The 129,672-nt window shown below is 42.8% G+C and overlaps 3 protein-coding genes across 9 annotated transcripts; 1 reads left to right on the top strand and 2 right to left on the bottom strand.

Moving 5' to 3' along the window:
- Positions 1-31,386: 31,386 nt before the first annotated feature.
- On the bottom strand, positions 31,387-93,951 carry LOC120041150 (regulation of nuclear pre-mRNA domain-containing protein 2-like). Of its 7 annotated transcripts, XR_005475840.1 has the most exons (24): positions 93,598-93,951; positions 78,289-78,418; positions 64,527-64,675; positions 64,248-64,300; positions 63,845-63,971; positions 63,364-63,539; positions 62,836-63,184; positions 62,470-62,700; positions 60,981-61,160; positions 53,949-56,109; positions 48,580-48,653; positions 38,199-38,270; positions 37,809-37,865; positions 36,250-36,646; positions 35,746-35,978; positions 35,193-35,359; positions 34,153-34,504; positions 33,925-34,028; positions 33,734-33,827; positions 33,514-33,629; positions 33,081-33,185; positions 32,811-32,977; positions 32,510-32,693; positions 31,387-32,397 (listed from the first exon to the last, which is right to left on the bottom strand). XR_005475840.1 is itself a non-coding variant. In XM_038986108.1 (10 exons), exons 1-10 carry the CDS (start codon positions 93,788-93,790, stop codon positions 54,281-54,283), a joined length of 3,417 nt encoding a protein of 1,138 aa, XP_038842036.1. In that variant the 5' UTR covers positions 93,791-93,951; the 3' UTR covers positions 53,204-54,280. The 7 variants fall into 7 exon arrangements, 1 of the variants encoding a protein (XP_038842036.1); XR_005475842.1 differs by having other exon boundaries at positions 31,387-32,693; positions 33,734-33,849; XR_005475839.1 differs by having other exon boundaries at positions 31,387-32,693.
- A 1,939-nt stretch (positions 93,952-95,890) lies between these two features.
- LOC120041146 lies at positions 95,891-100,392 on the bottom strand. Its single transcript, XM_038986103.1, has 5 exons — positions 100,131-100,392; positions 98,863-99,224; positions 98,587-98,741; positions 98,323-98,467; positions 95,891-98,201 (listed from the first exon to the last, which is right to left on the bottom strand). Exons 2-5 carry the CDS (start codon positions 99,220-99,222, stop codon positions 97,785-97,787), a joined length of 1,077 nt encoding a protein of 358 aa, XP_038842031.1. The 5' UTR covers positions 99,223-99,224; positions 100,131-100,392; the 3' UTR covers positions 95,891-97,784.
- A 10,790-nt stretch (positions 100,393-111,182) lies between these two features.
- On the top strand, positions 111,183-115,552 carry LOC120041149 (cellular retinoic acid-binding protein 2-like). The gene is made up of 4 exons (XM_038986107.1): positions 111,183-111,437; positions 114,355-114,533; positions 114,914-115,030; positions 115,149-115,552. Exons 1-4 carry the CDS (start codon positions 111,320-111,322, stop codon positions 115,197-115,199), a joined length of 465 nt encoding a protein of 154 aa, XP_038842035.1. The 5' UTR covers positions 111,183-111,319; the 3' UTR covers positions 115,200-115,552.
- Positions 115,553-129,672: the final 14,120 nt, after the last annotated feature.

The raw sequence follows: 129,672 nt of genomic DNA, 5'->3' as shown, positions 1-129,672 counted from the left end.
ATATATATATATATATATACACACACATATACACATATTTGTTTAAATATTTACATGAATGCAAATAATCATAGACATCGAAGTAGCCTACTCCTTTGTTCAACCGTCTATGGGTCTAAACTGCTGGTTTAAACCCATAGGCTATACGTTGTGTGTCAACGTATAGCCTCTTCGGTCCCTTTGTCAAGATGGGGTGACAATAACAATGACTTGAACATAATCTGTCATTTTACACCACGTCAATAGGACAACAAAATAATCACCTACTATTTCTCTATGATCCTCCTTCTTCTTAAGGTTCGTTGCTAGCTGAATCCCCCCTTTCTCCTCTGTTCCCTATCAAATCGGGTTTCTTTTCGGTTTGTGTCTATTCTCCAGTTCAATTCATTTGTCTAATGTAGGACCCCTCTGAATCCGTGCCTTGACAAGTTACCCCCAAAAGAGCGCACGTAACAAATCGAGCGACGTCCTTCTTCATCTATAAACATGAGCATGTGATGCTTACCCAGTAGTTTTTTGTGGGTGTTATTTGTGTACAAATCCTGTTTACCACATTAAATACACACAAATTAGGATTTTATATAATAACGACAACCTCTGGGATTATTCAAGCGGTTGGTGGTTATAAGAATATGATCCAACACAGGAAATGGGAGGCTATTGCTGCCGCTCGCTCGCGCATTGGCTGGCTCTCTGTCTGTCTACTTAGTTGCATTTGACGTCGTAAGCCGGTGTCTCCCTCCCGTCGATCTATTGCTGCCAAAGGGCCAGGGTTCGGGTCTGAAAGCGCGCTTTTGACTGCGCCTACAGTATTGCTTCGGTACTGCAGGTTAACTGAATTACGGCTGTGTAAGACAATTCCCATGTATGACCCTATAGAGAAGTAGAGAGATGTAGTCCCAACGATGCCAGAGATGCGACCCAGTCGTTAAATATTTTTGTTCTAAGGGTGCGTTCGTAAATTCCCTCTGGAGTGCCAGAGAGTGCTCAGGGTGCGCTCTGGGCATTCGTAAATTCAGAGAGTTTTCAGATTGTCCCTTCTTACATTCAGAGCGCACACTGGATGTGGACGCTCTGGCCGAGTAGGGTTGATCCCAGCGTTCTGACCTCAACCACAGTCAAGCACCCAAGCTAACTGGCTAACGTTGGCTAGCTATTTCAAGACACAAATGAGAGAACACCTCACTCTGACCATTTTTCTCTTCCTAGCAGAGCTGGTTAGGCTGTTTTCAAGCTATCTAGAGCATTGGTGACTGTAACTATGCTACTGGCAACAATTTAATGATGTTTTTTTTGCCAGCGTTTACTGACACCGGTCATATGTAGCATGTTCGTAAATTCATCAATTAAAGGCCCTACATGGTCAATCCGAAAACTGCAGTGGCCATACCGTATTTACTGCATGTTGCCTATGCAGAAGTCAGAGCAAACATTATTTGGGGATTTTAAACAGCAGAGCTGTTGTGAAGGAAGTTGTCAAGGAACTGAGTTTGTGTTTATACAGGACCTCCCGCCCCCACCTACCATCAACCAATCATGTCAATGGGGCGATATACTGGAGCCCTCTGCATTATTAAAACATTTTTGGAGGACACGGTGATGCGGTACGGAGCTCAATTTGCCCTCTGCGTGCCTCCAGAGGCTCTACAATTGCGTCACACCCTCCATACGGAGCCTCCGACCACATTTTCGGTTCAAGCATAAATTTGCTTTTATTCTGCAATCTGGCACTCTCAGACGAGAGTGCTCTGACATTGGAAGAGATAGCCAGAGTGAATTTATGAACGCACCCTAAATCTATGGACCCAGTCGTTAATTTTAAGTGTTCCTTTGCCATGATGGCTGGCAATGTTCGTATCCCTTGCTTGCTAGCTAGCCAGGCAATTTTGGTTAACACAGTCACGTGAAACAGTGCAGACAGAATAACAGCAAATTAGCTGCATCTGCGCTTGTTTAAACTGTTTTCTAGTGATTCTTTTGGGGGATACATCCATAACAATGAGCTAATAATGTGTGATTTCACCATGTATAGAACATTTGCTCTCTTGCCAGGCCACTGCTCAGAAGAGATAAACAACTACACAGCTAACACAATCAGTAACTGTGTGTGGGTAAAATCAATGGGAAAGTCAGAAAAAAAAGCCATATTACAATCTAAAGTGCATTCGGGAAAGTATTCAGACCCCTTTACTTTTTCCACATTTTGTTACTTTACAGCCTCATTCTAAAATTGATTATATAGCTTTTTTCTCTCATCAATCCACACACAATTACCCCATAATGACAAAGCAAAAACAGTTTAGACATTTCTGCAAATCTATAAAGAAAAAAACAGAAATATCACATTTACATAAGTATTCAGACCCTTTACTCAGTACTTTGTTGAAGCACCTTTGGCAGTGATTACAGCCTCGAGTCTTCTTGGGTATGACGCTACAAGATTGGCACACCTGTATTTGGGGAGTTTCTCCCATTTGTCTCTGCAGATTCTCTCAAGCTGTGTCAGGTTGTATGGGGAGCGTCGCTGCACAGCTATTTTCAGTTCCTGCCGGAGATGTTCAATGGGTTCAAGTCCGGGCTCAGGCTGGGTCACTCAAGGACATTCAGAGACTTGAAGCGACTCCTGCATTGTCTTGGCTGTGTGCTTAGGGTCGTTGTCCTGTTGGAAGGTGAACTTTCGCCCCAGTCTTATGTCCTAAGTGCTCTGGAGCAGGTTGTCATCAAGGATCTCTCTGTACTCTGCTCCATTCATCTATCCCTCAATCCTGACGAGTCTCCCAGTCCCAGCCGCTGAAAAACATCCCCACAGCATGATGCTGCCACCCACCATGCTTCACCGTAGTGATGGTGAGAGGTTTCCTCCAGACTTGACGCTTGGCATTCAGGCCAAAGAGTTCAATCTTGGTTTTATCAGACCAGAGAATCTTGTTTCTCATGGGCTGAGTGTCCTTTTGGTGCCTTTTGGCAAACTCCAAGTGGGGTTTCCGTCTGGCCACTCTACAATAAAGGCCTGATTGGTGGAGTGCTGCAGAGCTGGTTGTCCTTCCAAAAGGTTCTCCAATCTCCACAGAGGAACTCTGTCAGAGTGACCATCGGGTTCTTGGTCACCTCCCTGACCAAGACCCTTCTCCCCCGATTGCTCAGTTTGTCCGGGCGGCCAGCTCTAGGAAGAGTCTTGGTGGTTCCAAACTTCTTCCATTTAAGAATGATGGAGGACACTGTGTTCATGGGGACCTTCAATTCTGCAGAAATGTTATGGTTCCCTTCCCCAGATCTGTGCCTCAACACAAACCTGTCTCTGAGCTCTACTGACAATTCCTTCAACATCATGGCTTGGATTTTGCTCTGACATGCACTGTCAACTGTGGCACCTTATATAAACAGGTGTGTGCCTTTCCAAATCATGTCCAATCAATTGAATTTACGACAGGTGGACTCAATTTCAAGTTGTAGAAACATCTCAAAGATGATCAATGGAAACAGGATGCACCTGAGCTCAATTTCGAGTCTCATAGCAAAGGGATACTTAAATAAGGTATTTAATTTTTTTTTTTTTTTATACATTTACAAAAATGTCTAGAAACCTGTTTTCGCTTTGTCATTATGGGGAATTGTGTGTGGATTGATGAGGGAACAAAATATTTAATACATTTTAGAATAAGGCTGTAATGTAACAAAATGTGGAAAAAGGGAAAGGGAAGTGGTCTGAATATCTTCCGAAGGCACTGTATGTGTTGTGATAATTGCGTATAATTGCGTTATCTATAACCTGTTAGTTCATACGCCTTCCGACCGTGCTATATAGGCCTAAGGCCGAGACAATAAGGAGACACAGTGGCAGGATAAATTCAACCACACCTTTGTTTCATCACAAAACCGGAGAGCAACCTCTGTTCAGTGGCGTCCATAAAGCATATTACATGTAACAAACAGTTACATGACCTACAGCATGGTCAAGCAAGTTAATGTTTCTGACATTTTCAGACTACTAAACAGCTATTGATTTAGAACCACGGAGTGTTACCGCAAGTCACAAAGAAAACAGGAGCTGCAATTCCAGCACCATTTCAACTTCAACATAATCAAATCACCTATGCTTGGTCTAATACAATGACAACTAAAATATACCAAAAACAATTTAGTCCAATGTAAGCTAAATATGATGTAGCTGTCCATGGTTCTGATTTGTGTATGTGTGTGTGTGCATGCATGCATGTGTTTGTGCAAATAGAAAAAACATGTTGACTCACCCTACAGTACTTCTAGAGAAACACCAATGTCATCGGTCTATGACTGTCATACAGTACACACTTTTATTTTTTGCTGTCCTAGGCTACCTGGCTAAAATGCTTGCTCGCTAGCCTAACTTTCTTTCATGGGCAATGTTAGCTACTTAACATTAGCCTTCTAGCTACATACTGAACTTCCAACATCTCAGTCCAGGGGCACAAAGTATGAATTTATGGTTGGATCAGAATTACCGTTGTAATCATTGGCCAGTATGGAGAATTAAGTAAAGTGGCATGTCCAAATCCCTATCTCCATCCATGGCTAATTTAGGAAAAGGGCCAATTTTTGCGAGCTAGCTAGCCACCTGAGGACAACAACACAATGAGATGCAACAACTCAAGTTATTTCTGTCAATGACGTATTTCTCTTGATGCGATTTAGATTCAGATCAAGTTTATTATCCCACCAGGTGGAAATTAATTTGGTCATGTGCTTAAAAAGACGGTACATAAAACATGAAAACAGAGAAACTACACAATAGAATTCATCCAAAGTGCTATAGCTACACATTTAAAGTGAAAGCGCAATACGCTGTATACTCAAGCGACCAACAGACTACCTATTGTACTGCCTAATGGATGTTGGAATAAAAGAGTCCTCATATCTATCTGTTTTCATTTTCTTTTAAAGATGTCTCTTTCCCTTTGTCTGGCTGCTGCTGTGTCTGAATTTTGAATGAAGGGGATGAGTACTGTCCTGTAAAATGCATTCAAGTTTTAGGAGGATGAGTTTTGTGTACATGTTGGTAGCTGATTCTTGATCTATACCAATTATCCTGCCCGCCGTCTTAATCAAGTGCTGGAACTTGACTTGGTCTTGCACTCGCATGTTTCCAAACACGCAGATCAGACCAAAGGATAGAACAGTCGGCAAGACAGATTCATAGAACATTTGTAAGATGTGGAGGTCAACATTTAAACGGTTCAGTTTGCATAAAAAAAAACTGTCTCTGTTGCAATTTCTTTATCTTTGCAAAGGCACCGTCATTGAATTTCAGTTTATTGTCTATTTCAATTCCCAGTTACTTATATGTGGTCAGGAGTGAAGCCAAATCCAAACTTGCTTCCCTTGACACTTTTTTTTGGTGTGCCAGGACCATTCACAGTAGAGCTCACTAAGTTTAGCTCAATGCTGAGTGGCTATTATTTTATACTTTTTTCAATCAAGGGAGCAGGCTTGCCAGGTCAAGCTAAATTTCTAGCCCAATGACTACTCAAAACCCGCACACAAAGCCTTTTCCTGCAGCAAGAGAGTAGTTGCCACATTTAGCTAATAACCCCTTTTCCCATAACGTTATCAAGCGAATTAAGGAATATCAACATAACTTGTAACACCGTAAGAAGCAACGACGTAAGAAGCAACATTTGGTTTTCCATTAAAACATTTTTTATTGGTAAAATGGATAATAGATAAAATGTAACAAAGGGTTAACTTAGTTATTTTGTAGAAAAACCCTGGTAGAGTATTGACTAATAAAGAAATCTGAATATGTTGCAAGCGAAAAGATAATTTGCCCTTATTAAACTCGCCAGGTGATTTTCCATCAATGGATGTCAGTTTAAGTCATTTGACTGCTACGATTGTAAATAAATCCATTATGCGCATGTGCATAATTGAATAAATTCAACAGGAGAGTTTGAGGGATGAAAGTTGGACAGAGGATGTCAAAATCTCTGTGCAAGAAACACTTGGACGAACTTGAAAATAATGTGAGGCTATTTTCTGGCAATTGTGCCATTATTATGTGGCAGATGTTAAGACTACAAACCGTTATAAATGGCATATTTACGAGATTTACTTTTAATTTCAATAGGCATAGGCTAGGCCGGTGGTTCCCAAACTTTTAATAGTCCATACCCCTTTTTTTATTTCACCTTTAACTAGGTAGGCTAGTTGAGAACAATTTCTCATTTACAACCGCGACCTGGCCAAGATAAAGCATAGCAGTTCGACACATACAACAACACAGAGTTACACATGGAATAAACAAAACATACAGTCAATAGTACAGTAGAAAAAAAGAAAACAAAAAGTCTATATACAGTGAGTGCAAATGAGGTAAGATAAGGGAGGTAAGGCAATAAATAGGCCATGGTGGCGAAGTAAATTACAATATAGCAATTAAACACTGGAATGGTAGATGTGCAGAAGATGAATGTGCAAGTAGAGATACTGGGGTGCAAAGGAGCAAGATAAATAAATAAATACAGTATGGGGATGAGGTAGTTGGATGGGCTGTTTACAGATGGGCTATGTACAGGTGCAGTGATCTGTGAGCTGCTCTGACAGCTAGTGCTTAAAGCTAGTGAGGGATATATGAGTCTCCAGCTTCATTGATTTTTGCAGTTCGTTCCAGTCATTGGCAGCAGAGAACTGGAATGAAAGGCGGCCAAAGGAGGAATTGGCTTTGGGAGTGACCAGTGAGATATACCTGCTGTAGCGCGTGCTACGAGTGGGTGCTGCTATGGTGACCAGCGAGCTGAGATAAGGTGGGGCTTTAACTAGCAGAGACTTGTAGATGACCTGGAGCCAGTGGGTTTGGCGATGAGTATGAAGCGAGGGCCAACCAACGAGAGCGTACAGGTCGCAATGGTGGGTAGTGTATGGGGCTTTGGTGACAAAACGGATGGCACTGTGATAGACTGCATCCAGTTTGTTGAGTAGAGTGTTGGAGGCTATTTTATAGACGACATCACCGAAGTCGAGGATCGGTAGGATGGTCAGTTTTACGAGGGTATGTTTGGCAGCATGAGTGAAGGATGCTTTGTTGCGATATAAGAAGCCGATTCTAGATTTAATTTTGGATTGGAGATGCTTAATATGAGTCTGGAAGGAGAGTTTACAGTCTGACCAGACACCTAGGTATTTGTAGTTGTCCACGTATTCTAAGTCAGAGCCATCCAGAGTAGTGATGCTGGACGGGCGAGCAGGTGCGGGCAGTGATCGGATGAATAGCATGCATTTAGTTTTACTTGCGTTTAAGAGCAGTTGGAGGCCACGGAAGGAGAGTTGTATAGCATTGAAGCTCATCTGGAGGTTAGTTAACACAGTGTCCAAAGAGGGGCCAGAAGTATACAGAATGGTGTTGTCTGCGAAGAGGTGTATCAGAGAATCACCAGCAGCAAGAGCAACATCATTGATGTATACAGAGAAGAGAGTCGGCCAGATGATTGAACCCTGTGGCACCCCCATAGAGACTGCCAGAGGTCCGGACAACAGGCCCTCCAATTTGACACACTGAACTCTATCAGAGAAGTAGTTGGTAAACCAGGCAAGGCAATCATTTGAGAAACCAAGGCTGTCGAGTCTGCCAATAATAATGTGGTGATTGACAGAGTCGAAAGCCTTGACCAGGTCGATGAATACGGCTGCGCAGTAATGTCTCTTATCGATGGCGGTTATGATGTCGTTTAGGACCTTGAGCGTAGCTGAGGTGCACCCATGACCAGCTCTGAAACGAGATTGCATAGCAGAGAAGATACGGTGGGATTCGAAATGGTCGGTAATCTATTTGTTAACTTGGCTTTCGAAGACCTTAGAAAGACAGGGTAGGATAGATATAGGTCTGTAACAGTTTGGGTCTAGAGTGTCACCCCCTTTGAAGAGGGGGATGACCGCGGCAGCTTTCCAATCTTTGGGAATCTCAGACGATACGAAAGAGAGGTTGAACAAGCTAGTAATAGGGGTTACAACAATTTAATAAATATCCTCTCATGTTGTCCTGGTTTCCAGTGGTTTGCAGAAGAGGATGTCAACAGACTGGATGAGTCAACAGACGTGGTGGGCCTGGCACAGCTCCTGGTATATGTCGGACATATACCAGGAGCTGTGCCAGGCCCACCACGTCTGTTGACTCATCCAGTTGTAAGGCATATAATTCACTGGCTTGTATGCGAAGCAGTAATTGTTTCAAAACATCTCCTGCCATGTCACTGATGCGTGGTGAAACAGTGTTAATGAAGGCATTGTCTGTATCGTTTTTGGGGCCTTTTCCCCCAGCATTGTCCCAGCCATATCTGCTGCAGTAGGAAGAATTAAGTCCTCCACAATAATATGGGGTTTGCCTGTCCTAGCCACTCGGTAGCTCACCATATGACCCTTCTAATTAATGGTATCTCTTGCTTTTATACTACTCGAAAGTCGTCTTTATTATCCCTCAAAAATCTCTGGTGGCTTATTTTTCAAATTGTCATGTTTCGTTTCTAAATGTCTCCTCAAGAGTGAAGGTTTCCCATGAGAGAGTAACGGTTAATGTTAATTATTTGGCTTGGCTACCTGTATTTGTGTCACACCCTGACCATAGAGAGCTTTTTTTGTCTCTATTTTGGTTTGGTCAGGGTGTGATTCGGGTGGGCATTCTATGTTCTTTTTTCCATGTTTTGTATTTATTTGTTTTGGCCGGGTATGGTTCTCAATCAGGGACAGCTGTCTATCGTTGTCTCTGATTGGGAACCATACTTAGGTAGCTTTTCCCCACATGGTTTTTGTGGGTAGTTCATTTCTGTTTAGTGTTTTCACCTTACAGGACTGTTTCGGTTATGCTCTTGTTTATTTTTGTTATAGTGTTCAGTTTTAATAAAACAAGCATGAACACTTACCACGCTGCGCTTTGGTCCGATGATTCCTCTTCTTCAGACGACGAATACCGTTTCAATTTGACAGTGTTGTTATTTCGCTGAACATTAAATGGTTTAATTGTATTAATTAAACGAGGCTACTCAGGCGAGAAAAAAACCTCACCCAAATGTATAGCGTTGGAAAATATAAATGTACTGTTTGAAAATGTGAAGAAAACATATATTTAAAAAAATGTGAATCCCATTTTTATTTGGCGAACCCCCGACGGCATTGCGTGTACCCCAGTTTTGGAATACCTGGGCTAGGCTAACTGACTAGAATCTGGGTTTAGGATTGTAATTAAACTTTGCCATGGTTTGGTTAGCTAGATGCAGGTAGCCTATAGATCTTGATAGCCTACAGTAGCCTAGGTAAGAAGTAAAATGAACGATTTAGCAGCTTGCTTATTTAACATGAACAGAGAGGCGATTTCGAGGTAAGTGCTTCTGTTGCCCAATACCCTGCTGGAATAGGCTACTGAGGATGGGGTCGTAATTTCAATCACTGAATCATATATTAATAATATGGATATGAACTGAATTGGCCTATGCTTGTCAACAACAGCCATTTTTATTTTAACCCATAGCCTAATCTGATTGGCCGTTACCTTCAATCTAAAGCGTTCTAACAACAGCTGATCGGCAATTGATAACTTCCAATTTCATTAACTAAACATGGCCATTAATAATTGCATAATAACACAAGTCTACAACAATAACTATTTATTAAATCTGCCTGCCAGCTCCAGGTTTTTTTATTTCACCTTTATTTAACCAGGTAGGCTAGTTGAGAACAAGTTCTCATTTACAACTGCGACCTGGCCAAGATAAAGCAAAGCAGTGCGACACAAACAACAACACTGAGTTACACATAGAATAAACAAACAAAAATGTAGTCTACACAAGTGGCACAAATTGATTTGCAATGACTCCAGTAGTATCATAATTTCATAATATTTTTTATTGTATGAAATGGTGGGCTACAGTATCCTACATATGCATATAAATCAATACACTCTCCATATTCAATGTCAGCTTCATTGTGGACTTTTCCCCATATCAGAAGCACGCAAGGGAGTTCCATAACTTCCATTAAAAATGTCCACTTGCGCAGTGCTCGAGACCTAAGAACTGAGTGTGCGTAAAACCCCTCGCTCGATATGGTTTTCCATAAGCAAAGTCGACATTAGAATGCAGTTTAAACCACCTCCGAGCAAATGTATCTCATGCGCGCTAGAGCGCCTAAAGTAGTTTTCTGTGCATTGTCGCCTTATTTCTTGATGTGCATCAGTTCCAGCGCGTTAATACGTTCTATGGAAAAGGGTTGGAAAAAGGTGTCTCCATAATGCCAATCTAAATAGCCTACCTACAACTGGTAAAAAGTTATCATGACTTGCGCTCGTACTGCTTCGTCTCCTCTCACTCACGTGACTCAGATGTCTGCTGCAGCGCTGACTCAACACACACATTTGGGGAGTGATTCAGGCCAGAATTCAGCCTTTTGAAGCTAGTGATATCTCTCGCCATGTTCCTTAACTTCTTCCAAGCGCTACAAGATACCGCCATGAATTAACATGGACTGTCAATGCAGACAAGGCCTCAAACTGCCACACGTCACATTCATGTCACGTGACAGTTCACGTCATGTAGACATAGTGTTCACGTTGTGTACACGTGACACTGAGACGTCACGTGTCAGTTTGCGTGTAAGTTTTTTATGAAAGACCTCTCCACTGTGTAGACATGGCTATTTGTCAAATCAATATGGACACAAAGGTTTCTTTGTTGGAGCCCGATTCATAAATAAGAGGTAGCCTAGGTCTCTAGTGGTGCGTTCAGAACACCTGGGAACTCAGCAATCTCCGACTTCAGTGCGTTCAAGAAAAACAGTTTTTAATGGAATTCCAATTCAGAAACTCGGGCATCTTTCTCTGACTTTATAAACCTAAAAATCACTGATGTCATGATTTGAGCTTGTCCCCCCCAGAGTTCCCAGTTTACCACAAGTTTACTACCGGTTTTACAGACACAATCACTGTCACCATGCAATCGGTAGGCTATCAATTTCTGTGGAGTTAATAGCAGGGATTGAATTGAGGGGGTATGAGAGGATATAAGCCTAACCCTTGTTATAGAGATGGGCAAGTAGCGTATGCTACCCCTTGTTGCTTAGCTTTAAAAAAAAAAAACAATGGTCCAGATTATATATAGACATCTTGCCTATAACAATGATTAACTCCGCGATGATTTCTGCATAGTCTACTATCCTATTGAAGGCCTTGCTCAGCCTATAGGCTTATGAAAACATGCACTTTTAAATAAAAAGCAACTGTCATTATCACACAGAAAATGTGTGACAATTTAGAATATTAGTGGTAGACTATGTCTATAGCAAAATACCAAAAAGATATAATCGGTATGGGTCTATTCATAGACCAAACATCTTAACAGATACATTTTTTAAAAATTTTATTCAAGAGAATCGCATTGAATCAGGGTATTTTTTTCAGTGTAGTTGCGTTCTTACACATAACCTTAGCCTAAACGGAACCGAAAAACATCCCAGCATATTTTGATCACAGATCATGACAATGCCTGAACATTTCAACTACATTTTTCATTGATTTAGCCCACTATTGCCTACAGATTTGATACACATGTAGGTCTATATTTAATCTGGATTTGACAAACAGCCTGACTAGGATCCTTTGACTTCTCCCCGCACCATATGTGTTCCTAATTTAAATAAAGGTTAAATAAATAAAAAGAATAACACAGAGTATATGGCTGCAACACAGTCTCACAATCAATTCGTGCATATATGCAAATAAAGCATTTCAGCAAATTTCGTGCGTTTTTGTTTGTTTTATGTGGCTTAATTCGTGAGAAAAGACACGAATTTATGTGCTTCTTAATTCGTGCGAAAAGACACAAATTTAACCAGTAGGCTACACACAAGCCTTTGAAACAACCATATAGACGCGATAGTTTATATTTCATTTTTGTTCTTCTTAATGGCTAATTCACCGTTATGAATATACAGCAATGTTATCTTTGTTTAACCATGTTTTAAAATGTGTCGTTGTATGCCTATATGTACTGTTTTAGACTTGCTGAACAGAATTTTTGAGAAAAGACGCACATTTACGTGCGACTTAATTCGTGTGAAAAATGGTTTTATTAATGCCAATGCTGTTTTCTGTGCTTGATTTCGCTTAATACTCTGGATACTGGTGCAATTGTAATCAGAAGTCCTTTTTGTCATGTAGGCAACCGTACACGATTTTCTTAATAACCCATTTCATATTTCGTGGAGCCTAAATCACACAATTTTCTTCATAATGCATGTATTACATGTTAAACAGGTTAAATGTAAAATAATGAATGATGCTGGCTTACACTTATGGTACTTCCAAGGCCTTTCCATTATGATTATTACGGTCATGTCACTCATGTTATATACTTAGGCTACTGTAACGCGTTCAACCAGTTAACAAGTCAGAAATGTCAGTTTCCTAGTACCGACTAGCACTTGAATGCAGTATTATGTTGGCTTCACATTCTCGTGGGAAATGGGAAAATGGGAAGTTGTAACTCCGACATGATTGTGTTCAAGTGCTTTTGAAGTCTGAACAATTCTTAAACCAATAAGATTGGCCACATAATTTTCTAATTTCCAACTTGTAATTCCTATTTGGAGGGTCATTCAAGTGAAACTTCCCAGTCGGAACTAGGAATTCCCGAGAACTGATAGTACCTGAACGAGGCATTAGTATGTGTAATAGCAGCCTACATACATAGCCTACATCTGTGTTCAGATTTATTTTATGGGTGATTTTTCCATTGAAAGAAATGTATTTAATCATCCACTCCACTCTTCCGATACATTTATTTGCTGCAGACAAGATGATATTCAACAGGTAGGCATTTTGAAACCGTTCAGAGATTACGCCAAGTAATGGCACTCTTTGGGATCTTTGCCAGGGAACATTTAAATACATTATCAATGGCAAATACTGTTTTCTATGCTTGATTTCACGTAATATTTTGGGGTTTTGCGCTCATGGCAGTCAGAAAACATATGTTGGCCGATCAAAACCCTTGCGGGTGATGTTGCTTTCTCTCCCCAAGTCGTACGAGAAAATAACGGAAAACGGACCCAAGATCAGTACTGTACATATGCAAATTCAACCCAATGTAATGTGGAGCGCGTTCCAGCTCGTCAACACAATCGGCTGCAGGGGAGGTTACTTTCTGTGTTGTTCAATTTATATAAGAATATCAAATTAAATTAATCTAAGAAACGCTTTTCCAGGCAGTTTGAATGTATATTCTTATTCTGTGCAGAATCTGTGTAATTTAACCTACAACACAAATGCTCATCATGACTTCAACAAAGAAGACAACTTGGAACGTACCCAATCCTCCCATGCGATCATTCTCTTAACCGGTAAGTGAAGTATAAAAAAACAAACATGTGGTTCTAATCGCTAGTATGTAATGTTATGGAGATTGATTTATTGCTTTTTACGACATTTCTCAAACCACTATGCATTTTCACTGATCTGTCAAGGTTTTCAATCAAAATCTTAGCTATTGGCCTACTCAACAGTTTCAGCTAGCTAGCTAGCTAGGCTACAGTCTATGGAGTTTCATGGTGGGCGCAGGGTTTTGTTCTGGGCAACATCTACACACCTGATTAAACTAGTTTGAGTGGTTAATTACTTTAATCCACATGTGTCACACTCCTACCATGGGAGGTCCGAGTGTCTGCAGGTTTTTGCTCCACCCTTGATTGATAAATGAAGGTCACAAATGACAAAGGAACTCCCCTCACCTGGTTAGGTTGTCCAGGTGTTCATTGAAATGAAAAACCGAAAACCAGCAGACACTCGGCCCTCTGTGGAATGAGTTTGACACCCCTGCCTAATAGAGCTAGTTCAACTTGTCTTTGCAACGCCTTTCTAAAGACAGTTTTAGATCTTGTGGAGAAAACAATTCCAAACAATGGATGAATTGGGACCACCAGACAGCAATGCTCCCATCCACAGTGAATGTGTATCTATCCAATGGGCATCTTGTTATCCATCATTCACATTCTTTACATTTTTGTACACCACCTGTAGTTTTGTGATGTAATCCACTTACAAATTAAGTACATTTTAATGCTCAGTTACATTTTTTTATTAAAATAAGTATCCAACATATACAGCTGTGAAATACAATTCTAAACTTGTTTTATTCTCTTTACTTTGCAGCTCCAAATAAAGACCCTTCACACCTACCGCCCTTCTCTTCAGACCACTCAGACCTACGGCTGACACCTTTAGTCTCTCTATCTCTCTTTCTTTCTATACATCCTCTTGGTACAGATCTCTTGATCTATCCATCTGGCTGCATTTTAAGTAAGTGGAAACTTTTTCTCTTTTAATTCAGCTTTCTTCCCATTTCTTGTGTTTTCAAAAACAAACCAGCTTGTAGTTTTAAAATGCAAACCAACTGTGAGGAGATTATTCAAATTGTATCTGAAAATAAGTAACCAAATCTCACTGTCCCAGGTAGTGTTTCATCTGTCAACTAACGACACTCATTGCACTGTGCACCTGAGGCTATAGCAGGTAGCCTACATCTAGGTTACAATAGTAGTCAACAGTTAGTATGACACATTACGTTACAGTGTGGCATGTTAAAGCCTCAGGCTTAGTTTTATTACTAGACGAGGTCCATTATCAGATCTGACCCATATGATGGAGTCATTGAAACCCATGTCACCTTCAAACACACACACAGCACTTCTTTAGTGGGTTTGAGAAGGGTCAGGGCTTGATGTTTAATGTGAACTCAACGGCAGCTCCTTAGTTGGCCAAGCTCTCTTTATTGATTGCTATTGTTAGTATAGTTTTTATCTCACAATCTCTAGTTCTCCTTGTCAATTCAAGCCCATTGCCAGAGTGGACCTCCCTGGTGCATTTCATCAGTCAAAGTTATGTGTAGAGGGCTATTCTTTCTGACACTGTCGTATCCACCTTTCATGCAGAATGGCTCCTTGCTCCAGCCGTAAGCTGTGTCCTACACATCAATAGGAGTAGCATCAAATAAGTGCAAGTTCTGTGGTGCAACAATACAGCTAAAGGTCAAGTTAGAGGCCCAAAAAATGAAGGCTACAGATGAATGGGCAAATAAGACAATGAAACATGGAAGATATGCAACCTTGGTTAATGCAGCAAACAAGCTGGTAAGCTTTATTATGTTTTCCTCTAAAAAGTGTTCTGCATTTCTAGCTTAGGGAAATGATAGGCCCTATGCACTTATTTGTTGTTGTCTCATTGTGTCATTTGACTGTAAATCTAAATGTCATTATTTGACTGATATTTGTTGTGTTTTTGGAAGTTATTTTGTCATTAATAATTCCAGGTACATAGGTTCCACAAGGTAGGAGTGTACCCCCTGCGTACATACGTTCCACAAGGTAGGAGTGTACCCCCTGCTACTCCTCAGCAAGAGGAAGAAAGATAACATTTTGTCGTCAACTGCACTCTGTCCTCACAGTGGTATGATGAATCAGACCTCAATGGCAGCAATCCAAAGGTTGTATGAGGCAATTGTGAAAGGTATTTGGACATACATATGTATGTTTGTCTACCTTAAGAGCCTATCCCTCAACCACTACATACGTCAGACTGTAAAAAATGAATTATTCCACCAAGTCAGCCACTCCCTCTCCTGTCCTGCGGGCTGAAACTCTCATCCATGCTTTCTTCTTCTCCCAAACAGACTATTGCAACACACTACTCCCCGGCACTAACACAAACTCCCTCGATAAGCTCCAAATGGTTCAAAACTCAGCAGCCCATCTTCTAACCCACTAAATCATCCTGGCAGCATATCACCCCCATCCTCTGTGAACTCCACTGGCTCCCTGTCTCCCACCGCATTAATTACAAGATCCTCCAGACCTAAAAAAGCTCTCCCCCACCTTGCTACCCCTTACCTTTCTGACCTTCTTCTCTCCTACCAGCCCTCATGCTCTCTCCGCTCAACCACAGTTGGCCATCTTGTCATCCCCAGGTCCAAGCTCCAGAGTTTCAGTGACAGGGCCTTCTCCAGGGTTGCTCCTAGGCTCTGGAACTCCCTCCCCCCCAGCCATTTGTGACTCTGAGTCCATCATCATCTTTCAGTCCCGCCTAAAAACCCACCTCTTCACCATGGCCTATCCTTACCTCCCCCTCCACCATTCCCACACACACCTCTTCTGTTTCACACACTCGTACACACACTCACACATATGCGCAACACCTGCTCGCTGACTCACCTGCTATCTCACTCACATACTCACACATCACACCGTTTCCTTGAGCCCTTCTTACCTCTATTTAGCCCCTTTTATACCTGGTTCTAACATGCATTATATGTCCTGATCTTGTCCACAGTCTGATTGTGCCCACATTTTCAGACCGGTGTAGACGATTAAAAGAAGCATTGTGATCAGATCTTCCTGACCACGTCTGGAGTTGACAGTAAAACCATTTAAATCATCCTGCCTTCATTGACAGGTGGCACCATCGACTTATGGAATATATATGTGTCTTAAAATAAATAATAAGTATTATTTTGAAGGAATATCTGTCAAAGAATTAGCATACAAGGCGGGATCCAGTAAATCTGTTCACAATGCGGACACAGTGGACTGATAAGACCATGTGTAGACGCATTTCTAAAAATGTGGGCGCAATCAGAATGTGGACAAGATCAGGACAAAGGACGCATGTTTGCGCCAAAGTATTTTGTTGAATGTTTTTCTTCCTTTTGTTTAGTCTGCTGTTGTTTAGTTAGATTATTGATTGTTTGTTAGTTTCTACAATTGTAAAGCTATGTATGTTTCATGTATAATTATTGTTATTATTAAAGTAGAGGAGTTAGTTCAGGCAAGCAACATTTCAACACATTCTTTTCACATATCCTGTGTAGAAGTTTATTTATAAACTGGGTGGTTCCAACCCTGAATGCTGATTATCTGAAAGCCTTGGTATATCAGACCGTATGACAGAACATGTATTTTTACTGCTCTAATTACGCTGGTAACCAGTTTATAATAGCAATAAGGCACCTCGGGGGTTTGTGGTATATGGCCAATATACCACGGTTAAGGGCTGTATCCAGGCACTCCGCATTGCGTCATGCTTAAGAACAGCCCTTAGCCGTGGTATATTGCCATATACCACACCTCCTCGGGCCTTATTGCTGAAATATACATGCTCACCTTTGCCAATTTGTCACGGGAATTTTCAATCCCAATGATGACTATAGCTTTGACCCATTCCCCCTAGGTTGTAATGCTAGGGTTGATAAGAATTAGACAAATACTCAGCTTAATGCAAAAGGAAAGTATTGTTTATTCATGAGAATTCTCAAGACCAAAATGAAGACTCAGTCTTTTTATAATACACACACATTCCTATCTTTAGGTCACTCCCTTCTCAAATGACCATTACTTTCCGACTAACCACATTGTAGACAAAGAACCATCAATCTTGTCTCACTCTTCAAGGCTTTCAATTCCCCTCCCCCGTTGGGGCCCTCTTGGTTAGAAAACCTCTAAGGGTTTTCTATTATCTGTTTTACAACTTCTCCCTGCTTACACCCTTACTAAAGACTATAATACCCTAGTATTATAATTCTAACATAGCTACACACATCTTCATATTATCTTCTTATGATTCTCAAACATTTCACACCATTATACAATATCAGAGTGGAACTCTTTAGCCATTATCTCAAATCATACAAATTATTCTAACACAATTGGAAACTGTTGCCCACTTGTCTGTCCCATTTCCTTAATATGTTCTATTTCGCAGTGGCAATCAACACCCATACCCCCACACTACAACCCTCCAACCCTCCTCCTGTTGCTGCCCAATAACTGTCTGATACAGTTGCCCCCCAGGAGACCAGCTACACCCCCATCCTCAACCAGGTTGAACCCCCGATATCCCCCACCACCCAGGAGACCAGCTACACCCCCATCCTCAACCAGGTTGAACCCCCGATATCCCCCACCACCCAGGAGACCAGCTATACCCCCATCCTCAACCAGGTTGAACCCCCGATATCCCCCACCACCCAGGAGACCAGCTACACCCCCATCCTCAACCAGGTTGAACCCCTGATATCCCCCACCACCCAGGAGACCAGCTACACCCCCATCCTCAACCAGGTTTAACCCCTGATATCCCCCACCACCCAGGAGACCAGCTTCACCCGGATCCCCAACCAGGTTAAACCCCCAATAACCCCCACCACCCAGGAGACCAGCTACACCCACACCAAACTAAAGAAGATGGGGAGAAAGTCCTGTCACCCTCAAAAAACCCTCCAACTCACTGAGCATGACAGTCAACCCCATCCCATCCAATCCCATCCAACCCCATCCTACCCCATCCAACCCCAATTCTACCTCATCCTACCCCATCCAACCCCATCCAACCCCATCCTACCCCATCCAAGGAAGAGGAAATATGACTACATGCAAAAAGGTAAATTAGTATCTAACTTATATTGTTTATTCATAAATGTTAATGATGTCAATAATTTCAATTATGCTTTTCAGAAATGTATAAAACAATTCCAGTGATTGATGGTCCCCTACTTTTCAGGAGGCAGGCATACTGTACACTCTTAGAAAGAAGGGTTCCAAAAGGGTTCTTCGGCTGTCCCTAAAGGAGAACCCTTTTTGGTTCTAGGTAGAACTCTATTGGGTTTTACATGGAACCAAAAGGGTTCTACCCGGAACCAAAAAGGGTTCTCCTATGGTGACAGCCAAAGAACCATTTCTAAGAGTGTAGTCTAAGGCTAGGCAGAGATGTAAAATGAATAATGCAATTGACTGTCCTGCTAACTTTATTCATGTTCTGGTGGGTGGTGATTAAATAAATACATGCATTTATTGTTTCAGATTGTCCAGTGCATCCGGGGAAAATGATTTACCCTATTCTCAAGATTCTTTCCAATAGAACTTCAAAGGAGGTAAATCTGCAGAACATTGACATTCCTGTGACTGTATTTACAGGCTAATCCTAGTGCAACACCAATTGTAGTTTACTTGCAGTGCATAGACCTTGTAGTTAAAGTGGCAATATGTAACTTTCTGGGTGGCCCGACCAAATTCACATAGAAATGTTAGTTACAGATCACCATTCTACTTGAAAGCAAGTCTAAGAAGCAGTATATCTGTTCTACAGTGTGCCTTATTTCTATGCTTCCCGTTCTTAAGTTTTGTTATTGAGTCTATTACTTTGGTTTTGTACAACAGCTTCATACAGCTGATATTAGCTACCATGACATTGCGGTGCGATTTCTGCATAGTGCAGCTTTAAAATAAAACAGACATTTCTATTTGTTGCATAATAAAGGGTCAGGAGCAGAAGGTGAGTGGAATGTTTACTTCAACTAATCTCCTAGAATGAATTGAGGATATACTGTACAACCAACACCATATGTATTGAGGATATACTGTACACTCAACACCATATGTATTGAGGATATACTGTACACTCAACACCATATGTATTGAGGATATACTGTACACTCAACACCATATGTATTGAGGATATACTGTACACTCAACACCATATGTATTGAGGATATACTGTACACTCAACACCATATGTATCGAGGATATACTGTACACTCAACACCATATGTATTGAGGATATACTGTACACTCAACACCATATTTATTGAGGATATACTGTACACTCAACACCATATATATTTGGACAGTGAAGCTAAAATGTACAATTTGACTCTAAACTCCAGCATTTTGGATTTGAAATCAAATGTTTCATATGAGGCGATAGTACATGTCACCTTTTCACAATGTAGAAAGGAAATCACTTTATGTATATAGTCCCCCCATTTTGAAGAAGCCATAAGTATTTGGACAAATTCACTTAAAGTGTATTAAAGTTATAGTAAATGAAACCTTTTATTTAAAATACTAAATTCTGGAGTATAGATCCAAATTTCACATTTTAGCTTCACTCTCCAAATACATATGGTTTTGGCTGTACCTTGGTATTGGATGTTACAGTGCCTTGCAAAAGTAGTCAGACCCCTTGGAAACGCCTTTGACAGTGATTACAGCTGTGAGTCTTCTTGGATAAGTCTTTTAGAGTCATTACAGCTGTGAGTCTTTTAGAGCTTAACACACCAGGATTGTGCAAAATTAGCCCATTATTCTTTTTATAATTCTTCAAGCTCTGTCAATATGTTGGGGATCATGTCTAGACAACAATTTAAAAGTCTTGCAATAGATTTCCAATCAGATTTAAGTCCAAACTTGAACTTGGCAACTCAGGAACATTCACTGTCTTTTTGGTAAGCAACTCCAGTGTAGATTTGTCATTGTGTTGTAGGTAAATGTCCTGCTGAAAGGTGGATTCCTCTCCCAGTGTCTGGTGGGAAACAGGCTTTGCATTTAGACCAGAAAGTATATTCTTTTGCAGTTTTTTTCAGTATTAATACCAGTAACTTGTTGCATATTTGTATTCTTCTTTTCACTGTAGTTTAAGTCATTCTTGTGGCGTTACTACAATGATGTTGATCCATCCTCCGTTGTTCTACCATGACAGCTTGTAACTGTAAAATCACCAATGGCCTCATGGTAACACCCCTGAGCAGTTGCATTCATGTCCTGCAGCTCAGTTCAGAAGAACGACTATCTTTGATGTGTCTGGGGGGTTTAATACATAATCCACACCATAATTATTAACTTGACCATGCTTAAAGAGATATGCAATGTCTGATTTATTATTGTGACCCATCTACATCTACACTGCGCTTTATGAGGCTTTCGAGAAGCTCCCTGGTCTTTGTTGCTTGAAATTCAATACCTGACTGAGGGACCTTACAGATGTTCTATGTATGGGGTACAGATGTATGGGTATTATTCAAAAAATAATGTTAAGCCCTATTGAGTCCATATAACATATTATGTGATTTGTTAAGCCAAATTTAACTTGTGAACTAATTTAGGCATGCCTTTATAAAAAATAAAAATGTTCTTCCACTTTGACATTAGAGTACACCATTTTGAGTTGCTTGTTGACAAAAAAATATTAATTAAATCAATTTCAATCCAACCTTGTAACACAATAAACTGTGGCGAAATCCAAGGGATATGAATACTTTTACAAGGTTCTTTATGTAGTTGAAATATTATATTTGAGAGGAGAAGGCACTTGACCAACGTCAGATTAGGTTTAACCAAAAATCATAAAACCCTTTTCAAAGGAATAGGTGCAACCCTTGTGTCATGCCCTGACCATAGAGCGCCTTTTATTCTCTATGTTGGTTAGGTCGGGGTGTGACTAGGGTGGGTCATCTAGGTAATTATATTTCTATGTTGGCCTGGTATGGTTCCCAATCAGAGGCAGCTGTTTATCGTTGTCTCTGATTGGGGATCATATTTAGACAGCCATTTCCCCTTTGTGCTTTGTGGGATCTTGACTATGGATAGTTGCCTGTTAGCACTATTGTTAGCTTCACGTTTCGTTTGGAGATTTATTGTTTTGGTTTTGCTGTGAGTTTCACTTAGAAATATAAAGATGTGGAACCCAGAACACGCTGCGCTCTGGTCCAGTTATTATGACGATCGTGACACCTTGCTCACGATTACATATTGAATGATTTATTATCTACAGTGGGGCAAAAAAGTATTTAGTCAGCCACCAATTGTGCAAGTTCTCCCACTTAAAAAGATGAGAGAGGCCTGTAATTTTCATCATAGGTACACTTCAACTATGACAGACAAAATGAGAAAAAAAATCCAGACAATCACATTGTAGGATTTTTTATGAATTTATTTGCAAATTATGGTGGAAAAAAACTATTTGGTCACCTACAAACAAGAAAGATTTCTGGCTCTCACAAACCTGTAACTTCTTCTTTAAGAGGCTCCTCTGTCCTCCACTCGTTACCTGTATTAATGGCACCTGTTTGAACTTGTTATCAGTATAAAAGACACCTGTCCACAACCTCAAACTCCAAACTCCACTATGGCCAAGACCAATGAGCTGTCAAAGGACACCAGAAACAAAATTGTAGACCTGCACCAGGCTGGGAAGACTGAATCTGCAATAGGTAAGCAGCTTGGTTTGAAGAAATCAACTGTGGGAGCAATTATTAGGAAATGGAAGACATACAAGACCACTGATAATCTCCCTCGATCTGGGGCTCCACGCAAGATCTCACCCCGTGGGGTCAAAATGATCACAAGAACGGTGAGCAAAAATCCCAGAACCACACGGGGGGACCTAGTGAATGACCTGCAGAGAGCTGGGACCAAAGTAACAAAGCCTACCATCAGTAACACACTACACCGCCAGGGACTCAAATCCTACAGTGCCAGACGTGTCCCCCTGCTTAAGCCAGTACATGTCCAGGCCCGTCTGAAGTTTGCTAGAGAGCATTTGGATGATCCAGAAGAAGATTGGGAGAATGTCATATGGTCAGATGAAACCAAAATATAACTTTTTGGTAAAAACTCAACTCGTCGTGTTTGGAGGACAAAGAATGTTGAGTTGCATCCAAAGAACACCATACCTACTGTGAAGCATGGGGGTGGAAACATCATGCTTTGGGGCTGTTTTTCTGCAAAGGGACCAGGAAGACTGATCCGTGTAAAGGAAAGAATGAATGGGGCCATGTATCGTGAGATTTTGAGTGAAAACCTCCTTCCATCAGCAAGGGCATTGAAGATGAAACGTGGCTGGGTCTTTCAGCATGACAATGATCCCAAACACACCGCCCGGGCAACGAAGGATTGCCTTCGTAAGAAGCATTTCAAGGTCCTGGAGTGGCCTAGCCAGTCTCCAGATCTCAACCCCATAGAAAATCTTTGGAGGGAGTTGAAAGTCTGTGTTGCCCAGCAACAGCCCCAAAACATCACTGCTCTAGAGGAGATCTGCATGGAGGAATGGGCCAAAATACCAGCAACAGTGTGTGAAAACCCTGTGAAGACTTACAGAAAACGTTTGACCTCTGTCATTGCCAACAAAGGGTATATAACAAAGTATTGAGAAACTTTTGTTATTGACCAAATACTTATTTTCCACCATAATTTGCAAATAAATTCATTAAAAATCCTACAATGTGATTTTCTGGATTTTTTCCCCTCATTTTGTCTGGCATAGTTGAAGTGTACCTATGATGAAAATTACAGGCCTCTCTCATCTTTTTAAGTGGGAGAACTTGCACAATTGGTGGCTGACTAAATACTTTTTTGCCCCACTGTATTTCTGCTTAAAAACATGACATTCCTTATGTTTTCTTTCTTGTCTTACAGTGGCAAGAAATGCGACGATGACTGGATCAAGGCCGAGGACCGCGTTTCTCCAGTTTAACCTACTTTATGCACAAATGTATTCCTCACTCTCCCTTCACATGTATCACTGTCAATCATAAATGGTTTGCCAAATTCACCATGGTTTACCATTGAAACATTCATGGAGCATCAGCATGCCAACCATTTGATCTCAATCAGTTTCATGAGAATATGCATTTAGATATTCTTCATATAAAGTAAGCTACAAACATATTGCAGCAGTGACACATTTTTTGTTGTTTTGGATCTGTACTCCAGAACTTTGTATTTGAAATTATACAATGACTATGAGGTTAAAGTGCAGACTATCAGCTTTAATTTGAGTGTATTTTCATCCATATCTGGTGAACCGTTTACAAATTACAGCACATTATGTGCATAGACACCCATTTTGGGGGGACAAAAAGTATTGTGATAAATTAACTTGTGTATTAAAGTAGTCAGAAGTTGAATATTTTTGTCTTTTATGTTTGTATTGATTCATTTTACTATGTTATTAAATATATACGTTTAATTTCACTCTCATTTTTTACCTTTAGTGTCACGATCGTCAATGGGAGAGAGAGAGGACCAAGGCGCAGCGTGTGGAAAATACATCTTATCTTTAATTGGAAGAAGGACAACGAAACAAAACAACAAACAGACGAACGTGAAGCTATCAAAAGACTAAGTGCAAACATGCAACATAGACACAGACAATTACCCACAAATGCATGATGCCCATGGCTGCCTTAAATATGGCTCCCAATCAGAGACAAATGAAAGACATCTGTCTCTGATTGAGAACCACTCAGGCAACCATAGACATACCTAGACACATTCACTCAACCATAGACATACCTAGAAACATTCACTCAACACAAACTCATACACTATACCCAACACCCCCTTTACCATATAACCACCCAAAACGACAAAACACAAACATTCCCCATGTCACACCCTGACCTAACTAAAATAATAAAGAAAACAAAGAATACTAAGGCCAGGGCGTGACATAACCCCCCCCTTAAGGTGCGAACTCCGGGCGCACCAGCATAAAGTCTAAGGGAGGGTCTGGGTGGGCGTCTGTCCACGGTGGCGGCTCTGGCACTGGTCGTGGTCCCCACCCCACCATAGTCACTACCCGCTTTCGTAGCCTCCTCCAAATGGCCACCCTCCACATTAACCCCACTGGATTAAGGGGCATCACCGGACTAAGGGGCATCACCGGACTAAGGGGCATCACCGGACTAAGGGGCAGCACCGGACTAAGGGGCAGCACCGGACTAAGGGGCAGCACCGGACTAAGGGGCAGCACCGGACTAAGGGGCAGCACCAGGATAAAGGGCGGCACCAGGATAAGGGGCAGCACCAGGATAAGGGGCAGCTCCGGACTGAGGGACGGATCCTGGCTGGATGACGGCTCTGGCGGATCCTGGCTGGACGGCTCTGGCGGATCCTGGCTGGACGGCTCATGGCTGGCTGACGGATCTGGCTGCTCATGGCTGGCTGACGGATCTGGCTGCTCATGGCTGGCTGACGGATCTGGCTGCTCATGGCTGGCTGACGGATCTGGCTGCTCATGGCTGGCTGACGGATCTGGCTGCTCATGGCTGGCTGACGGATCTGGCAGATCCTGTCTGGTTGGCGGCTCTGGTAGATCCTGTCTGGTTGGCGGCTCTGGCAGATCCTGTCTGGTTGGCGGCTCTGGCAGATCCTGTCTGGTTGGCGGCTCTGGCAGATCCTGTCTGGTTGGCGGCTCTGGCAGATCCTGTCTGGTTGGCGGCTCTGGCAGATCCTGTCTGGTTGGCGGCTCTGGCAGATCCTGTCTGGTTGGCGGCTCTGGCAGATCCTGACTGACGAATGGCTCTAGCGGCTCCTGACTGACTAACGGCTCTGACGGCTCGGGACAGACGGGCGGCTCTAATGGCTCTGTGCAGACGGATGGCTCAGATGGCGCTGGGTAGACGGATGGCTCAGATGGCGCTGGGTAGACGGATGGCTCAGATGGCGCTGGGTAGACGGATGGCTCAGATGGCGCTGGGTAGACGGATGGCTCAGATGGCGCTTGGTAGACGGATGGCTCAGATGGCGCTTGGTAGACGGATGGCTCAGATGGCGCTTGGCAGACGGATGGCTCTGGCTGATCCTGTCTGGCGGAAGGCTCTGGCGGCTCCTGTCTGGCGGACGGCTCTAAAGGCTCATGGCAGACGGGCGGCTTTGAAGGCTCAGTCCAGACGGGCAGTTCATGCGGCGCTTGGCAGACGGACAGTTCAGACGGCGTTGGGCAGACGGGCAGTTCAGGCGCCGCTGGGCAGACGGCAGACTCTGGCTGGCTGAGACGCACTATAGGCCTGGTGCGTGGCGCCGGAACTGGAGGTACCGGGCTAAGGACACGCACCTTTAGGCTAGTGCGGGGAGCAGCAACAGGACGCACAGGACTCTGTGGACACACAGGAGGCTTGGTGCGTGGTGTAGGCACTGGTGGTAATGGGCTGGAGACACGCACCATAGGGCTAGTGCGTGGAGGAGGAACAGGGCTCTGGAAACGCACTGGAAGCCTGGTGCGTGGTGTAGGCACTGGTGGTACTGGGCTGGGGCGGGGAGGTGGCGCCGGAAATACCGGACCGTGCAGGCGTACTGGCTCCCTTGAGCACTGAGCCTGCCCAACCTTACCTGGTTGTATGCTCCCCGTCGCCCGACCAGTGCGGGGAGGTGGAATAACCCGCACCGGCCTATGTAGGCGAACCGGGGACACCATGCGTAAGGCTGGTGCCATGTAAGCCGGCCCGAGGAGACGCACTGGTGGCCAGATGCGTTGGGCCGGCTTCATGACATCCGGCTCAACGCTCAATCTAGCCCGGCCGATACGTGGAGCTGGAATGTACCGAACCGGGCTATGCACGCGTACAGGAGACACCATGCGCTCTACTGCGTAACACGGTGTCTGCCCGTACTCTCGCTCTCCACGGTTAGCCTGGGAAGTGGGCGCAGGTCTCCTACCTGCCCTCGGCCCACTACCTCTTAGCCCCCCCCCCAAGAAAATGTTGGGTTGTACTCACGGGCTTCCAGCCTTGCTTCCGTGCTGCCTCCTCATATCGCCGCCTCTCTGCTTTCGCTGCCTCCAGCTCAGCTTTGGGGCGGCGATATTCTCCTGGTTGAGCCCAAGGTCCCTTACCATCCAATTCGTCCTCCCATGTCCAGAAATCCTGTGTAGGTGGGTCCTGTTGCCGCTTGACACGCCGCTTGGTCCGATTTAGGTGGGTAATTCTGTCACGATCGTCAATGGGAGAGAGAGAGGACCAAGGCGCAGCGTGTGGAAAATACATCTTCTCTTTAATTGGAAGAAGGACAACGAAACAAAACAACAAACAGACGAACGTGAAGCTATCAAAAGACTAAGTGCAAACATGCAACATAGACACAGACAATTACCCACAAATGCATGATGCCCATGGCTGCCTTAAATATGGCTCCCAATCAGAGACAAATGAAAGACATCTGTCTCTGATTGAGAACCACTCAGGCAACCATAGACATATCTAGACACATTCACTCAACCATAGACATACCTAGAAACATTCACTCAACACAAACTCATACACTATACCCAACACCCCCTTTACCATATAACCACCCAAAACGACAAAACACAAACATTCCCCATGTCACACCCTGACCTAACTAAAATAATAAAGAAAACAAAGAATACTAAGGCCAGGGCATGACATTTAGTCTATGCCTATTTCTATAACACAATGCACATAGCTGATTATCTTATGGAGTAGATACAATTATATTTACTAAAGACAGTTAATTTGCAAGTTTAATAGTCTATTTTTCTCCAGATCGAACGTGTTGGTCTTTCAGCCAAAGCACCCCATACAGAAGCAATCAGTTGATATAATAAAGAACAAGCTACAGTGAGGGAAAAAAGTATTTGATCCCCTGCTGATTTTGTACGTTTGCCCACTGACAAAGAAATGATCAGTCTATAATTTTAATGGTAGGTTTATTTGAACAGTGAGAGACAGAATATCAACAAAAAAATCCAGAAAAACGCATGTCAAAAATGTTATGAATTGATTTGCATTTTAATGAGGGAAATAAGTATTTGACCCCTCTGCAAAACATGACTTAGTACTTGGTTGGAAAACCCTTGTTGGCAATCACAGAGGTCAGACGTTTCTTGTAGGTGGCCACCAGCTTTGCACACATCTCAGGAGGGATTTTGTCCCACTCCTCTTTGCAGATCTTCTTCAAGTCATTAAGGTTTCGAGGCTGACGTTTGGCAACTCGAACCTTCAGCTCCCTCCACAGATTTTCTATGGGATTAAGGTCTGGAGACTGGCTAGGCCACTCCTGGACCTTAATGTGCTTCTTCTTGAGCCACTCCTTTGTTGCCTTGGCCGTGTGTTTTGGGTCATTGTCATGCTGGAATACCCATCCACGACCCATTTTCAATACCCTGGCTGAGGGAAGGAGGTTTTCACCCAAGATTTGACGGTACATGGCCCCGTCCATCGTCCCTTTGATGCGGTGAAGTTGTCCTGTCCCCTTAGCAGAAAAACACCCCCAAAGCATAATGTTTCCACCTCCATGTTTGACGGTGGGGATGGTTTCTTGGGGTCATAGGCAGCATTCCTCCTCCTCCAAACACGGCAAGTTGAGTTGATGCCAAAGAACTCCATTTTGGTCTCATCTGACCACAACACGTTCACCCAGTTGTCCTCTGAATCATTCAGATGTTCATTGGCAAACTTCAGACGGGCATGTATATGTGCTTTCTTGAGCAGGGGGACCTTGCGGGCGCTGCAGGATTTCAGTCCTTCACGGCGTAGTGTGTTACCAATTGTTTTCTTGGTGACTATGGTCCCAGCTGCCTTGAGATCATTGACAAGATCCTCCTGTGTAGTTCTGGGCTGATTCCTCACCGTTCTCATGATCATTGCAACTCCACGAGGTGAGATCTTGCATGGAGCACCAGGCTGAGGGAGATTGACAGTTCTTTTGTGTTTCTTCCATTTGCGAATAATCGCAGAAACTGTTGTCACCTTCTCACCAAGCTGCTTGGCGATGGTCTTGTAGCCCATTCCAGCCTTGTGTAGGTCTACAATCTTGTCCCTGACATCCTTGGAGAGCTCTTTGGTCTTGGCCATGGTGGAGAGTTTGGAATCTGATTGATTGATTGCTTCTGTGGACAGGTATCTTTTAAATACAGGTAAGAAACTGAGATTAGGAGCACTCCCTTTAAGAGTGTGCTCCTAATCTCAGTTCGTTACCTGTATGAAAGACACCTGGGAGCCAGAAATCTTTCTGATTGAGAAGGGGTCAAATACTTATTTCCCTCATTAAAATGCAAATCAATTTATAACATTTTTGACATGCGTTATTTCTGGATATTTTTGTTGTTATTCTGTCTCTCACTGTTCAAATAAACCTACCATTAAAATTATAGACTGATCATTTCTTTGTCAGTGGGCAAACGTACAAAATCAGCAGGGGATCAAATACTTTTTTCCTTCACTGTATATGAATCAGACAGTAGTAGGTCAGATGGTTGTTGAAAATCAGATTCATATCGTGATTTGAAATGCCAATGTTTACAGTAGGCAAAAATCATTTTGTGGTCTTCGTTTTTGTTAGTGACACTCTCCAGTCTCCACTGCCGTGGTTCTGAACTCGCCACGGCATACCCTGCATTTCTGCCGCACTAGCTAACAGTAGCTGTCCGTAGTCCTGAAATAAAACGCCGGCACTCTATTAGAAAAGGCGCACAGGTTAACATACACAGTTCTTCATTTTACGTGGGCCTTTTCCAATATAGTAAAGCTACAACATTCTGTTTGGAACAAATTAATGCAAATCTGAGATTTGAAGGACACTTGTTTCCTTCTGTCTTTCTACTGGAAGAATGTTAGTTCAATGGATAAAGGTACTGGATCATTTCTTTCCAAATGCCACCCTATTCCCTTGAAAGTGCACTACTTTTGACCAGAAGCCTAGGCACATAGTACAATGTTAGGCCTAGGCACATAGTACAATGTTGATACATTAGATATGAGCAGTGGATTGGGCTGATCAACTTTAGTACTTAGTGAATGTCTCAGTAATGAGAAAAGAATCATCAAAAGGGATGAGAATGTTGCATTTTGGGACAGCATTTTGTCCGACTGACCTTGAACTTCGCAATTCATATCCAAGTTTATTATAGGCCCATAGGCTAGGCTATATATTATAATACATAGGCCTACGTGTAAATCAACAGATTACATATATAAAGATTATATATACAGTATATATAATATTTTTACATATATTACTTTACCTGCATTAAATATGTTGGATATAGGCCTACTCCTGAGTGATATTGGCATGCAACATGTTTAGCGCATAGAGGGAGACCGTCTATCTGCTTGGTCTCTAGGCTAGTTGTCCACGGAAAATATTTAATGAAGGTGAAAGCCAAATAATTTCACAACTGCTTTTTTTGAATAGTCAGTGAGAATTCATTTTCATCATTGTTGCTTATCAGGAATATGATGTGCCGAGGACCATGGCAATAGAGGTGCGGTTATGCAGCCATGTGGGTCATGGGTATAGGGGTTGAAAGGCCACATATAGACTGTTGAATGTCTATTTTTGAACTTCTAGAAGCGTCAATATCGATGTAACAATGTTTATATAAGCATTTCTATACATACACTTGTTTTCTGCCATGAACCGTTATACATCCCTAGGAAACCTTTGTAAGAGTTCAACTCTCGTCATAGAGTCCCCCCCCCCCCCCCCCCCCCCCCTGAGATTTAAAGGTCACTTGTCTCCTTCTGTCTTTCTACTGGAAGACTGCTAGTTCAATGGATAAAGATAGCTTAGATTTATGGCTTGGCACAAATAATCCTATGCATGAATTAAACATAATTATGCAATCCCATACCCTTGGTGGCCATGGGGTGCTCAGTAGCGCCACCAACAGTTGACTTTTCCCCAAACTTTGATGATTTTTAAAATCAAGAATAGATTAACATATCTGAACGTTATTTGACATGAAGGTTTAGTAAGGGGTCCTTATTAAATCAAAATAATCACACATGTCAAACTTAAATAGTTATGACGAAAACACATTTCAAAAAGTGCACTACTTCAGACATTGAATTGGCATGTGCTGATGCAGTACAGCGTTATGTATGTCCTAATGAATGTACAGATCATTCTACACATCAATTAGAATGATATTGTCGAAGATATTGATAAAAAACAAACCGGTTAGGGTTAGTAAAAAACTACAAAATGGCGCCACATTTGTAGTTCACAACTTTTCCGGTTTCTTTAACATAAGAATATATCTGTTACATCAATTATTTAATAGAATCCGACAATGTTTACGACATTCAAATGAAAGTAACATTGCGCAAGAATAATTTATGAGTAGTTTAAAAATGTAATCAGAAAATTTAGAAACATAGCCTATTACGTCACGGGCATTGCGACGCACATAACAAAAACAAACTCTGACCGAACGACCAAACCAAGACGTGGCCAAACGCTGTGACCACAGATATATACGTGCATGTTCACAATTCTCCCACTATGTCAGACCTGCCTGCATAACTTTCATTTTTTTTCATCTAATTTCAATAATAATACGGTGTTGCTAATAGTAGCGTTAAGAGTATGTCACTTGCAACTGGCCTGTTCAGGATGGGACAACCCCCATTTCAATAGGAACATTTCCAAGTTTGCAGCTTAACACACATATTCTTCCCAAAATATGTCATGGATCATAATTGGGTCAGCATAATAAAATACAATAATCACTTCAATCATTCTGTGTCCATACTTTTGATGATTCATTGCGAGTGCCTGTAGATCCTAGGCAACATTTTTCAACTAACCGGTTTCATCTGCAGCTGATGGGAGTCAGTTCTTGTACACAAGTACAAGTAAAGTAGCCCTCTCGAAAACTCCTTGAGAGTAAAGAAGTAACTGGTCAAAGTACTCAGTACTAGTTAAGCATTTGTACATCTCATACATACATAAGGAATCGTTGACTTAAAAGCCCATGACTAATGTAGCTCCATCAGGATGCAAACGATTACTTGAAGACAAGGATAACCTTTTTTCGTTTTTTATTAACTAAACTAATAAGCACACACAAGCACAGTACATTACAGTTTAATGTTTCAATCGGAAATCACCAGGTGAAACAATAAATCGTTCTCCCCGCCAATGGTTCTGTAAAAAGCAGAGGGATGGGGCTGGAGAAATGTAACCATAGTTTACACCATGTTTCGATGTTACAGTCCAGTGGTGTCAATCTCATTCCATGGAGAGCCTAGTGTCTGCTGTTTTTTTTTCTTTTTCTTTCAATTAAGACCTAGACAAGCAGGTGAGGGGAGTTCCTTACTAATTAGTGACCTTAATTCATCAATTATGGGAGTTGCGAAAACCCACAGACACCCAGCTCACCCGTGGAATTATTTTGACACATGCTAGTGTATGTTTACATTTACTTTGTTTACAAACATTCAAGCAGAAAAAATATATATATATTTTGGGATCTGATGGGGTACGGCAGGTGAACTGTATTCATGAGGCATTTATAAATTATATTCTTCAAGCATCCAAAAGTGGATGTAGCAACTGCAGATTGTCCATTTAAAGGGGTGCATCGGACCTGGTCATGTAACCGGGCAAAATCAGTAATAGCGCCCTTCTCAAATCTGTGCCACATGATCACAGTGTCAACAAGGAGGAAACATCAACGTTTATTTTCCATAAAATGATCAAACAATTTTTCCTTAGGAAGGCAGATTGATTCCATTTGTTTTGCATGTGTGCTCTCTTTTCACCCAGTGCAAACTGCACCCACTCAAACAAACACCTTCAGTCTGTGATAGATTCCTCGTCATCAGGGCTGTAGTGGATGCTGTCATAGATGTCATCTAGGTCCTCTTCCAGGAGGTCATCTATGAAGTTATTTTCTAGGAGGGAGGTGTCTTGGCCCATAGCTTTGATGTATATCAGTTTGACAGTCCTGGTGTCTTCTGAGGCTGCTGACTCTCCTCTGAAGCATGGAGAAGAGACCTCTGCTCCCAGCTTCCAACTGATTCAATTGCCAGCCTAACACCAACAATCGTAATGTGTAGGGTAAATATAATGAAGTATTCCTTTATTACAATAGCAATAACAGGGTGCCAACATCAATTGTACATATTAATGAAAGTTCCCCTACTTTTCCTGCTTAAGTCAAGTGCCACATGTGAAGCAAGGTCTTGCACATTCTCCGATTCCCTCTTTAGGCTTTCCCAGTGCTGCTTGACTTCCTTTAGGACAATTAACTCTTCCTCCTTCAGCCGTCTCAGGAGCATCACCCGGTCAAAGGCCATTTTCTTTGTGAGTAGGTCAGCTGTAAATTCCTAAGAATGCAACGAGGATTTGTAACTTTGGCAGTGCTGGCTGTGTTGGCGCAACTGAACAAACAAAGATAGCAAAACAGAGACATAGTTATTGTGACACACAAACATACTACTTACTTTGTCCATGCAGCTTCCAAGGCCATGCATGAAGGTCTGCGGAAAGGATCTCATCTACAGATGGTATTGCTGAATCTGGTACAAGGGTGTTGTACTCCTCTATGGCAGCTGTCAATTTGTCCTTTTCCTCCAATATCTTTCTGCGCAGAGTCTTTTCTTGCATCCATCTGTCATCACAACAAAAGGAGAATGGAATTATTTGTTAAATTGCATGGCTTTGAAATGAAAGAGAAATGAAGTGCAATTCAATATTCATGAAATGTAACAAACCTGTCTGACTGTAGAGGTTCTGTTTCCTTTGTTTGATGCTAAGAAACAGGACTTCAGTTATTCTCTGTAGTACCAGGGGACCATCCGTGTTCTCATTTGTTTCCTCTGAAATACAATACATCTATAAATTAACAACGTATCTCCAATGGTGAGTAGTTGCACTCACTTCCTGGAGGAACATAGGGCCTGTGAAGGTTTCTGTAACAAATTATTTGTTATGTGGGGGGTGAGTGAGCCCCAACCTGGAGAACCAGGGAATGTTTTGTCTGCCTCCTACCCTTCCACCTGCCCGGCTTGATTGCACGTGCCGGTGGAATGCACCCTCTAAGGGTTAGCGCTCAGGGTCACTGGAGTATGCAAGCCTCTCCACTACGTCAAGGTGACAGTCCAGGAGAGTTACATTTAGGATTATTTATTTTTTGTATTCATTTACCTGTATTAGCCCATTGCTGAACTGCCGTTGTCCAGTTGTACAGTCTCATCACCTACACCCAAATCACTCTTAAACTTTTCGAGAGTCTGGGTCTCCTCCTGGATTTTTGCTGTTGTCTGAGAATTATGACAAAAACAAAACAGAATAATTAATTGTTTTAAAATAAATTAAATGCATAGATATAATACTTCTAAAATAAATGTATTGATCCACACAATACCCCTTCAAGTATCTTCTGGACAATACTCTGTGCAAGTTGTTTTTCTTCCTTCTGTTCCACCCCATGGCCTGGATGGTTAGCATGTCTGTTCTTGCTAGAAAAGCCAAATAGAACTCCTTATTCCAGATAAGTCAATGACTTAAATAAGTATTAACATAGCTGAATAGAACAACCTTAAACAAATTGTTTACCTCCTTTGGACATTTGCTTGGAACAGATTGAAGCTGTTCCCTTGTTCCACTACCTCCCCCAGAGTTGTGCCAGCTCCTTCCTGATTCCGTCCTCCCCACTTAATCTACATTAAAAAAAATATTGACTTAATATTGCAATTATGTGAATAACAAACATCTAAATGGGAAGCCTTGTAAAGGACTGAAGCTGGAAATTCTCTTTGAACAGTTTAATAAAGAAAAACTTACCTCACATTTCAAACGATGTGCCTTTGCATGCATGACGGAAAGAAGTAGCTTCATGTCTAGAAGAGTGGCGAGCTCTGGACAATGATGGGCAACTTTGGTCGGGTATGGCCAAAATTTGCAGATCACATCCGTACACATGAATTGTATGTTCCTGCTGCCAGACAATTCCTTCTGCAAGAACAGTGTTGCACGCAAATATCTCTCCGCGCATCATGTTGAGGCTCCTTAGAAGTATTCCGTGGCGGCAGACGGCAACGTCGAATCCCTCTTCATCAAGTTTGTCGTTTGTTTTCCTTGCCGAGTCTTTAGCTGCTGTCCACTAGGATGCTCCACATACCCCTTTTCCATAACCCTAGACAAGGGAGTATAAGGTAGGAAATATGTTTTGGGGGGGGGAGTGTTAACGGGACAGTGGTTAGGTTTTTAAAATCTAGCTGAGGGCGCTGAGCTACCCCCTGTGTTCGCTACAATGGAGATCAGAAGTTGGAGATTGAGTGTCAAAAAGAAGCACTTGTAAAGTGTGTTGCATTTCTGAACAGAGGGAAGTGGTGTAACGACCCTGGACTTGAAGAGAGAGGATTACCATCTCTCCAAAATGATATGTTTTTATTGGAATAGTGTATAACGAGTCTGCCTTTGAGTCAGATGGCCCGAGGCCAGTCCTATTTCACAGATTAGAAGATACACAGGAAACGTACATGTTTAGTCTTTGTATGGACATAGTTCACAAAGTCAGACACATCCTCATCCTTGCAGATAAATACACCACCAAAGAATTCTTTGTCATCAGTCCTTGAAAGGATAGGTGAAATACATTAAATATATGACATATGAAATAGCAATCAACCTCAGTAACTGATTGTGGGACACTTGACAATGTTGATAATTCATTTCATTACAAACTCAAAACATTTAAGCTAAAAATGACCTCGACTGCATTTGAAAACGTTCACACTGGACAAAGAAAAGGCAAACCTTATTTGGATTGTTTAAATGATATAGAGTACGGTGTTATTTGATAAATTATGAATAGTACATACCCTTTTCTGAATCGATACAGCTTCTTGTTCCCGTCCACTGCAAGCATGCTGGGTGAACAGGCTGGGCAGTCAAAGTCCTGTATATCACAGACCTGATCAATTTCAGAGCGGCAGTACGTCCACTCAAAGAAGCTTTTTTGAAAAGTGTCCCCACAGATCATTCCGTTCTGGTAAGGGAAAAATACATATAGAAAATATATGAAATAACTTACAATAGTATAAACAAAACATACTATAATTCACTATGGCTGACTGGATTTGAGTTAAAGCAGCGCCAGTACAGCGTTGACAGCAAAGCAGGTGAAAGCCAATGCAAAAGTAGGACGAGTACTTATGTTGTAAAGAGCAGAAATATTGGATGCAAGAGGGGCACAGATAAGGTGCATGGCAGGACAGTGGTGCAGGAGGCTAACACATACTGTAGCAAGAGACCTGAAGTTTTAACATAGTTATAGTACTGGAAATAAAGTCGTTACACAAAGTGTTGTAACAAAATGTAACATAGTTAACCTGAAGTCAGACATTGGTAAAGCTGAGTATAATTGATTGTTACCCTGCCAAAGAAGTCAGTTCGCTGCTCCAAAATCCACATAAACGCCAGACGGGACATTCCTGGGGCTGACACTTTCAGCTCCTCAAAAGAGCCGAACAGATCTACCTGGTATATGGTGTCACAGTTGACAGTGGCAGGCCAGTACCCATTCTTTATCAGATCTGCCAAGTTTGCTGTCCAGGTGCTAAGACAAGTTGTGCAGGTCAGCACAGGCACTGTGACATTGTAGCAACCTTGAGGAAAAAATGCAGTCTGAATTAATGTTGTTTTACATTGCATTGCTACATCACTGTTTGTAGATATTGCACATACTATTTATTCCTACGAGGATGATATGTTTCCCAGGGCCAACATGGATGGTGCTTGTCAGGCAACCACATATCACCTCTGGTACATCCAATGGTAAGAAACAATCTAGGGACAATATTTACATACAACAATAAACAAGAATACATTTGAACTTTGATATAATACATTCAACCGCAAAAAAAATTAAAAACACACCCTGTTCATGAAGTGCATATTTGCCATCACTGTGGAGAGATATGGCTGTAGTTGGAGGAAGGGGCGTGTAGAACCCCTCGATCATGGACTGTCTGTTGTGCAGGGGGGAACTTTGCATGTGTAGAGAAATCGCAGTCTTCGCAGTAAAGCTGTTTCGGCAGACAGTCTCTACATCGCAGAATAGCCCTTTTCACATTGCATGACTGACAGATCTTCTGAGAAGCATGCTCTGCAGCCAGCAGAGAATCTACAATCTCAGGCCTGGACTCCCTCCACCTATCCTGTGAGAGTTCCTTCCTCACACTCCAACTGTGTGATGCACCAGGCACAGCAGGATTTGAACACTCAGGGTCTTCTAAGTCAGCTAGGAGGATGTTAATTTCTCTATGAAGTATTGCTTTTTTGAAAACACAAAAATTGGGAAAAGGATTAAATTAAGAATATCATATAATTAATCTATTAAAACGCACATAGGGCTGTAAGTAGGTGACAGCAAATATATCTCTGCACAATCTATGGTGTGACAAGCCAAAAACATCAACTTTGATTCTACAGTAAATTCAATTGCAGGGCAGAACAAAATATTGAGTAAAGTCTAAATTGGAATATCAAACAATAGAACTTGATCCCATCGTCAAATAGAAATTCTGAATGTTCTTAAAACAGCAAAAACACACCGAGTACAAAACATTCTCTTTCCCTGACAAACTGACCAGGTGAAAGCTATGATCCCTTATTGATGTCACCTGTTAAATCCACTTCAGTGTAGATAAAGGGGAGTAGACAGATTAAAGGAGGATGTTTAAGCCTTGGGACAATTGAGACATGGATTGTGTATGTGTGCCATTCAGAGGGTGACTGGGCAAGACAAAATATTTAAGTGCCTTTGAAAGGGGTATGGTAGTAGGTGCCAGGTATAACGGTTTGTGTCAAGAACTGCAACGCTGCTGGGTTTTTCACGATCCACATTTACCAGTGTGTATCAAGAATGGTCCACTACCCAAAGGACATCCAGTCAATTTGACACAACTGTGGGAAGCATTTGAGTCAACATGGGCCAGCATCCCTGTGGAACGCTTTCGACACCTTGTAGAGTCCATGCCCTGACGGATTGAGGCTGTTCTGAGGGCAAAAGGGAGTGCAACTCAATATTAGGAATATTTTGTACACTCTGTGTATTTTGACTACAGAGTAAACTCTCCTCAAAGGCAAATGCTTCCAGCTTTCACAATTACAGACAGTGGTTACAAAAGGAACGACTCTGTAAATGAATTCAACTAAGACAAACTCCATAATGTGGAATGGCAGATTGCTTCATATTAAAGGAAATGTGGATGAAAAAGCTCTGCCAGGATGTTGTTATTGCCCTGAAATACCCTGAAACAAAAGGTGACATTCTGTACTGTAACCTCATAAACATTTGATCTCAAATCCGACATTCTGGAGACTTGAGACACATTTAAAAATGTTGCATCACTGTCAAAATAAAGATGTAGTGCAGTATAATTCAGTAACACCAAGATGACCACAATTTTGAAAGTTAAACCATTTAAACATACCTATTTCTTCATCAATGTTTAAAACTGGAGTGGATTCCAATCCACTGGTCCTTTTCTCTAAAATAAGATGTGCAAAAAAGGATTAGACTTAAGGGGCATTCAGAAGTTGATAAAGCCATTTTTGAATTTATATTAATGATATATGGTTAAAACTATTTTTTTAATAACATTGATGGTAAGTTATTGCAATAATAGCTGTCAATAAATTGAAAGCTGTTACATTTCGCCAACCCCATCACTCAGCTTTTAACCAAAACAGGGGAGGGGAGTGTGCTTTGTTATTGTTTCAACTACCAATGACAGATTTAATAAAAATACAATAAATGAATTACAAGCCCACTGAATAACAAGGAATTGTATAGATTAATATATTCAATCGCTCATCAATACCTGATTCTTCCTCCTCAGTGACTGGCCCAAAATGTTGCACTAGTCTGGCTCTTGATGTACTGGCCCTTGGAGCTGAAAAAAATTGGTAATAAAAAGGTTAATTCAAAAGATTTGCTGGAATTCTGACTCTCCTTTTGTTAAATATGTATTTTCATCAGAGACAGACAACAGTTAGAGACAGGGAAAGGTGGGATCATACCTGCATGTAATGTATTATGTGCTGTGGGTAGATGGTACTAGACCGGCCTATTTTCACATAAGTTGAAGTGATTTGTCAGCTGAGGAAAGGCACCTGCAGTAGACCCACGTTCTGGCTCACTCACACAGCCAACATGTGTAGAAATTCACAAGGATGCTAACAAGTGCATCCTTGTGCCTCATGCTCAATGGGCAATATCATTGATGCCCGTGTTCAGGTCATATCACGGAGTCTATGTTTAAATTCACATTTGTGCCATGTGGGGTCTACTTTGACAAACAAAAAGCAATGATAAATCATAACGCTGTGGTGCTGGGGTTGTGTTGGGAATATTTATGCACGTATGGGAGCTGTAGGGGTTACATTACCGGTAATGTACGACTTGTTACCTACCCTAAATTACAAATTAGTCCACAGTTATCTTCCGGGTGACTCTCAAAACTTGGCTTGACCACAAACCCAAGGGCTCTTTTAAATGTAACCATTGCAGAAATATTGCACAGAATAAGTATTTTGTTGACACAGCTTCCAAAATGGAGTATTACATCAAGCATTTCATTAACTGCAAAACCACTCATGCCATCTATAGATTGGAATGTCCACAGTGCAAGGTGTTCTACATTGGACGGACAAAGAGACGCCTTCAAGACCGCTTGGCGGAACACAAGTACGCCATACGGGTAGGCAATGAAGACTACCCCATGGCAAGGCACTACAAGTCCTTACACCATGGCAACCCTGCCTCCCTACAAGCTATGGGTATTGATCATATTCCAGCCTCTATTAGAAAAGGGGACCGTCTTAAACAGTTAAACCAATGGGAAAGTTTTTGGATTTACAAACTACAGGCCACTAAATACCCTGGTTTAAATGAAGATATGGATTTCTCACCCTTCCTGTAGGGTCGTGATAGATTCATTTGCTGTCATCTAGTGGACATTTTTGCTCAATTGCCCTCAGCTATGTTTAGACTGTTGTTCATGTTTTGCTGTGTTCTAGTGTACTATGGAATATATTGCTTTCTTATTCTTGACACTTCTCCCAGTAATATGTAAGGTTAGAACTACCTTTCTAAGTGTTCTGATACTTCTAACTTGGAGTTGTATGTTTATGATAACATAGCTACAGTATTTCACCTTTTAATGTGTATATTATTGCTTACTAGGTGTGTCCAATCAATTTTGTAACCACTCCCTCTTCCAATTAGGGTCAATTGGAAAATCTGTACAAAAAGAGGACATTCTTTTTTTCTTGTACTCCCTGACGAAGGCCATGCAGCCGAAACGCGTCAGTTTAAAAACAACTTTGTTTCTATTGAACATGCCATACTAATAAAGGCATTTTAATTAATTATATTAAGAGTGCCTTGGTCCTCCTTTATTTTTAATGACCAATTTACCCCTTTTACCAAAGAGCACCTTCTATCTACCAAAATGTACTATTGTGTACCTTAGTAGCGCTTCCCTTCCTCCTCTTCCTACATTCTATGTTGTGTATGCAACTTTCTTTATTCACCTTAGTTACGTAACCTTCCTTACTGGTTTAACACGTTTTTTAAACCAAACACTTTAACAAACACAAAACAAATGTGTATGCATGCTGTATTTCTGACAACAAGGGACGAACTGGCGACCTACCTGTTACCTGTCCAAGGTCCAGACATCTGGTGTGGGCGAAAAATCTATAAACAACAAATGTCACATGACCGGATGAGGTAACCATTCTTGTTCTTCTTGTAACTTTCCGGTAGGCTAGAAGCTTTCCGGTGTGTTGCTGCTCGTCACAGATCGACGCAGGTATTGCACTTGATTTATCGTTCTCATAACAGTAGGTGCAGCCAAGTGGAAATACGAAAGCTTTCTAGCTATTTCGCACTGACGGAAATTTGAACAAACGAAAGTTTCTAGTGAATAGGCTACTCCTGTATCCACACTATAATAGGATACGCTTATGATTTCATTGGTCTTGTCAGGCATGATTTTAAGTCTTCTATTGAAGTTGTATGTTTTGCCTCGTTTCCCTCCTTCAGGGAAAAGTAGTTATGCATCCCACATTCAATTCAGTTATGGATGTGTAGGCCTACAGTGGAAAAATAAACCCATAACTCCAGCACACAATGGCATGTAGGGGTAGTGTATTACAATGTAGAATATGTATACAGTGACTTCGGAAAGTATTCAGACCCCTTGACTTTTCCCACATTTTATTACGTTACAGCCTTATTCTAAAATTGATTAAATAAAATATATTCCTCAGCAATCAACACCATAATGACAAAGCTAAACATTTTTTTTAAAGTAGAAGAAAAAAAAGAGAAGAGGCACAGATCTGGGGAAGGGTACCAAAAAATGTCTGCAGCATTGAAGGTCCCCAAGAACACAGTGGCCTCCATCATTCTTAAATGGAAGAAGTTTGGAACCACCAAGACTCTTCCTAGAGCTGGCAGCCCGGCCAAACTGAGCAATCAGGGGAGAAGGGCCTTGTTCACTCTGACAGCGCTCGAGTTGGGAGAACCTTCCAGAAGGACAACCATCTCTGCAGTACGCCACCAATCAGGCCTATATGGTAGAGTGGTCAGACGGAAGCCACTTCCCAGTAAAAGGCACATAACAGCCCGCTTGGAGATTTCCAAAAGGCACCTAAAGACTCTCAGACCATGAGAAACAAGATTCTCTGGTCTGATGAAAGCAAGATTGAACTCTTTGGCCTGAATGCCAAGCGTCACGTCTGGAGGAAACATGGCACCATCCCTACGGTGAAGCATGGTGGTGGCAGCATCATGCTGTGGGGATGTTTTTCAGCGGCAGGGACTGGGAGACTAGTCAGGATCAAGGGAAAGATGAAGTACAGAGAGATCCTTGATGAAAACCTGCACCAGAGTTCTCAGGACCTCAGACTGGGGTGAAGGTTCACCTTCCAACAGGACATCGACCCTAAGCACACAGCCAAGACAACGCAGGAGTGGCTTCGGGACAAGTCTCTGGATGTCCTTGAACGGCCCAGCCAGAGCCCGGACTTGAACACGATCGAACATCTCTGGAGACCTGAAAAAAGCTGTGCAGCGACGCTCACCATCCAACTTGACAGAGGATCTGCAGAGACGAATGGGAGAAACGCCACAAATACAAGTGTGCCAATCTTGTAGCATCATACCCAAGAAGACTAAGCTGTAATCGCTGCCAAAGGTGCTTCAATAAAGCACTGAGTAAAGGGTCTGAATACTTATATAAAATGTGATAATTCAGTTTATTTTTTATACATTTGCAAACATTTCTAAAAACCTGTTTTTGATTTGTGATTATGGGGTATTGTGTGTAGAGGATTTATTTTATTTAAAAAAAAATCTATTTTCAAATAAGGCTGTAATGTAACAAAATGTGGAAAAAGTCAAGGGGTCTGAATACTTTCCACATGCACTGTATATAGTGGTAAATTCCCTTTCCCCACTTTGTTACAAATGCAGCATATGTACCAAGTGTAAAAAACAACCATGACAGACTGACCAGGTGAAAGCTATGATCCCTTAATGTCACCGGTTAAATCCACTTCCAATCCAATATAAATTGTCCGGTGGTGGTTTTATGAATTGTTCAGCAGTCTTATGGGGGTAGAAGGTGTTGAGGAGCCTTTTGGTCCTAGACTTTGTGCTCCGGTATCGCTTGCCGTGCGGTAGCAGAGAATACAGTATATAACTTGGGTGACTGAAGTCTCTGACAATTGTATGGGTTTATCTCTGACACCGCCTATTATATAGGTCCTGGATGGCAGGAAGCTTGGCCCCAGTGATGTATTGGGCCGTTCGCACTACCCTCTGTAGCGCCTTACGGTCAGATAAACGAGCTGTTGCCATACCAGGCGGTGATGCAACCGGTCAGGATGCTCTCGATTGTGCAGTTGTAGAACCTTTTGAGGATCTGGGGACCCACGCCAAAAAACAAAACGTTTTGTTGTGCCCTCTTCACGACTATCTTGGTATGTTTGGACCATGATAGTTCGTTGGTGATGTGGACACCAAGGAACTTGAAACTCTCGACCCGCTCCACTACAGCCATGTTAAATGGGGGCCTGTTCGGCCCGCCTTTTCCTGTAGTCCATGATCAGCTCCTTAGTCTTGCTCACATTGAGGGAGAGGTTGTTGTCCTGGCACCACACTGGCAGTTCTCTGACCTCCTTCCTATAGGCTGTCTCATCGTTGTCGGTGATCAGGCCTACCACTGTTGTGTTGTCAGCAAACTTAATGATGGTGTTGGAGTCGTGTTTGGCCACGCAGTCGTGGGTGAACAGGGAATACAGGAGGGGACTAAGTACACACCTCTGAGGGGCCCCAGTGTTAAGGATCAGCGTGGCAGACGTGTTGTTGCCTACTCTTACCACCTAGGGGGAGGCCCGTCAGGAAGTCCAGGATCCAGTTGCAGAGGAAGGTGTTTAGTCCCAGAGTCCTTAGCTTAGTGATGAGCTTCGTGGGCACTATGGTGTTGAATGCTGAGCTGTAGTCAATGAACAGCATTCTCACATAGGTGTTCCTTTTGTCCAGGTGAGAAAAAGCAGTGTGGAGTGCGATTGAGTTTGCATCATGTTTGGATCTGTTGGGGCGATAGGTGAATTTGAGTGGGTCTAGGGTGACCAGGATGATGCTGTTGATGTGAGCCATAACCAGCCTTTCAAAGCACTTCATGGCTACCGATGGGAGTGCCACGGGGCGGTTATCATTTAGGTAGGTTACCTTCGCTTCCTTGGGCACAGGGACTATGGTGGTCTGCTTGAAACATGTACAGTTGAAGTCGGAAGTTTACATACACCTTAGCCAAAGACGTTTAAACTCAGTTTTTCACAATTCCTGACATTTAATCCCAGTAAAAATTCCCTATTTGAGGTCAGTTAGGATCACCACTTTATTTTAAGAATGTGAAATGTCAGAATAATAGTAGAGAGAATGATTTATTTCAGCTTTTATTTCTTTCATCACATTTCCAGTGGATCAGAAGTTTACACACACTCAATTAGTATTTGGTAGCATTGCCTTTAAATTGTTAAACTTGGGTCACACATTTTGCGTAGCCTTCCACAAGCTTCCCACACAATTTTGGCCCATTCCTCCTGACACAGCTGGTGTAACCGAGTCAGGTTTGTAAGCCTCCTTGCTCACACACGCTTTTTTAGTTCTCCCCACAAATTTTCTATAGGATTGAGGTCAGGGCTTTGTGATGGCCCCTCCAATACCTTGACTTTGTTGTCCGTAAGCCATTTTGCCACAACTTTGGAAGTATGCTTGGGGCCATTGTCCATTTGGAAGACCCATTTGCGACCAAACTTTAACTTCCTGACTGATGTCTTCAGATGTTGCTTCATCATATCCACATAATCTTCCTCCCTCATGATGCCATCTATTTTGTGAAGTGCACCAGTCCCTCCTGCAGCAAAGCACCCACACCCCCGTGCTTCACAGTTGAGATGTTGTTCTTTGGCTTGCAAGCCTCCCCCTTTTTCCTCCAAACATAACAATGGTCATTATGGCCAAACAGTTCTATTTTTGTTTCATCAAACCAGAGGACATCCAAAAAGTATGATCTTTGTCCCCATGTGCAGTTGCAAACCATAGTCTGGCTTTTTTATGGCGGTTTTGGAGAGGTGGATTCTTCCTTGCTGAGCGGGCTTTCAGGTTATGTCGATATAGGACTCGTTAACTGTGGATATAGATACTTTTGTACCTGTTTCCTCCAGCATCTTCACAAGGTCCTTTGCTGTTCTTCTGGGATTGATTTGCACTTTTCGCACCAAAGTACGTTCATCTCTAAGAGACAGAACGCGTCTCCTTCCTGAGCGGTATGATGGCTGCGTGGTCCTATGGTGTTTATACTTGCGTACTATTGTTTGTACAGATGAACGTTTGGAAATTGCTCCCAAGGATGAACCAGACTTGTGGAGCTCTACAATTTTATTTCTGAGGTCTTGGCTGATTTCTTTAGATTTTCCCATGATGATGTCAAGCAAAGAGGCACTGAGTTTGAAGGTAGGCCTTGAAATACCTCCACAGGTACACCTCCAAATGACTCAAATTATGTCAATTAGCCTATCAGAAGCTTTTAAAGCCATGACATCCTTTCCTGGAATTTTCCAATCTGTTTAAATGCACAGTCAACTTCGTGTATGTAAACTTCTGACCCACTGGAATTGTGATACAGTGAATTATAAATGAAATAATCTGTCTGTAAACAATTGTTGAAAAATTACTTGTGTCATGCAAAGTAGATGTCCTAACCGACTTGCCAAAACTATTGTTTGTTCACAATAAATTTGTAGAGTGGTTGAAAAACGAGTTTTAATGACTCCAACCTAAGTGTATGTAAACTTCCGACTTCAACTGTAGGTATTAGACTCTTTCTGGGAGAGCTTGAAAATGTCAGTGAAGACACTTGACAGTTGGTCCACGCATGCTTTGAGTACACGTCCTGGTAATCCGTCTGGCCCAGTGGCTTTGTGAATGTTGACCTGTTTAAAGGTTTTGTTCACATCAGCTACCGATGTTGCTACTGAGCAGGATCACACAGTCATCCAGAACAGCTGTTGCTATCATGCATGCTTCAGTGTTACTTGCCTCGAACCGAGCATAAAAGGCATTTACCTAGTCTGGGAGGCTCGCGTCACTGGGTAGCTCTCGTCTGGGTATCCCTTTGTAGTCCGTAATAGTTTTCAAGCCCTGCCACATCCAACGAGCATTAGAGCCGGTGTAGTAGGATTCAATCTTAATCCTGTATTGACACTTTGCTTGTTTGATGGTTCATCTGAGGGCATAGCAGGATTTCTTATAAGTGTCCGGAGTAGTCTCCCGCTCCTTGAAAGCGGCAGCTCTAGCCTTTAGCTTGATGCGGATGTTGCCAGTAATCCATGGCTTCTGGTTGGGATATGTACGTACAGTCACTGTGGAGACGACGTCATCGGCGCACTTATTGATGAAGCCGATGACTGAGGTGGTGTACTCCTCAATGCCATTGGATGAATCCCGGAACATATTCCAGTCTGTGCTAGCAAAACAGTCCTGTAGTGCAGCATCCGCGTCATCTGACCACTTCCGTATTGAGCGAGTCACTGGTACTTCCTGCTTTATTTTTGGTGAGATTACCATCTGTCATCCGTCCTTAAATCCTATCCCCTCTTCCATCCCTACGCACATGCATGGATAAAGGACCAAGAACTTTAAACTACCTTTCGATTTCATCTTACTCAACTTAATGATAAAATACAATGACTGACGTTTAAAAACATTTTTTAAATTGGCAGGAGATTATTTCAGATGGTGCATTTCAATGAAAAAAGAAGAGAAAATACAAATATTTGGGGTAGCTGACCAAGGACATCAGTTGACCATTACCAGAATGCCACTACAATGCCAGGGTTTGTTATGTACATAATTATCATCTCTTTTGTCATATTGTAGTAATTTCACTGATGACAAAAGAGAAGCCTGAGAGAACTACAGATTGTAGTTATCATTACATTAAAATCACACTAAAAGGGATATTTTACTAATTGCTCATTTGTCTGCTGTTGATTTAGAAATATTTTAAAAAGATGCATGTCAGCGGTGACATTTTCAAGATATAGCACTTTCTATAAACATTCTAAAGTGCGATCTATCCCACAAATATTAATATGATGATCCTATCAACACAGCTGGGAGTATCTAGACTGTCACTCACTGTGCCTCATAATGCATCAACAATGGTCATGACGTCAGCCTATAGTTCATGCAAAAGATACAAGTAATTGAGCAATAAAAACAGTTTGCTATGATAATATAAATATTTTATTGTTGTTTAAAGATAAGTAAACATGTTATTATTGCTTTTATTTTAATCAAATCTGGTAAGTAAAATACATGGTTTAAATGTACAGAATCTTCCAAAGTAGAATACTGTGTGTGTGTAACAGAGAGATTAGCCTGTCTGGCCTTGTGTTTGGAGCACCATGCTCACTCATTCTGGCTGCACTTACTTTCCCTGACTAAGTGGCAGTGGCATGTCCTTCAGCTGTCTCAACCACTCTGCTCCCCTCTGGTTGTCCTCCTCATTCTCACAGCCCTTACCTCTCTTTTCAAGAGACACATTCAAAGAGAGAAGGGACAGTTACACACAGACAATCAATCGTAACAATACAGCCAGTTGGCCAGTTGAGCTCGGTAGGTATGTATTAGGCTGCGTGCGTCCCCAGGCTATTGCGCACAGCGCATATGAGTCTGGGATGTAAACGAATCAAAGTGGGCCTAGTGGGAGGGATCATAGAATTCTACGGGAGTGACCTACAGAGTAAAGTGCTTGTCATCATTTAAATTTTGCGAATTTACAAATGGAGGCATGACTCAGGCATGAACTTCTGCCAGTGGGATTGCAAAAACACAACTTCCATCTAGCTAATTAACAAAAAACATAGCTAGCTAGTGAATGGCTTCACTGAAAAGAAAGCCTACACCCTTAAAACCAGTTAAATGTAACTAAATGTAATCGGAAATGTAATCTACGTAATCCCCAAAAGCAATTATTTATCATGAGAGGGCCATAAAGAATAACTAGTAATGCAGAATACTCCAAGACAGGTTAGAATCTCACCTTTCTGGTAAAAATAGTTATAAATTGCTGAGTTGTAGTAGCTTTTGAGGACGAATGCTCAGGTACACAGTACAAATATGATACAAATATGGAATGATGTATTTTCTATTCAACAAAACTGTATGAATAAGGCTAGAAATGACATATGCTTTCTAAATATAGCATCATCAAATTATAAAACGACTAACTATAAGATTTCACCTTATGTAAAATACATATTTGTATGTTTAGTGTTAGAGAAAATGTGCATATTTTTTCAAAACGTCTTTCCCCATCACTGTGAACATCTTAGAGCTCAAGCTTGGCTTCCTGAACTCATTATGAACTCGCCTCTCAGTTCATATTAATCTTGTCCGTCTACGACAAACAAAGTGTTTTTTGAGAGTTACAAACACAATTTCTTTATTGCCAAGACGTCGGACCGATACAACCAAAGATTGTCTATTAGATTGACAGCTCAAACAATGGAAATACAGGTCCTCAAAGATGGAAGGCAGTCAGCAGGTGGTGAGATCAGGTGTGACCATTCTAGCCAATGAAAGGGGAGATGCACAGGACATAGAGCTAGATAGAGGACTCATCTTTTTCTCTGTTACAGAATGGGCAGCACCATTGAGGCCATCTCCATTTTAAAGTAGTAAATGTTCTTGTTTTTCATTGGCTGAATGCTCCCAACATAGAAATCCCCACCCAGTTGACTAATTTCAACTGTTGGTAGCCTTCAATGGCAATGTCCATGTTAAAATGGGTTATGTCCATGATGAGTCAATGACAACAGGCACTACTCAAATCAAATTGTATTTATCACAAGGCAGCATACAATGACATTCCAGCATCCCAGAGTCACCTCTTCACTGTTGACATTGAGACTGGTGTTTTGTGGGTACTATTTAATGAAGCTGCCAGTTGAGGACTTGTGAGGCATCTGTTTCTCAAACTAGACACTCTAATGTACTTGTTCTCTTGCTCAGTTGTGCACTGGGGCCTCCCACTCCTCTTTCTACTGGATGTGGGGGAAGGTGTTTCTACAAACGTGAGGGAAGGTGTAGCGGGAGATGCTTGGTTGGTAGATTAAGCCGATTAAGCCAATGCCTATCACGCCGTAAATTTCACATCAATCTTATTGGCTTTGTTATTTGGGCGGAAGTGTCAGGGAACGAGATTATTTATATAGCGCACTACTTTGACCAGGGAGCCATTTGCGACGCAGCCTTAGTGAATCATACCACCACCCTGATAATAACATTGTGGTCACATTGCACCACTAGAGGGTGCTTGAATAACAATGTACCTTGACTAAAATTGTATCACAAACCTGTGGAATTGATCAATATAATTACTTTGCTGAACTACATTATGGCCAACACAAGGCCTGTCATGTAGTGGAGTTGTCCCAGACACAGATTATGCCTAATCCTGGCCTCAAAAGCATTTTCAATAGAAATTCTTGCTCGATCTTGAATTTTATACCATCACAGGGCTACATCTGTGTCAGAGAAACTGCCCTGTACTTAGCACTTCTTTGGCGGCGTTAAATGTGTTATTACTGTGGTTAGTGGACATTGAGATAACATCAGACCTTGTTGTATTGTATGTCACTCACGCCAGCGGTTTCCCACTCCTCGCACAGGTCACCATGAGTCATCCAGGTTACTGTTAACAGAAGGAGAAAGGAAGGATGGAAAGAAAAGAGGTATTAGAGCAGAGTAAGATAAGGTGAGGGAAATCAATTAATAAAGCAAATAAAACAGAACTTTCATCATAAATTAGGCTAACAATTATCCTTGTAGGGGCAATGCAGAGACCAGAGTTAGACTTCACACCACAGTTGTTTTATGAAAACAAAATCCCACAAGGTTTACACATTTAAAAACAATCTGTAAGGCTGCTACTCTATTGTTTAAGGTTTTTTTTGGTCACATGAGACCTTGTAAAATAAATGGTAGGCCATAGCTGCAAGTCATGTTTTATTTTTAAAGTAATTTTGCACTCATGGAATGTCCTTCCGTGAGCACTACACAGATATTTGCACATGAAAACTTCAGGGGATGCATTAGCTCCTTTGTTAACATGTATATTCGTTGACGGTATGCACACATTGAGTGTGGCTATAATATTAAAATAACAATCTCTTTGCATCATGTTGACATTTTTTCTACTCTATAATTTTACATTCAACATTCGTAAAAACGTCACAATTTGTAGGATATTAGCCTCTGACCTGTCATTCTTATCTGTTTGTGCGTCAGTTTCCTGAATGTGCCTGCACCTGGGCCACGTTCAGTTGCAAAACGTTCTCGAACGTTGCAGATAGAAATTCAATGAATCGGCCCGACGTGATTCCTTAATCTACATGTCGGATTATAGGCATGTTTGTTCTACATACCGTATTTCTATCCAAATGTTGCGCCCTGCTGAACACGCCCTGGCCTACACACTGCACAGTTCGAAAACGCGCACTTGGGAAAGAGCCTGGGCAAAACATTGGGCCACGGAGCTATTTTTTATGCACGGTTCCGGGCACTGATTGGCCACAATTTAAAACATTCGCCAAGAACTTTAAACGCGGGGCTCTTAAAATGGGGGGGGGAAACGTTCAACGCTCTCACCAGGCGAGGCGGCACGGTCCTTATGAATAGGCAATACTACGCTACATGTAAACCATGACCGTGCGATACTTTACTTGTGTCTCAAAACATTGCTCAGTCAGATGTTATCGTATGGTCCTACTGCGATACAAATGCCTGAGAGTCTTTACTGACATCTAGCGCCCGAATACTGAACATTGCCCACGTTTGTATGTGTTCAACATGCACACACATCCTACACTATGTCAAATATTACCCTACACGAAAGATTTGATTCCCTTTTTTAAATATATAGGCCTATGTGATCTTGGACTCCCGAGTGGCGCAGCGGTCTAAGGCACTGCATCTCAGTGCAAGAGGCGTAACTACAGTCCCTGGTTCGAATCCAGGCTAACATCTGGCTGTGATTGGGAGTCCCATAGGGCGGCCCAGTGTCGTCTGGGTTTGGCCGGGGTAGGCAGTCATTGTAAATAATAAATTGTTCTTAACTGACTTGCCTGGTTAAATAAAAACTAAATCTCCATGGTTACTTACGAATAAACTGTTTGTAACCATAGCGGTCATATGTAAAATAATCACCTATCTTTTGGTAGTTTTTTTATGGGTAGCTCACAAGCACTTTTCCCATTACTGAAAAAGCCACAAAATGCTACAATGATTTTCAATTAAGCTCAATCAACACTTAAATGTAAATGCCATTTCAATAAAGAGTCTTCCTTAAAGGGTATTCCCTCAGTACTTATTCAAAGTCTACTTGAGACATATGTGCCCTGGCAGCATTTAAGTGTTTGACTAATTCTTCTTATTCTAGTATTGTTATTATTGTAAAGAATCGCATAGAGAATGTTTTATATTGAAGTCAAGGTCAAGGCCAGAATTTGATCAAACCAGCACTGCATTTAATTTAAACTACAACATTTATCAAAGCTCATCTTTTTAGTGAAGAATAATATACACTACATGTCCACAAGTATGTGGACACCCCTTCAAATTAGTGGATTCGTCCATTTCAACCAGCACCTGTTGCTGACAGGTGTATAACATCAGCACACAGCTATGCAATCTCCATAAACAAACATTGGTAGTAAAATGGCCCGTACTGAAGAGCTCAGTGACTTTCAAAGTGACAGCGTCATAGGATGCCACCTTTCCAGCAAGTTAGTTTGTCAGATTTCTGCCCTTCTGGAGCTGCCCCGGTCAACTGTAAGTGCTGTTATTGTGAAGTGGAAACGTCTAGGAGCAACACGGGCCCAGCCACGAAGTGGTAGGCCACACGAGCTCACAGAATGGGACTGCAGAATGCTGAAGCGCGTAAAAATCGTCTGTCCTCGGTTTCAACACTCACTACCGAGTTCCAAATTGCCTCGAAGCAACATCAGCACAATAACTGTTCGTTGGGAGCATCATGAATGCCACACACAAGCCTAATATCACCATGCGCAATGCAAAGCGTCGGCTGGAGTGGTGTAAACCTCGCCGCAATTTGACTCTGGAGAAGTGGAAACACGTTCTCTGGAGTGATGAATCACGCTTCATCTGGCAGTCCCGACGGACAAATCTGGGTTTGGCGGATGCCAGGAGAATACTACCTGCCCGAATGCATAGTGGCAAATGTAAAGGTTGGTGGATGAGGCATAATGGTCTGGGGCTGTTTTTCATGGTTTGGGCTAGGCCCCTTAGTTCCAGTGAAGGGAAACCTTAAGGCTACAGCATACAATGACATTCTAGACAATTCTGTGCTTCCAACTTTGTGGCAACAGTTTGGGGCAGCCCCTTTCCTGTTTCAGCATGACAATGTCCCCGTGCACAAAGCAAGGTCCATACAGAAATGGTTTGTCAAGATCGGTGTGGAAGAACGTGACTGGCCTGCACAGAGCCCTGACCTCAACCCCATCGAACAGCTTAGGGATGAATTGGAACGCCGACTACGAGCCAGGCCTAATCGCCCAACATCAGTGCCCGACCTCACTAATGCTCTTGTGGCTGAGTGGAAGTCACCGCAGCAATGTTCCAATATCTAGAGGAAAGCCTTCCCAGAAGAGTGGAGGCTGTTATAGCAGCAAAGGGGGGGACAAACTCCATATTAATGCCCATGATTTTGAAATGAGATGTTCGACGAGCAGGTGTCCACATACTTTTGGTCATGTAGTGTATGACCCCATGCCTAGAGGTACTGGTTTTCTACAACTGAAAGTATTTTCATGGAAGCATAGTGACGCAGGCTATGGTGATAGACGTCTCTAATAGTGTGCACTGGCAGCTAAAACTTTGACCTAAGGCCCGGGGATAGTCTAGTCCTAATGTTTAGGTAACCTTAATTGAGGTCCTTCACTAACCATTCATTATTTAACATAGCCTATCAACAGCAGATCCAGCTGTTTTTGTGTGTACTTTCTGTCTAAATTGATCGACAGACCATTCAATTCAATTTAACCTGGGGCAATATGTATCAAGAGTCTCAGAGGATCAGGTCAACTGTCCATGAAATCGTATTTATTGTAATCGAAATTGCAAAACTGATCCTAGATCGGCACTCCTATTCTGAGACGCGTTATGAATAAGGCCCCTGATCTAAAAGCCCATCAACCTGTCAATCTAACCAATCATGTAAATAATGTACTAGCATTCTTTATTGCTTGTTGTTTTATATCTTTAGTTACAGGTCAGTGGAGGTTCGCACTGTCGTCACGGAATACTTTGTGTTTCAAAACCATTTTGTATCAGGCACCAGTGGGCTATGATCCTCCCCCCATTAAAACTAGTAGTTGAGAATATCAGTCATCTAACCATCTGACGAAACGATTGGCAACATCGTATGAATCTGTGCCGGTATTCATAAAGCTTCTCAGAGTACGAGTGCTGAAAACTGATCCTCGATCAGCACACCTACTCAAACGCTCTATGAATACAGGCCCTAGTCTGAAATAACAAGGTCCTGCATGCAGAATAAATTACTTTCAAAAACATGCCAGGTCCGACAAAAGTTTCATAATCACGTTTAATTCTTTGGTGTTTACTGTTGAAATGCAATGATATGCCTCTAATACACTTGCTAAGTCTTGTGTCGTAAGATGTAGGCCCCAAGTGTTTCTAAGCTGACCTACAAGGTATGACCTTGTTGGCTAAACTAATACATGGTCACGAGCTAATTAAAGTAGCACGTTGCATGGCAACAGATGCGATTCACTTAGGCTATTGCTTCCTACAGTACAACAGACGACTAAGCACTTACATTTCTCTGTTCGATTTCCGTTTAGTGCATGGGCATCAGGGTTGGGGTCAATTAGAATTTTAGTCAGTGAATCCAGGAAATTATTTGAATTTTAAATCCCCAAATAGATAAATACCATCTCCTTTTGAACTTATTGAGAAGTCATTGAAAATAGCTTCTCAATAATGCCATTTTTAAAAATGTTGTATTATTGAATTGGAACTTCAGTTTACATCTTGAATTGACTGCCTTAAATTCGAATTGACCAAAACCTGATGGGCGTTAACGTTATTGTGGAAGAGGTGACGATGGGGAATGAATCGTGGTGGAAGAAGAATAGGCAAACATGACTCAGGCAGCTGTGAGAGGCATTTCCGAAGGCTGAGAAAGAAAGAAGCCTTCCATTGTTTTCAAAATCATGTTTTTATTAAAGTCAGTACAAGTAAAAGGTAGCTGAAGGCGGAAAGTTTCTTGATCCAATTCCAAAAGGAACTTCTTTTCTTCTTTGTTGTTTAGGGGAAAAGAAAAATACCACCCCCCTCCCACCCCTAAGCCCTGTTGTATTCTACTATTACCCCTGTGCTGGTGTCATCTTTCTCTGAGAAATGAGAGAAGTGATGACACAGCCAGTAAAAGGTCCAATCTTTCACACTGAACAAAGTGTTGCTTCACAAATATAACATTCCAAATCAGAACATTGATGGAATCTATCATCAGTTTCCCCCCAGCTACACAAACGGACACTGTAGAAGGAAATAACGTGATGTTCAGTTTCGATTCTCTTTGCGTCTACGTACATAAAATGTAACGTAAACAAAAAGAGACCACGGAGTAGCAATTCTTCTGGCTGACGGGATCATGGTTAGGTCTTTTCAATGGGAAAACGGGCCTCAATTTTTCATTGAAAAATGACAAAAGAAACTACCCATCCCTGACACTTAGGCCTACTTTGCAAAAGAATAACGTCTTAAAATGCAGTTTAAATAATGAACAGTAGTAGTCTTAGATTTAGCTCACTCACGCTAACGCATGCACACAAGCATATTGCACGCTTAGCACTAATTCAGGGGGGGGAGATGAATTAAAGACTTAACGTTGTATATTTGAACAAATATGAGACCAAAAAATCAAACTGAATTATATATCCACCTCTTATTTTCTTCTATTCCGCTGTGTCTTCGTTGTTCAGGCCGACCTCTCCATTCCCTCTTTCTCCAGATCCATGTCTTCACTAATCCTCTCCTCCATTCCTTTAGATCCTCCCAATTTACTCCTCCTCCAATTGTACTCATCTATTCCCCTCTTCCTCTCAGGCCTCTTAAACCAAGAAGGGGAGCAGAGAAAAGTACACCTCAATTCTTCTGCTTCTTCCCAACTCATCTCTCCTCCTCTTCTACCCTCGATGTGTCGCGCCCCCTGCCACAATGACATTCCGGTAGCCTAAGCACTGTAATTTGATGTCACTCCAGTCAGTTGACAAGTCAGAAGCGCGGAGGTAGGTGTGGTCTTTTGGGGGGAAAGAACGGACCACCTGGTCCCCCTCTGAGGTGTCCCCCGAAAGGAGGCCCTGGCCGTTTCCCCCTGAGCATGGGGCCACAGAGGGTTGGGCGTGGGGGACCCCACGGGAGGCCTCTCAGGTGTGGCTGGTGGAGAGGACGGTGTGGAGGATGGGGAGGCAGGGGCATGTGGTCAGGGTGGTGCAGGTCCATGTGAGGGTGAAGGGGGGGTCTGTGACCATATGGAGGGGAAGGGCTGCGTGGAGGGTAATTATAGTAGTAAGGGTCTTCTGAGGGAGAGAGGGGGGGAGTGAGGCGCTCTCTGACTCTATAAGGATAATGAGGATCGTCTACAGGTAGATGGTGGAAATCGTCTGGGTGATAATAGCGATCGTCTGGGTGACGATGGAGGTCGTGGGGGTGCTGACGGAAGTTGTCAAGGTGATGCAGGTCGTCAGGCTGACGGCGTAGATCGTTGGGGTGACAACGGAAATCGTCAGGGTGATGACGGGGGTCATCGGCATGGCGATGAAGGTCATCTGGGTGATAGGGTTGGCCCTCAGGGTAGAAAGCAGATTTGTGCTGGTGATCACTGATAATCACTGGACCGCCCAATGCACTGACGCCCGCCCTGTCATCCTCCATCTCAGGGTTTGGTGAGGGTTGCGCCACAGGCACCATCACCCCTCGCACAATGACAGACGCAGGTGGGGCTGGTATTCCAGGGAAGGGCGGTGGAGGCAGCTGGGGAATGGGGGGCAGAGGGCTGGTGAGGAAGCTTAAGGGGTTGGCCCCCTGTTGGGAAAGCAGAGTTTGAGGATCCTTTGTTTGGTAGGGCTGCGTCTGCCCCTCCCCCTGGTATGCATACCGTCCTGACATGGGGGTTTTGCCATCTCCTGCCCCTGATGCAGCCATGTTGTGGTTGTTAGGATGCAGGGCCTGTCCCTCTGGGTAGGGATGACCATACCATCCTCCTTCACTCACACTGGGGTTTGGCCCTGCCTGAGCCCCTCCTGGTGTGTTACTGGGTAACCCCTCCCCGAGGGTTGGGGCTGACACCTGTGTCGTGATGGGCTGGTAATGGGCCAACCCAGACTCTCTGAGGGAAGGACCTATTCCATGCATCTCTTCCTTCCCTCCATAAGGCAACTGGTGGTACCCCTGCCCATTCGGAGCACCTGGTTGTGGTCCTAAGTGGACATGAGGGTTGTTGGGATCCTGCCAGGCTTGGTTGTGGTAGGCAGTTGGAGACTGAGACAGGCTGCCATCTGGTTGTTTAGGAACTCCCCCAGAAGAGACCTGGCCTTGCTTGGCCAGGAAGGGCTCTGCTCCTCCTGGAGTGTCCAAGAACTCATCCAGGGTGGGGGTGCCTCCTCCGGCCTCATCCCGCACCGGGGTGCCCACTTGGGTCTCTGTACCCGCTAAGGGGCTGATGTCGCTGCCTCCCGCTTGCATGGTCTCGCTAGTCAAGCCCAGGTTAAAGGCATTAAAGCCAGGGTTAACCTGCAGGAAGCTGTGGATCTTGGACTCCAGGCTGGAAGCAGAGGGCTTTTCTTCCTTCCCTTGCTCAAGGACCAGCCCTCTGTGAGGGCCGATGTCTAGAGGCTGTGTGGGCTGGGTAAGGGACGCTGCCTGAAGGACGGTGGTGGTATTCCCCACTGTAGGGGCTGATGGGGTTGGTTGGAGCGTAGAGGAGGTGAGAGGAAGGCCTCGAGAGGGTACTGTAGGGGTGGAGGCGGAGGGAGGGAGCTTGTCTGTACTGGGGGAGTATGAGGAGAGGTTTCCCGTTGGGCTGTTCACAAGAGTGGAGAGAACTAAGAGGGAGCAGGAAAAAAGAAGAGAGAAAAGGAAACGTGTTAAAATACATGACAACTATGAATGGCAAGCTCAATTGTACGAATCTGAACGATTCAGTACAATAAGTGATAACAGAGTAGAGATGTATACTCTCTGTCTGGCACCCTTTTTGCTACTCAATTAGCAACATTCTGTCAATTAGAGACAATTTTTTTTCATCCTCTAAATCAGTGTTTGTCTCATACCCCGTATGCGGGTTGAACATAAGCACCTAAATTTGGAATGTAGTGGCTGTACAGTAATATGCCATACATTATGTCAGAGCTCTGGCTCTGCGCTTCACAATGCTGTATCGGTTTTACATTTACATTTGAGTAATTTAGCAGGTGCTCTTATCCAGAGGGACTTACAGTAGTGAGTGCCTACATTTATCATACTATTTCGTACCGGTCCCCCGTGGGAATCAAACCCGCAACCCTGGCGTTGCAAGTGTCATGCTCTACCAACAGAGCCACATGGGACCACTATGAGGGACAGCCGTTCTGAACTTGAGCACCACGCGACAAGAAGTTGCCCCCAGTCCTCCCGGTAATTGGGCAACTTTTGCGAATGAAGGTAATGCTGTGAAATAAGATGACTCAATGTATTTTGAAAGATGAGACGTTGAGGATTCCAATAAATATCGCTTTGATGTCATACAACAAGTCCAAATGTGCACTTCACATTTCCATATCATAAAACTCATGTCATACACAGTGTCAATGTTTATGATCACTATTTTATGTAGTTACAAGATGACATGGCGTCATACTCTGGGTTGTCCTGAAGAGAATGAGCCTGGCACACGCACCTGAATGAACTCATGACTCCTTTCTTTGCGCACCAAAATTACAATCGGGTTCTCTGAATTTATGGCTAAGCAAAAACAGGTTTAGACATTTTAGAGAATTCATAAAAAATTAACAACTTAAATATCACATTTACATAAGTATTCAGACCCTTTACTCAGTACTTTGTTGAAGCACCTTTGGCAGCGATTACAGCCTCGAGTCTTCTTGGGTATGACGCTACAAGCTTGGCACACCTGTATTTGGAGAGTCTCTCCCTTTCTTCTCTGTAGTTCCTCTCAAGCTCTGTCGGTTAGGATGGGGAGCGTCGCTGCAGATATTTTCAGGTCTCTCCAGAGATGTTCGATCGAGTTCAAGCCCGGGCTCTGGCTTCGCCCCAGTCTGAGGTCCTGAGGGCTATGGAGCAGGTTTTCATCAAGGATATCCCTTTACTTTGCTCTATTAATCTTTCCCTTGATCCTGACTAGTCTCCCAGTCCCTGCCATAGAAAACCATCCCCACAGCATGATGCTACCATCACCATGCTTCACCATACAGTTGGTGCCAGGTTTCCTCCAGATGTGACGCTTGGCATTCAGGCTAAAGAGTTCAATCTTAGTTTCATCAGACCAGAGAATCTTTTCTCCTGGTCAGAGTCCTTTAGGTGCCTGTTGGCAAACTCCAAGTGGGCTGTTATGTGCCTTTTACTGAGGAGTGGCTTGCATCTGGCCACTACCATAAAGGCCTGATTGGTGGAGTGCTGCAGAGATTGTTGTCCTTCTGGAAGATTCTCCCATCTCCACAGAGTAACTCTGAAGCTCTTTCAGAGTAAACATCAGGTTCTTGGTCACCTCCCTGATCAAGGCCCTTCTCCCCCGATTGCTCAGTTTGGCTGGGCGGCCAGCTCTAGGAAGAATCTTGGTGGTTCCAAACTTCTTCCATTTAAGAATGATGGAGGCCCTTGTGTTCTTGGGGACCTTCAATGCTGCAGAAATGTTTTGGTACCCTTCCCCAGATCTGTGCCTCGGAGCTCTACGGACAATTCCTTCGACCTCATGGCTTGGTTTTTGCTGACATGAAATGTCAACAGTGAGACCTTATATAGACAGGTGGACTCCCATCAAGTTGTAGAAAAATCTCAAAGATGATCAATGGAAACAGGATGCACCTGAACTCAATTTAGAGTCTCATAGCAAAGAATCTGAATGCTTATGTAAATAAGGTATCGGTTTTTCATTTTTTATAATTTTGCAGCAATTTATTTTATTTTTTTGTCATTATGGGGTATCGTGTGTAGATTGATGTCATTATGGGGTACTGTGTGTGTGTGTGTGTGTGTGTGTGTGTGTGTGTGTGTGTGTGTGTGTGTGTGTGTGTGTGTGTGTGTGTGTGTGTGTGAGAGAGAAAAAATATCTATTTAATCAATTTTTAGAATAAGGCTGTAACATAGCAAAATGTGGAAAAAGTCAAGGGGTCTGAATACTTTCCAAATGCACTATATATTGAAAAACAGAGTTTTGTTGGATTTGTTGAAAGAACACTTGGTCCATGAGCACTTTATGGAGTGGCCACTTACAGTGCCTTATGAAAGTATTCATAACACTTGACTTATTCTACATTTTGTTATGTTACAGCCTGAATTCAAATGGATTAAATATATGTTTTTTTCTCTCACCCATCTACACACACACAATGACAAAGTGTAAACATGTTTAGACATTTTTGCAAATTTATATAAAATGAAATACAGAAATATACAATTTTACTTAAGTATTCACACCCCTGAAACAATACATGTTAGAATCACCTTTGGCAGCGATTACAGCTGAGAGTCTTTCTGGGTAAGTCTCTAAGGGCTTTGCACACCAGGATTGTACAATATTTGCACAATTTTTTACAATTCTTCAACTCCAGTGTATATTTCTGCTGAAATGTGAATTTGTTTTGCAGTGTTTTGGAAAGCAGACAACCAGGTTTCCCTTATTTTCTTGTGCTTAGCTCTATTCCGTTTATTTTTATCCCCTCCAAAAACTCCCTAGTCCTTGCCAATTACAAGCATACCCATAACATGATGCAGCCACCACCATGCTTGAAAATATGAAAGGGGCCTCCCGAGTGGCGCAGTGGTCTAAGGCACTGCATCGCAGTGCTAGCTGTGCCACTAGAGATGCTGGTTAGAGTCCAGGCTCTGTCGCAGCCAGCCGCGACCGGGAGACCCAGCGTCTTCCGGGTTAGGGGACGGTTTGGCCGGCAGGGATGTTCTTGTCCCATCGCGCAACTGGCGACTCCTGTGGCGGGCCGGGCGCAGTGCACGCTGATGCGGTCACCAGGTGTACAGTGTTTCCTCCGACACATTGGTGCGGCTGGCTTCCGGGTTAAGTGGCGGGCATTCTGTCAAGAAGCAGTGCTTGGCTGAGTTGCGTTTCAGGGGACGCACAGCTCTCGGGAGTTACAGCAATGGACAAGACTGTAAATACCAATTGGATACCACTACCAAATTGGAGAGAAAAGGGGATTAAAAATATATATAAAAAATAACAAAGAAAATATGAAGAGTGGTTCTCAGTGATGTGTTGGATTTGCCCCAAACATAACGTTTTTTATTCAGGACCAAATGTCAATTTCTTTGCAGTTTTACTTTAGTGCCTTATTGCAAACAGGATGCATGTTTTGGAATATTTGTATTCTGTACAGGCTTCCTTATCACTGTCATTTAGGTTAGTATTGTGGAGTAACTACAATGTTGTTGATCCATCCTCAGTGTTCTATCACAGCCATTAAATTCTGTAACTGTTTTAAAGTCACCATTGGCCTCGTGGTGAAATCCCTGAGCGGTTTCCTTCCTCTCCAGCGACTGAGTAAGGAAGGACGCCTGAATCTTTGTAGTGACTGGGTGTATTCATACACCATCCAAGGTGTAATTAATATCTTCACCATGCTCAAAGGAATATTCAATATCTGCTTTTGTTGTACCCATCTACCAATAGGTGCCCTTCTTTGCAAGGCATTGGGAAACCTCCCTGGTCTTTGTGGTTAAATACACTTTTTAATTCACTGCTCGACGGAGGGACCTTACAGATAATTGTATGTGTGGGGTACAGTGACGAGGTAATACTAAAAAAATTATGTTAAACACTATTATTGCACACAGAGTGAGTACATGCAACTTATTGTGACTTATTAAGCATATTTTTACTCCTGAACTTATTTGGGCTTGCCATAACAAAGGGGTTGAATACCTAGATATTTCAGCTTTTCATTTTGAATTAATTTGTAAACATTTCTAAAAACATCATTCCACTTTGACTTCATGTGTTAGTGTGTGTAGGCCAGTGACACAAAATCTCAATTTAATCAATTTAAAATTCAGGCTGTAACAACAAGATGTAGAAAAAGTTAAGTGGTGTGAATACTTTCTGAAGGAACTGTAGAGGTGCAGGAACTCAAGCAGTAGACAATGTGAGGTGCCGGTACTTAGTTCTATGACCTGCCCAAGTCAAGCACTGAGTCTGCCACTGTTTTAGGCTAAATTAGAATTGAGGTGATGCACACTTACTTGTATCCCATCTGCCACTTATTATTTAAAAAACTAAAATTCAAAACCCATTTGCAAGCATCTTGTGTCCCACCACGACCCGTTATGTAACGCGATTCGCTATGAAACATGACAGATGTGCCAGACAGATGCATACTCTGGTAATAGATAGTAGCAGCAGACTCTATAGTCTGCAGAGCACTACAAGTTTCCATGCACATTTTTGTTACTTAAGAAATACTGCACCAAACACCTTAGCTAGATGTAAAGTTGTGTGATTAAAACCTCCTATTCAAAAAAAAGTCCAAATGATTTACTTATTTATTTTGAGGAAGTGGTAGGCTAGTTTGTTGCTATGGTGTCTCAAGAGCTACAAACATCAGTAACTGCCAGGGTATGATAACACACTCACATCAAACCACACCCTCAAGACTGAAATCGTGTTTTTCTTAATGAGCAACAGAAAAACATGGGGAATCGATGAGTTCAGTCGCTCTTTGACATTTGCTCTACCCCAGTTTCTCACCATGTCGCCCGCTGGCCTGCTCCTGGGTTTTGGACAGTGCACTGAGGAGCGCCTTGGGAGTCATGTCCACTCTGGACAGGACGCTGGCCAGAGGGCTGGCTACCTGGGGGGCTACTGGGGCAGGAGGGGTGGTCTTGGCTGGAGAGGAGGGGCAGACCAAAGAAGCACCTGGACTCACTCCTGGAGAGGGAGGAAAATACAGATTTTAAATTTTAAAATCGGACATTTATTATCCTCTCATGGGGTAGTGGAATATGTGTTGTCGATGATCACCGTGACGGAACCTTGTTAATGACCAGCAGACTGAATAGTTGGTAAATGCTCTAAATAATGGCTTCTCAGTTACACTGACTTCACAAGATGTCAAATGCTGTTTAACAATGTAATAGTAATGTAATAGAATGTTTTGAGGATGTAACAGTAGCTAAAAGGAACAATACTAGGCTACAAGTGACATAAGAATAACAGCGTCGATGATGTGGCCAACTGCCTCAGGGTCAATTCTGAATTAAATTGTGAATTTAATTCTAATTCAATTATTGTATTACATTTTAATTGACCACACCCCACAGAAAACACCATTTGAATTAAAGGAAATTGAACTTAATTCAATGAAATTCAAATAGGTAACGGCAATTTATACTGAACAAATATAAATCGCAACATGCAACAATTTCAAAGATTTTGCTGAGTTACAGTTCATATAAGCAAATTGAAATTCTTTAGGCCCTAATCTATGGATTTCACATGACTGGGCAGGGAGTGCAGACATGGGTGGGCCTGGGAGGGCATGGGCCCACCCACTGGAGAGCTAGGCCCAGCCAATGAGTATGAGTCTGGGATCTTTTATTTCAGCTTATTTTTGTTCAGTGTAAATGGCTATTATTTATCTGTACATACATACTATACATAATGTATGGTAGCCAATACTATGTTTAACACATGGTTGAACCATTTCATTTAACTCATTCCCCTAAAACAATAAATATTCTAAGATAATTTTGTAGGTTGTCTTCAATCATTTATATTTCACTTACACGTTATTCAATTATTTCCCCAGAAGGCATTAGATCAAATCAAACACACCAGAACAACCTAACATCTCATGACAAAAGCACACAAAAATACTGTTCGACATCTATGAGTTATAATCAAGCTAATATTTGAAATGGTATCTATTTTTTAAAGGATTAACTGAGATGCTTTTGGTAAAAGATTTGTCAAAGGAATGAGACTTTCATGTTTCACATCATAGTTTAATTTATTTTAATAAAAATCTACTTTTAATTCAAATTAAACAAAATTCTGCTTCTGGAATTTTAATTCAAGGGTTGAATTGACCCCAACCTTGGACTGCAAAATCAGAGTAACAGTGTTGATGATGTAATGGTGCTTATGGATGTGCCATCGGAATAACTGTGCCGTTGATGCAACAGTGGCTGCCTGCATGTAGTGCCTTTATGATGTTACAATAGCTGAAGTTTCTCACCTGGTTTCTTCATGACAGAGGTGATGCTGCTGAGGATAGAGCTAATTTTACCCAGGTCTACATTGGCGAGGTTGCCTGATAGGTTGGTTGTAGGGGTCACTGGGATCATGACAGCTGGGGAGGGTGTGGCCTGTGGGACAGGCTTTGCCTCTGTGGCCAGCGGCAGCTGTGTGACAACAGGCACAGGAATGGGGTCTGGAGATGGGACGGGACTTTCAACTCGCTCCTCAACTGTGAAAACAGAGGAAACAAGTTGCAATACAATCTAGTCTTATAACTATAATGAGGCACATGAAAGTAATACATCCTGTCCCTTAACACCCTGCGCCCAATCCCTGCTCTGCATCACCTGCCATTCCCCCTCACCTATGATACCGACGCTCTCTGCCTCCTCCTCATCCGAGAGCTCCATGTCCTCCACGTCGCGGTTGTCTAACTCCCCGACAGTGAAGCCCTGCTTTGGGGAGCCACCAGGGGAGGACAGGGGGCTGGGTGCTTCCCCCAGAGTGATTTCCGCCTCATCATCCATGGCCAGGCCATCCAAGTCAGATTCTGGGTCGGCCAGGCCACGGAAGGGGGACTCTGAGCCATTGGGGGACGGGGCATCCATCGAGGGCGAGGGGAGGGGCGACTCGTCCAGGTCTGGTAAGGTGGCCTTGAGGCTGTCCAGCTTACGCTTGAGGTGGGACACCCGGTTGGCAAACGTCTTGTACGCCTTAAATAGAAGTTTTTTAAAAACCACTCAGACTCAAACACATGGCCAATTATTTTTTACAAATCTATGCAACTCAAGTCTTACTACTAAAGCCCGCCACTAAAACCAAAGAGAACCGCTTTCAACCTTTCACAACAGATGCAAAGGCATTACGGACACCATCTAGTTCAGCTACTCACATTGGCGACTATCTTGACCTCCTTATACTGCATCTCGTAGAAAATGTCTGCGTTGCCAAGAGCATTCAACAGAGGGGACCCTCCTTTGATCTGCCGGTCAAGGAAGGCCACAAACTCCTTTAGCTTCGCACTGCCATCCTCAAAGTCCTTGGAGTGCCTCTTCCCCCCTGCCTTATCTGAAGGGGTGGTTGATTTGGAGAGAGAAATAATAAAGACTTGGTCAGGCTAAAAACAAGCCTCATCTCCTCCGAGGTCAGAGGGGCCAGACAGGGGTCAAGGCTTTTTTCTTTCTGAGTATTAAGAGATGCCTCGTGTCTTTTCCAGTTCCTGTGCCAATCCTCATTGACAACATTACAGGAGGACGTGGGCCCTGGTCAAAAGTTGCACTGTATAGGAAATAAGGTGCAATTTGGGACACAGACAGGGTCAATGCTCATGGACGACTTTGCAGGAGGTTGTGTGTCAGCCTAAACCTTGTTACCTTTCAGTCTCTTGAGGTCCTTGCTGCTGCAGACGTCCACCCTCATGGCTGCCAGCTGTTTCTCCTTTAGCTCCACTTCCTCCACAGAGCTGTGGTACTTAGAAAGATGATCGATGAATTCCTGGGGCTGCATGACAGGACACCGTCAGAGAGCCACACCACAGGACATGGCAATAGTTAAGGTCAAGTTCAACTCAACATACTAGCTTTGTAGTACAAGCATTTACTTTAAGTATTTACAGTTCTCATAGTGCAGTAGTTACAGTTAATTTGGTAGGATTTGGTCATTTCTCGAGAGGATATGCAGCACAAAATGTCTGAATATACAATTGAGATTTAAAAAAAGAAGCTAAACAGAGCAGAACATAGAATCTATCCTATAGAGTGGGTAGTGGACACTTACGACAAATTCAGCTACAATCTTAGATTGAAGAGCAGCTTTAGAGTTGACTGGAGCTGAAATGACATAAGAAATGTCCATGACAAAGTTAACACAACACACAAGAATTGAACAGAACAGCTAAAATGCCACACAATTAAAAGTGAAGTACAACAATAAACATGATGCCTCATTATCTTGACATTTGTACAATTTCGAAAGACACTTCCCATGATATTCAAAACATGCAGTATATCACAGTTTACTCTGCTGGTGGTACATGGTTGGAACTGATTCACTCACCTTTAGGTGTTTCTAAAGCAGCAGGTGACACCTCTTTGACCAGACTGGCCCTCAGCTCAGCTATGAGCTCCTCTGTGTACACACTCCTCTCCTCCCAGATGGATAATATCCTGTCCACTGACTTCATCACCTTAGAGTCTCCCACATTACTGCAGGACAGGAGACAGAAAAGTTCTTCACTGACATGGCAATGATGTGTAAAGTGATAGAGTAGCCCTGATGAGAAGATGAAACTCCCCTTAATTCAACCACAATGAGGTACCGGGTCAGAACGCCCTTTGCCTCCAGAACACCCCGATTTCTTCGGGTGTGGATTCTACAAGGTGTCACAAACATTCCACAGGGATGTTGGTCCATGCTGACACGATGACATCACGCAGTTGCTGCAGATTGAGAGAATGGCGCTTGATGCCGTTTTACAGGCTCCTAACCAATTGTGGTATTTGTTTATAATTAATGTGCGTTTTTTTGTACCTTTTGTTTTACATTAACATACGGTGGCAGAAACATTATGACCGAAAAGAGCTTCTGGACATCAGAACAGCGATTACTCAACTCGAATTGGACGAAGAGTTTTTCTTTAATGAATCGGAGGCTAAAGTTTTACGGCTCCTAAGCAAACAAGAGAACGCACACCCAGAAGTGGCGCTCCTCGTGGCCGGGGCCTTTAATTAATGCAGGAAAACTTACATCCATTTTACCTCCTTTCTACCAGTATGTCACATGTGCAACCAGAGGGGGAAAAAACAAGATCACTTTCATTCCAGAGACGTGTACAAAGCTCTCCCTCACCCTCCATTGGCAAATCTGACCATATATCTATTCTCCTAATTCCTGTTTACAAGCAAAAACTAAAGCAGGAAGTACCAGTGACTCCCTCAATATGGAAGTGGTCAGATGACGCGGATGCTAAGCTACAGGACTGTTCCGCTAGCACAAACTGGAATATGTTCCGGGATTCATCCCGGCATTGAGGAGAATACCACATCAGTCACCAGCTTCATCAATAAGTGCATCGACAACATCGTCCCCACAGTGACCGTATGTATATATCCCAACCAGAAGCCATGGATTACAGGCAACGCTGCCGCTTTCAAGGAGCGGGACACTAATCTGGACGCTTATAAGAAATCCTGCTATGCCCTTCGATGAACCATCACAGGCAAAGCTTCAATACAGGACTAAGTTTGAATCCTACTAACCTGCTCTGATGTTCGTCGGATGTGGCAGGGGTCGAAAACTATTATGGATTACAAAGGGAAACCCATAGAAGAGCTGTCCAGTGAAGCGAGCCTACCAGACGAGCTAATTGCCTTACATGCTCGCTTCGAGGCAAGCAATACTGAACCATGCATGAGAGCACCAGCTGTTCCATATGACTGTGTGATATTGCGCTCCATAGCCGATGTGAGTAAGACCTTTAAACTGGTTAGCATTCACAAGGCCAGACGGATTACCAAAACGCGTACTCAGAGCATGCCCTGACCAACTGACAAGTGTCTTCACTAACATTTTCAACCTCTCCCTGATTCTGTAATACCTACATGTTTTTAGCAGACCACCATAGTACCTGTGCCCAAGAACGCCAAGATAACCTGCCTAAATGACTACCACCCTGTAGCACTCATGTCTGTAGCCATGAAGTGCTTTGAAAGGCTGGTCATGGCTCACATCAACAGCATCATCCCAGAAACCATAGAGCCACTACAATTTGCATAACCTTCCAACACATCCAGAGGTGACCCAACCTATATTGCACTCCACACTGCCCTTTCCCACCTGGACAAAGGAATGCCTATGTGAGAATGATGTTCGTTGACTACAGCTCAGCATTCAACACCATAGTGCCCTCAAAGCTCATCACTAAGTTAAGGACCCTGGGACTAAACACCTCCCTCTGCAACTGGATCCTGGACTTCCTGATGGGCTGCCTCCAGGTGGTAAGGGTAGGCAACAACATATCAGCCACACTGATCCTCAACGTAGGGGCCCCTCAGGGGTGCATACTTAGTCCCCTCCTGTACTCCCTGTTCACCCATGACTGCGTGGCCACACACAACTCCAACACCATCATTAAGTTCGCCAATGACACAATGAGACCGCCTATAGGGAGGAGGTAAGAGACAACAACCTCTCCCTCAATGTGAGCAAGACAAAGAAGCTGATCATAGACTACAGGAAAAGGAGGGCCGAGCACACCCTCATTGACGGGGCTGTAGTGGAGCAGGTCGACAGCTTGAAGTTTCTTGGTGTCCATATCACTAACAAACTACTGTTAGGTTCTAAAACAGAGTAAAAACTCAACGGACGACTAGGAAAAAGCTCAAACCAAGTTTATTCACGCAATGGATCAAACATCTGCAAAGACAAAGACATGTTTACACAAGCACATATATTTATACCCTCCTTCCAGGAGTCAACTCCTTGCACATCTAGACAGTTGCTAGTCAGGAACTTAATAGGTTCCTCTCACTGGTCTAGTTGTCACACCCTGGCCTTAGTTTGTTTTCTTTATTATTTTAGTTAGGTCAGGGTGTGACATGGGGGATGTATGTGTTTTTGTATTGTCTAGGGTTTTTTGTATGTTTATGGGGCAGTGTTCAGTCTAGGTGTTTGTATGTCTATGGTTGCCTAGATTGGTTCTCAATTAGAGACAGCTGTCTATCGTTGTCTCTGATTGGGAGCCCTATTTAGGCAGCCATAGTCATTAGGTAGTTTGTGGGTGATTGTCTATGTCTATGTTGCATGTTAGCACTTAGTTTGTATAGCTTCACGTTCGTCGGTTTATTATTTGATTTTGTTTGTATAGTGTTCTTCGTTTTTTCATCTTTATTAAAGTAAAGATGTATTGCTATCACGCTGCGCCTTGGTCCTCCTCTCTTTCACTTTACGACGATCGTGACACTAGTCAAGGCCCCGCTTCCTCCTAGAACTGTCACGTTCCTGACCTTATTTCCTATGTTTAGTCTTGTTTAGTTGGTCAGGACGTGAGCTGGGTGGGCATTCTATGTTATGTGTTTCTATGTTGGGTTGTCAACTAGCCTGATATGGTTCTCAATCAGGGGCAGGTGTTTTACGTTTCCTCTGATTGAGAACCATATTAAGGTAGGCTGTTCTCACTGTTTGTTTGTGGGTGTTTGTTGCTGTGACTGTGTTTGTTCACCACGCGGTACTGTTTCGTTTCGTTTGTTCGTTGCTGTTTGTGCGTTCATTGTTTTATGTGTTCTCAAGTTCAGGTCTGTTAACGTCGTTTATTATTTTGTAGTTTGTTCAAGTGTATTTTCGTCTTCGTTATTATTATTAAAATGATTATGTATTCAACCCACGCTGCATTTTGGTCCGATCCTTGCTCCTCCTCAGACGAGGAGGAAGACGAGCGTTAGAGAAACACCCACCACCAAAGGACCAAGCAGAGTGGTAAAGGACAGCAGCAGCAGCGGCAGAAGACACAGGACTCATGGACTTGGGAGGAGATCCTGGACGGCAAGGGACCCTGGGCTCAGCCATATCGCCGTCCCAAAGCAGAGTTGGAGGCAGCGAAGGCAGAGAAGCGCTGGTATGAGGAGGCAGCGCGGCGACGCGGTTGGAAGCCCGAGAGTCAGACCCAAAAATGTCTTGGGTGGGGGCACACGCGGAGTGTGGCTAAGCCGGGTAGGAGACCTGAGCCAACTCCCCGTGCTTACCGTGGAGTGAGAGGGCGTCGTACTGGTCAGGCACCGTGTTATGCGGTGGAGCGCACGGTGTCCCCAGTACGCGTGCTTAGCCCAGTGCGGGCTATTCCACCTCGCCGCACTGGCCGGGCTGGTTTGGGCATCGAGCCGGGTGCCATGAAGCCGGCTCAACACATCTGGTCTCCAGTGCGTCTCCTCGGGCCGGCGTACATGGCACCAGCCTTACAAATGGTGTCCCCGGTTCGCCAGCATAGCCCAATGTGGGCTATTCCACCTCGCCGCACTGGCAGGGCTACGGGGAACATTCAACCGGGTAAGGTTGGGCAGGTTCGGTGCTCAAGAGCTGTTGTACTCCTTCACGGTCCGGTATATCCGGTGCCACCTCCACGTACCAGTCCTCCGGTGGCAGCCCCCCGCACCAGGCTGTCTCTCCGGGTTCTCTCTACAGTTGCTCCCGCCTGTCCAGCGCTGCCAGAGCCTTACTCTTCTCCAGCGCAGCCAGAGTCTCTCATCTGTCCAGCGCCGTCTGAGCTGCCTGCCTGCCCAGCGCCGTCTGAGCTGCCTGCCTGCCCAGAGCCGTCTGAGCTGCCTGCCTGCCCAGAGCCGTCTGAGCTGCCTGCCTGCCCAGAGCCGTCTGAGCTGCCTGCCTGCCCAGCGCCGTCTGAGCTGCCTGCCTGCCCAGCGCCGTCTGAGCTGCCTGCCTGCCCAGCGCCGTCTGAGCTGCCTGCCTGCCCAGCGCCGTCTGAGCTGTCTGCCTGCCCAGCGCCGTCTGAGCTGTCTGCCTGCCCAGCGCCGTCTGAGCTGTCTGCCTGCCCAGCGCCGTCTGAGCTGTCTGCCTGCCCAGCGCCGTCTGAGCTGCCTGCCTGCCCAGCGCCGTCTGAGCCGCCCGTCTGTCCTGAGCCTTCAAAGCCGCCCGTCTGTCAGGAGCCGCTAGAGCCGTCCGTCAGTCAGGAGCCGCCAGAGCCGCCCGCCAGACAGGAGCCGCCAGAGCCGCCCGCCAGACAGGAGCCGCCAGAGCCGCCCGCCAGACAGGAGCCGCCAGAGCCGCCCGCCAGACAGGAGCTGCCAGAGCCGCCCGCCAGACAGGAGCTGCCAGAGCTGCCAGCCAGCCAGGAGCTGCCAGAGCCGCCAGCCAGCCAGGAGCTGCCAGAGTCGTCAGTCAGCCAGGAGCTGCCAGAGCGACCTGTCACGCCGGCGATGCCGGAATTCCCCCTCAGTCCGGAGCTGCCCCTCAGTCTGGTGCTGCCCCTCAGTCTGGTGCTGCCCCTCAGTCCGGTGCTGCCCCTCAGTCCGGTGCTGCCCCTCAGTCCGGTGCTGCCCCTCAGTCCGGTGCTGCCCCTTAATCCAGTGGGGTTAATAGGGAAGGTAGCCATTAGGAGGAGGCCACGGAAGCAGGGATTAACTATGGTGGGGTGGGGACCACGTCCAGAGCCAGAGCCGCCACCGTGGACAGATGCCCACACAGACCCTCCCCTATAGGTCAGGTTTTGCGACCGGAGTCCGCACCTTGGGGGGGGGGGGGGGGGGGGTACTCCTGTACTGGTACTCCTCCTACCCCCCCCTAACCATCACTCCTGTGTTCCAATGGCACGCTGTGTTAGCTATTCCAAGTTTATCATTTTTAAAGGCTAATTGATCATTAGAAAACCCTTTTGCAATTATGTTAGCACAGCTGAAAAAATGTTGTCCTAATTAAAGAAGCAATAAAACTGGCCTTCTTTAGACTAGTTGAGTATCTGGAGCATCAGCATTTGTGGGTTCGATTACAGGCTCAAAATGGCCAGAAACAAAGACTTTCTTCTGAAACATGGCTATTCCATGCGAGAAATTGGAAAGAAACTGAAGATCTCGTACAACGCTGTGTATTACTCCCTTCACAGAACAGTGCAAACTGTCTCTAACCAGAATAGAAAGAGTGGGAGGCCCCGGTGCACAACTGAGCAAGAGGACAAGTACATTAGAGTGTCTAGATTGAGAAACAGACGCCTCACAAGTCCTCAACTGGCAGCTTCATTAAATAGTACACGTCTCAACGTCAATAGTGAAGAGGCGACTCCCCGATGCTGGCCTTCAACAACTTACATACGCACACAAACAACTACATCATATTGCCCACACCCCATCCCTAGTGCCTGCATTATTGCTTGCCACATGGCCTTACATTTGTTTGTGTCTGTCGCCCATGCTATTTCAATTATAAAATAATTTGATTATTCCATAGTGTTAATGATGATGGATTTCCAAGTTTTTGGTATACGTTTTTTCAAGACGAGTGATTAGAAGGGAATCTTCCATCCCATTGGGTATCTCACTACACCCCCACATACTATGTCTTGAAATATGCAGACAGACAAATTAAAAGTAAGTTTACATTGTAATACTTTTTACAGACAACTTTCTAGCTCCACCCATGACTTTTGACCTTCATAGCAATTCCAAGAAAGCATGGATTATTTAGTCATATTTTGTACACATGACTCTTCCGTGGTGCTGTAAACTTTGTGAATGTTGTCTCTTGTAAAATACAGTAAATTCTATACATTAGTTTATACTGGATTAAGAGTACAACTGTAATTGCGTTAGTTATGCTCCAACATCCCATCAATCTTGTGACAACATCAGTTCTTTTTAAGTCTTGGTTCCAATAGAAAAATATATAAACTAAGAGATAGGATATGCTCTCTGCAAGGTTTTGCATATCGTACCTATCATATGAAAATCCTTTTCTGACTCAAATAAGACTCCCTCAAGGTTGTCCAAAATTGCTTTTTAATTCTGTCACATGGAAATGTATTTCCTGTCACCAAGTCATTTACAGTTCATATGACTTCAGTTTTCCATGTGGCTAAATTTCTAGGTGTATTCTGAAAAGCTATCCAAGGACTGTTCCGTAGGGTTGTGTTTTTAAGGGAGTGATATTGGTTCTTGTAGAATACGTTTTATTTTCTTACATATTGTTATAGTGTTCTTAACTATGAAGTTGTTAATGTTCTTAGCTTAATCCTTTGAAAATAGACACGTGAAACAATTCTGGGGATGAGCATGCACATCTTCAATATGTACCCATTGTTCCTCTTTAGTGCATTTAACTATACGTCGCAAGTAAAAGCCTTGGTTCGCAAGTAAAAGCCTTAGAATTCCAAGTCTGGAAGGTTAAAACCACCCTCAGACTTAGTAAGATGTAAACCCTTTTTATTCTATGAATTTTAGTTGCCCATAAAACGTTGGGAGCCATGCCATTCTGAAGAGGTTTATTCTACCTGTAAGATTTATGGAAAGATTGTTCCATATAATTAGACCTGCTTTCATATTCTTGAGTAAAAGAATAAAGTTAAAGGATACTTACAGATTGTGAGTTATTATTTTTCTTTATCCTATTATCTTTATTTCCACATTAATTTTAATCCTGAGATTTTTGTGTATTCTGAAAATATGTTTAGCAAAGGGGGTATTGAGTTTTCAATATTGGTGAGGTATATCAGGAGATCATCTGCAAATGAGTTTAGTTTAGGACATATATATAATATCTTAATTACATTGATCTTTTTCAGCCGGAAAGTTGAAAGCTTCCAAAGTTTTGAATAGAAAAGGCCATTCAAGACGGCCAAAACCCTTTGACATCAACATCCATTATTGCTAAATCTCTCTTGTTTTTTTACGTATTGTGTTAAACTGAAACATGTTCTTGTATTTGTTTTGTAAGTGTATTTTTAATAAACCCTGTTTGACTGACATGTATCAAGTCTGGTGAGACTTTTTCCATTCTATTGCTTATGAAGTCTATAAATCAGCAGGGGACTCCAGATTTTCCTTGTTTTAATATAATTGAAATAACTGTTTGATACATGTAACTAGGAAGTACTGAATTGAGTGACATGTGTTTTGTCATGTGTAAATAGGGGCGCTACTTTGTCCCAAAATGTTGAATAGAATTCTATGTGAAAGCCATCCGTTCCTGGTGCTTTTCTCCATGTGAATGTTTTAACAGTATCTAATATTTATTTTTCGGGTGATCTCTGTTTTTACTGAATATTTTTTTGTCTACTGATAATTGCTATAGGATCCATCCAACTGTTGTTTAATTCTGATTTATATACAGTGGGGCAAAAAAAGTATTTAGTCAGCCACCAATTGTGCAAGTTCTCCCACTTAAAAAGATGAGAGAGGCCTGTAATTTTCATCATAGGTACACTTCAACTATGACAGACAAAATGAGAAAAAAAATCCAGACAATCACATTGTAGGATTTTTTATGAATTTATTTGCAAATTATGGTGGAAAAAAACTATTTGGTCACCTACAAACAAGAAAGATTTCTGGCTCTCACAAACCTGTAACTTCTTCTTTAAGAGGCTCGCTCCTCTGTCCTCCACTCGTTACCTGTATTAATGGCACCTGTTTGAACTTGTTATCAGTATAAAAGACACCTGTCCACAACCTCAAACAGTCACACTCCAAACTCCACTATGGCCAAGACCAAAGAGCTGTCAAAGGACACCAGAAACAAAATTGTAGACCTGCACCAGGCTGGGAAGACTGAATCTGCAATAGGTAAGCAGCTTGGTTTGAAGAAATCAACTGTGGGAGCAATTATTAGGAAATGGAAGACATACAAGACCACTGATAATCTCCCTCGATCTGGGGCTCCACGCAAGATCTCACCCCGTGGGGTCAAAATGATCACAAGCAAAAATCCCAGAACCACACGGGGGGACCTAGTGAATGACCTGCAGAGAGCTGGGACCAAAGTAACAAAGCCTACCATCAGTAACACACTACGCCGCCAGGGACTCAAATCCTGCAGTGCCAGACGTGTCCCCCTGCTTAAGCCAGTACATGTCCAGGCCCGTCTGAAGTTTGCTAGAGAGCATTTGGATGATCCAGAAGAAAATTGGGAGAATGTCATATGGTCAGATGAAACCAAAATATAACTTTTTGGTAAAAACTCAACTCGTCGTGTTTGGAGGGCAAAGAATGCTGAGTTGCATCCAAAGAACACCATACCTACTGTGAAGCATGGGGGTGGAAACATCATGCTTTGGGGCTGTTTTTCTGCAAAGGGACCAGGACGATTGATCCGTGTAAAGGAAAGAATGAATGGGGCCATGTATCGTGAGATTTTGAGTGAAAACCTCCTTCCATCAGCAAGGGCATTGAAGATGAAACGTGGCTGGGTCTTTCAGCATGACAATGATCCCAAACACACCGCCCGGGCAACGAAGGAGTGGCTTCGTAAGAAGCATTTCAAGGTCCTGGAGTGGCCTAGCCAGTCTCCAGATCTCAACCCCATAGAAAATCTTTGGAGGGAGTTGAAAGTCCATGTTGCCCAGCAACAGCCCCAAAACATCACTGCTCTAGAGGAGATCTGCATGGAGGAATGGGCCAAAATACCAGCAACAGTGTGTGAAAACCTTGTGAAGACTTACAGAAAACGTTTGACCTCTGTCATTGCCAACAAAGGGTATATAACAAAGTATTGAGATAAACTTTTGTTATTGACCAAATACTTATTTTCCACCATCATTTGCAAATAAATTCATAAAAAATCCTACAATGTGATTTTCTGGATTTTTTTCTCTCATTTTGTCTGTCATAGTTGAAGTGTACCTATGATGAAAATTACAGGCCTCTCTCATCTTTTTAAGTGGGAGAACTTGCACAATTGGTGGCTGACTAAATACTTTTTTGCCCCACTGTACATCTTCATAGAAGCTTTTCAAATGGTCTATTAGCGTTGTTGTTTCTAATTACTGCATTTGTATCCGTTTCTTATAACTGGTTTAGCATGTATTCATTTTGTGACAGCTGTGAGATATTTACCAGTTATATTTGCTATTAAGTAGTATGCTTTATTTGAGTTTAACCTGTAGTTAGTTGTTGGCTCTCTTCAAAAGTAAAAGATCTCATACTTGCTTAAATTCAGAAATTGTATTTTCTTCTTTTATGTCCACATTTGTAACATTAAAGGTTATTTTTTCCTTTAAATATTTAGTACATTTTGGGTCCAGAAGTTCATTCTCCAAATTCTGTCGCTAAGTGTATTTTCTATTGGTGTAATTAAGCACGACACCGGAGAATTATACTATATCATAAAAAGATTTTATTCAGTAAATTGTTATAAAAATGTAGTCAATTCTTGAATTGCTTTTCTTACTTTGAGAAAAAAATGTTTTTGTCTTTTGCAGTTGTGAATAGTAATCTCCAGGGGTTCCTATAAATTATTTGCTGAGATTACATTTTTCATCCTCTTGAAGGCTCCCTAAATGTCTCTTTTTTATTACTATTACTACTTTATTGTCTATCAATTTTATCGAATGTATGATTGACCTGCTAAAATAATAGTTCCTGTCTGGATTTGATCCAATATAGTTTGAACTCTATCTAAAAACACCAGATTTGGCACCTGATGGGATACACAATGATCCACCATGTAAGGTACAATTTCATTTACACCACTTAACTTACTCATCCATTTTCCTTCATTCACACACACCTTATGCCTCCGCACACCCATTCTCACCCATTCATATGCACAGACACATGCGCCCACACACACTTTATTTATTTTTTTATTTTTATTTATCCGTTATTTTACCAGGTAAGTTGACTGAGAACACGTTCTCATTTGCAGCAACGACCTGGGGAATAGTTACAGGGGAGAGGAGGGGGATGAATGAGCCAATTGTAAACTGGGGATTATTAGGTGACCGTGATGGTTTGAGGGCCAGATTGGGAATTTAGCCAGGACACCGGGGTTAACACCCCTACTCTTACGATAAGTGCCATGGGATCTTTAATGACCTCAGAGTCAGGACACCCGTTTAACGTCCCATCCGAAAGACGGCACCCTACACAGGGCAGTGTCCCCAATCACTGCCCTGGGGCATTGGGCTTTTTTTTTTTTTTTTTTTAGACCAGAGGAAAGAGTGCCTCTTACTGGCCCTCCAACACCACTTCCAGCAGCATCTGGTCTCCCATCCAGGGACTGACCAGGACCAACCCTGCTTAGCTTCAGAAGCAAGCCAGCAGTGGTATGCAGGGTGGTATGCTGCTGCTGGCACACACAAACACATCCATAGAATAATGATTGACAAACATGTTATATTTCCTCTTTTATATTGCATTTTCGGTGTCCATGTATCTCATTTTTAGGTCTTTTTTTTTTTTACCCCTTTTTTCTCCCCAATTTTGTGGTATCCAATTGGTAGTAGTTACAGTCTTGTCTCATCGCTGCAACTCCCGTACAGACTCGGGAGAGGCAAAGGTCGAGAGCCATGCGTCCTCCGAAAAACAACCCAACCAAGCCGCACTGCTTCTTGATACAACGCACATCCAACCCGGAAGCCAGCCGCACCAATGTGTCGGAGGAAACACCGTACACCTGGCGACCTGGTCAGTGTGCACTGCGCCCGGCCAAGGATATCCCTGCCAGCCAAACCCTCCCTAACCCGGACAACGCTGGGTCAATTGTGCGTCGCCCCGTGGACCTCCCGGTCGCGGCCGGCTGCGACAGAGCCTGGGCTCGAACCCAGAATCTGTGGTGGCACAGCTAGCACTGCCTTAGACCACTGGGCCACCCGGGAGGCCCTGTGTCCATGTATCTCATTGGCATCGGAGAATTCTAGCATTACTTCTTAGAAATAAACAGTTACTTTTGACAATAGAGTCTAGATTGTATTTGGGGGAGGGGACAAAAGTAGTCTCAATTTACGATAAGCTGGTCTTGGGTATCACTGTATGTAGCCTAGTGCGCTCTCTTTCAACTGGAAAGGTCTCCTGCAACCTGTTCAGGGCTTCATCGTTGCTTATGAACTCCATGCTCTGTGTTCTCTACCATACCCACAGCACTGCCGGGATTCGGAGTTGAGACTTCATTCCTTTTTCCTCCGGTGACTGTCTGATCGGAATGAATTGCTTGCGTTTTTTCCCTCAGCTTAGCAGACAGGTCCAGGACGAATCGAATGGACTGGCCTTGAATTTTGATCTCCTTTTGCCCAATCTAACATTCAATCTAACTGTAACTGAATGCCTCGATTAGAGGTCGACCGATTATGATTTTTCAACACCGATACCGATTAATCGGCCGATTTTGAAAATGTATTTGTAATAATGACAATTACAACAATACTGAATGAACACTTATTTTAACTTAATATAATACGTCAATAAAATCAATTTAGCCTCAAATAAATAATGAAACGTGTTCAATTTGGTTTAAATAATGCAAAAACAAAGTGTTGGAGAAGAAAGTAAAAGTGCAATATGTGCCATGTAAGAAAGTTAACGTTTAAGTTCCTTGCTCAGAACATGAGAACATATGAAAGCTGGTGGTTCCTTTTAACACGAGTCTTCAATATTCCCATGTAAGAAGTTTTAGGTTGTAGTTATTATAGGAATTATAGGACTATCTCTCTCTATACCATTTGTATTTCATTAACCTTTGACTATTGGATGTTCTTATAGGCACTTTAGTATTGCCAGTGTAACAGTATAGCTTCCATCCCTCTCCTCGCTCCTACCTGGGCTCGAACCAGGAACACAACGACAACAGCCACCCTCGAAGCAGCGTTACCCATGCAGAGCAGGGTGAATAACTACTCCAAGTCTCAGAGCGAGTGACGTTTGAAACGCTATTAGCGCGCACCCCGCTAACTAGCTAGCCATTTCACATCGGTTACACCAGCCTAATCTCGGGAGTTGATAGGCTTCAAGCACAGCGAAGAGCTTCTGGCAAAACGCAAGAAAGTGCTGTTTAAATGAATGCTTACGAGCCTGCTGCTGCCTACCACCGCTCAGTCAGACTGCTCTATCAAATCATAGACTTAGTTATAACATAATAACACACAGAAATACGAGCCTTAGGTCATTAATATGGTCGAATCCGGAAACTATCATCTCGAAAACAAGACGTTTATTCTTTCAGTGAAATACGGAACCGTTCTGTATTTTATCTAACGGGTGGCATCCATAAGTCTAAATATTGTTGTTACATTGCACAACCTTCAATGTTTTGTCATAATTACGTAAAATTCTGGCAAATTAGACTCTGCGTGCAATGAACGCAAGAGAAGTGACACAATTTCCCCTGGTTAATATTGCCTGCTAACCTGGATTTCTTTTAGCTAAATATGCAAGTTAAAAAATATATACTTCTGTGTATTGATTTTAAGAAAGGCATTGATGTTTATGGTTAGGTACACATTGGAGCAACGATACGCACCGCATCGATTATATGCAACGCAGGACACGCTAGATAAACTAGTAATATCATCAACCATGTGTAGTTAACTAGTGATTATGATTGATTGATTGATTGTTTTTTATAAGATACGTTTAATGCTAGCTAGCAACTTACCTTGGCTTCTACTGCATTTCGCGTAACAGGCAGGCTCCTCGTGGAGTGCAATGTAATCAGGTGGTTAGAGCATTGGACTAGACTAACTGTAAGGTTGCAAGATTGAATCCCCCGAGCTGAGAAGGTAAAAATGCCTGAACGAGGCAGTTAACCCACCGTTCCTAGGCCGTCATTGAAAATAAGTATGTGTTCTTAACTGACTTGCCTAGTTAAATAAAGATTAAATAAAGGTGTAAATTTTTTTTTTTTTAACGATTGTTATGAAAACTTGAAATCGGCCCTAATTAATCGGTAATTCCGATTAATCGATCGACCTCTAGCCACGATGCCTGATTTCTATAGCAAGCCATGGCCACGTGACTCACTGTCTGTAGGAACGATACATTTCATGAGCGGGGTGTACCTAATAAACTGGCCACTGAGTGTATAGTGCACTACTTTTGACCAGAGCTCCATTGACACAGGTCAAAAGTAGTGAACTATGAAGGGAACAAGAATAGGATGCCATTTGGGACGGCCATTGACTCGTATGGTGAATAAACAAAAGTATTGTCGACGTTAGCTCTGACCCTGACCGTGTGGTTTACTCCAGGGTGAAGTTTCCCCATAGGTACAGATCTAGGATCTGCTCACCCTCCCCCAATCCTAACCTTAACCATTAGTGGGGGTAAATGCTAAACAGACCCATGATCAGCATCTAGAGGCCACAAACTAACACAGTGTTTGATTTACTCACTTGACCAGCTGGAAGGCCTCAGGGAGCACGTCGGCGAAAGCAGTACGGTAGACAATGGCATTTTTCCTCTTACAGTTCTGAATGACATCATTGGCGAGGTAGAACAAATTGAGACGGTGAGAAGCCTCAGCTGCCAGGAGAAAGGAGGGAGAGGGAGAATAGTTGAATTGAAAACTTAAGTGATAGAACTGTACAAAAAATTGAGCATGACACGTGTTACACACACAAATACCATACAACTTCCTATTTGTCTAGCCTTTCAGTACCCGACACTGACACTACTACAGCATTAGGCTTATATAGGTAACTGACAAAATAAAAAGGTAACACCAGTGTCTTAATAGGGCGTTGGGCCACCACAACAGCTTTAATGAGTCTTGTCCTAGATTCTACAAGTGTCTGGAAGTCTATTGGAGGGATGCGACACCATTCTTTCACAATCAATTTTATAATTTGCCGTTTTGTTGATAGTGATGGAAAACACCGTCTCAGCCACCACTCCTGAATCTTCCCGTAAGTGTTCAATTGTGTTGAGCTCTAGTGACAGACAGCCAATGGCATATGGTTTCCATCGTTTTCATGCGCATCAAATCATTCAGTGACCACTCGTGCCCTGTGGATGAGGGCATTGTCATCCTGGAAGAGACCCCTCCCACCAGGGTAGAAATGCTTCACCATAGGTTGAAGGTGATCACTCAGAATGGCTGCGTATTTATTGGTGCCCTCTAAGGGGTTGACTGGACCTAAACCAAGCACCCCACCTACTTTCAATATACTTTGTATCCCTCGTTTACTCAAGTGTTTGCTCTATTTTGGTAGTTACGTGTACATTGCCTTCTCGTAACCTAAGGCTAACTTGCCTGCGTTTCGTACAAACTAGGCTACTCTTCATCCTGTCCTGCACTGATTGAAACCATGTTTTGGGTGGTTTAACAGATGCAGGCCGAAAGCCTTGCACCGGGTCCAAGATACCCTGGCCTAAGATACCCTGGCCTAGAGCCTGGGCTGTTCCACTTTCAAAGGCTGTGACACAAAGCTATACCCAAGGCCAAGTAGGCTCTACATTTAAAAACGATAAAATAAGAAAAAAAATATGCTTATCTTCCCTGCTTTCCCATCGTTGTCAAACTAACCCCAACCTCTCAATACCTTTAGCAGGTGATGACGGCATCATTGTCACCGATACTGTTATGGTTCTATATAATACTGTAATGAAACAGGCAGGGAGCAGGTCTCGAACCCTCGACCTCCTAGCCCGAGGTCCGGCGCGCTATCGACTGTGCCGCAAAAGCATGCTCAAGCGGCAGAGTCGATTTCCGCGCTTATAAACCCAGGGTCGTTACACTACTCCCTCCTTTCAAAGAGCGCGTCCTCACGCTAGCTTGCGACTTTACGTCTTACAGGAACGCGCTCACCGGCCAAGCACACGCACTGTCGTGGATGCGAGGTCCGATCACTTCCGACACCAATGTAATGAAACAGCAGGGAGCAGGTCTCGAACCCTCGACCTCCTAGCCCGAGGTCCGGCGCGCTATCGACTGTGCCGCAAAAGCATGCTCAAGCGGCAGAGTCGATTTCCGCGCTTATAAACCCAGGGTCGTTACAATACCAAGACAAAGCATTTTTTCGAGGGTCCCATTAGCTTTCAAATATCTGCAAGCCATCTCCTCAAAAAATAGTTTTCAAAGATTTCACCTGCGTTCTAAACAAAGCAGCATTTAATAGGCTACAATGACATTTAGCCACACTATTATTCAAATCAAACTCCCAAAGCGGTTGAACAACTACAGTTAGCTTAAAAAGTATTGGGACAGTGACCCATTTTTTTTATCTATTGGCTCTGTACTCCAGCACTTTGGATATGAAATGATACAAATGTAAATATGAATAGAATATGTTTCTAAACACTTCTACATTAATGGGGATGCTACCATGATTACGGAAAATCCTGAAAGAATCCTGAATATTGATGAGTGAGAAAGTTACAATAACAAGTGAGGTTAGCATTTGGGGGGGGGATGACATGATGATTTCTGCCATAGAAACCCTTGGGTGGGCCGCCTAAGCCTTTTTTCGGGACACCAAAGTCCAAACTAATAACAATATATATATTTTTTAAATGGGATGAAAAAATGCTTTCAGTTAAACATAAATGACTACAACCAAATATAAACTATTTGGTAAAAAAGATAATGGACCTACAGTGCCTTCCGACAGTATTCATATCCCTCGACTTTTTCAACATTTTGTTCCATTAACAGCCTGAATTTAAAATAGATTACATTTAGATTTTGTCGTCACTGGCCTACACACAATACCCCATTAATGTCAAAGCGGAGTGATGTTGTTCGACTTTTTTTCAAATTAATACAGAATTAAAAGTTTAAAGTATTCAACGCCCTTTGTTATGGCAAGCCTAAATAAATTCAGGAGTAAAAATGTGCTTAACAAGTCATATAATAAGTTGCATGGCCTCACTCTGTGTGCAACAACAGGGTTTAACATAATTTTTTAATTACTACCTCATCGCTGTACCCCAAACATACAATTAGCTGTAAGTTCCCTGAGTCGATGAGTACATTTCAAGCACAGATTCAACCACAAAGACCAACCAGGGAGGTTTTCCAATGCCTCGCAAAGAAGGGCACCTATTGGTAGATGGGTAAAAAAAAGACATTGAATATCCCTTTGAGCACGGTGAAGTTATTAATTACCCTTTGGATAGTGTATAAATGAACCTAGTCACTACAAAGAGACAGGCGTCCTTCCTAACGGAGTTGCCGGAGAAGAAGGAAACCGCTCAGAGATTTCACCATGAGACCAATGGTGACTTTAAAACAGAGTTTAATGGCTGTGATAGGAGAAAACTGAGAATGGATCAACAACATTCTAGTTACTACACAATACTAGCCTAATCGACAGAGTAAAAAGAAGGAAGACTGTACAGGATACAAATATTTTTGCAACAGGCACTAAAGTTCTACTGCAAAAAAATGTGGTAGAGCAATTAACTCCTGAATACAAAGTGTTATGTTAGGGGAAAATCCAATCCAACACATTACTGAGTACCACGCTCCATAATTTCAAGCATAGTGGTGGCTGCATCATGTTATGGGTACGTTAAGAAGTTTTCCTGGACAAAAAAGAAACACAATGGTGCTAAGCACAGGCAAAATCCTAGATCAAAACTTGGTTCAGTCAGTCTGCTTTCCACCAGACACTTGGAGATTAATTCACCTTTCAGCATGACAATAACCTAAACCACAAGACCAAATCTACACTGGAGTTGCTTACCAAGACAGTTAATGTTCCTGAGTGGCCTAGTTACAGTTTTGACTTAAATCTACATGAAAATCTTTGGCAAGACCTGGGGGAAAAAATACATGTTTTCACTTTGTCATTATGGGGTAATGTGTGTCGATGGGTGAGAGGAAAACATATATTTAATATATTTTTAATTCAGGCTGCAACAACAAAATGTGGAATAAGTCAAGGCAGTGTTTCCTCTGCATTCATTTAAGTGTGGCGATGCGCAACGGCAGACAATCATTACTGCCACACCAAAAAAAGCATCCTATTTCTTCCAAACATAGTTTTCCAAATAAAGTTCTGTAACTAGCACATTCGCTTTTCTTGGTAAATATATCATCTGTCTGGGTTCAACACAGTTCTGAAGGTTATTTAGCTCTGTGAGTTGTGGCAGGCAACTCAAGAAACACAGCGTGCCAGTGACCAGTGCTCGATACAGACGCTCTGCGGCGCGAAACACAATTCACTTGGATCGCTTCAGAATGCACCTACGCGAAAAACGGCACGCCAGGAACCAGCAGGCAATACAGAAGCCCTGCAGAGCGTAACACAATTCACATGAATCACCTGAGTGCTTCTGCGAGAGAAACTGCAAGAAAGGTAGGTTAGCCAACTAGTTAACTACATAAGCTAGCTATAACCTAAAACTCTACTATCATTTAGATCTATAATATTGCTTCCACAATTGTAACAACAATTAGCCACCCCAAATCCACAACAATTTTTTTATTTCACCTTTATTTAACCAGGTAGGCCAGTTGAGAACAAGTTCTCATTTACAACTGCAACCTGGCCAAGATAAAGCAAAGCAGTGCGACAAAAACAACAACACAGAGTTACACAAACGTACAGTCAATGACACCATAGAAAATAACAATAGAAAAATCTGTGTGCAAGTGTAGAAGAGTAGGGATGTAGGCAATAAATTGGCCATAGACGCAAAATAATTACAATTTAGCATTAATACTGGAGTGATAGATGTGCAGATGATTATGTGCAAGTAGAGATACTGGGATGCAAAAGAGCAAGAGGGTAAGTAATAATAAGGGGATGAGGTAGTTGGGTGTGCTATTTAAAGATACAGCGATCAGTAAGCTGCTCTGACAGCTGATGCTTAAAGTTAGAGAGGGAGATAAGTCTCCAACTTCAGTGATTTTTGCAATTTGTTCCAGTCATTGGCAGCAGAGAACTGGAAGGAAAGGCAGCCAAAGGAAGTGTTGGCTTTGGGGATGACCAGTGCAATATACCTGCTGGAGCGCATGCTACGGGTGGGTGTTGCTATGGTGACCAGTGAGCTGAGATAAGGCCGCGGATTTACATAGCAAAGATTTATAGATGACCTGGAACCAGTGGGTTTGGCGACGGATATGTAGTGAGGGCCAGCCAACAAGAGCACACAGGTCACAGTGGTGGGTAGTATATGGGGCTTTGGTGACAAAACGGATGGCACCGTGATAGCCTGCATCCAGTTTGCTGAGTAGTGTGTTGGGGGCTATTTTGTAAATGACATCGCCGAAGTCAAGGATCGGTAGGATAGTCAGTTTTACGAGGGTATGTTTTAGAGGTCGACCGATTAATCGGAATGGCCGATTAATCGGGGTCGATTTCAAGTTTTCATAACAATCGGAAATCGGTATTTTTGGGCGCCGATTTGTAAATTTAATAAAAATAAAAATAAAATATATTTTTTTTTACACCTTTATTTAATCTTTATTTAACTAGGCAAGTCAGTTAAGAACACATTCTTATTTTCAATGACGGCCTAGGAACGAGGCAGAACGACAGATTTTTAACCTTGTCAGCTCGGGGGATCCAATCTTGCATGGATTACAATGCACTCCACGAGGAGCCTGCCTGTGCCGCGAATGCAGTAAGCTAAGGTAAGTTGCTAGCTAGCATTAAACTTATCTTATAAAAAACAATCAATCAATGACTGTCATTGTTCCAATGTGTACTTAACCATAAACATCAATGCCTTTCTTAAAATCAATACACAAGTATATATTTTTTAAACCTGCATATTTAGCTAAAAGAAATCCAGGTTAGCAGGCAATATTAACCAGGTGAAATTGTGTCATTTCTCTTGCGTTCTTTGCACGCAGAGTCAGGGTATATGCAACAGTTTGGGCCGCTTGGCTCTTTGCGAACTAATTTGCCAGAATTTTACGTAATTATGACAACATTGAAGGTTGTGCAATGTAACAGGAATATTTAGACTCATGGATGCCACCCGTTAGATAAAATACGGAACGGGTTTAGAGAGAAATAGTTGACGTGTTATAATTCCTGTAATAACTTGCGGCTGAACTTGACAGGGGTTCCTTCGTTATTTTACCGTTCATGTCTTCCATAGAGAATGTCTTGATCTACTTCAAATAAGGTCTGTGTTTCGTGCAGGCTTAAACCGCCTCGACGTTTTGATACCCGTGTAAATCTCACTAGGATAAGGTAACGTTTGTCAACATATTTTCATAAATCCACATTTTTTTTTATCTTCGCTTATATTTAGCCAATATTGATCAGAGTTACCTTGTCCTATGGATATCTACACAGTTATAAAATTGGCAAGGTGGTGTAAGCCTACACGAAACACAGACCTTATTTTAAGTGAATCTAAAAAATATCCTATGGAATAAATGAAGGAACCGCTTTTCAGATTTTGCTAGGCGTCATGGGAATTATGACTCGCACTTTGGTCGTCAATTCGTACCATGCCCATTATTAAAAAAGGATTTCCTGCATATAGAGATGACAGTTTTTGTTTTCAACATTCATCACAGGTAACTTAAACTCTATTTTTATTCAAACAGTTGAGAGTATTTGTCTCCTAAGCAGACTCTTCAGTATCATTGTCACTTCAGAGCTGTGTGTGTGTGTGTGTGTGTGTGTATTTATGTATTATATTAAGTTAAAATAAAAGTGTTCATTGTTCATTCAGTATTGTTGCAGTTGTCATTATTACAAAAATGTGTGTGTGTATGATATATATATATATAATTTTAATTTTTTTATAAAATCGGCCAATTAATCGATATCTGCTTTTTTTGTCCTCCAATAATCGGTATCGGTGTTGAAAAATCATAATCGGTCGACCTCTAGTTTGGACCATGGAAATCGCAATGTAATCACAGTTTTGAATCGCAATATATATATAGAATTGTAATACATATCGTATCGGCACCTAAGTATTGTGATAATATCATATCATGAGGTCCCTGGCAATTCCCAGCCCTATTAGCCACTATGACATCAACATTGTTATTCTCATAGAGATCCTATAGGTCATTTTCAATAAAAAGTCACAATAAGGTGCAGAGTGTTCGATTTGCCTGCTGGGGGCAAGGACACCCCCAGCTTCGCTAAAACCATTGACAACTGCATGCCATTTTAAGGGATTGTTAAATAGATGTTAACTATGAAAAGCCAACTGACATTTACTCCTGAGGTGCTGACCTGTTGCACCCTCTACAACCACTGTGACTATTATTATTTGACCCTGCTGGTCATCTATGAACATCTTGGCCATGTTCTGTTATAATCTTCACTCGGCAGAGCCAAAAGAGGACTGGCCACCCCTGAGAGCCTGGTTCCTCTCCAGGTTTCTTCCTAGGTTCTGGCCTTTCTAGGGAGTTTTTCCTAGCCACCGAGCTTCTACATCTGCATTGCTTGCTGTTTGTGGTTTTAGGCTAGGTTTCTGTATAGCACTTTGTGACATTGGCTGATGTAAAATGGGCTTTATAAATACATTTGATTGATTTATTGTAATATCACCTCTTGAAGAGCATAGTCAGAACTACACATTTCTGATTATTCCATGCAAAACAATTGCGCACATTTATCTCTATCAGAGTTATACAGCAGGTAACCGCATGCTTTTCATGATCAGTAAACATCAATTGATCATGTACTTTCAGATACGTTAGAGTAGCCTTACGATATCTCTCAATATTGGCAACCATTAATTGGATATTTGAGTGACATAAAATAAAACTATACCTGACAAGTATGAGTGGTTTAGGTTCATTTCCCCGTCCCTTGTGGGGTTTGCCTGTCAAGCAGCAGAAGCATTTGCCGATGCACTGTTAGCTGATAATGTTTCCTTTGCAAGATACCGGTAGAAACTTTGTACAGTTGGCTAAACATAGTGGTAAGTAGACCTAACATACTTTTTTCTCCAACCAACGTAGGCCTGCCTACCTAGCAAAGTTAGCTAACATTATCCCCTTTTCAACAGTGCTTAATCACAATTGCTGCTGACAGACATGATAGGCTACATTGATTCATAGACCACGTCAAATTGGTTAACTAGCTAATAACTGATCACGTCAATATGGCTAGCTAGTTAACAAGCTAACTTTCAGGGGATAAACAGGGTACAAAACCTTAAACACCCTCCTAGTATTGATTCACCCATTGAATGGAACACATACACAATCCATGTCTCAATTGTCTCAAGGGTTAAAAACCCTTCTTTAACCTGTCTCCTCCCCTTTGTCTCCACTGATTGAAGTGGATTTAATAAGTGACATCAATAATGGATCATAGGTTTCACCTGGATTCACCTGGTCAGTCAGTCATGGAAAGAACAGGTGTTCTTAATGTTTTGTAACACACAGTGTTTAGTGGTAATGACAGTAGTCATACTGACAACTTTACCGATGTCAAGCTTTCCAAAAGCCTAATCTCTGATGAAGCAAGCTAAATGACACGTTTGCTTAACTAGATCATGTCTGCGGGTTTTCACTCATCCCTTGTACTTGATTGATGAATTAAGGTCACTAATTAGTAAAGAACTCCCCACACTTGGTTGTCTAGGGCTTAATTGAAAGGAAAAAACAAAAACCTGCCAACACTAGGCCCTCCATGGAATGAGTTTGACACCCCTGCACTATAACATCACCAACACAGTTGTTCGAAAGTCATATATAGGCTAAAGAGGTAGGCAGTTAACCACCATTAGCCTACATAATAAAGACAGTTATTCTGATGTCACACCATAAAAGGCAGACACTAACTCTAAGGTTTCAGGCCTACATTGGGCAAGTTCGTTTGCATGGCCCAATTTGTACATTTTAGATCATCAGTCCTTAAGTGAAATCTTCACCCACCCAGGGAAATGGGCCATGAAAAACAAACTTGCCCTTAAGGCTAGAGGTCGACCGATTAATTAGGGACGATTTCAAGTTTTCATAACAATCGGTAATCGGCATTTTTGGACACCGATTGTGGCCGATTACATTGCACTCCATGAGGAGACTGCAAGGCAGGCTGACTACCTGTTACGCGAGTGCAGCAAGAAGCCAAGGTAAGTTGCTAGCTAGCATTAAACTTATCTTATAAAAAACAATCAATCTTAACATAATCACTAGTTACCTGCACATGGTTGATGATATTACTAGTTTATCTAGCTTGTCCTGCGTTGCATATAATCGATGCGGTGCCTGATAATTTCTCTTCGAATCACAGCCTACTTTGCCAAACGGGTGATTTGAGCGCATTCGCAAAAAAAGCACTGTCGTTGCACTAATGTGTACCTAACCATAAACATCAATGCCTTTCTTTAAAATCAATACACAAGTATATATTTTTAAACCTGCATATTTAGTTAATATTGCCTGCTAACATGAATTTCTTTTAATTGGAAAATTGTGTCACTTCTCTTGCGTTCCGTGCAAGCAGAGTCAGGGTATATGCAGTAGTTTGGGCTGCCTGGCTCGTTGCGAAATGTGTGAAGACCATTTCTTCCTAACAAAGACCGTAATTAATTTGCCAGAATTGTACATAATTATGACATAACATTAAAGGTTGTGCAATGTAACAGCAATATTTAGACTTAGGGGTGCCACCAGTTAGATAAAATACAGAACGGTTCCGTATTTCACTGAAAGAATAAACGTTTGTTCTCGGATTTGACCATATTAATGCCCTAAGGCTTGTATTTCTTAGTGTTATTATGTTATAATTAAGTCTATGATTTGATATTTGATAGAGCAGTCTGACTGAGCGGTGGTAAGGCTTGTAAGCATTCATTCAAACAGCACTTTCGTGCATTTGCCAGCAGCTCTCTGTGCTTCAAGCATTGAACTTCAAGCAACTCCTGAGATTAGGCTGGTGTAACCGATGTGAAACGGCTAGCTAGTTAGCAGGGTCGGTGCGCGCTAATAGCGTTTCAATCGGTGACGTCACTCGCTCTGAGACTTGAAGTAGTTGTTCCCCTTGCTCTGCAAGGGCCGCAGCTTTTGTGGAGCGATGTGTAACGGTGCTTTGAGGGTGGCTGTTGTCGATGTGTCCCTGGTTCGAGCACAGGTAGGGGCGAGGAGAGGGACGGAAGCTGTACTGTTACACTGGCAATACTATAGTGCCTATAAGAACATCCAATAGTCAAAGGTATATGAAATACAAATGGTAGAGAGAGAAATAGTCCTATAATTCCTATAACTACTACCTAAAACTTCTTACCTGGGAATATTCAAGACTCATGTTAATAGGAACCACCAGCTTTCATATGTTCTGAGCAAGGAACATAAACGTTAGCTTTTTTACATGGCACATATTGCACTTTTACTTTCTTCTCCAACACTTTGTTTTTGCGTTATTTAAACCAAATTGAACATGTTTCATTATTTATTTGAGAATAAATTGATTTTATTGATGTATTATATTACGTTAAAATAAGTGTTCATTCAGTATTGTTGTAATTTTCATTATTACAAATATATATATATATATATATATATATATATATATATATATATATATATATATATATATATAAATCGGCTTTTTTTGGTCCTCCAACAATCGGTATCGGCGTTGAAAAATCATAATCGGTCGACCTCTACTTAAGGCCTACATCATACCATTTTTAAGCATATCCTACATCAGCTGCTGGTGCGTAAAGGCAGGGGCTCACACTAGCAAACAGTCATGGTTTTCTGAAAAACTCAAGAGAGCTCCGCCTCCAAAGCAACCACTTGTTCCTAAACTAGGTCTGTAAAGGCATCATGTAAATGGACCCATTCACCAAGCTGCATGGCAATACACCTTTACACATCTCAGCTGTTGCTTGGCCCTTCAGTGTAGGCTATGGATGATCACTCAGCGTAATAAAAGCCCATCACTGTCGATTGAGGTTCCATCAGCATTTGTTTTACGACAACGTATACAGAATAAGCATAATTAGGCTATTACACAGCAATGAAAGTCACATCTGACACTGCAAACACAGGGCCTGCCACCTGACTGAAAATTCAATCATTGAATTTCAGTGATACTTGAATACAGTGCATGTGTAGTGCAGTTCTGTACATGAATAGAAGTCATAAGCATTGACAGAGATACAGTAATGTGGACGAATAGGTAGCATAATGACCCAACCCATCCATTGGATCCTTCACAACCAACAACATGTTTCAATATTATCAGGTATGTCATTGTTTTTTCTCCCCCAGCCTTTCACTCTCACTCCCCGCTCTCTTTCACCACAATCACTGAATTTCCCACTCACAGAAAATGACCTTAAAAACGGCAATCTGCAGTTGTTACATCCATTTTGGGACTTGTAAATTCATGATATGTAGGCCTACCCATTGACTCTGGAAGAATATAACCTATATAAGCTCCAATGTTTATAAATGTAAACAAACACTATACATCTTCAAAACATACAGTACCAGTCAAAGGTTCGGACACGCCTACTCATTCAAGGGTTTTTCCTAATTTTTACTATTTTCTACATTGTAGAATAATAGTGAAGACAGCACAACTATGAAATAACACATATGGAATCATGTATTAACCAAAAAAGTGTTAAACAAATCTGAATATATTTTATATTTTAAGTAGCCACCCTTTGCCTTGATGACAGCTTTGCACACTCTTGGCATTCTCTCAACCAGCTCCATGAGGTAGTCACCTGGAATGCATTTCAATTAACAGGTGTGCATTGTAAAAAGATAATTTGTGGAATTTATTTCCTTCTTAATGCGTTTGAGCCAATCAGTTGTGTTGTGACAAGGTAGAGGGGTATACAGAAGATGGTCTTTTACCAAACAGGGCTAAGCCTATATTATGGCAAGAACAGCTCAAATAAGCAAAGAGAAACAACAGTCCATCATTACTTTAAGACATGAAGGTCAGTCAATCTGGAAAATGTCTATAACTTTTAAAGCCTTTATGGTTGAATTGCTGCAAAGAAACCACTACTAAAGACATGGAGATGAGTCAATCTTGAAAATTTGAAAAACTTTGAAAGTTTCTTAAAGTGCAGTCACAAAAACCATCAAGCACTATGATGAAACTGGCTCTCATGAGGACCGCCACAGGAAAGGAAGACCCAAAGTTACCGCTGCTGCAGAGGATACGTTCATTAGAGTTACCAACCTCAAAACTTGCAGCCCAAATAAATGCTTCACTGAGTTCAAGTAACAGACACATCAACTGTTCAGAGGAGACTGCATGAATCACGCCTTCATGGTTGAATTGCTGCAAAGAAACCACTACTAAAGGACACCAATAAGAAGAAGAGACTTGCTTGGGCCAAGAAACATGAGCAATGGACATTAGACAGGTGGAAATCTGTCCTTTGGTGTGATGAGTCCAAATTTAATATTTTTGGTTCCAACCGCCGTGTCTTTGTGAGACGCTTAGCAGGAAAACGGATGATCTCCGCATGTGTTGTTCCCACCGTGAAGCATGGAGGAGGAGGTGTGATGGTGTCGGGGTGCTTTGCTGGTGGACAAATATGTAGTAATTTATTTAGAATTCAAGGCACACTTAACCAGCATGGATACCACAGCATTCTGCAATGATAAGCCATCCCATCTGGTTTGCGCTTATTGGGACTTTCATTTGTTTTTCAACAGGACAATGACCCAACACACCTCCAGGCTGTGTAAAACTGCTGATCAAACCTGACGCACGCGTGCGCCATCGCACGCATGTTGATTTTGTACGCCACACACCAGACACGACCAGGACACGCAGCATGAAATATCAAAACAAACTCTGAACCAATTATATTCATTTGGGGACAGGTCGAAAAGCATTAAACATTCATGGCAATTTAGCTTGCTGTTGCTAGCTAATTTGTCCTGGGATATAAACATTGGGTTGTTATTTTACCTGAAATACACAAAGTCCTTTACTCCGACAATTAATCCACAGATGAGAAAGGAATTCGGTTTACCGTTATGTCATCTCTCCTCCTTCCTCAGGCTTCTTTTTTACTTCTTTGGACTTTATATGGCGGTTCGCAACCAACTTTACGGTGTTACCAACTTTATTACCACAACCGACTGGGAGTGTGGACGTCAGTCCATTTTTCAATCTCCCACGTGGGTATATGCTTCAAAAAACCAATGAGGAGATGGGAGAGGTGGACTTGCAGCGCGTTGAGCGTCACAAATAGAACCAATTTTTATTTTAGCGCATGGTCACGCAGACGCTCGCTGAGGCGCACGAGCAGTTTGGTTGCAATGATTGAATAACATGTATGTGTACATTTATGTTGCAACGCTCCCACACGCGACGCAAGCGGTGTGGTCAGCATGTAAGGGCTATTTGAACAAGAAGAAGAGTGATGGAGTGCTGCATCAGATGACCTGGCCTCCACAATCACCCAACCTCAACCCAATTGAGATGGTTTGGGATGAGTTGGACCGCAGAGTGAAGGAAAAGCAGCCAACAAGTGCTCAGCATATGTGGGAACTCCTTCAAGATTGTTGGAAAAGCATTATTCATGAAGCTGGTTTAGAGAATGCCAAGAGTGTTTAAAGCTGTCATAAAGGCAAAGGGTGGCTACTTTGAAGAATCTGAAATATAATATATATTTTGATTTATTTAATACTTTTTTGGTTACTACATGATGCCATATGTGTTATTTCATAGTTTTGATGTCTTCCCTATTATTCTACAATGTAGAAAATAAAGAAAAACCCTTGAGTATGCGTGTACAAACTTTTGACTGGTACTGTAGTTGAAACAATAATTTTGATATCATAGATGGTGAGTCCTTGCATCCTTAGCTTTGTCTATGCATTTGATAGTGGTTACATTTCTCCAGCCCCATCTCTCAGCTTTTTACCGAAACATAGGCGTGGAGATCGCTTTGTTATTGTTTCAACTGCTGTTTGCCACTTTAAGGACTAAAAAATGAGCAGCATCAAACCGTAATTTACAGTTAGGCATACTTTAGCAGTACTACAACAACACAGCACATATTGAAATGATCAATATGGACTACCAAAGCTCATTAACAAAAATGCAGAGGAAAGCATATAGAATACCACAGTATGAGTCACAATACCCATAAAACCTAGCGGTTAAACAGGAAAATGTTTCCAATCATTTTTTCACCATTAATTTTTCCCATAGGGGATTTTAGAATCACTTCAAATAAAGGCTATGTTTCGTGTAGGCTTACACTAGCGTGACGTTTTGATAACCGTGTAAATCTCTCTAGGACAAGGTGACTTTTATCAATATATTTGCCTGTATTTACCCCCCCAAAAAATGCACCGCTAATTAGCTGCTAATGTGGCTATCATAAAGAACTCCAAATGCCATGATGATATGGACAAGACTGCCGAATCGAGGCAAAGCTAAGTATCTCTCGATTAACTATCTAATGCTAGCTAAATGTAGTTAGTAATGAATAAGTTGGCTAAATTTCTTTAAATGTACCTGTTAACAAAGGTGCCAGCTAGAGATGAGGTGCAGGAGCTTGCAGGGATTTGTAGTTTTGCATTATGTCTACTTTGATGTTAGTTAGCTATTCAAATCAGAGAGTAAATAGAGAAGAATATATTGGCCAAAGTCACCTTGTCCGAGAGATTTACATGGTTATCAAAACGTTACGCCAGGGTAAAGCCTACACGAAACACAGTCCTTATTTTAAGTGTTTCTAAAAATCCCCTATGGGAAAAATGAAGGGTGATAAAAACGATTGGAACCATTTCCCTGTTTGACCACTAGGTTTTTGATACCTCCACTGTAGGGCTTTATAGCAGCAGCACAGCGTTTTTCAGTTTCTGGGAGAACACAATACATCCAGGCATCTTCAATTATCGGCAATAATAATTGCTTGTACCATACACAAGCATTATACACTCCCTATAGGCCTACAACAACTGAAGCTCCCAAAATGAGAGGTTAGCCTACTCATGTCTGCTCCTCACACATTACTATGTTTAGTGTGTAATAACTACTATGTAGTAAACAGTAAGTTACAGTAGCAATAACATCAATGACGTTAACTAGTGTTTGACTTGTTACGTTACCACTTAGCCTAGCTACATGTTTATAAAAGTTACTAACTAGTTAACTAGCTCGAGAAATGGCTAATATGTATCTTGATTATTTTACTGTTTTGGACACATCTTCTAATTCAAACTGATGATTGTGATTCTAATTTCATCCCATCAAGACCGCTAAGAACAGAGAAAGGTAGCCATCCATCCAGACAAAAACCAGGGATGGCAATGGCTTCAAGGAATGTGATAGTCTGAACAGGAGAACCTTTTCCAGGGTAGAATTTATAGCGAACAGCTTTGCACTAACGTTACATCTATGCGGAGAATATTCGTTCCCTAAAGCCATTGTTTGTCAACAACTGACCAGATACGTTGTAACAAACATTTGCTAGTTAGATGTCAACAGCTTGTAGTGACAGAATTGTCTTGCTGAGACTCCAAGTCCTAGCTAGCAAGGCAGCATTTACCTAGCTTGCTAAGAAGCTCCAGGGTACTACTTTGCGCACACCCGCGTTAACTAACGTTACCTAACAAACTGGCTTTTGTTTCACATGACATCCCTGTCTTGTGCACCAATGTCACGAACACACACCTGTTATTCTAGCTAACTAGATGAGATGGTTTCAACAATCGGTAACCATAGCTACATATGTTAATATAAGTTGCTAGCTAACAGTTATCTAGCTAAAGTTGGCTAAGCTAGCCAGGCAAACCAGCTAACGTTAGCTAGTTAAAATTAGCAACTCACATTTCCTCAACCATTTCATCCAGTAACGCACGATAAGACTGTGGTATTTCTTGTTCTCGATACACCAATTTGATAGTCCTTGAATTGATTCCATTGTGTTCGACACTCCTTGAAACCGTCGATCCAAAGTTGACTCTAGGGCCGCAGGCGAACCACGACCGTGGCCGCTTGACGCGCCAGATCCTGCAGCCATTTTCCAGGCCTTGAACTGACAAGCTAGCTGGTTCTTGCCTGTCGCGCGTTGTGATCAACCTAGTCAAGAGTGCACTTGTGCGGTATGGTGCCGCGCTGGCTGTACACATTAGTAAATTGCTATTGTTTTAACAGTACATTCAGTTATTACTGTATGTGCTAACGATTACGTATATTATGTCATTGGTTTTATTTCAACAACTTGTGCAACAAAGGAATGTATTATTATAGAGTTGGTTGGTCGTTACTAGAAAACTCATTCAAAACAGACGATTTAATGTGAATGTAGCGCCACTATGTGGCTAAATAGCTGCAGCTCAGCATGGCCTGTCACTAAAATCATGCATCTTTCTTTCTTTCCTTTACATTCCAAGAGCACTTTCCTAACTCCCTTTCCTCCTATCCTAGCTCCATTTCCTTCTTTCCTATCTTCCTTTCCTCCTTTAAAATTTTTATTTTATTTCTTTCCTAGCATACTTTCCTTGATCCCTTTTCTTCCTTTCCTCCCATCCTTTGCTTTCCTAACTCCCTTCCCACCTATCCTTTCCTAACTGCGTTTGACTTCTTCCATTCCTAGCTTCCTTTCCTCTTTTCCTAGCTCTTTTCCTCTTTTCCTTTATTTTCAAGAGGACCACGATGGAAATTAAAGTTTTTGTGTCATCCTCTATGATTTTAAAGGCATTGTACTGTATCCAGTACAGTGTGGTTGTATTGTGTTTAAAATCAAATTAAAAAGTTAGGAAAGGAAAGGGAGCTAGCAAAGGAGGAAAGGTAAGGGAGATGGAAAATTAGGTAAGAAAAGGGAGCTAGAAAATTAGGAGGAAAATGAGCTAGATGGAAAGGAAAGATGGAAAGGGGGCTAGGAGAAGAGCAAAGGAGGTAAGGGAGCTAGGAACGGAACAACATTTATATAGGAAAAGGGGTCTAGGAAATGAAAAAAGGGAGTTATGAAAGGAAAGAAGAAAATTGACTAGGTAAGGAAGCTAGGAAAAGAGGAAAGGAAAGGCAGCTAGGAAAGGAGAAAAGGGAGTTAGGAAAGGAGGAATTGAAAATCAGAAAGGAGCTAGGAAAAGAAAGGAGGAAATTGAGCTAGGAAGGGAAAGGAGGAAAGGGAACTAGGAAAGGAGGAAATGAAAGGAGATAGTATAAGTAATAATATACATTTTTAGTGAAAGGCCACTTTTGGTGACAAGCCATGCTATAGGACTGCAGCTGGATACTTAAGCAATAAGGCCCGAAGGTGTGGTATATGGCCAATATACCATACCACGGCTAAGGGCTGTTATTATGCAAGACGCAACGCAGTGCCGGGATACAGCCCTTAGCCATGGTAAATTGGCCATATACCACAAACTCCCAAGGTGACTTATTGCTATTATCAACTGGTTACCAACATAATTAGAACGGTAAAAATAAATGTTTTGTCATATTCGTGGTATACCACAGCTTCCAGCCAATCAGCATTCAGGGCTCTAACCAAGTGGGTTATAATATATATTTGCTCAGGCTTTAAAGGGCATATCCACAGTTGAAACAATATACCGTATACAGTGGTTGTATACATTTATAATGTTTACAAACATTGGAGTCAAACAAGCTTATATTTTAGGTTCCGATGGGAGTGTGACAATTGAACAAAGCCCATGAGGCATTTAAAAGTTATATTGTTCAAGAATCAATGGGGTATACATCATTAATTTATAAATTCTAAATTAATTGTAGCATCTGCAGATTGCCCCTTTAATCCATTGTTAGGATGAGTAGAGGTGGCTGACGTCTTCATCTGAAAAAAGTACTACGAGTACAGGTGACTGCCAGCTTGACATCAGTCACCTGTACTCATCCTAACAATGGAATAAATCTTGAGCAAATAAGAAATTAATCTCTGCCTTTTTTGTTGAGTGCGCCAACTCATTTCTGCCTCGAATCACCGGTAGTCCTTTTGGATGTTTTTCTTGGTAAGCCATTTTGTTGGATTTTTGTCATGGTTGTCGAGCACCCCTTCTTTCTTGCTGTAGCCTGGAGGCCTTCATGAATTCTCATGTCACAGGGCCACAGTCATTCAATCATTTGAATTTATGTGGCAGATTTCAAGTTCTGATTAACAAAAACATGACTTTATTTTAGCAAAAAGGGTACAATTTATCAAAAACAATTTAGGTCTGAAACAATTATATATAAAATATTAAGCACAAGTACATTGTGTATAACCAAAACACTATTATATTATGCCCAACCATTAAATGTGATGGAGGGTGTTGGGAAGAGTTGGGAAGAGCGGAGGCAAAGGAAATGGATTGAATCAAGGAAGACAACATTAAATAGCAAAATATCCTTCTCAGCCCAACCATTTGTCCTCTTTTGATAAACAGAGAAAATGTGCAAAACATAGGATCTACATACACCAAAAACATGAAATTAGAATATTCCCTCACGGGAAAAATAAAAATAAACAACTCCCCAACGGGCTGTTTGAATAGTTTTTAGGAAGGGTTGTGCATTGCCTCAACACAGTAACCTGTATTTACTAATGCAGTGATCTCTCTGTTGTCCTCTACCTGGGCCTTTCCTTGGCATGGTTAAGAACAATAACACATACTACCAGTATGGTAACTCACCCCCAAGCCATAAGACTGCTAAATAGTAAATTAATGACACCCCAAAAATCTGCACTGACTATCTCGCACTGACTGACCCCACGCACACTCACTAGACTATACGTACAAACACTGACTCACACAACACTGACATTCCCATACAAAACCCACACACATTCACAAAATGTTGATTTGATTTTGATCATGATGTTTCGGTTGTCCTGTATTAGGCTTAACTGTTGTCGTTAAAAAAAAAATCTTTAAGTCAGTAGATCAAATCAGTACCCAGCTATTCTTGGTTTCCCCCCTATCCCCATCTAGATAGTTACAGCTCAAGAGACTCTCTGAAAGTGGCCAGGGATAGAGTCATTCAACATGAATGATAATTGCTAAGCAAAAACATTGTGGTTCAAATACCCAATGGCCTAATGACAGGTTTTTACGTATTTTCTCCCAATCCAATAGAAACACTTCTAGAAGATTCAAAATTATTTGTGTTTTGCGTCGTCACAATAGTAACATTTATAAGGTACAAATTCATTTGTTATCAAATGTAAAATATTCATGTGCAAAATAGTTTTGGCAATGACTTATTCGTCAAAATTATTTTCTTTTCACACCATAGAAAACTGAGAAACGTATCAAAAAAATAAAGGACAATTGTATTCTATCAAATAAATCAATGAAATTAGAAAGCATTAAGCCAATGAATATGCTCTAGTCCGCACCCAGGATTTTCAAGCAGACCTATTTTATGAGTAATACCTTAAATCTAACAGTTGTTATTTCTCCTCTCGTAGTTCTTAGTGGTTGCTGTCATTCCAGTTGCATGCTACTGGGTTTGTTAGTATTCACACCGAGGTGGATTTAGTCAATAGTTACATTAAACTGTGGCTAACAGACTCGGCAGAGTGTGTAATAAAACAATGGTTTTGTTGCCACTGGTTGGCAGAGGTTTAGTGGCAGTTGTATCAGCTGCCTTTTTCACTGTTCCCTGTGCTGGAGCCGCTGAAGGATTAACAGGTTCTTGTAATGTTTTTCATTGTATTGTCAATGTTTTATGCTTCACTACTATTGATAACTTTATCATAACTAACTGAGTTTATGTTAGGTTAAAAGGTATTCCATAAATCTTGAGCTATGTTACTTTCTTTTATATTTCTGCATAGTGTATTTCATGTGATTGTATTTGTGTTGATAATTCTGAAATACAAAAATTATCTTCTTTCAAATCAGTATAAAAAATAAAATAAAATGTGAAAAATTAAACCACTGCTTTATCACATCAACCATAAAAAAATATTCCCAGGTACATTTCAATTAAAAAATAATAACTCTCCAACACTGACAAAAAATGGTCAAACGGTGCAATGACTTCCGAGTTCAGTTTTATATCCTCTACTCCGGCTCTTGTTTCATGGACCTCAGTAATATGGGGATAGACTGACCCCTCCTTTGGGTTTCCACTGATGCAATATCTGTCTCTGTCTTCACTGTGCCAGGCCTGCCGTGGCACCTCTGTGGCTGATGTCCATGGAGGGAGAGCTGATGTGAGTGAAACACCAGGAGGGTTGAGGAGACACGGCTGTCTTGTGTGGCTGGGCTACCACATGCTGAGCAAGGTGACATTTCAAGCCTCTTATTTCCCTTTCTTCTCTTGCTGACAGTCAGACATGACGGGTTATAGGTGTCTCTGCTCAACGGGCAAGAGTCTTGTGAGGTAATTTCCTGGTAGTTGTCCTCGCGCTGCAGGCGCTTGCAACTGGGTGCGGCGGCACTGGGGAAGTCAGAGTCCAACCAGCTAAGCTTGCGCTTCTGATGGAGCAAGAGTGAAGAAAAACAAATGAGATACAAGTCTTACATATTATAGATTGTGTGAGAATCATTATGACAATGATATATTAAACAGCGATAACTAGAGCAGTAAGAGACCCACCTTGACTGGCATGCACAGCTGATTTTGGTGCCATCGTGGCGGAAGACTGGGTGTGGGTTTCTGGGTGGCAGCGACAGGGGTCACATGGGGGAACCACATCTTCAGCATCATCTCTACCTGCAGGAGGGTGCGGAGGAATTTCTCTCTGTGGAAAGAGTACTGTCATTAAAAACATTTTACGACATGAAACATTTAAAGTAAATTTGTAACTACACCATAAATTACCGTTTGCTAGACATACACAAGATGGTTTGGTTTGCTTACCCCATTTCAGGTTTCTGAAGAATACCCAGGATCCTCTGGAGTCTGTCGATGGCAACGCTCGACTGGAAACTGCTAAGTCCTCTCTCAAATCTCCCCGTCTTGAGTCCATTCAGAAGCTCCAACAGGGGTCTGATAAACCTTCGCAGCTCTGAACACTAGGAGAGAAGGGAAACAGAAAACATATATATCCACTGTCTGATAATGTCTCTGGATGCAAAAATCAGTAACTCAGTATTTTCAAATCAGTCAAAGCAGTCTTTAAACAACAAAACTCACTTTCTGAGCGAAGGCCAGGTCTCCTTGCATGGTCTCCTCTGTGCTTCCCTTTGTGCTTAACGCAGCACTGCCAGGGGAAGCCACCATGGATGGGTAGGTGGTGGTGTGAGGAAAGCATTTTGCTTGTCCACTCCCAGCCATGGACCAGTGTAACCTAGGGGCTGCCTCGCCACCCCCAGCCAGGGAGAAGGGTACTGAGCAGGTCTTGCCACCCCCTGAGCTATCTCCCTCACTTTCGGAGTTGAAGACATCAATGTCTGCCTCGTCCTCAGTCACGTCGCTCTCGCTGAGGAGGAAGCTGGGGGTGGAGGAGCGGGAATCATAGGTCGGCCATTTGGTGGACATGCTCAACAAATGCATCCCTAGAGAAAGAGAGAGATCAGTCACAAGGAATATCAGAAATACCTCAGAGTAACTGATGTAGAGTTAATGCTGACCTAGGCATTATAACAAGTGCTGTATGTAGAAAACCCCCCTTTAACAAAATTGCAGTCATATCTATCACAATTTAAATTAAAACTATGAATACAAAACAATAACAATGCAAATTTGGGGTTTTCACATCATGCTCCAGAAAACTAGTAGGTGTGTCCCCTAATAAATATTCAAGAAGGAATGCTGTTAGTCACTGATCTTGGTATAAACTCCACCAGCTGTTGCTTTGTTATACATGTGAACATGTGCTGTGTGGGGGTGTGACGTACAAGGTCATGTGGAGTTTGACTGTATGGCTGTAGGATTTTGTCAGCTATTAGTTACATTTCAAACATCTGATCTGACCACTGTAACATCAAACTAACTGATTATCCTAAAACAAAATGACAGAGGCTGCATTATACGCTACATTGTTTCACGCATTAAAGTTGTGTATGTTCATTGAATGCTTCTCATAAACTCGCTATGCTTTAACTTTCAATTTTAGTCTATACTGTATGAAGCGCTTATATATATATATATATATATATATATATATATATATAGATAGATAGATAGATAACATACATAGAAACAACTGTAAAGACATGAACTGATTCCAGGTTTCAGGTGTTAGCCAAGATGGAAGGTTCAGACTACAGCAGGGAAAGCTGATCCCGAACCAGCGCATACTTAAGGCACAACCAATAATGATTAGACTTTTGGCTTAAATATTGTTACCAAGAGTGCAGGTTTGAAAGTTCAAAGCTAGTTAAAATAGATATGGGGAAGCAAATATGTATAGAAAAACATAAAAAGTTACAGTAGTCTATAGCCTATGATATATATATTACCTTTTAGGATGAAGACGATGCGAAGACAATTCAATAAAACAGTCAAATGGATAACTAGTTGAATAACCGGTATTCCTTCTCCAATTGCAATTGTAGGAAGATCTTATTCAAAAACCAATGACAAACACTGATGTTGATGGCGCGCTATAGTTGTAGAGTCCTCTGTTCTCAACGTCTCAGTACTGTTTACTCCTTTCCCTCGTTTTAGATTCCGTTTACCTTTCAAAGTCCTCAGTACAGCGAGGGGTAACATGTGAATCGCTACCATGCGCTACACGTGCTGAACTGTGTGCTCGGCCGTGGTTGGTTAGCAGATGGTCCACAGCGCTCTCATTGCTTGAGAATATAACCACTCAGTGACTACATAAATACTGATTGGCCAGTAACTGTTACTTGTCATGCCTCTCTCACTGTCACGTGTGAGACGTGTGGAGAGCTGTGGCTGTATACTACAGTAGTCAACAAGGAAAAACACGAGGCAGTAATGACACCGGTTATACAGTGTGGCTGAGGTGTCTTGTCCTGCATTATCGTAATGTAGGACTGACTAGTCACTAGTCTAGGTGCTAACGGTTTCGACCCCACGTGGAGAACACCGGACAACAACTGATGTCATCAACTTGGATCAGCCTGATGCACCAAAGATATATGTATACTGGGACAATTCATAACTGGATTATGGTAGAGTTCTAGGCTGAGACCAACTACTTGACAGTAAATAAAATTTTGTTCTAGTGGGGTAGGCATGCATATTCTGCATTTGTCCAAAACTGCCATGCAAGTATTGCTCCCCAAAATGTATAATTTTGTGCATCTTTGTTAATTAGTGTAGATAAATTATTCCCTATAATTGCCATTTATTGATATTTTTGTATGATCCAACCATTCGTAAAACATGTATCATTTGATCTATAAATTAGCAGGCCTAATTAATCAAGCAATTACATTTTCATTGGGAGGTCCTTCTCCAATGTTCTTACAAAGTGTTTAGGAACATATTCAATCTCTCCATATCCCAGTCTGGTGTCCCCACTTGCTTCAAGATGTCAATCATTGTTCCTGTACCCAAGAAAGGGAAGGGAACTGAACAAGATGACTATCGCACATGGGTTATACAGTGTGGCTGACGTTGCTTCCAGAGGCAGTTTGGAACTCGTAGTGAGTGTTGCAACTGAGGTCAGACAATTTTTACACGCAACGCGCTTCAGCACTCGGCGGGCCCGTTCTGTGAGCTTGTGTGGCCTACCACTTCGCGGCTGAGCCCTTGTTGCTCCTAGACATTTCCACTTCACAATAACAGCACTTGGAAAGGTGGCACGTTGAAAGTCACTGAGCTCTTCAGTACGGGTCATTCTACTGCCAATGTTTGTCTATGAAGATTGCATGGCTGTGTGCTCGATTTTATACACCTGTCAGCAACGGGTGTGGCTGAAATAGCCTAATCCACTAAGGGGTGTCCACATACTTTTGTATATATAGTGTACCTGCATTTGACGGTCATGGGAACTCTGAAAAAACAAGGTCAAATCATGACGTCAGTGAACTTCAAGTCAGAAAGTTGGAGTTCTAGAAAGTTGTCAGCGTTTCCGAGTTGGATGACCGCTCAAAACGATTTTCCCCAGTCGGATCTAGTTTTTGTCAGCGTTCCCAGTTGTCTTGAACGCTCGGAAGTAGGAGAATCGCGAGTTCCCAGTGATTTTCAACACAGCATTATTCTCACCGTCCATGCTTTCTCCTTCATTTCCTCTGGTGAGACTGACCAGAGAGAGGGACATAGTCTTCCACCTTATGGCGACACTTGAGTCGCACCGCATCTGCCTCATGAACAACATGAATTTGTACTAGAGGTCGACCGATTATGATTTTTCAACGCCGATACCGATTATTGGAGGACCAAAAAAAGCTGATACAGATTTTTATTTTATTTATTTGTAATAATGACAATTAACAACAATACTGAATGAACACTTATTTTAACGTAATATAATACATCAATAAAATCAATTTAGCCTCAAATAAATAATGAAACATGTTCAATTTGGTTTAAATAATGCAAAAACAAAGTGTTGGAGAAGAAAGTAAAAGTGCAATATGTGCCATGTAAGAAAGCTAACGTTTAAGTTCCTTGCTCAGAACATGAGAACATATGAAAGCTGGTGGTTCCTTTTAACATGAGTCTTCAATATTCCCAGGTAAGAAGTTTTAGGTTGTAGTTATTATAGGAATTATAGGACTATCTCTCTCTATACCATTTGTATTTCATTAACCTTTGACTATTGGATGTTCTTATAGGCACTTTAGTATTGCCAGTATAACAGTATAGCTTCCATCCCTCTCCTCGCTCCTACCTGGGCTCGAACCAGGAACACATCGACAACAGCCACCCTCGAAGCATCGTTACCCATCGCTCCACAAAAGCCGCGGCACTTGTAGAGCAAGGGGAACAACTACTCCAAGTCTCAGAGTGAGTGACGTCACCGATTGAAACGCTATTAGCGCACACCCCGCTAACTAGCTAGCCATTTCACATCGGTTACACCAGCCTAATCTCGGGAGTTGATAGGCTTGAAGTCATAAACAGCTCAATGCTTGAAGCATTGCGAAGAGCTGCTGGCAAACGCACAAAAGTGCTGTTTGAATGAATGCTTACGAGCCTGCTGTTGCCTACCATCGCTCAGTCAGACTGCTCTATCAAATATCAAATCATAGACTTAATTATAACATAATAACACAGAAATACGAGCCTTTGGTCATTAATATGGTCGAATCCGGAAACTATAATTTCGAAAACAAAACGTTTATTCTTTCAGTGAAATACGGAACCGTTCTGTATTTTATCTAACGGGTGGCATCCCTAAGTCTACATTTTGCTGTTACATTGTACAACCTTCAATGTTATGTCATAATTATGTACAATTCTGGCAAATTAATTACGGTCTTTGTTAGGAATGGAATAAATGGACACACAGTTCGCAACGAGCCAGGCGGCCCAAACTGCTGCATATTCCCTGACTGCTTGCACGGAACGCAAGAGAAGTGACACAATTTCCCTAATTATAAGAAATTCATGTTAGCATGCAATATTGACTAAATATGCAGGTTTAAAAATATATACTTGTGTATTGATTTTAAAGAAACGCATTGATGTTTATGGTTAGGTTTGGTGCAACGACAGTGCTAAATCATCAGACGTTTGGCGAAGTAGGCTGTGATTCGATGAGAAATTAACAGGCACCGCATCGATTATATGCAACGCAGGACACGCTAGATAAACTAGTAATATTATCAACCATGTGTAGTTAACTAGTGATTATGTTAAGATTGATTGTTTTTTATAAGATAAGTTTAATGCTAGCTAGCAACTTACCTTGGCTTCTTGCTGCCCTCGCGTAACAGTTAGTCAGCCTGCCACGCAGGCTCCTCGTGGAGTGCAATATAAGGCAAGTGGTTAGAGCGTTGGACTAGTAACCGGAAGGTTGCAAAAACGAATCCCCGAGCTGACTAGGTAAAAATCTGTCATCCTGCCCCTGAACAAGGCAGTTAACCCACCGTTCCTAGGCCGTCATTGAAAGTAAGAATGTGTTCTTAACTGACATGCCTAGTTAAATAAAGGTGTTAAAAACATATATAAAAAAATCGGCGTAATCGGTGTCCAAAAATACCGATTTCCGATTGTTATGAAAACTTGAAATCGGCCCTAATTAATCGGCCATTCCGATTAATCGGTCGACCTCTAATTTGTACCTATGACTAGAGAAAGTGAAATACTCCTTGATATTAAAATAGACACAATGAGCTGCTAATAATTTAAAAAACGCAGGGCTATTGATACACTTGGCTACTCATTCATTGCAGCTGCAGCACGAGTAGAAGTAGAGAAAAGCGTGTTTTATGTTTTGTAATAGTGTTGAATAAAAACAGTCTTGACAGTGCTGAGTAAAAATTTGACATGAAGTCACTCAAAAAAACAGCAGCTCTTTGCTGTATTCTTTGACAGTCTTTCTCTGGTCATGGTTTTAAACGTTATGAAATCTCATGTAGGCTAGTATCAAACTTTGCTGTGGTTGTGGAAGCTGTAGGTAGGCACAGGGATTAGAGCTATCCGATTGGTCAGCGCAGTAGGCGCACTCGATTTAGCCACAGATCTTCCGGTCAGCTGGGTATGTGGAGTTTGTATTTTCAGACAAGATAAATTGTTTAAAATGGGAACACTTTGCCTACCCGGTGGGGCAGGGCACCTGAATCAAGTGCACCTACCACCAACAGTGCAAAATTAAGGCTGTTCTGAGGGCAAAAAGGGAGGGATGCTACTCAATATTATGAATGTGTCCTTAATGTTTTGTACACTCAGTGTACATGTAGCCCGCTTTCGAAAATCATTGATTCTGACTTACGCCACTTCCTATGTTGGAGGTGGTCAGCCGCCATCAGAAAAGCCTGCCAGGGCGGTGGAGCGCCCTACACGATGCCTGTTTTTTGTGGTGTTCTCAGAACGCCTGCACCTGGTGCAATTGGAGGCCAAGCCCGACTGGGTCGCTCGGGCTCAGGCTGGGGACGAGCTCCCTCCCTCAGGAGTGGTGTGCCAGCGAGCTGTTAGTCCCTCTACTGGGCCCAGTACCCTTCAAAGGAAGCGTGGCTGGAGCCACCGCAGGCAGAGCCCATCTGCTGCCAGTGCTGGACGGGGGCAGGAGTCGGACCGCTGGGATCGCCTTGAACGGAGAGCACATGCCCTGCGTCAGGAGGTTGATAGCTTCGATGGCGACGACAGCTGTTCCCTGTTGGCCAGTGATAGGCTGTTCCTGGGGGACAATGCTGGTGCTGTTCACCACCGTGAGTGTGGCTACCAGGCTGACAGGCCATCAGAAGCTGGCAGCGGGGCTTCATCGCCCCCCAGCAGCTCGAGAGGCTATGAGGAGCCTACTCACTCGGGTAGCCACTGCACTGGACATCAAACTGGTGGACAGTGATGACTCTCCATCTGTCCCCATCTCTGCTGAGTTCCGCAAGACCTTGCAGGAGAGCTGGGCCTCTGCCAGTGGACGCTTCCAGCAGAGACTGGACCATGGAGTTATGTTGCGGGCGCGGAGTCACTCGGCCTCCGGGAGTACCCGACCATGGACACCATGATAGCTGCCATGGTCCTCCCAGCTGGGAACCCCCCCCCCCCCCCCCCCCCCCGAGTCTTTGATGCGGACTTGAAAGCCACATATGGGTCCCTCTGCTCTCTTGGCCGCCTTACCAATGTGACCATGCTGCTGCAGGCCTACCCGTAGACTCTGTTGCCCTGGCTGCAAGAGGGCACAGAGGAACTCCTTCGGGAAGCGATGGAGTTGTCTCGCCTGCTTTCCCTGCTCCAGAGGGATGTGGCCCGCGCCAACGGACGGGCCATGGCGCAGGTGGTTTCCTCCCGGTGCCATCTCTGGCTGGCCCAATCCCATCTGCCAGCTCTTCTCCAGAGCACATTTGCCACTACCCCATCACCCCAGGGCTGACGTTTGGCCTAAGGATTGATGACATTCTGGAGCAGACCGATAAGGTTCGTAGGGACTGGGAGACCCTGAGACGGTTCATGCCGCCTCCTCAGGCCCTGGGAAAAAGGCAGATGGACCTCGCCACCCACCTGCACCCGAACGACGGTGAGGTCCCTCTCTTGCCCCATCGCCACTTGCTGAGGGAGGACAGCGTGGAGGGGCACAGCGTGCGGTGGAGCAACAACCTGTCAACCGTCACCGCCATAGGGACGTGCCTACGCTCGGTGCGCCAGAGAGGCGGGCCCCGGCAGGACCCCTGACACACCCTTCCCCGGCCTCAGCCGCTTCTCCCGGTCTCAAAGGGCAAAGTGGGAGGAGGGTGTGGAGTCCCCCAGGGTGTTGTCCACAATGCTCGAGGGGTACCGACTCCAATTCCGGTGCAGGCCCCCGTCCTTCAGGAGCCTTCATGTTACCACGGTGGCCAACCCCCTGAAGAAAACCCTGCGGCTGGAGATATACTCACTCCTGGGGCAGGCCGTGCCCAGGGACCAGTGGTTTATGATGCTGGACCTGAGGGATGCGTACTTCTATGTTCCTGTTCACCCAGCTCATTGGCAGTACCTCCGATTCGCATTCGAAGGGACGGCTTACGAATTCATGGTTCTTCTCTTCGGCCTCTCCTTGGCACCCCACACTTTCACAAAGTGCATGGACGCTGTCATGGCACCTCTCACGTCCCGAGGATTGTTGATCCTCAATTACCTGCACGATTGGCTGATTTGTGCCCCAAACACAAATCCAGTTCCATCCAATGGGCCGGGTCCATCTCCGGCCGCTTCCCTTGATTGTGGACACAATTACTACAGCCCATTGGCTGGGATCTGTGGTGGCACATTCAACACAAGGTGTGGCTGCGTCCTGGACTCTACTGAGAGGAGTGCCCCTCATTGATATCTGTGTGGCGGCCAGCTGGGCTTCTTTCTTCTTGGCCAGGTCCCTCTAGCACCGACTACATCTGGTACGGGTATACCAATATATTGGAGTGAAGATTACGTATGTAACCACGGTTATGTGAGCTATATGGATCACTCCAATCCTCTACGGCAGTGGTTCCCAAACTTTTTATAGTCCCGTACCCCTTCAAACATTCAACCTCCAGCTGCGTAGCACCAGGGTCAGCGCACTCTCAGATGTTGTTTTTTGCCATCATTGTAAGCCTGCCACACACACAATATACAATACATGTATTACACATAACAATGAGTGTGAGTTTTTGTCACAACCCGGCTTGTGGGAAGTGACAAAGAGCTCTTATAGGATCAGGGCACAAATAATAATAATCAATAATTTTGTTTAATTTTAGAGTTTGTGTAATCCTGGATTCTGATCATTCAGGCGAGAAAAAACATCACCCAGATAGGCCAGTTGTGTGAGAAACTCGTCATCATGCAAGCGGTCAGACAAGTTAAAATTATGGTCAGTAAATAAAACTTTAAGCTCGTCTCTGTTCAAAAAAACGTGTCCATACTTTGCCCCTTGATAACCAGCACACTTCTGTATGTTGTAAAATTGTTAAACATTTAAAAAGTGACAATTTTTAGATAAAATTATACTAAATATATTCACGTCACCAAATAATTGATTAAAACACACTTTTTTTGCAATGAAGGACCACAGTAGCCGCAACAGCACTCTGTAGGGTAGCACCATGGTGAAGCCGGAGGACAGCTAGCTTCTGGATACATTGACTTCAATACAAAACCTAGGAGGCTCATGGTTCTCACCCCCTTCCATAGACTTACAAAGTAATTATGACAACTTCCGAAGGATGTCTTCCAACCTATCAGAGCTCTTGCAGCATGAACTGACATGTTGTCCACCCAATCAAAGGATCAGAGAATATATCTAGTACTGAAAGCATAAACTACAGCTAGCTAGCACTGCAGTGCAGAAAATGTGGTGAGTATTTGACTCAAAGAAAGAGAAAGACAATAGTTGAACAGTTTTGAACAAGAGAGGGATAGAGAGAGATTTGTCATTTTTTTCACTTTCAGTTTCAATTACTTAGCTAGCAAATGCAGCTAGCTAGTTTAGCCTACTCAAACACCATGGTCAAACAGAGGGATGCTGTGTTAGCTAGCTGGCTATGACTATCCAACACAACACTGGAACTCTTCCAAGTCAAAGTAAGCTTTTGGTTTCACTAATTTATTGCCAAGTGCTGAACTGCTTACTGACACTGTAACATTACTGCATTATTGTAGCGGGTTTACTAACGTATTAATTCTATAAGCTATGTTGACTATGACGTTACTTTAGCTAATATGGTGACAATGATGTAGGCTTTGTGTGGCGGTTTTGATATGGTTTGACTTGGAAAGGTTTTTTCGCCTGGTCACATACAGCTGATGTGTTGTGCATTGAAATCCACAAGCGAAGGGAAAAGGTAAGAGGCGGAGAGCTCATAGATGCGAGAAGGAATACATCATGGCTGCTATGAAAGTGAACTGTATTTCCGCATGATAAGAGGTGTATTCATTCTACCGATTCTGTTGAAAAACGTTTCTTAAACAGAAGCAAACGGAACAAAACGGGGATTAACATACCTGAATTAGTCCAATAGAAACTCTTGTTTGCAACTGTTGGACTAATGATAACACCCTAGATCAGCTAGATGCAGGCAAGATTGTGCATGACGGTATTGAATGTGTCACTGTCTCTCCATGTGTCACTGTCAGTCGCCTCAAATGTTTCTCTCGACCTGTGGGCACCTACGTTGTAAGCTTCATTCATAGGCTAGGTTGTAGCAACCTCATGATGGGTATCGGGGAAAATGTGAGTATCATGTAGAAGCCTAAACCTATCGCTGTTACATTGAACTGGGTGAATGGAATATGAATGACAGTCATCCAATCTGTTTTAATGGAAATAAGGCCATGCTCATGATTTTTTATTTTAATCCTCCCTCATCTTAAACGGCACTGACCGCCACTGGCGCCGACGTTGCCCTCTTGGACTATGACCGTCCAAGCAACAAAACAAAGACATTTTGTGACTGGTACACTACATGCAGTCGTAAGGGTGGAAGCAAAATAGTACAAAATCTTATTTTCCGCAATAATAGAAAATCATCATCAGAAAATCGCATTCAACACTAGATGGCGCTACATCGACATCCTATCCTGTGATGAAGCTTTACATTTATCATGCACTCAACAGAAATATTTTTTATTATATTGGACAGAACAAGATTCATATTTCATAATCATGTCAACAAATATTGAATTACTACAAATCAGGTAGCTCTGTTTTATAAAAGTCATATCAATGTGGTGGTACTAGATCATGTTGTTTTTATTCCATTACATTTCTTACCTGTGTTTCCACCATTCAACACAAAATGGCAATATGGAGTGCATTAATGTAACAATATTCATTACACTCAGCTCCGTTTTAATTCCATCAGTTAAGGCCATCTCAATTCAAATCAAATTAATGAACTAATGAAAATCCTTAGAACTTATGATTTTTTTTTTTTTTTTATTGCCTTTTATTTATTTATTTATTCTTGAATTGAATGTCAATCATCACGTCATCTGAAATTAAATGGAATTGACCCTATGAGGACACAGACACACAATCATACATTGGGAATGCCTGTTTCCCTCAATTGCTCCTCGGTGATTATTTCCTGTAAAATGAGACAACATTCAGGGGAAACATGAACAATCAAGAGTTTGAAATGATACCGGTCGTCATTACAACAAGGCCTAAACGTCCTCACATTTCCCTTTTACCAGAGGACCTTCTCCTTTCTCTAACTAAGTTCCCAGCTGGGCCTCTTAGCTTCATAGACTGTGTCCAAAGGGCTGTGGTTAAAAGTTGTGCACTATGTGATTTCAGGCTCAACAGTATTCTTCAGGTAGAGATTAAAGGGGGTGAATTCATTTGAATTCTGAAGTATGTTATTGAGCTGCTCTAATGGGAAAGCAGAGGTAAATGACATGGGGATGTTTACCAGAATATTTACCACTAGAATATTCTGCAAACAACATGGCTACATGTTTTGGGTTTAATTGTTTTGGTTGGTTGAATATACAGTATTAGGTTTCCAGGGGTATCAGTTTTGATCCAGACTTGTTGAAATGTTCTTGGCAGGAGGGAGAGGAAGAGAAGAGAAGAGGGAGGGGGGTTGTAAGAGGCTGTGGAGGAGAAGGAACCAGTGGGACAGAATTGGTTGGTAATTATCTCTTGACATTTAGAGAGAGAGAAATGGGCGTCTCATAATTACCTCTGGACATTTGGATAGGGATGGGGCGGCTGGGGGGGGGGGGGGGGGGGGGGGGTGAGAGAGAAGAACAAACACCATTGTATATACAACCTATATTTATGTTTATTTATTTTCCCTTTTGTACTTTAACTATTTGCACACATCATTACAACACTGTATATAGACATAATATGACATCTGAAATGTCTTTATTCTTTTGGATTTTTTGTGAGTGTAATGTTTACTGTTAATTTTTTATTAATTATGTGTCAAACTATGTGTCAAACAAGAAACATTTCTGTGCTTTAAGGTAGCCTATTCTTTAATAGATTTGTGAATGCAATTAAGGCATGATTACAAATATTTATACAAAATGTTTTTATTATTATTTATATTTAGATCAGTAAAAGGGAGTGAAGGACTTGTACCCCATTGGCTCTATATTGCATAAACTTCTTTGAGAATAATATGATTTTTTGATTGATTTATTGATCTATTGTCAATATGCAATTTTTCTAATGTGCTCATTGATAAGAGCCAGTCCATGATAGGAAATATCCTCATATGGATGATTACCATGGGTCTTTGATTGACATCACCCAACTCCGGTTTTCTTATCTTGGTATCATCTCATTGCCCTCTACACTTCTCTCCTCTTTCTATAGGAGCTAACCCAACCCAGGAGCTAACCCAACCCAACCCATCTGATTTCACATTCCAAAATCTTAATCTTCTTTAGGATGGGATCCTCTTTAACAAACTTGACATGTTCAATAGGAGCTACTATATTCCTTTCTTATCCCATTACTCAATTGCCCAAATTCTTGATTTGAGGTCCACAACCAGATTTACCCCGCTGGCGCCATTCAACTTCAAAGTGCAAGCATACTTTCTTAATAAGGGGGTATCTTCTTGCAGTTTGTTTGGCAATAAAAGCCCACTCTATTGAACTTGCACGATATAAAAGGTTACACCTACTAAAAATGTATGTAACCTAGCTTACAAAAAGCAATATTATATCATGTAATAGTAATAGATCTAGCGTCTACATATTTCTGTAGGCTATTTGACGTTAATATACAGTCAACATTCTAGATTCTTCCACCAATGCTTGAGAAGAAGAAACAGGCACCTGGGTGGAGCGTGCTCATTGGTTCCATGGTCTTTGGTTCCATCGTGGGATTCTTGCTATTCATTACCACCCAGGGCGTGCGTGTCGCGCTTACGTTAAACAAGACATGAGCCAAAAAAGGGAGTGCGCCGACCAGATTGAATCAACCTCTCAATGAAAGAGAGAGAGAGGAGGCAGAGGGAGCAAACAGAGAGCAGCAAGCAACAGTGCCCAATCTGAGAGACATAACACAGAGAAAAATCAGAAGAGCTGCAAACAGTTTATTTTATGGTTCTGCAGAGAACAAAATAATAATGTTGACTATCTTTTTTCTGTAATGATCGACTACTATAACAAACTATTTACATCAGAAATGGACCGTAAAATTGCAAACTTCTCTGGGATGTGGAAAATGAAGACTTCTGAAAACTTTGAAGAACTCCTTAAAGCGTTGGGTGAGTATTTTCACACAGCCACGGGAAGTAGGGGTGCTGAGAGTGCTGTAGCACCCCCTGAAAAATCAGAATTAGGCCTAAAAATATCAATAAAAATAAAATGTGTTATTAAAAAAAAAAAAAATCTCGCCTTTTAGTAGTATTAGCAGACTGATAAAAAAAAAAAATCAGCATCTGGCTTTGGCAAAAAAGGTAATTTCTTTCAAAAACAAGGACATTTCTAAGTGACCCCAAACTTTTGAACGGTAGTGTATATCAAGCAGTGGAGGCTCCTCGGAGAAGGAAGGAGAGGACCATCCTCCTCAGTGAATTTCATAAAAATAAAACATTAAAAAGAAAATTGATACAACTGCCCTAAATATAATCACAGCACCAAATAATTGATTAAAACACACTATTTTGCAAAGAAGGTCTACGGTAGCCTCAACAGCACTCCTCAACAGCACTCTGTAGGGTAGCACCATGGTGTAGCCGGAGGACAGCTACCTTCTGTCCTCCATAGACTTACACAGTAATTGTGGCAACTTTCGGAGGACGTCCTCCAACCTATCAGAGCTCTTGCAGCATGAACTGACATGTTGTCTACCCAATCAAAAGATCAGAGAATTCATCTAGTACTGAAAGCATAAACTACAGCTAGCTAGCACTGCAGTGCAGAAAATGTGGTGAGTAGTTGACTCAAAGAGAGAGAAAGAAAATAGTTGAAGACTTTTGAACAAATTAATTTCTTCCAAAATGAAGGAGAAGCGAGATATATAGATATATATAGAGCGAGAGAGATTACATAGTTTCACTTTCAGTTTCACTTACTAGCAAATGCAGCTAGCTAGTTTAGCCTACTGAAACACTAGCTGGCTATGTCTATCCAACACAACCCTGGAACTCTTCCAAGTCAAGGTAAGCCTTTGGTTTTACAAATGTATTGCCACGGGCCCGTTGATTCTGTTGAAAAACGTTTCTTAAACAGAACTAAACAGAACAAAACAGGGATAAACATACCTGAATTTGTCCAATAGAAACTCTTGTTTGCAACTGTTGGAGTAATGATTACACCCACTATCAGCTAGATGCAGGCAAGAATGTGCAAGGCGGTATTGAATGTCACTGTCTGTCACATCAAATTTATCTCTAGACCTGTGTGCACCTACGTTGTAAACTTTCATTCATAGGCTAGGTTGTAGCAACCCTCATGATGGGTATCGGGAAAATTTGAGTTTCATGTTGTAGCCTAAACCTATCGCTGTTACATTTAACTGGGTGAGTAGAATATGAACGACAGTCATCCAATATGCTGTAATAGAAATATGGCCATGTTCATTAAAAAAAAATTGTCCTCCCTCGTCTGAAACGGCACTGACCGCCACTGATATCAAGCAAGTATTTTTATATTCCACAAGTACTATCAACTGTTTTGTACAGATAATTATCAGACTCAAGATACAAATTCTGGTAAACACTGAAATACATTTTGTTTTCTTTTAAACGCTAAAGTAATGCACTGGGCCTTTACTAGTCCTGTATTAGCAGACCCATACGTCATCAGCGCAGGCAAAATACAAATTCTGCATCCCCACCCCCAAACAACTTCCCGCGGCTATATATTTGCATACTATTTGAACATGGACATAGCCTTTTGGTTATTACAACTAACATTAGAATGTATTAATGCAACCGATTGGGAAATATTTTTGTAGTCGACTTGCATGGGCCATCTGTAAATATATCGACTCTTTGATGTAGACTCAGATCATCATACATTCTGAAAATCACAGATGCACTTATTATTGCATTTGCAATTACCTTTTTTCAATCTATGGAGCCCTAGCCTTTGTCAAGGATATGTCCAAAATGTGTCAGAAATGTGGCAAAAAGGACCAAAGGCACGAAAAGACCAAAGCGTCCTGAGAAGCATCCCACTCTTGGCTATGGGGTGAAATGTTAAACCAGCTTGGTCTGTGGCCACATATACCACTCAAGTGTTTATACTTCTCTGTGCACATGTTTGGTTTTAATGGGGAATTCATTCATTATTATTTCCAATAATTTTCTTGCTTGATTTCTTGTTTTAAAAGTCCTTTGTTATCCTTTTTGAGGCACCCATCCACACACACACACACACACACACACACACACATACACACACACACACACACACACACACACACACACACACACACACACACACACACACACACACACACACACACACACACACACATAGAAAGGCCAGAGGAGGGCCTTGGCATCTATTAAAATGTAAAGACAAATAGCCCGTGGAGGAATGTTATATTTTCCCTCATTTCAAACCAAGACCTCATGAGATTGTAATTAAAGCCAGTGTAAACGGAACTTAACCCTGAAATGGGCCCCCTCAGTCAGCCGGTATTGAGAATAACATTCCCTCAGCACCCTGGGACTCCTCAACTAACTCGCTCCAGGGGTTTCTCTGTGGGCAACAGGAGTATTTCCCTTCAAAGATCAATTTTGCTCCAATGAGAAGGTTTGTCTGATTTTTATTCAGGGATAAGAATTTTACTTTGAATAGGCGAGAGGAATGAAAGTCAGTCTGATGTAACATACTGTTATTTGTGTGTCAGGTCTACGCTACTCATCCCTTGAAGTTGAATGAATGAGAGCTCTGTCTGAGATCAAACCCTCCCTCTCCGCTGATGTCGTTCCCACTACCCATAAATCAATGGTTATGAATGATGGCTGTGATATGGCTTTTCATCACAATGGATGCATCCCAAATGGAACCATATTCCCTATATAATGCACTACTTTTCAAAAGCCCCATAGGGCCCTGTTCAAAACTAGTGCACTATGTAGTGAATAGGGTGCCATTTAGGACACACACACACACAAGGTCTCCATTCTCCATCTACTTCTGTGATACCTTATTGATCCCCATGACCAGGTGTGAACGTGTTTGTCAGGAAGATAGCCGTGGCTGCAGCCTCCAGGCCTGCAGTAGAGATCACCCAGCAGGGAGAGAGTCTCTCCATCCAGACCTCCACCAGCGTACGCACCACCCATGTCTCCTTCACCGTAGGCCAGTCCTTCAATGAGGACACAGTGGACGGACGCCCTTGCACCGTAACACTCCATTTCCACATTCTTCATCTCTACATATGTTGCATGAAATATTTTGGTTATTACTGTACGTGCATATTTTGCCAGGACTCAGTGTATGAAATCAGGGGTCTGTATAAGCATGTGGGGAAAAATCTGTGTGTATCTTGATATTTGTTCTATGTGATGGTTTAGTATTCTCATTTTCTTTATGGTTTGTGGAGGGCAGCAAACATAACGCCTAACAGACTTGAAGAAGCAGTAACATGCCGCAACAGTACTGAGTACCAAATGAGAAGCCTCAGGGTCACACACAGATCTACTGTGTTTATCTAGCCACTTCACTACAACATGCAGTGTCACTTATTAAATCCTTGCATGGGCCTTCTTCCTATGTCCTCCAGAGTACCCCTCGCTGGGAGACAGATAGCAAGATCAGCTGTGAGCAGACTTTGCAGAAAGGGGAGGGCCCTAAGACTGCCTGGACCCGTGAAGTGACCGATGATGGTGAACTAATTTTGGTAAAGCATACATTTTTATTGCCTACAAACAGTGATCCTTTAACTGTGTTTTGGGGGGGGGGAGGATGTGTTTGATTTATCTGAGTTTTGTATTCATTTTCTTGTCATTTTCTTTCAGACAATGAGCGCTGGGGATGTTGTGTGCACCAGAGTATATCAACGAGAATGAAAGACTTTTAAGACTGTCAAACATTTCCAGTTTTTTTTATTTCTACCTACTCCTTTTGCTTGTTTAATCTTCCAGTCATTCAGATTGTGGTTAACAAGACGTCAGGTGTACGTGTTTTGTCAGACAGAGTTTGATTGTTGTGAAAGCCTTGTGCCAGTTTATTTTCATGTATAATGTTCTCGTAATAGCATGTAATGGCTTTGTAATGTTATCATTGTTCCTCCACTACTAAGCTGTATTTATTCTCAGTATAATGCATGAAAACCCTATCTGTATTTCTCTTCAAAATGTCTTAGCGAAGCAACTGTAAACCATCCTCAAACTGTGTTGTTAAAACAATTATAAATGAATCATGTATTTCCAAAACCTGATTTTATTAGCTTTGTGAAACTGATTTAAACCAAGACCTTGACCCAGCTGTTCTGGCTTTCTCGCTCCATACCACCTCCTTCTTCCTTCTTTTCTCCTTTCCCCCTGCCTATGATCTTTGTATGCATCCCTCCCTTGTTTTTCATCCCTCCCGGCAACTTGCCCTCTCCTTCTCTCCTCCACACCCTTTCCTCTCAATCCTCCTTGTCCTCTATGTGCTCTCTTTCCTCATCCCTCACCCTTTGTCCATTTAGAATTTTAAAACTCCCAAAGAGAATCCATATTTTATGAACACAACTGTGTCTGAAAGACATTTGGCAAGAACAAGGGGAAAAACTGGGAGTGGTAGGGAAAGAGTGAGTGAGGGACTATAAGAAAATAATTTCATATTGAGAACGGTACTATTTCCTCAGCTTTCGTTCCCAGCTGTACCTAATTACAGTATGAGCTCAATAAAAGGTTCCCCACCCCCTCTTCCGTGGACTCGGCCCGCACCCATTTGCAAAGGGCAAAATTACTGCCTCTGATTTGTGTGAGGACACTTTGCTCTCCCATTCTCCCACATACCGCTGAACTGGACAGCCAAAACAAAATACAGTCACACCTAAATTAACACTCATACTTGGGAGGACAGATGCTGTTAGAAAATAATGGATTGAAGAATGGATTGAACAGACTCCAGAATCCAGCTTGCTGTGTAATACAGTGCAGGGTCTCTCATGCACTTCCTGAGGAGAGAGAACACTTACTCGATCAATAGGAAGTGATTTGCTGTCCAGATTAGCAGACGTTGTGCTAAGGGTCCCAAAAGTAGTGCACTATTTAAAAAAAGATATATTATTTGACCTTTATTTAACTAGGCAAGTCAGTTCAGAACAAAGTCTTATTTTCAATGACCGCCTAGGAATTCGGAATAGAGTGCCATTTTGGAACCAGAAATGCCCTCCTCCGAGACCCTCCTCAGGTTTACTCACTCTGTGCTGAGCCAGCCTCAGGCCTCCTGGGCTTCATTTCTCCAGACTGTGCTCTTTCAAGCTCACAGGGTAAGTTAGTGAGTGAATGAATGAAAGTGAGTGTGGGTTATGTAACCTCGTGTGCATAGCTCAGAGTTCAGCCGAAAGGGTTATTATGCATTCATCCATACTGTATATGTGTATATGTGTTAAAAAAAAAATTTAAAACAGTCCTGCTCTGGTCTGAAAATGAACTGAACTGTGGAAAATCTGAGGATGTTTGCTCAATAAAGCTCCACAAGGTCACAGAGAGACACACATACAGTACCTCATGTCTAATTCGTATTGAATGAAAACTTTGATAAATTATTATTGTGTTTATAGAGACAGTTAAAACCACAGAAAGTGCCCAGTTCACTCAATCTCTCCTCGTTACCGAGGTCACTTTCCACACAGCGATTGTGTCAGCTCATTCCATAGGCTATGATGTCATGGGGCCACAAATCTCTTGATTCGCCATGGAATGCAGTGGTTTTAAGACCAGGCTGGAGGCACCCGACTCCAAGGCTCCATCCAAGGCTGCATCCCAAATAGCACTCTATTTCCTAATAGCGCACTACTTTTGACCAACTCGACAGGCTCTGGTCAATAGTAGTGCACCATATAGGTTGTAGGGTGCCATTTGGGACAAGTCCCAACTCTAGACAAGCCATCTGGACCACTCATACAGACTATTACAAATGAATCACTATGGACAAACACAGAGGTACTGGACATTAACATGGGAGCAGACTCAAACAAGCAATTACAGACCTAACGCTGTAAAACCTGTGTCCCAAATAGCACCCTATTCCCTACATAATGCATTACTTTTAACCAAACCCACTGGGCACAGACGTAAATGGAATAGACGAATAGACAATAGACAATCAACGTTGATTCAACCAGTGTGCCCAGTGGGAAGCCTTATGGGCCCTGGTCAAAAGTAGTGCACTAAATAGGGAATAGGGCAGTAGCGGTGAGTGGGTAAAATCACTGGGGAAGCCAAGCCAGGGAAAAAAAAGCCATATTACAACCTACAGTGGGGAGAACAAGTATTTGATACACTGCCGATTTTGCAGGTTTTCCTAGTTACAAAGCATGTAGAGGTCTGTAATTTGTATCATAGGTACACTTCAACTGTGAGAGACGGAATCTAAAATCAAAATCAAAATCCAGAAAATCACATTGTATGATTTTTAAGTAATTCATTTGCATTTTATTGCATGACATAAGTATTTGATCGCAGCTGAATTCACTCAGTTTAGCTCAACGCTGATTGGCTATTATTTTATTTATTTTTTTATCAAGGGAGGCCAAATGCTCGCTGGCTTCCCTTGCATTCAATGTTACGGGAGGCAACAATGTCATACTCTTTTTGACCAGCAGGATGGGCTACACATACAGAGACAGTTGCGCTGTTTTGATCGCTTGGATGCTTTCACTGGTGAGATACAGTGCATTCGGAAAAGTATTCAGACCCCTTGACTTTTTCCACATTTTATTACTTTACAGCCTTATTCTTTTTCCCTCATCAATCTACACACAATACCCCATAAGGGCAAAAATACCCCATAAGGGCAAAGCAAAAACATGAATTAAAAAATATATTTTATTTTAAATAAAAAATTAACGGAAATATCACATTTACATAAGTATTCAGACCCTTTACTCAGTACTTTGTTGAAGCACCTTGGGCAGTGACTACAGTCTCAAGTATTCTTGGGTATGATGCGATAAGCTTAGTACACCTTATTTGGGGGAGTTTCTTCCATTCTTCTCTGCAGATCCTTTCAAGCTCTGTCAGGTTGGATGGGTAGCATCGCTGCACAGCTATTTTCAGGTCTCTCCAGAGATGCTCGATTGGGTGCAAGTCCTGGCTCTGGCTGGGTCACTCAAGGACATTCAGAGACTTGTCCCGAAGCCTTTACAATGTGAGCTGCCTTGGCTGTGTGCTTAGGCTCGTTGTCCTGTTGGAAGGTGAACCTTTGCCTCAGTCTGAGTTACTGAGCTCTCTGGAGCAGATTTTCATCAAGACACTCTCTGTACTATGCTCTGTTTATCTTTCCCTCGATCCTGACTAGTCTCCCAGTCCCTGCCGCTGAAAAACATCCACACAGCATGATGCTGCCACGACCATAAGGATGGTGCCAGGTTTCCTTCAGACGTGATGCTTGGCATTCAGGCCAAAGAGTTCAATCTTGTTTCTCATGGTCTGAGAGTCCTTTAGCTGCTTTTTGGCAAACTCCAAGCGGGCTGTCATGTGCCTTTTACTGAGGAGTGGCTTCCGTCTGGCCACTCTACCATAAAATACTGATTAGTGGAGTGCTGCAGAGATGGTTGTCCTTCTGGAAGGTTCTCCCATCTCCACAGAGGTATTCTGTAGCTCTGTCAGAGTGACCATCGGGTTCTTGGTCACCTCCCTGACCAAGACCCTTCTTCCCCAATTGCTCAGTTTAGCCGCGCGGCCAGCTTTAGGAAGAGTCTTGGTGTCACACCCTGGCCTTAGTTATCTTTGTTTTCATTATTATTTTAGTTAGGTCAGGGTGTGACATGGGGAATGTATGTGTTTTGTATTGTCTAGGGTGGTTGTATGGTTTAGGGGGTTAAGTAGAGTAGTTGGGTTTGTGTTTAGTGTAGGTGTCTAGCTGTGTCTATGGTTGCCTGAATGGTTCTCAATCAGAGACAGATGTCATTAATTGTCTCTGAATGGGAGCCATATTTAAGACAGCCATAGGCACTAGGTTAATGTGGGTAATTGTCTATGTTGTATGTTTGTAGCTTGTGTGTGCACTTACGTTTATAGCTTCACGATCGTTTGTTGTTTTGTTTCGTTTTGTTTTAGTGTTCGTTGCGTGTTTTTCCCTTCTCGTAATAAAGAGAATGTATTTTGCACACGCTGCGCCTTGGTCCTCTCTCTCACCCATAGACGATCGTGACAGAATTACCCACCTGAATCGGACCAAGCGGCGTGTCAAGCGGCAACAGGAGCAATACACACAGGATTATCGACAGGTGGGCGATCGACCCAGGGCGAGTGCCGGAGCCCGCCTGGGATTCTCTGGCGCAGTGCGAGGAGGGATACCGGCGAATGGAGGCAGCACGAAGACGTGGTAGGAAGCCTGTGAGTCAGCCCAAAAAATGTATTGGGGGGGGGCTTAAAGGGAGTGTGGCGAAGTCAGGTAGGAGACCTGCGCCTACTCCCTGTACTTACCGTGGAGAGCGAGAGTACGGGCAGACACCGTGTTACGCAGTAGAGCGCATGGTGTCTCCTGTACGCGTGCATAGCCCAGTTCGGTACATTCCAGCTCCACGTATCGGCCGGGCTAGATTGAGCATTGAGCCAGGTGCCATGAAGCCGGCTCAACGCGTCTGGTCTCCAGTGCGTCTCCTCGGGCCGGCTTACATGGCACCAGCCTTACGCATGGTGTCCCCGGTTCGCCTACATAGCCCGGTGCGGGTTATTCCACCTCCCCGCACTGGTCGGGCGACGGGGAGCATACAACCAGGTAAGGTTGGACAGGCTCAGTGCTCAAGGGAGCCAGTACGCCTGCACGGTCCGGTATTTCCGGCGCCACCTCCCCGCCCCAGCCCAGTACCACCAGTGCCTACACCACGCACCAGGCTTCCTGTGCGTCTCCAGAGCCCTGTTCCTCCTCCACGCACTAGCCCTATGGTGCGTGTCTCCAGCCCATTACCACCAGTGCCTACACCACGCACCAAGCCTCCTGTGTGTCCCCAGAGTCCTGTGCGTCCTGTTGCTGCTCCCCGCACTAGCCCTGAGATGCGTGTCCCCAGCCCGGTACCACCAGTGCCGGCACCACGCACTAGGCCAAATGTGCGTCTCCAGGGTCCAGTATGCCCTGTTCCTTCTCCCCGCACTAGCCTTCAGGTGCGTGTCCCCAGCCCGGTACCACCAGTTCCGGCACCACGCACCAGGCCTACAGTGCGCCTCAGCCGGCCAGAGTCTGCCGTCTGCCCAGCGGCGCCTGAACTGCCCGTCTGCCCAGCCCCATCTGAGCCATCCGTCTGCCCAGCGCCATCTGAGCCATCCGTCTGCCCAGCGCCATCTGAGCCATCCGTCTGCCCAGCGCCATCTGAGCCATCCGTCTGCCCAGCGCCATCTGAGCCATCCGTCTGCCCAGCGCCATCTGAGCCATCCGTCTGCCCAGCGCCATCTGAGCCATCCGTCTGTCCCGAGCCATTAGAGCCGCCCGTCTGTCCCGAGCCGTCAGAGCCGTTCGTCAGTCAGGAGCCGCTAGAGTCAGCCAGGATCTGCCAGAGCCGCCAACCAGCCAGGATCTGCCAGAGCCGCCAACCAGCCAGGATCTGCCAGAGCCGCCAGTCAGCCAGGATCTGCCAGAGCCGCCAGTCAGCCAGGATCTGCCAGAGCCGCCAGTCAGCCAGGATCTGCCAGAGCCGTCAGCCAGCCATGAGCAGCCAGATCCGTCAGCCAGCCATGAGCAGCCAGATCCGTCAGCCAGCCATGAGCAGCCAGATCCGTCAGCCAGCCATGAGCAGCCAGATCCGTCAGCCAGCCATGAGCAGCCAGATCCGTCAGCCAGCCATGAGCAGCCAGATCCGTCAGCCAGCCATGAGCAGCCAGATCCGTCAGCCAGTCCAGAGCTGCAGTCCCTCAGTCCGGAGCTGCCGTCCCTCAGTCCGGAGCTGCCGTCCCTCAGTCCGGAGCTGCCGTCCGAGCTACCCCTCAGTCCGGAGCTACCCATCCGTCCGGTGGCGCCCTCTGGGATGGTCTTCAGTCCGGGACTTTCTACAAGGGTCGCCGCTCCAGAGGCGCCACCAAAGCGGGTATTGACAATGGTGGAGTGGGGACCACGTCCCGCACCCGAGCCGCCGCCATATTAAGGCCCACTCCGGACCCTCCCCTTCAATGTCAGGTTGTGCGGTCGGAGTCCGCACCTTTGGGGGGGGGGGGGTACTGTCACACCCTGGCCTTAGTTATCTTTGTTTTCATTATTATTTTAGTTAGGTCAGGGTGTGACATGGGGAATGTATGTGTTTTGTATTGTCTAGGGTGGTTGTATGGTTTAGGGGGTTAAGTAGAGTAGTTGGGTTTGTGTTTAGTGTAGGTGTCTAGCTGTGTCTATGGTTGCCTGAATGGTTCTCAATCAGAGACAGATGTCATTAATTGTCTCTGATTGGGAGCCATATTTAAGACAGCCATAGGCACTAGGTTAATGTGGGTAATTGTCTATGTTGTACGTTTGTAGCTTGTGTGTGCACTTACGTTTATAGCTTCACGATCGTTTGTTGTTTTGTTTCGTTTTGTTTTAGTGTTCGTTGCGTGTTTTTCCCTTCTCGTAATAAAGAGAATGTATTTTGCACACGCTGCGCCTTGGTCCTCTCTCTCACCCATAGACGATCGTGACACTTGGTGGTTCCAAACTTCTTCCATTTAAGAATGATGGAGGCCACTGTGCTCTTGGGGACCTTCAATGCTGCAGAATTTTTTTGATACTCTTCCCTAGATCTGTTCCTCAACACAATCCTGTCTCGGAGCTCTACGGACATTTCTTTTGACCTCATAGCTTGGTTTTTGCTCTGACATGCATTGTCAATTGTGAGACCTTATATAGACAGGTGTGTGCCTTTCCAAATCATGTCCAATCAATTGAATTTACCACAGGTGGACTAGAATCAAGTTGTAGAAACATCTCAAGGATGACCAATGGAAACAGGATGCACCTGAGCTCAATTTCGAGTCTCAAAGCAAAGTGTCTGAATAGTTAAGTAAATAAGGTATCTTTTTTTTATACATTTGCAATTATGGTGTTTTGTGTGTAGATGGATGAGGACATTTTTTTTATTTAATCCATTTTAGAATAAGACTGTAACGTAACAAAATGTGGAAAAAGTCAAGGGGTCTGAATACTTTCCGAATGCATTCAGCCTCTTGCGATTCGAAGGAAATTTATGAAACACAAAGAGTTAAAGATACAAAGTAATGTATGTTTTTTTTTAATTTTTTGGGGTACATTTTTGGGACACTACCTATGATGTCTTTGCTAGCATTTCTTGACCTGCTGCCACCCTACATAATTTGGTGGAATAGCCTTGCATGTACATTTGAAGTCGGACGTTTACATACACTTAGGTTGGAGTTATTAAAACTCGTTTTTCAACCACTCCACAAATGTCTTGTTAACACACTATAGTTTTGGCAAGTCGGTTAGGACATCTACTTTGTGCATGACACAAGTAATTTTTCCAACAATTGTTAACAGACAGATTATTTCACTTATAACTCACTGTGTCACAATTCCAGTGGGTCAGAAGTTTACATACAATACATTGATTGCCTCTTTGTGCTAGTGATAGCTATTTAAGTCTGATGGCCTTGAGAGAGATGCTGTTTTTCAGTCTCTCAGTCCCACCTTTGATGCACCTTTAAACACTTTGGAAAAATACAGAAAATGATATCATGGATTTAGAAGCTTCTGATAGGCTAATTGACATAATTTGAGTCAATTAGAGGTGTACTTGTGGATGTATTTCAAGGCCTACCTTCAAACTCAGTGCCTCTTTGCTTGACATCATGGGAAAATCAAAAGAAATCAGCGAAGACTTCAGAAAAAAATTGTAGACCTCCACAAGTCTGGTTCATCCTTGGGAGCAATTTCTAAATGTCTGAAGGTACCACATTCATCTGTACAAACAATAGTACACAAGTATAAACACCATGGGACCACGCAGACGTCATACCGCTCAGGAAGGAGACGCATTCTATCTCCTAGATATGAACGTACTTTGGTGCGAAAAGTGCAAATCAATCCCATAATAACAACAGCAAAGGACCCTGTGAAGAAGCTGGAGGAAACAGGTACAAAAGTATCTATATCCACAGTTAAACAAGTCCTATATCGGCATAACCTGAAAGGCCGCTCAGCAAGGAAGAAGCCACTGCTCCAAATCCGCCATAAAAAAGCCAGACTACGGTTTGCAACTACACATGGGGACAAAGATCGTACTTTTTGGAGAAATGTCCTCTGGTCTGTTGAAACAAAAATAGAATTGTTTGGCCATAATGACCATCGTTATGCTTGGAGGGAAAAGGGGGAGGCTTGCAAGCCGAAGAACACCATCACAACCATGAATCACGGGGGTGGCAGCATCATGTTGTGGGGGTGCTTTGCTGCAGGAGGGACTGGTGCATTTCACAAAATAGATGGCTTCATGAGGGAGGAAACTTATGTGGATATATTGGTGCAACATCTCAAGACATCAGTCAGGAAGTTATAGCTTGGTCGCAAATGGATCTTCCAAATGGACAAAGACCTCAAGCATACTTCCAAAGTTGTGGCAAAATGGCTTAAGGACAACAAAGTCAAGGTATTGGAGTGGCCATCACAAAACCCTGACCTCAATACTATTGTGACGCTCTTCTTCCTCCTCGTCTGAAGAGGAGTATGGATCGGACCAAAACGCAGCGTGGGTTGAATACATATCTTTTAATAAAGCAACGAAGACGAAAAACACACGACGTGAACAAACGAACGAACGAAAACAGTACCGTGTGGCGCACAAACACAGACACGGCAACAATCACCCACAAACAAACAGTGAGAACAGCCTACCTTAATATGGTTCTCAATCAGAGGAAACGTAAAACACCTGCCCCTGATTGAGAACCATATCAGGCTAGTTGACAACCCAACATAGAAACACATAACATAGAATGCCCACCCAGCTCACGTCCTGACCAACTAAACAAAGGAAATAAGGTCAGGAACGTGACACCTATAGAACATTTGTGGGCAGAACTGAAAAAGCGTGGGAGCAAGGAGGCCTACAAACCTGACTCAGTTACTCCAGCTCTGTCAGGAGGAAGGGGCCAAAATTCACCCAACTTTTTAAACAATTTAAAGGCAGTGCTACCAAATACTAATTGAGTGTATGTAAACTTCTGACCCACTGGGTATGTGATGAATTAAATAAAAGCTGAAATAAATCATTCTCTCTACTATTATTCTGACATTTCACATTCCTAAAATAAAGTGGTGATCCTAACTGACCCAAGACAGGGAATTTTTACTAGGATTAAATGTCAGGAACTGTGAAAAATGTAGTTTAAATGTATTTGGCTAAGGTGTATGTAAACTTCTGACTTCAACGGTATAGTATGGAATACAGAATACACATGACCTGAGTAATACCAGATATGTATACTGTACATTATTAATAAAGTGACTAGTGTTCCATTTATTAAAGTTGCCAATGATTTCAAGTCTGTATGTAGGCAACAGCCTCTTTGTGCTAGTGATGGCTATTTAAGTCTGATGGCCTTGAGAGAGATGCTGTTTTTCAGTCTCTCAGTCCCACCTTTGATGCACCTGTACTGACCTCGCCTCGCGGGGTGAACAGGCAGTGGCTCGGGTGGTTGTTGTCCTTGATGATCTTTTTGGGCGTCCTGTGACGTCGTGTGCTGTAGGTGTCCTGGAGGGGAGGTAGTTTGCCACCTGAGATGTGTTGTGCAGGCCGCACCACCCTCTGGAGAGCCCTGCGGTTGTGGGCGGTGCAGTTACCGTACCAGGCGGTGATACAGCCCAACAGGATGCTCTCAATTGTGCATCTGTAAAAGTTTGAGGGTTTTAGGTGACAAGCCAAATTTCTTCAGCGTTTTCACCACACTGTCTGTGTGGGTGGACCATTTCAGTTTGTCAGTAATGTGTACACCAAGGAACTTAAAACTTTCCAGAGGATGCTTTCTCTGCTGTTTCCTGAAGTTCACAATCATCTCCTTTGTTTTGTTGACTTTGAGTGAGAGGTTTCTTTCCTGACACCACTCTCCCAGAGCCCTCACCTCCCCCCTGTTGGCTGTCTTGTCGTTGTTGGTAATCAAGCCCACTAATGTTGTGTCGGCTGCAAACTTGATTGAGTTGGAGGCATGCTTGGCCACGCAGTCATGGGTGAACAGGGACACCAGGAGGGGGCTGAGCATGCACCCTTGTGGGGCCCCAGTGTTGAGGATCAGTGGAGGTGATGTTTACTACCTTCACCACCTGGGGGTGGCCCGTCAGGAAGTCCAGGACCCAATTGCACAAGGCGGGGTTCAGACCCAGGGCCTCAAGCTTAATGATGAGCTTGGAGGGTACTATGGTGTTGAATGCTGAGCTATAGTCAATGAACAGCATTCTTACATAGGTATTCCTCTTGTCCAGATGGGATAAGACAGTGTGATGGCGATTGCATCGTCTGTGGACCTATTGGGGCGGTAAGCAAATTTAAGTGGGTCTAGGGTGACCGGTAAGGTGGAGTTGATATGATCCTTGACTAGTCTCTCAAAGCACTTCATGATGACAGAAGTGAGTGCTACGGGGCAATAGTCATTTAGTTAAGTTACCTTTGCATTCTTGGGTAAAGGGACAATGGTGGCCATCTTGAAGCATGTGGGGACGGCAGACTGGGATAGGGAGAGATTGAATATATCCGTAAACACACCAGACAGCTGGTCTGCGCATGCTCTGAGGAAGCGGCTAGGGATATCTGGGCTGGGTTAACACGTTTAAATGTTTACTCACGTCGGCCACGGAGGAGGAGAGCCCACAGTCCTTAGAGCTGGCTGCATCGGTGGCACTGTGTTATCCTCGAAGCGGGCAAAGAATGTGTTTAGCTTGTCTGGAAGCAAGACGTCGGTGTCCACGACATGGCTGGTTTTCCTTTTGTAGTCCGTGATTGTCTGTAGACCCTGCTACAAACGTCTCATGTTTGAGCCCTTGAATTGCGACTCCACTTTGTCTCAATACTGATGTTTTGACCTGTTTGATTGCCTTGCAGAGGGAATGTATTCTGTCATATTCCCCGTCACCTTGCCATGGTTAAATGCAGTGGTTTGTGCTTTCAGTTTTGCGTGAATGCTGCCATCTATCCACGGTTTCTCTTCAGGGTAGGTTTTAATAGTCACATTTGGTACAACATCTTCTATGCACTTCTTGATAAGCTCAGTAACCGCCTCAGTGTATACATTCATATTATTCTCAGAAGCTACCCGGGAACATATTCTAGTCCGCGTGATGAAAACAATCTTGAAGCGTGGATTCCGATTGGTCAGCCGTGCGTTGAATAGTCCTTAGCACGGGTACTTCCTGTTTGAAGTTCTGCCTATAGGAACGGAGGAGCAAAATGGAGTCGTGGTCAGATTTGCCGAAATGACGGCGGGGGAGGGGCTTGTATGCATCCCGGAAGTTAGAGTAACAATGGTCCAGAGTTTTTCCAGCACGAGTGCTACAGTCGATATGCTGAAAGAATTTAGGTAGCCTTTCTCTCAAATTTGTTTTGTTAAAATCCCCAGCTACAATAAATGCAGCCTCAGGATATATGGTTTCCAGTTTGCATAAAGTCCAGTGAAGTTCCTTGAGGGCTGTCGTGGTATCGGCTTGAGGGGGGATACACACAGCTGTGACAATAACCGAAGACAATTCTCTTGGGAGATAATATGGTCGGGATTTGATTGTGAGGTACTCTAGGTCAGGTGAACAAAAGGACTTGAGTTACTGTATGTTATTACAATTATACCATGAGTCGTTAATCATGAAACATTCCCCCGCTCTTCTTCCCGGAGAGTTGTTTATTCGGCACGATGCACTGAGAATCCAGATGGTTGGACCGACTCTGACAGTATATCCCGAGAGAGCCATGTTTCCGGGAAACAGAGAATGTTACAATTCCTGATGTCTCTCTGGAAAGCAACCCTTGCCCTGATCTCGTCAACTTTGTTATCTAGGGACTGAACATTAGCGAATAATATACTCAGAAGCAGTGGGTGGTGTTCGCGCCTCCTAAGTCTGACTAGAAGACCACTCCGAATTCCTCTCCACCGGCGCCGTTGTTTTGGGTCGGCCTCTAGAATCAGCTGACATTCTCTGGGTGGTGCGAACAAAGGATCCACTGGTCGTAATGCTGGTGAGTTAATCGGCTAACATTTTCTGGGCTAACAATGTAAGAAATAATACATTAAAAAAACTAAATACTGCAAAGTTTCCTAAGGACTAGAAGCGAGCCGGCCCTCTCTGTTGGCCCCATTTTTTTCCTATGCAGAAAACGCTCTGCTGTTTCCTGGTTGGTGAAATTATAATTTCAGTATAGTGTAGAGAATCATTGCACAATCTAAACCGCTGAGAAATATATTTTCCATAACCCAAAATATTGTATTTTCATCTGGTGTACAAAATCGAAAGTAAAAGACCCCAAAATCCAAAATTAAGAACGGGAAGTGAAAGTAGAACATATCTACCGCTTCTTAGACTTATTTTCAATGAGAACGATAGATATATAACACACATTTCTATATGAATTTGGACAAGTCACTCTGCAAGTTACATATCACACCTTTAAGCCTACAGAACTGGTAGTATGAAAGCTGAACATTTATTCACAGAACACAACATAACAGATTAACTGGCATGACAATCCGTCTCATGGGAGGCCAAAAAGCACTAAGCCAAAGCCATGCCCCCAACATGCCACGCCTCCAAGTCTTCAAATAGGCAGGGAGTGTGGCGCCTGGAAAACAACCTCACTCAATGTCAACAAAACAAAGGAGATGATCATGGACTTCAGGAAACAGCAGAGGGTGCACCCCCCTATCTACATCAACAGGACCGCAGTGTCCTGTCCACCGCAGGTGGAAAGCATCAAGTTACTTAGCATACACATCACTGACAAACTGAAATGGACCACCCAACACAGACAGTGTGGTGAAGAAGGCGCAACAGAGCCTCTTCAACCTCAGGAGGCTAAAGACATGTGGCTTGTCACCTAAAACCCTCACAAACTTTTACAGATGCACAATTGAAAGCATCCTGTCGGGGAATCCCTAAAGGAATCCCAAAAGATCATCAAGGACATCAATCACCCGAGCCACTGCCTGTTCACCCCGCTATCATCCAGAAGGTGAGGTCAGTACAGGTGCATGAAAGCTGGGACCGAGAGACTGAAAAACAGCTTCTATCTCAAGGCCATCAGACTGTTAAACAGCCATCACTAGGACATTAGAGACTGCTGCCTATAGGCATAGACAAGAAATCACTGGCACCTTTAAAGAAATGGAACTAGTCACTTTAATAATGTTTACATATCTGGCATTACTCATCTCATATGTATATACTGTATTCTATACTATTCTACAGTATCTTAGTCACTTAATAATGTTTACATATCTTGCATTACTCATCTCATATGTATATACTGTTTTCTATACTATTCTACTGTATCTTAATCAATTCCACTCTGACATCGCTCGTCCTTATATATGTACAGTATGTTGGTAAGGTCCGACAACAGGATAGTGGTGGTGTACATCAACAAGCAGGGAGGGACAAGGTCCCCCTCTCTCCTAAACCTGGTCCGTTATCTGCTCGTATGGAGCAGTGCATATTTCCTGTTGCTCAGGGCGATGCACCTTCCCAGATCTTTCAATGTGGGTGCGGATCTACTTTCCTGGGTGGGCAGACAACCCTGCTTCCCGGAGACCATCCAGCTGTTGGGTGGGGGGTCCCCACCCATATATCAATGATGTCACTCTTGCTGAGGGTGATTCCTTGATCCACCTCTACACAGACGACACCATTCTGTATACATCTGGCCCTTCTTTGGACACTGTGTTAGCAAACCTCCAAACGAGCTTCAATGCCATACAACACTCCTTCCGTGCCCTCCAACTGCTCTTAAACGCTAGTAAAACTAAATGCATGCTCTTCAACCGATCGCTGCCGGCACCCGCCCGACTAGCATCACTACCCTGGACGGTTCTGACTTAGAATATGTGGACAACTGCAAATACCTAGGTGTCTGGCTAGACTGTAAACTCTCCTTCCAGACTCATATTAAGCATCTCCAATCCAAAATTAAATCTAGAATCGGCTTCCTATTTCGCAACAAAGCCTCCTTCACTCACGCTGCCAAACATACCCTTGTAAAACTGACTATCCTACCGATCCTCGACTTTGGCGATGTCATTTACAAAATAGCCTCCAACACTCTACTCAGCAAACTGGATGCAGTCTATCACAGTGCCATCCGTTTTGTCACCAATGCCCCATATACCGCCCACCACTGCGACCTGTATGCTTTCGTCGGCTGGCCCTCGCTACATA

Source organism: Salvelinus namaycush, unplaced genomic scaffold (genome assembly GCF_016432855.1).
Source record: "Salvelinus namaycush isolate Seneca unplaced genomic scaffold, SaNama_1.0 Scaffold41, whole genome shotgun sequence".
NCBI classification, from domain to species: Eukaryota; Metazoa; Chordata; class Actinopteri; order Salmoniformes; family Salmonidae; genus Salvelinus; species Salvelinus namaycush.
The sequence above is the reverse complement of the archived record's forward strand: the minus strand, read 5'-3'. Positions and strand labels throughout refer to the sequence as shown.

Coding starts and splice junctions, on each gene's coding strand:
- LOC120041149 (XM_038986107.1), top strand. CDS start 111,320: ATGATCGACTACTATAACAAACTATTTACATCAGAAATGGACCGTAAA. Junction 111,438..114,354: donor AGAACTCCTTAAAGCGTTGG/GTGAGTATTTTC, acceptor CCCCATGACCAG/GTGTGAACGTGTTTGTCAGG. Junction 114,534..114,913: donor TGGACGGACGCCCTTGCACC/GTAACACTCCAT, acceptor TATGTCCTCCAG/AGTACCCCTCGCTGGGAGAC.
- LOC120041146 (XM_038986103.1), bottom strand. CDS start 99,222: ATGCATTTGTTGAGCATGTCCACCAAATGGCCGACCTATGATTCCCGC. Junction 98,742..98,862: donor ACCTGGCCTTCGCTCAGAAA/GTGAGTTTTGTT, acceptor CTTCTCTCCTAG/TGTTCAGAGCTGCGAAGGTT. Junction 98,202..98,322: donor AGCTGTGCATGCCAGTCAAG/GTGGGTCTCTTA, acceptor TTGCTCCATCAG/AAGCGCAAGCTTAGCTGGTT.
- LOC120041150 (XM_038986108.1), bottom strand. CDS start 93,790: ATGGCTGCAGGATCTGGCGCGTCAAGCGGCCACGGTCGTGGTTCGCCT. Junction 64,676..78,288: donor GAGGCCTTCCAGCTGGTCAA/GTGAGTAAATCA, acceptor CCTGTCCTGCAG/TAATGTGGGAGACTCTAAGG. Junction 62,701..62,835: donor AGAGAGCGTCGGTATCATAG/GTGAGGGGGAAT, acceptor CTGTTTTCACAG/TTGAGGAGCGAGTTGAAAGT.